Here is a 144,179-nt window from a genome sequence, read left to right as displayed (position 1 = left end):
TAGCACAGACTACAGAACGACGAAGGCAGGCCTACGTCGCTTGTGATTTCGTTCTGTCTATGTATGTGTACACTCGTCGGTACATGCTCAGGCTTCGTAGTGTGTGTGTGACGTGAAGTTGTACAACATCGCATTTCAATAGCTCGCTCGACCAAAATTTTTAATTTTCGACAAAACAGCGACAATGCGAATAAGAAATGCCCCTGTGGAAAGAATATCAAGAAATATTGCCATCTTCTTCGTATGTATCCCGGTGGCTGTAACGATAGAGTGCTCGTACTCTCATTGAGAGTACGAACGTTCGGGTTTTCCCGAAGTTCTCTGGGGTTCCATGACTAGGCTAGCGTTTGCAATCAAAAAATCATGAGTTTATCCTATCTATGTGTTCTATGGTTAGTGATTATACATTCATACATTTATACATAAATATGTTTATACATAAGCATACCGCTCCTCTGCCTGCATTGCCAGCAGCGCAGCTACGCGGTTTTAGCTATAGAGAAAAATTGTAATAGAATTAAGAATTATTCAATAAACCATACTCAAACCTGCTTGTGTCTTATTTTAATAAACCCAAAATACTACATCTCAAAGGATTCAACATCGAACCTATTACATGGCGACCGTGACAGTGGCACTAACTTATAAAAAGTGACCGGAAGGCAAAGCGGACCGAGAACATAAACGGCAACAACGACCGCTGGAGGTGCTGAGCAGAATATTATTTACGTGTGGTAGGCAATCCGCCCACTACACCAACGTTGGGCAGCATCATGAGAATGAATGAAAAAGAATACATATAACCAAAAGTAAGTAGAGTTATGGGAAAAAACTCCGGTGTGGTAATGAAGTTAAAAGCCAGAAAGGCTGAAATTTTGAGGCTATTAAACAGCCCAAATATAATAAGTTGGAATACCTCGGTGAGATTACACGAGGTAGAATTCATAAAAAGCCAATTGGGCGAAAAGAAAAGTAAAACCACAACCGAAACCCCATACTCTACGATACACAACGTGGCAAAGACGAAATCAAAAATAACGCCACAACCGGAGAAAGAATTACCAAAAGTGAAGATAGTCTGCCCAAACGACTGCGAGGGACCACTATATTTGCCATATTGGGAATATACCTGTAGCCACTGCTACGCGTCCCCAAAAGGAAAATCTGGTGCGAAGACCGGCACCGGTACCGCCTGAGCCCATAGGCCCCGGACATCAGCAGCTGAACTTGAGATTGAACGCGCCCTAAAAGTGAACCGATAGCGCTACAAAGAGCGCCCACCAAAACTTAATTATAAAACTATGCGCTGCGTCGCACAATTTTTTTAATGCACTGCGATGCATATTTTTTTTTTTATAAATTGTAAAACAAACTATGTAAAATTGTGCGGCATTAAAAGGATATATATGTAAAAAGATAAATTAAACAAAAACAATTAAAAAAAAAAACTATCTCTAAATAAGACAAGAACAAGACAAGCAACAACAAAAGAAAATTCAAAATTATTAAGCAAAGAAATAAATAAAAAAAAAAGAGAAACAATTTTTAAAATTTGAATGTTTGATAATAGAATAAGCAAGTTTGATGACATATTTAATGAACCCAATATGGGGTTAATAGATACCAAGACAGTGGACTCCACTGCTAACGTTATCAATAAAATAGAGTCATCGAATGTAGATTTAAAACCAACAAATGCACTTTTATTAGTAATTGTAATAATAATGAGCGCATATGTGTTGTATAAAGCATACAAACTACACAATAAATGTGTAACAAAACGAGCCTTAAGCCATGCTAATGATCTTGATAAGATCTAAATAACATATGCAACAATTGTCATAAAAGTGCATTTCAAAAAATTATTATCAAAAGAATAAAAAAAAAATATATCAATTTCCAAATAAAAGAAAAAAAAAACAAATTTTTAAGCTGAACGAAATATATATATGTTGATTAAAATGAGTACGTTAGACAATTATTTTAGGAAGATAGTGAATAGGAATCCCAACATTGCAGCAGATTTAGTTGGGGTATTTAGTAGGTATAATATTAAATCGGCACAAAGTTCGATAAACCTAGTACAGATAAGATTAGCATACTTTGATTTAACGGGAGAAGAATTCCCAGTTAAAGGAAGTGCAATGGTACAGATGAGTTTTATTGTCACTGTACCAAATATATGCTGCTTTTTCAACTCAACAGGCACATTTCCCTTCTACCTGATGGATGAAGCTCAACAATAATAAGTTGTTGCGAAAATGAAGCCAAAATCAAGAAAAATATCAGAGTAGAGCAGACGGCCTAAATATAGTATACAAATGGATCGAGTAGAACTTAAATATTTGAACAAATATGTTCCATTTATAGATTTCCTTTTTAACAGAGGTGAAATCAATCCAAAAATCCAAATCCAAATCAAGGATAGCCCACTTGATAGAAAGATCCATAGTAGAAGCATATAATCGCCTAACGCGAAAAAATAGAATTTTACCCACCTGGGTACATAAACTATTTGAAGAACCCATAGAGACAATCGATCTCTCAGGGAATTGAAAAAAAAGAGAGTGTACCTACATTTTTCTTTTAACAAAATATGATTACTTGGGATGATATAATAAGAGAAGCTAGAATACATGCACAAAAATTAAATAAATCTTGTAAATGCCTCTCGCAGAATAGGGAAACATCCCAAAGTACAATAGAAAAACACTCGAAAATAATAATAGAGAGTCTAAAAAATATCAGAGCAGTGTTAAGAGAACACTATAGTAAACTAAGTGCGGGACGAAAAACAGCCGCAAATGCATTCTATGATGAATGCAAACAAAAGGCAAAATCCGTATTGAAAAGATATAATATTGAATATAAACAAACAATTGATTTGTAAAGTTCAATATCACTGGAAGAAGTAACGAAACCAATGGCTGATGAAGAAATAGGTCAAGAGGAACCATCAGTAAGCTCTGATCAATCAATAATAAGTCATAACAAACCAGCCATTACAGAAGAAAGCACAATGACACAAACGAGGGTAGAATTCATAAATACAGCCACCACGCTGATACCATACTTCGATGGTGATATTAAAAGTCTACCGGGTTTCATTGAAGCGCTTCGCGTTCTTGACACCATAAAAGAACCGCACGAAGCGGTAGCCATCGAACTCATAAAATCAAAATTAAAAGGTCAAGCGGCTAATAGCCTAAGCTCAAAAAAAAACGATTGATGATGTAATACAAAGACTATCAACAATCTTCAAGGGTGATTCAGTAGATCTTTTAACAGCAAAAATTAAAAATCTGCAGAGAAACCCCAATAACTGTGTTTCATACACAAACAAAATTACTGAGTTGACTGACGCCCTTAAAGGCGCATATATGTCCGATGGTCTTCCAAGTGAGGAAGCAATAAAATATACTACCAAAGTGGCAGTAAATGCCATGGTAGGTCATACCAAAAGTCCAAGAGTCCAATTATTAATGGAATCAGGACACTTTCAATCAGCTAAAGAAGCAATCACTAGATTTACCACTCTTTCAGTAGAGTCGGGATCCACAGAAAGCTTCCAAAATAACACCATCTATTATGCCCAAAGAAACCGTGGTAATTATAATAACAAATATAATTATCGCGGTAGAGGCAATGGTCGTGGTTATTATAATAACTATAATAATAACAATAACGGCCAAAATTCCCAGCAAAACAGAAATAATAATAACAGAGGAAACAACAGAGGTTACAAAAAGAATAATAGAGGTAACCGGGGAAATAACCGACAAAACGGTTATACCAATAATAATGTTATGGTAGCACAGAATGCTTCGGGAAACTTCCAAGTACCTTTAGATACTCAGCAGTAAAGAGTAATAAGATTCACGCCATCAGTTTAAATCAAAATACGTTTTTTACCTTCACGAATGTGGCAACGGGAAAAAAGTTAGTATTCTTAACAGACACAGGAGCGGAAATATCTATTGTAAAAGGAAATTCCGATAATTTTCAAAGTATTCAAACCAATAAAATCATAAATATACAGGGAATCAGTCAAGAAGTAACTAAATCCATAGGGTTTATTTCTGTTAAAATCCAATTTTCAAAATATATAATCCCACACGACTTTCACGTCGTAAATAACCAATTCGCTATTCCATGTGATGGAATACTAGGAATCGATTTCATAAGGAAATACAACTGTCAATTAGATTTCAATCCGTCCGAAGACTAGTTAATAATTAGACCAAACAACCTAAAATATCCAATATATGTACCAATATCGTACAGTTCTGGTAACAATTCAATAGTATTGCCAGCAAGATCCCAAGTTGTCCGAAAAATCGAAATAAGTTCACAAGAAGACAGTGTATTGATCCCAAATCAGGAAATTCAGCATGGTATTTATTTAGCAAATACCATAACTAACCCCCAAAACGCAGTCATACGATTGCTAAACACTGCAAATATAGATCAAATAGTAAACATATCAAGTTTGAAATATGAACCACTTTCCGGCTACGAAATAATCGAAGCAAATAAAGAACAGCGTGAAAACGCAGTACTAACTACGTTATAAAAAAATTTTCCCCCACAGTTTCACAGCCAACTTACGAAGAATACAAATATCCAAAAGAAAACAATAAACAAGCACGAAAAATTCTTTTTGATTCTTTCAACGAAGCAAGAAATTTAGTGCATGTTAATAGAGAGAACATAGGTAAAACAAACTGGTCAAAGATTTCCAATCTATTGACCAAGATACGTGCAAACCTAATCTCTATAAAGACAAAATACAATCTCGATATATTTGTACCTACCGTACTTAATTCACCCCTGAGCATAGACACTTGTAAAAAAGAAACTGAGCAAGAAGGTGAAGAATCTGAAACAAGTGAGGAAGAAATAGAAGAAAAAGATCTAAACGATCTAGCAATTCCTGCGCTATTGACACTACATGATATAGAAGCATTGTCTAAACAAGACAACGATTCAGATTTAGAAATTAATACAAGTGTCATAAACGCAACCGACAGAATGGCAGAATTGAATGCCCGAAGGGCATATATGTATGAAGGATACTAACAACGCCATCCCAGAATTCAATGGACAGAAAATACACCTTCAAAAATTTATAACAGCTTTGAGGCTGGTAAATATGATGAAAGGCGACTACGAAGATATAGCACTTGAGGTAATAAAGTCAAAAATTATTGGCCCAACACTATATCAAGTCCAACAAGAAACTTTAATCGAAGCAATAATACAAAAATTGCATGGCATTATAGTTGGTGAAACATCCAAAGTTATATAAGCCAAATTAAAAGACTACAACTCAGAAATGTAAAACCGCTAACAAATTTAAATCGGAGATGGATAACTTACGCAAACTCCTTGAAGCTGCGTATATCGATGAAGGTACGCCAGCGGAACTTGCTCATAAGAATAGCACTGATGATGCTATAGAAGCAATGATTGAAAGTTGTGAGCAAAGTAGACTTAAAGTTATCCTTGTCTCCGGCAATTTCAAAACAAAAGAGTACTGAGATAACAGGAACCCCAAATACGGTTATGTATGCCCAAAGAAACCGTGGTAATTATAATAACAAATGTAATTATCGTGGTCGAGGCAATGGTCGTGGTTATTACAATAATTATAGTAATCACAATAATGGCCAAAATTCCCAACAAAACAGAAACAATAATTACAGAGGAAACAACAGAAGTTAAAACAGGAACAATAGAGGTAACCGAGTAAATAACCAACAAAACGGTTATAACAACAGTAATGTCCGAGTAGCACAGAACGCTTCGGGAAACTCCCAAGCACCTTTAGATACCCAGCAGTAAAGAGCAACAAGATTCACTCCATCAGTTTTAGTCAAAATACGTTTGTTACCTTCACGAATGTGGCAACAGGAAAAAAGTTAGTACTCTTAATAAATACAGGTGCAGAAATATCTATCGTAAAAGAAATTCCAACAATTTTCAAAGCATCCAAAGCAATAAAATCATAAATATACAAGGAATTAGTCAAGAAGTAACTAAATTCATAGGGTTTACTTCTGTGGAAATACAATCTTCAAAATATATAATCCCACACGACTTTCACATCGTGAATTCCCATTTCGCTATTCCATGTGATGGAATACTAGGAATCGATTTCATCACAAAATACAACTGTCAATTAGATTTCAATCCGTCTGAAGACTGGTTAATAATTAGACCAAACCAGTACAGTTCTGGTAACAATTCAATAGTTTTGCCAGCAAGATCCCAAGTTGTCCGAAAAATTGAGATAAGTTCAAAAGAAGACAGTGTATTGATTCCAAATCAAAAAGTTCAACATGGTATTTATTTAGCAAATACCATAACCAACTCCCAAAACGCAGTCATAAGATTGCTAAATACAACAAATATAGATCAAATAGTGAACATAACCAATTTAAAGTATGAATCGCTTTCCCGCTAAGAAGTAGTCGACACCAATCAAGAACGACGAGAAAAAGCAACACTATTGTAGCAAGTTCACATATAGAATGATCACTGTACTCAGTTTTATACATAAATAATATTATAAACATTTTGTAGCACTTTGTTGCAATATTTATGTATATACAAATTCAAGTACAACACATTCTCGGTAACATGAATGCATGTTACTGCACAGTGCTGAGTCGGCATGTCTAACACGCGCAACGACTCAGTCACCAAGTGAAGATGATACGCCCTCACTCTCCCGCAGCGACCCATACATAATTATGTAAACATATATTTAAGTATGTATATCCGCTCCTCTGCTAGCTTCACTGGCAGCGCAGTCACGCGGACTTTAGCTGTACTTAACAATTGTAATATATTTAAAAATCATTCAATAAACCAAACTCAAAAGAACGAGTCAGAAACTCTATTTTATTGTGTTCATGGTGGATTATGGAAATAGCCTCAAGGCAGTGAAATCCTTCTACTACACTATATAAAAATTTTCCGTTCAATTTCACAACCAACTAACTTAAGTTATGCAAAAAAATATAGTGATGTATTCGGACTAGAAACCGAATCGATAACAACAAATAACTTTTATAAACAAAAATTAAGACTGGTGGACGATAAACCAATATATATCAAAAATTATAGAAATCCTCATAGTCAGAAAGACGAAATACAAAGACAAGTCCAAAAGCTTGTAAAAAACGAAATAGTCAAGTCCTCTGTATCACCTTACAATAGCCCACTCTTATTAGTACCGAAAAAATCATTGCCAAATTCCGAAAATAAAAAATGGCGATTAGTAATTGACTATTGTCGAATTAATAAAAATTTGTTGTCCGATAAATTTCCGTTACCTAGAATTGATGACATTTTAGATCAACTAGGTAATGTCAGATTTTCATCAAATTGAACTCGAAGAAGAGTCACGAGACATAACATCCTTTTCCACATGTAATGGCTCATATCGCTTCACGCGATTACCATTCGGTTTAAAAATAGCTCCAAATTCGTTCCAGAGAATGATGACTATAGCATTCACTGGCCTTGAACCTTCGCAAGCATTCCTTTACATGGATGACTTAATAGTCATTGGTTGTTCCGAAAAACATATGCTCAATAATCTAACAAATGTTTTTGAGAAGTGTAAGCAACACAACCTAAAGTTACATCCTGAAAAATGTTCATTCTTTATGCATGAAGTCACCTTTTTGGATGTGCGTAAAGTTAGCCACACTGTTAATGCCGAGTTATCCACAACCCTATGTTAACCCACTGTTAAGTTTTTTGCATTTTTGATTTTTAATTTTTCAGCTATTTAGTAACTATTTTAAATGAAATAAAGTTTAATATGCTAAAAAATATATCAATCTATTGTTTTTATTCGCTCTTGGGGGATTTTGAGCATTCTATATATTTACAATTTGTCCATGAAAATGGACATTTTACGTATTCGTTCAGCACAGCTCCAAAGGCACAGCTCAATGACAATGAAATGCCAGAATTTTCCCGAATTATTCATTATAATCCCCAAGAAATTTCAATGAAAACGTGTGAACGGTTTTCGAGAAAATTGCATTTTTGTTGACCACCCATGTTTTTCCCCATACAAAATATGCCAGAAATATGCGCCGACTTTGGCGAGAATGCACACTTTTCCAAGAACACAGCTCAATGGACATTGAATGCCAGAATGATCAGTGGACTTTCAGGAATATGTGCATAGAATTTTATTCAGAATGTGTGAAAGGTTTTCGAGAAAAATGTAAAAATATATGGATCAAAATCGAGCGGCGAATTGGCTTTGCTGAAGAAATATATGCCCCTACATTTATGCATTTTTCTCGAAAACCTTCCCAACATTCGGATTTGAATTCTAGGCATATATTCCAGAAAGTTCAATGAACATTCTGGCATTCAACCTTCAATGAGCTGTGTTCTAGGAAAAGTGTGCATTGGCTCCAAAGTCGGGGCATTTTTTGTATGGGGATATAATATGGGGGAAGAAGAAGAGAGCTGAGCGGCGAATCTCAAATTGAGCCGCGAACATCAAAATCGAGCGGCGAATTGGCTTTGCTAAAGAAATATATGCCCCTACATTTATGCATTTTTCTCGAAAACCTTCCCAACATTCCGATTTCAGCTCTAGGCACATATTCTAGAAAGTTCAATGAACATTCTGGCATTCAACCTTCAATGAGCTGTGTTCTAGGAAAAGTGTGCATTGGCTCGAAAGTCGGGGCATTTTTTGTATGGGGGATATAATATGGGGGAAGAAGAAGAGAGCTGAGCGGCGAATCTCAAATTGAGCCGCGAACATCAAAATCGAGCGGCGAATTGGCTTTGCTGAAGAAATATATGCCCCTACATTTATGCATTTTTCTCGAAAACCTTCCCAACATTCGGATTTCAATTCTAGGCATATATTCTAGAAAGTTCAATGAACATTCTGGCATTCAACCTTCAATGAGCTGTGTTCTAGGAAAAGTGTGCATTGGCTCCAAAGTCGGGGCATTTTTTATATGGGGATATAATATGGGGGAAGAAGAAGAGAGCTGAGCGGCGAATCTCAAATTGAGGCGAATTGTCTTCGCTCAAAAAATATTTATTTTTCGAGGTACCCATATATTTTTAAATATTTCTCGAAAACCTTCCCAACATTCGGAATGAAACTGCGAACATATATTCTAGAAAGTCCATTGATCATTCTGGCATTCAATCTTCAATGAGCTGTGTTCTTGGAAATGTGTGCTAGCCAGTTAAAATTAAAGCATTTTTTTGCATATTTTGTATGGGGAAAATCGTGGGTGGCCAACAAAAATGCAATTTTCTCGAAAACTGTTCCAACGTTTTAATTGAAATTTTTTGGGGACTAAAATGAATAATTGGGGAAAATTCTGGCATTTCATTGTCAATGAGCTGTGTCTTTGCAGCTGTGCCACACGAATACGTAAAATGCCCATTTTCATGGACAAATTGTAAATATATAGAATGCTCGAAGTCCCCCAAAATTGAATTAAAACAAAAATTTCATCCATTCTTTATAATTTAACACTTTATTTCTTTCAAAAATGTTCATAAATAGCTGAAAAATTGAAAATTAAAAATACAAAATACTTAACAGTGGGTTAACAGAGGGTTGTGGATAACTCGGCATTAACAGTGTGGCTAACTTTACGCACATCCTTTTTGGGACATAAATGCACAGATAAAGGAATCTTGCCTGATGACACAAAGTATGATGTCATTCAACATTATACAGTCCCACATGATGCGGACAGCGCTAGAAGATTCATTGCAATTTGCAATTATTATCGAAGATTTATACAAAACTTCCCTGAATATTCTCGTCACATAACAAGATTATGTAAGAAAAATGTTAAATTCGAATGGACAAGTGATTGTCAAAATGCGTTCGAGCATTTAAAATCAGCATTAATGAACCCAACTCTGTTACAGTACCCAGATTTTAGCAAAGAATTTTGCATAATCACAGACGCAAGTAAATATGCATGTGGAGCAGTCCTCACGCAAAACAAAAATGGACTACAACTTCCAGTAGCATACGCGTCTAGATCTCTCACCAAGGGTGAGAGTAATAAGAGTACAAATGAACAAGAGTTAGCTGCAATTCACTGGGCAATCACGCACTTCAGACCATACATTTATGGTAGACATTTTACTGTCAAAACAGATCACAGAGCATTAACTTATTTGTTTTCAATGGCAAACCCAAGTTCCAAGATAACTAGAATGCGACTTAAACTCGAAAAATATAATTTTACGGTAGAGTATCTAAAGGGAAAAGATAATTTCGTAGCCGACGCGCTATCGAGAATAACAATACAGGACTTACAAAATATGCAAACCAGTAACAAAATTCTGAGAGTCACTACCAGAAATCAAAGTAAACAGTCAAATTCCTGCTCAGGAAAAGAAAAAGAAAATAATATAAAAGAGTTGCAAAAGCAATCTCTTAATGCTTCTAAGCCCAATGTGTATGACGTCATTGTAAACGACGAAGTACGAAAAGTAGTGACCTTGCGAATAACTGATTCTTTAACCACATTCAAACATGGCAAGAAAGTTATAGCAAGAATTGACATTTGCGATATGTATACCAATGGAATTCTCGACTTAGGTCAATTTTTTCAATCGCTCGAAAAAAAAGCCGGTCTACTCAACATCAGTCAAGTCAAAGTGGCACCGAGCGAAAAGATCTTTGAAACTATCTCAATAGAATCTTTCAAAAATATGGGCAATAAGATTTTACAACTTTTAAGAGAAGCGCTATTCAAGCCGGTGTTCTTATTATCAAATAACGATAAAGAAAAAGAAGCAATACTGTTTACGTTCCACGATGACCCTATACAAGGAGCTCATACTGGAATATTAAGAACTATGGCCAAAATAAAAAGGCATTATTATTGGAAAAATATGACACGAGATATATCTCAATATATAAAAAAATGTAATAAGTGTCAAAAAGCAAAGATAACAAAGCATACAAAAACCCCGTTAATCATAACTGAAACGCCACAACAGTTAGGGTAATAGTGGATACAATCGGTCCATTACCTGAATCAGAACACGGAAATGAATACGCAGTAACTTTAATCTGGGACCTAACAAAATACCTTGTAATAATACCAATTAAAGACAAAGATATATATTTGAAGATTTCATTCTGCGGTACGGTCCAATGAAGACGTTCATTACGGACAGGGGAACAGAATATAGAAATTCAATAATTGAAGATTTATGCAAAAATTCGCAAATTAAAAGCATAACTTCAACTGCACATCATCACCAGACTGTAGGCACTGTGGAGCGAAACACTTAACGAATTTTTACGATCATACATTTCAGTTGACAAAACTGACTGGGATGTATGGATACGGTACTTCGCATATTGTTTCAATACAACACCCTCTATGGCACATGATTATTGTCCATATGAGTTGGTATTTGGTAAAACTTCAAATTTACCCAAACTTTTTAATAGTGTTGATAATATAAATCCACTATATAACATAGAAGATTATGCTAAGGAATCAAAATTTATTTTAGAACAGGCCTATAAAAGAGCCAGAATTATGTTAGAACAGCACAAAGCTAAAAATAAAGACTTTCCTATCATATAGGGCTCTCAGTCGGCTCAGAGACTACTATTTACAATAAATACTAAGTTGCAACAACAAAGTGCGTAATTTTTACAAAAGCCATGTCCACCAATTCGGGCCCAAGCTGTCTCGATCCCCACCAACAACAGCTACAAGAACTAATTGTACAACAACAACGTGAGCGTCGACTCTCGGTCCAACGCAACAACGCGTACTTTTCGGTGGTGTCGCCGACCCTACTGAATGCTAACATAAGCAATAACACCGAAAGTGCCAGCCACTCAGCAATCAACAGCAACTTACCGTGGAGAGAGCAGTGTGCTTCTCCATCAATATCGATAACTGGGTCACCGATTGCACCGACCAGCACCGTCAGCTCGTTGACAGCAACTACTGCAACGTCTGCCGAAGTATTAACCTGCCTCAAGCCGACAACGACAAGTCGCCCAGAGTCAGCTACAATAGTAAACCCAACGACTTCTGTCCAAACTGGAATGGATAGATATATTAAAATAACTAAGCGGAAGCTAAGCCCGCAAAAGAAAAAAAGTGGCAATACGCCGAAAATAACCAAACCAAATGAACGAGTAGCACCCCTTATCGGGAATCGTTTTAAAATTCTTGCCGATCAGCAAGACGATCAAGCCGGCGCTGTAGATAAAGTTAAATCGGCTAGACCACCCCCTTTATACATCCGTGGAGCCAACTGCAGCGCCCTGATTTCGAAGCTAGTAGAAACAGTAGGGGCAAATAACTTTGTTGTAACCGCACTCAATAGGGGTAACATTAAAGAAATTAAATGTCAAACCCAAACTGAGGACAATTTCCGCATCATCGAAAAGTACCTCCGTAATGCTAACATCAACTTCTATACCTACCAACTAAAAAGCAGTAAAGGTCTCCAGGTTGTGTTAAAGGGGATTGAGCCATCGGTGCCTACTCAAGAAATAGCAGACGCGTTGGTCGAAAAAGGGTTTGCGGTCAAGTCCGTTGTCAACATCATCAACAGGAACAAAGTCGCACAGCCGCTCTTTAAAATCGAGCTCCAACAAGATGCAAAGCGGTCGAAGCCAAATGAAGTGCACCCAATCTACAACCTACAGCTCTTATTGCACAGAAGAATCACCGTAGAGGAGCCCCATAAGAGATACCAAACACCGCAGTGTAAAAACTGCCAGGAATACAACCACACCTCTAACAATTGCAATCTTAGGTCATAGACAACGTCGCACTAAGGCTATGCAGAAACTGTAGAGGGAACCACACGGCCAACTACAGAGGATGTCCTGTCTTCAAGGAAAGACAGGTCCCCCAGCTGGACCAAAAATCACCTTCAACGCCTCCAAAACTACACCGGAGGTATTCTTCGCCAAGGCTGTTAGATCATCCAACATGACTGCTACAACCAGTCCTATTGTATCCTTTGCTAGTGTGCTCCGAACTGGACATAACCGTCCAAACCAGCTGCAGCAACACTACATTGGTTGCCCTGTACTGCCCACCACGCTTCTCAATCTCTAAAAAGGAATTTACCGATTTCTTTAACATACTCGGAGATCGCTTCATTGCAGCAGGGGACTATAACGCCAAACATACGCACTGGGGATCTCGCCTGGTAAATCCTAAAGGCAAGCAGTTGTACAACACAATAATCAACCCACTCAATAAGATGGATTGCGTCTCACCGGTAGGCCTACTTACTGGGCCACAGACCCATAGAAAGCGCCTGACTTGATTGATTTCGCAGTAACCAAGAGGATCACTGCGGATACACTGCTAGATTTAACTTCCGATCACTCTCCAGTGCTATTCACACTGTTAACAAGTACTTGATCGCCCATATGAGCTTACAAACAACAAAACAAATTGGCTTAAATTTAAAATGTACATGAGCGCCCACATTGACTGTTCGCCGAAACTGGATGCTGCAGAGGACATTGATATGTGCGTTTCTGCACTTGAGTCGATGATGGGAGCTGCAGCAAGAGTATCTAAGCAAGAGTACACTAAACCTGTTGACAGGCCTACGAACCGGCGGATAGAACAATTAGTAACGGAAAAACGACGTCTAAGAAGAGAATGGCAAATTACTCGCTCACCAGCAGCAAAACTTCGCCTAAGGCGTGCTAATCGCAACCTCTCCAAGGCGTTAAGACAAGAGGAAAGCTGGGCTCAAAGGAAATACATAGAAAAGCTCAGTCCAACCAGCACTAAACATCCTCTGTGGAAAGCCCACCCAATTTTAAGCGATCCTACAGAGACAATTTCACTGATAAGGACTCCAACCGGTGGATGGGCCCGCAGTAACGAAGAGAGGGTATCCGTATTTGCACACATCTTAAAATGGTTTTCCAGCCAAATCCAACATCAAACTCATCTGTACTTCCCCCTTCGAGCACATTAACGGATAGTGAGTACTCGGAACTCCATTTGGACGAGATCGCTGCAGTTATTAAAAACCACATAAAACCGAAAAAAGCCCCTGGCTATGACCTAATCACACCGAAAATGATCCTAGAACTCCCTATCATCGCCATACAATATATCTGCAAACTGTTCAACGCTATAATAAAAATTGGCTACTTCCCAAGAACATGGAAAAAGTCCACTATCATCATGATTCCTAAAGTGGGAAAGGACAAAACCCAGCCATCATCCTATAGGCCATCCTATAGTTTGCTGCCATGTCTCTCAAAGCTTTTTGAAAAGGTCCTGCAGATCCGACTAAACTCATTTCTGGCATCGGAGAACACAATCCCTTCACACCAGTTCGGCTTCCGCGAAAAACATGGTACAATTGAACAAGTCAATCGCATAACATCCGAAATACGAACAGCATTCGAACTAAAAGAATACTGTGCGGCTGTCTTTCTCGACGTTGCCCAGGCTTTCGATAGAGTTTAGCTGGAGGGTCTGATGTTTAAAATCCGGCAAAAACTGCCACAGTACACACACAAACTCATGGAATCTTACCTTTACAATAGGAAATTCGCTGTAAGATGTAATGGCTCCGTCTCGGCTGATTTTGAAATCAAAGCTGGTGATCCGCAAGGCAGTGTACTCGGCCCATTGCTCTACCTGCTGTACACTGCTGTACACTGCAGACTTACCAACGAGTTTAGGACTTACAACGTCCACTTTTGCCGATGACACGGCAATCCTCAACTGATCCAAATGCCCAATACAAGCCTCTGCAAAATTAAAGGAACACCTCAAGGTGGTAGAGGAATGGCTAGCAACCTGGAGTATCCGGGTCAACGAGCAGAAATGCAAACATGTTACATTTACGCTTAACAGAAGAAACTGTCCAGCTCTAATGCTAAACAACGTACCAGTTCCTCAAGCCGTGGATGTCACTTACCCTGGCATCCACCTAGACAGAAGACTAACTTGGCGCAAGCACATCGAAGCAAAAAAGTCACAGCTTAAACTGAAAGCGAGTAGCCTACATTGGATCATCAATGCTCGGTCCCCTCTACGTATGGAGTATAAAGTCCTCCTATACAACTCCGTACGATATTATACAAAGAGCGCAGTCGAAGATTTTAAGATCAATCACGGGGGCCTCGTGGTATATACGGAACGACAACTTTCAAAATGATCTTAATATACCTAGCGTAAAATCTGAAATAGGTAGTCAACAACTAAAGTATTCTGCGAAACTGGATGCAGACCCAAATGTTCTTGCCAATTCCCTTACGCGAACTAATAATACAACTCGTCTTAAAAGAAATGACAGACCAACCCAATAAGAAGTGATTAGGGCCGCCTGCAATATCGCCAGGATTTATCTTAAGTACTAGACTAAGAAAAATATCTCAAACTTGTTGTTAGGCTCTAATTTAAGAGTAGATTCAACAAATATATATTAAACGTTAAAAAAAAAATATATATACACACCACTCAATTTCCCACTCCAATCACCCACATAACTTTAGTCTAGAAAGCAGCGGATGTTTACTGCAACCGAGACTAAACAAAAAACTTATAAACAAATGTCCCCAAAAAATCTTCCAAGCGTGAGAACGCTTAGTTAGCAAAAATCAATAAGCCAATCAAAATCCAGATCCCTTGTCACCAGATAAAAAGCTCCCAATACTAATGTCAAAAGCTTTTTAACCGAACTTTAATCATATCTGTATGAATAATAATAAGTTAGTTCTTAAGACGCTTTGTTTCAATAAAGATCGTTTTTGAGTCCCACCAATCCATATTTTTTTAAGTAATAAAAGAATTGGATTCATAACTGCCGCAGTCGGTAGGATAAAACGAGATAATTTCGTGGGTGCAAAACTTTGTGTATAAGCGACCGTTACGGATATCGAATCTAAGGTTGCGTAATAAGCAAAAACTTTTTTTGTATCATTAAATAAATAATTGTGCGAAACTTGTGTCAAGCCACCGCTACAGATATCAAATCTAAGGTTGGCCCGTGATGAAGACTTTTTGTGCTAAAAACAAGTAAAGGAGCTGTAAGCAACTAAAGCCCAAATCCCTCGAAAATTTTTTTTTTTTTCCGTTTTATCCGCAAAAGAACCCTTCGTGCAGTCAAAAGCGCGACATCGAATCTTGAAGTTCTAAATATATTCTAATCCAAGATGACACTAGAACTATCAGAAACGCATCTGAACCAGGCACTTACCATGCTTAGACAGTTGCCCAATTTCGATGGTAACGCTTTGACCCTGAGCACGTTCATACGGAGAGTTGACTACATTCTACAACTCTACCCGACGAGGGACATCCGTCAATATAGTTTGATGTATGGTACTATAGAGATGCAGCTCACTGGAGATTCACAACGGATATCACAACTAGCGCACGCCAACAATTGAAGCGAGTTGCGGGCCGCCCTCATCAGCGAATATAAGGTGCAAACGCCTTATGAAGAGTTACTACGACGGCTATACCATACTTCCTTTGGAGGAAACCTTCGTAAGTTTATTGAAGATTTAGAACATAAGTCTTTTATTATAATTAATAATAACAAACGCCTTATGAAGAGTTACTACGACGGCTATACCATACTTCCTTTGGAGGAAACCTTCGTAAGTTTATTGAAGATTTAGAACATAAGTCTTTTATTATAATTAATAAGTTAGAATTAGAAGGCGATGCCGCCAATACCATTTTATACACAAATGCCATGAACAACATAGTCAAAGAAGTCATTATTAAAAGATTACCAGACAAGCTTTATATGACATTAGCGAAGTTTGATATTTCAACAGTGTCTAATTTGAAACAAGTAGCCCAGAGAGAGAAACCCAAAACTAACAATCAAAGTAATTCAGGAAATTCTAATTACAAATCAAACCAAAACAATTCAGGGCAGAACTATTATAAGCAAAACCACCAATACAATAATTCAAATCATACCAATTCCCAAAATAACCAACAGCTTCGAGAAGAATTTCAAATCAACAATTTCAACAAAATCTTAATCTCTCTCAGGGCAGACAAGAAAATCCCCTTAATTATCAGATTCAGAATCAACCTCAGAATCAAAACCCTGTGGTAAATCAACCCACTAAAAGGCAAAGAGCGAGTACCAGTGGTCAGAGTAAAATGGAATGGTCCGAAAATTTTCATCAATCAGCCTCGGATCAGATAGCTCCGACAGAACATATGGATCAAATAGATCAACCGAATACCTCCAATCAAATCCCTATGTCCAACTAAAAATCAATAACATTCCTTTAAAGTGCGTTATAGTTACAGGCTCTTCAATAAATATTATCAACGAAAATTATTTCAACTTTCCAGAAACATCAGAAAATTTAAATGTTCAAACAATAAAATGAATAATTGAGCTTAACAAAAGCGTATCTTTTGCACCAAGCAAACTTTGCCCCAACCATCAAAAATTTTATTGCCATAAATTTTCATCAACATATGACATACTATTAGGTAGAAAATATCTCAAAGCATGTCAGGCCGTTATTAATTACGAAGAAAATAGTGTAACATTATCAAATCACAAATTCTATTTCAAATACACCAATAAAGAAGAAAAAGAAGAATCAATACCTTATCCTCCCCCAGAGTTCGAATATGAAGCATTCGCACATGAAATAAATAACGGTATCGAGGAAAGAAACGAATTTAGACTTGATCATTTAAATTCAGAAGAAAGAAATATTGCATGAATTTAGCGATATCCAGTATAGGAATGGTGAAAATTTGACCTTTACCAGTACAATAAAACACAACATCAGAACTAAACACGAAGACCCAATTTACAAACACCCATACCCACAAATCTTTGACGAAGAAGTCAATAAACAAATTAATGAAATGATAGAACAGGGAATCATTCGGAAATCGAAATTGCCCTATTGTTCACCAATCTGGATCGTACCTAAAAAAGAGGACGCATCCAAGGAACAAAAGTTCCGCCTAGTAATCGACTATCGTAGTCTAAATGAGATTACTGTCGATGACAAGTTCCCAATACCAGTAATGGATGAAATATTAGACAAACTTGGAAAATGTCAATATTTTACAACCATTGACCTCGCCAAGGGATTCCATCAAATCCAAATGGACCCTAAATCAATAAAAAAAAAACAGCATTTTCAACTAAACATGGTCATTACGAGTACACACGAATGCCATTCGGACTAAAAAATGCACCAGCAACATTCCAAAGATGTATGAACAATTTATTAGAAGATTTAATCTATAAAGATTGTTTAGTCTACTTAGACGATATTATTGTTTATTCCACCTCATTAGAAGAACATTTGGCATCACTAAAAAAGATCTTTGCTAAATTGCGCAATGCTAATCTAAAACTACAATTAGATAAATGCGAGTTCTTGAAAAAGGAAACAGAATTTTTAGGTCACGTCATAACTACTACGAAAACCCCGAAAGAAATAAAATCATTCTTAGGCTTATGCGGATTCTTCCGTAAATTCATTCCAAATTTTGCACACATTGCAAAGCCTTTAACCCTTGGATTAAAGAAAGGAGCTAAGATTAACATAAACGACCCACATTATATTTCATCCTTTGAAAAATTAAAATGCCTCCTTATGAACGATCCCATACTTGCATATCCCGATTTTAAAAAACCATTTTTTCTAACCGCTGATGCTAGCAATATAGCTTTAGGGGCTTTCCTCTCACAGGACCATAGACCTATTTCTTATCGTAGTAGAACACTAAACCAACATGAACTTAATTATTCAGCCATAGAAAAGGAACTACTATCTATCGTATGGGCAACCAAATATTTTAGGCCATACCTCTTCGGTAGACATTTTGAAATCCTAAGTGATCATAAACCCCTTGTCTGGTTGGACAATATCAAAGAACCTAACATGAAATTACAGAGATGGAAAATAAAATTGAACGAATTTGATTACAAAATAAAATACTTACCAGGAAAAGAGAATTATGTGGCAGACGCCCTTTCCAGAATAAAAATAGATGAAAATCTTTTAGGTGAAGAAATAAGTAGTTCTGGAGCTACAGTACATAGTGCTCAAGAAGATAACGAAAACCTAATAGCCATTTCAGAAAAACCCCTGAATTTTTACAATCGTCAAATAGAATTTTATAAATGCAACGAAAATAAAGTCAACGTTACTCACTATTTTCACAAAACGAAAATAGAAATATCATATGTAGAAATGACCAATCAGTTTGCTAAAGAAATTATTAAGGAATATTTATGCTCAAAAAATAACGCACTTTATATTCAAAACGACACAGATTTTCAAATACTTCAAGAAGCTTATCTTGAAATAATTAGTCCAGACAGCCAAACAAAAGCATTGAGAACCAGGTATCACTAAAACTCAAAACTGGTTTAAAGATAAATACTATTATCCAGACTATCAAAAATTAATTCAAAACTTCATTAATGAATGCCACCATATTTGCAATTTATCAAAATCAGAAAACCGAAATACCAAATTATCTTTTGAAACCACCCCAGAGATATTTAACGCTAGAGAAAAATACGTGATGGATTTCTATTTAATCGACAATCAACAATTTTTATCTTGTATAGATATTTATTCAAAGTACGCAACTTTAGTCGAAGTTTAAAGTCGAGATTGGCTTGAAACAAAAAGGGCAATCACAAAAATCTTTAACGATATGGGTAAACCGTTAGAAATCAAAGCAGATAAAGACTCAGCTTTCATTTGCATAGCACTTCAAAATTGGCTACAATCAGAAAACGTTAATATAAGTATAACATCGAGCAAAAATGGTGTTTCAGACGTGGAAAGATTCCACAGGACTGTAAACGAAAAGCTAAGAGTTATTAATGCAGAATCTAGTATAGAAGACAAACAAACTAAATTTGAAACTATCCTTTACACATATAACCATAAAACTAAACATCTAACGACAAACAGAACACCAGCAGATATCTTTATTTACGCAGGCACACCTCTTTATAATACACAAGCTAACAAAGCAAAACAAATTGATAAATTAAATGAAAATAGGAACGATTTTGAAATAAATACACAGTATAAACAAGCCCCCTTAGTTAGATCGAAAACGACAACACCCTTTAAGAAAACAGGTGAAATTACCCAAGTTGACGACAAACATTATATTAAAACAAACCGAGGTATTACAGACAAACAACACACAGACAAACAACACACTACAAATCGAAATTCAAAAAGAAAAAGAAAACTCATCAAAGTAAATATACTAATTAATTTCAGAGATACCAACATTACTATTTCTACTCTTATCAATGATACACTCGACGCATAATCAAAGCATTGAAATTAATCCCATAAAGGCACCTAATGGATATCTTGTATTCAAAACAGGAACCATGGATTTACCCTCAGATTTCGAATATCATTATTTAACTGTAAATTTAACCAACATACAAACCACTTATAACAACTTGGTTGAGCAGTCAGAACCATATAAGAACATAGTCCACATTCAGTATTTAGTCGAAAAATTAAATCGCGAAATGAACGGCATAAAAATAATAAAAAGAAATAAGCGAGGACTTATTAACATAATAGGCACAGCACATAAATATCTTTTCGGCACCTTAGACCAATACGATAAAGAAGAACTTGAACAAAAAATTGATAATCTATCAGCAAATAGCGCCCAAAATAATGAACTTAATCATATCATTGAAGCAGTCAACAAAAATATAGAACTCCTAAATAATCTTAATATTCAACAGGATGCAGACAAAAAATTAAATATACTAATGTTCAACTTAGAGCATTTTACAGAATACATAGAAGACATAGAGTTAGGAATGCAGTTGACAAGACTAGGAATATTTAATCCAAAACTTTTAAACCATCAAGAAATATTTAACATAAATACAGAAAAACTCTTAAACATAAAAACATCTACTTGGTCAAAATCAGACACAAATGAAATATTAATAATTTCGCATATACCTAGACAAATATCTAAAACATCGCTATTCAAAATTATACCCTATCCAGATGAAAATAATAACACTTTAACAGAAAACATTCAAGAAGCTTACTATATTCAAAATAATAAAATTTATGCAAAATCAAACAAAGAACAAGAAATAAATGAGTGTATAGTTGGCATTATTACACAAAAACCAGCAGAATGCAAATACACAAAGATGTTCAAAACCAATTCAATTAGTTATGTAGAACCCAATATTATCGTAACTTGGAACTTGCCCAAAACAAATTTAAAACAAAATTGTAACCAAAATAAAATATTCATAGAAGGAAATAATATAATAAAAATATACGACTGTGCTATGCAGTTGAATGAGATATCAATAATAAATACATTGCAGGATTATACCCAGAATATTTATGTAACCAACAATGTAACAAAACTAGAACCAATCTCTTATATCCAAGCTAAACAAATCATTTCCGAAAAAACTGCGTATAACAAAATATTTAATATCATAACTACTAATAAGTTTAACCCTATATCTTATCTATAAATTTAAGTCAATATCAAAAAAAATAATTATTACACAAATTAAGAATGAAACTTTTGTACAATCAAGTGACTCAGCTTTTGACAATCCCGTTTTACATGAATTGTCCCCATCCAAAGAAATTTCACTTGCAACACAGCGAGCACATCCAACTCTATACCCTGTATTTCCCGCCTGAGCACAGGCTATTTTCTACGTGTTGGGGGAGTAATATATCCGCCACTCCATCCACTCACACCACTCAATTTCCCACTCCAATCACCCACATAACTTGACCCCCCTTTAGTCTAGAAAACAGCGGATGTTTACTGCAACCGAGACTAAACAAAAAACCTATAAACAAATGTCCCCAAAAATCCAATCAAAATCCAGATCCCTTGTCACCAGATAAAAAGCTCCCAATACTAATGTCAAAAGCTTTTTAACCGAACTTTAATCATATCTGTATGAATAATTATAAATTGGTTCTTAAGACGCTTTGTTTCAATAAAGATCGTTTTTGAGTCTCACCAATCCATATTTTTTTAAGTAATAAAAGAATTGAATTCATAACTATATATATATATAGGAAAGTAAACAATATCGATTTAGAAATAGGAGATAAAGTTTTATTACGAAATGATACGGGTCATAAGTTAGAACCTAAGACCCATATACCATAGAAGAAATAAAAGATAGGGATAACATTCTAATTAAAGATACAAAGAATAAGAAACAACTAGTGCATAAAGATAGGTTAAAAATTTTAATCAGTTAACATATATATACATACATATATATATATATATATATACATATATATATATATAAAATACCAATACATTTTTTTTTCATTTAATGACACTATACATATATACAAAAAAAAAATAGTATTTACCATATATAAGTTAAGACCAGGCGTACTCTATCACTATATTCACACTCATTCCAATGGTGTCAAATTCGGTACATCAGACGTCAAGTCGCCTAAATATTTCCGCGATAAACAGATCCCACGCCAGCGTTGGATTATTGGACTCAGCAAGCGTCGCTGTCATCATCGACGCCCAATATCAGAGGCTTCATTCAAATATAATCGATCTACGCAATATAGTCCTTAACCCGAGTACAACCTGTCACTTTGTTAGAGCTCCGCGATCTTGGTTAAAAGTTTGAATTTGTAAACGTACAAGTTAATAAAGAATATTTTCAATAAAAACTTTATTTTTTATGCAACTAACCAAGGAAGTATTTAATTGGCGCCCGAGCAGGGACCCTGTGAATAAAAACTTGATCGAGTGAAGTGAATAGCAAAAAAAATACGCCTTTAACGGTAAACAAACTGTGCTCAAAACTTCGGTAAGGTCAGACAGGGCCAAAAAATTTTATCGCAGCAAAATTCCTCTAGTATCCGTTCGGAGGAAGATTGGTATAACAAGTGTCTGGATTCGGAGCGTTAGTACCTCAATGTAGGAAAAGCGAGTACCCCTACCAACCAGCCAATAAGAAGCACCGAAATGAAGATAATATTAATGTAAGTTAAGTTAAAAATAAGTGAAACAAAAGAAACAAACCAATAATCATTTAAGCAATATCAAAAGAAAAAACGAAATAATACTTAAGATCAATTAGAAAAAAATCACAAACGAAATAATACTTAAGATTAATTAGAAAACTCGAAAACGAAAAACTAACATCAGCTAACACCTAAGATATTTACTCCTAATAACAACTATTCTGTGAATCGAAAGCCATTTCCATTCAAAATTTTTTTCTCTCTAAAACGGTATTGCGCCGCGAATCTGCTTATTTTTTTCGCTCCTTTTAAAAAAAAAAAAGAAATCCCAAATAATTATTCGACGGGATTGCACTACGTACTTGTCTTTTTGAGTGAAATAATTCCCCTTTGAAATCGAAAATGCCTGATGATAGTTGGGTGAAGGCCGCGGTCCCTCAATCAGGAAATCGCCAAACAGCAGTTACAGAGTCGCAAAATGCGTCAACCTCAGGTTCTGCAAATAAAAGCATAGAAGCCATATCCATACAAGGTTTAGACGTAGCCATCGATGGGTTATTAGCAGCTAGAATAGAGACCTATATCGAGCGTTTACACTCGGCTCAACCAGCAAACCCAGTGTACAGAGACTTGACCCTAAGTTTACAAGACAAATGGGATGAACTAGATACGGTTCCAGATTTAGTGAAAGGTCTAAAGGGATTCCCAGGCAGCCCAGCAGAATTTACAGCCTGGTTCCATTCAGTTTCGAGTGTAATGGACGCTTTTGCTCCTTTACAGGGAACACCCAAATATTTCGCGATCTTATTGACAGTCAGGGACAAAATTACCGGCCATGCAAATACAGTGTTAAAAGTGAATGATACCGCGCTACATTGGGAGGCAATCTCGAAATGCCTTTTGGATGAGTATTCGGATAGACGAGATTTTGGTACATTGGAATACCAATTGTTTTCCATGAGCCAAAGGAATAGTACGATCCACGAGTTCTATCTCGCAGTTAACCACCATATGTCCTTAACCATTGGCCAAATTAAGAATATGGGATACGGTCCCGAAGTTAGGATGGTCATGTCAAAACAGATATGGGACAGAGCCCTAGATACTTTTATTAGGGGCCTTAATGGTAACCTATCAGACAGGATAAGTTTGGCGCGGCCTCTTAACCTGAAAGAGGCGTTACAAATGATAGAAGACTTGAATAATAAACATACCAAAAATTTGATCGGTTTCGGATACCAGCACCCTCGCCCGAATACAATTCATAAACCAGTACAATATACAAGAATCAACACCCCCCCACAATGGTCACACCCTCCGGTACATCTCCCTAAGCCACACAACAACACCAATTGGTACAACCAAAGACAGACGCAAAACGCATTGATACCCCAGAATAACTTCCCTCAGACCTCTTGCCCCAAAACCTCAACAAAAACCTATACCAATGGAGGTAGATGGTTCCATGATGACTAATAGAGTAAATTATATAAACAGGCCAAACATAAATTCACCATAACCAGTTCTACTGAAAAGAGTAAATCCATCTAATACAAACTTCTCAAATAAAATCCAAAGGCAGTTCCACATTGGAGCTGAAACACAAAATGAGCAATGCAGTGCTCCTCCACAAGAAGAGCTTCAAATCAATACAACTGAAGCCCAGTCCGAATACCAAGAACAAGAGGACTACTTTCAAAGAGTCCCAAACTCGCAATTGACAGAGTATCAGCAACAGCAAGAATATTTCACCGCTGAGGGTGACGTGTCCGAATTAATTCCGCAAAATAGGGAGGTATCACAAACCATAGTAAAAGATCCTCAACCACAAATCGAGGACACTGTCAATTGTTTAGGATGATGTGTTCCTCTTTGCCGTACTTTGTAGTCCGGGACAAAGACCGAACAGTATACAACTTTCTAATAGTTCAAATAAAAATTACATCCAACCAGAAATAGCCACAAATATCAAACCAAACGAACACAAGTTCCATGCGAGAACTGTAAGCGGACGCATCCTAATTACGGAACATGTCCACTTGGGTCTTTTCAATAAACCCATCGTTTTTAAACTTAAAACGTTTCATGGAATCTTAGGCAATGACACATTAAAAGAACTCAATGCCATTATAGATGTGGGAAAAAACTTATTACATGTCAACAACTCTCATGATGTTAAAGTGAGACAAATGCAAACTCAGCAAGTCCATACGATCAACTCAGATCAACTATCGGGTCATCAAAAATTAAAGCTAGAAGCACTTCAAGAAGAGTACAAGTCGCCATATGCGAGTCCTGATAAGAAGCTGACCTATACTACTAACGTCCAAGGAGAAATGCGAACGACGTCAGACACTCCAGTCTATACAAAACATTACCCGTACCTAGCTTCTCTGAAAGAAATAGTCGAAGAACAAATTCAAGAATTACTTGAAGACGGTATAATACGACCCTCACGGTCGCCCTATAACTCCCCGGTATGGATTGTCCCAAAGAAAAGTGACAGTCTGGGACTGTAATAGGATAAATATAGGATGGTCATCGATTACCGCAAATTGAATACAGTCACCATTTCGGATAAATATCCTATCCCAGAAATTGGAGAAATGATTGCTCAGTTGGCCAACAATAAACACTTCTCCGTTCTTGAATTAAAAAGCGGATTTAATCAGATTCCTTTAAAAAAATCTGATATAGAAAAAAAAGCATTCGCTGTAAACGGAGGGAAATACGAATTTACCAGACTCCCCTTCGGTCTGAAAAACTCCCCATCAATATTCCAAAGAACCCTTGACGATATTTTAAGAGATCATATAGGGAAAATATGATATGTCTATATTGGCGACATCATAATATTCAGCAAGTCTGAGGAGGAACACTTTTGCCATTTGGCCGAGGTATTCTTTACTTTATCAGAAGCGAAAACACCAACCCAGAAAAAGTGCAGGCTATTAAAAATTTCCCCACACCAAAGAACCTAAAACAACTGAGGTCCTTCTTGGGTTTAGCCAGCTACTATAGGAGGTTCATTAAAGATTTTGCGAAACTAGCAAGACCCCTTATAGCTTTACTGCGCGGCGAACACGGGAGAACAACGATGAATGTCTCTAATAAAATTGAAATTCGTTTCGGCAAAGAAGAGTTCGACTCTTTTGAAAAAGTGAAGAACGCCTTAGTTTCACAAGACCAATCACATTTATATCCAGAGCGTTATCTAAAACAGAAGAAAATTACGCTACAAATGAAAGGGAAATTCTAGCCATTGTATGGTCCTTGGAAAAATTGAGGATGTACCTTTATGGCAAGTCAAAAGTGACAATTTATACAGATCACCAACCGCTTACCTATGCACTCAGTCCGAAAAATAATAACACGAAATTAAAGAAGTGGAAAAGTTACAGCTACCATGCATTGCGACGAAAGCTCAGGTCACGAACTTATACCGACAATGGACATTCCCATTAACGTCTTTAAAAACCAACTAATAATTCTCACGGGCGAAAACGAAACCACGACATTTGAATTACCGTTCCCTACATATCACAGACATACGGTAGTAAGGACAAATTATTCAGAAAGCGATCTTGTAGCAATTTTAAAAGCGAAGATGGATCCTAGAATAGTAAATGGTATTTTCACTTTCGAAAGTATCATGGGTTTCCCCATGTCAATATTCCCGGAACATTTTAGGAACTACAAAGCAAGATTCACGCAGATCCGAACTACAGACGTCCACGACAATAGCCAGCAACAAGAAATCTTAACAAAGGAACATGTTAGAGCTCACAGAAATGCAATAGAAAATAAAAAACAGATTTTATTAAAAGTTTTTTTCCCAGGCAGTGGTAAAAACGTGTCAGACATGCAAACTTTCGAAATATCAAACGCATCCCCCAAATCAAGAATTTCAACCAACACCCATCCCGAGTTATCCAGAAGAAATTATACATATAGACCTTTACTCCACACAGAATAAAATCATTTTAACAGCAATAGATAAGTTTTCAAAATATGCACAAATAAAACTAGTGAATTCAAAAGCGCCAGAACATTTAATGGTACCGCTACGCGAGTTATTAATAGCCTTTGGCGTAACTTAAACAGTAGTGATGGATAATGAAAAATCCTTAAACTCCGCGTCGATAAAATTCCTTTTGAATAACCAACTAGGCATAAATGTCCATACAACCCCACCATATACTTCGTTTAGCAACGGTCAGGTAGAACGATTTCATTCCACATTCACAGAAATGATGAGATGTCTAAAGATTGAGCATTCAGAATTGGAATTCGAAGACTTAATATTCAGAACAGTAGACGAGTATAATAAAACGATTCATAATACCACTAACAGAAAACCAATAGAAGCCTTTTTTGCATTTCTTTTTTGCGCATTCTCCGCAAAAATTAGCATTAGAGAGGGAAAAAATTGCAAAAAAATTTTTAACAAGCAGAACATAGATTTACAATACCATAACAAAAAGAAAGAGCCTATAAGAACCTATGACCCAGGCGAAATAATTTACGTCAAGATCAATTAGAGGTTGGGCTCTAAAATAACACCAAGATACAAAAAAGATAAAGTAGCTGAAGATTTGAATACAACAGTTAAAACAATGTCAGGCAGAATAGTACACAAGAACCAGTTGAAATACTGATTAACGTCCATCTTTGACAGGCTAATATTGATAGCAGTCTGTTGGGGACACACGACTATCCTAGATTATTCAAAATCTAGGGTAGTAATGCTGGAAACCGGAATAGCAGCGAGACAGAACGTGCCGTTTAAAATAATCCTCGTTGTATAGATAGAGAAATATCAGCAGGCATTGTCGGTATTGAAGGAGGTTGTACAAAACTCAATGAAGGCAAATCCGTAGTACCCTTTCCTTATTTACGAAATAACTAGAATTGAAAACGAAATTAAACGATTAAAGCCAATGCGATTCAGAGCCAAACGCTCTCTCGATATACTTGGAACAGCGTTGAAGTGGCTCGCGGGTACCCCGGATCACCAAGACCATAAGATTGTTATTGATAAAACTAACGAACAGCTAAAAAATAACAACAAGCAAGTAATAATTAATAATTTGGTAGAGAATAAGATGAATGACTTAATTAAAATAACTAACACTTTATTACTTAAAAGTAAACCCAAAACAGATGAGAAATCAAAGAAATAGAAATGACAAAGTTCAAACTAAGCTTGTTAAGAGGAGAAATTACTAATGTTATTTACGCAATAGATTGGGATAAAGCCATCACAATAAATTCTTTTATTTTATCACCAGCCGAAATTAACATTATTGAACCGATTGCTGAAGAAAGTCTAATATTTGTAAATATTGAAGAGCTGATAGAATTTGCTGAAGTAAACATTGCTTCCGACGGCAGAGCTCTCCTTTATATCGTTAGCATACCCAGAGTAATCAAAGAACAATGTAAGGAAATAATGGCAATACCTATAAAATTTGAAAAAACGATTGAAAAATTAGTTAAATTCAATATTTCGGGTTAGCTAATAAGAACAAATGTAAACATCATCAAAAAAAAAAAGACATGGCAAAATTCGATAGTTTCACCCTATTTAGGGTCCTGCGAATCGAACTGCATCATTAGTTTTTTAAGTTATCACGATAGTTTCATACAAAATTTTTTCGGGAAGTTTTTCATCAAAGTTGCCGTTTTTTCGAAAAGGGTGTTTTTTTCATTTGCTTCTAACTTCTAAAATATTAATTTTTTTTATAAACTTTCTTAGAATTAAAAGAGCTACAAATGTTGGGAAGACATCTAGCCTCTAAGTCCGTCCGTTCCCGAGCTTTGGGACAAAATGTAAAAAAAATCGAATCTTGACCCAATTTTTTTTTATGTTTTCTTTCTCGCATTTTGCTAATATTGAAAATTTTCCATTCGAATCTGGATCCTAATGTGAGAATTTACTATGCTCAATGGCAGCAGAAGAAACACCAGACCTATCTAATTTACGGTTTATAATATAACCATTTAATCAAATTGAATTTTTATACCCTTGCAAAAATGGTATATTTATTTTGGTCAGAAGTGTACAACGCATAGAAGGAAGCATTTCCGACCATATAAAGTATATATATTCTTGATCAGCATGACGAGACGCGATCATAAAGCCGTGTCCGTCCGTCCGTCTGGATCAACGCAAACTCCTCCTAGACTGTTAGAGCTACAGAGTTGCATGTAGGCTTGTATATACTGCATGGATTGTATATTTCGGATTCAGCCGAAGTCGCCAAAGTCACGAACAGTGACTTTTCTCAATAACTTCATTATTTTCTGAGCTATTGTCATAACTTAATATTGGTGAGTTTATTACACCCATAAACAAATCTGCCAAATTTGATCAAGATCTTTCGAAAACAGTGACTTTTTCTTAACTTAACTTTTTCAATACATTTTGATTTGAAAACCTATAAAAAGTTGTATCAACTTCACCTTTAAGTCATTGATTTAAATGGACCCCTCCCTCCTCCGCCCGTGCTCAAACCAGGCTACGCCCTTGACAAATATTGTTGCGAAATAAATAATATCCATTTATTATACCGACTGTATAATCATTTTTCAAAAATTAAACAAATACTAGAATAGTAAATGGTATTTTCACTTTCGAAAGTATCATGGGTTTCCCCATGTCAATATTCCCGGAACATTTTAGGAACTACAAAGCAAGATTCACGCAGATCCGAACTACAGACGTCCACGACAATAGCCAGCAACAAGAAATCTTAACAAAGGAACATGTTAGAGCTCACAGAAATGCAATAGAAAATAAAAAACAGATTTTATTAAAAGTTTTTTTCCCAGGCAGTGGTAAAAACGTGTCAGACATGCAAACTTTCGAAATATCAAACGCATCCCCCAAATCAAGAATTTCAACCAACACCCATCCCGAGTTATCCAGAAGAAATTATACATATAGACCTTTACTCCACACAGAATAAAATCATTTTAACAGCAATAGATAAGTTTTCAAAATATGCACAAATAAAACTAGTGAATTCAAAAGCGCCAGAACATTTAATGGTACCGCTACGCGAGTTATTAATAGCCTTTGGCGTAACTTAAACAGTAGTGATGGATAATGAAAAATCCTTAAACTCCGCGTCGATAAAATTCCTTTTGAATAACCAACTAGGCATAAATGTCCATACAACCCCACCATATACTTCGTTTAGCAACGGTCAGGTAGAACGATTTCATTCCACATTCACAGAAATGATGAGATGTCTAAAGATTGAGCATTCAGAATTGGAATTCGAAGACTTAATATTCAGAACAGTAGACGAGTATAATAAAACGATTCATAATACCACTAACAGAAAACCAATAGAAGCCTTTTTTGCATTTCTTTTTTGCGCATTCTCCGCAAAAATTAGCATTAGAGAGGGAAAAAATTGCAAAAAAAATTTTTAACAAGCAGAACATAGATTTACAATACCATAACAAAAAGAAAGAGCCTATAAGAACCTATGACCCAGGCGAAATAATTTACGTCAAGATCAATTAGAGGTTGGGCTCTAAAATAACACCAAGATACAAAAAAGATAAAGTAGCTGAAGATTTGAATACAACAGTTAAAACAATGTCAGGCAGAATAGTACACAAGAACCAGTTGAAATACTGATTAACGTCCATCTTTGACAGGCTAATATTGATAGCAGTCTGTTGGGGACACACGACTATCCTAGATTATTCAAAATCTAGGGTAGTAATGCTGGAAACCGGAATAGCAGCGAGACAGAACGTGCCGTTTAAAATAATCCTCGTTGTATAGATAGAGAAATATCAGCAGGCATTGTCGGTATTGAAGGAGGTTGTACAAAACTCAATGAAGGCAAATCCGTAGTACCCTTTCCTTATTTACGAAATAACTAGAATTGAAAACGAAATTAAACGATTAAAGCCAATGCGATTCAGAGCCAAACGCTCTCTCGATATACTTGGAACAGCGTTGAAGTGGCTCGCGGGTACCCCGGATCACCAAGACCATAAGATTGTTATTGATAAAACTAACGAACAGCTAAAAAATAACAACAAGCAAGTAATAATTAATAATTTGGTAGAGAATAAGATGAATGACTTAATTAAAATAACTAACACTTTATTACTTAAAAGTAAACCCAAAACAGATGAGAAATCAAAAGAAATAGAAATGACAAAGTTCAAACTAAGCTTGTTAAGAGGAGAAATTACTAATGTTATTTACGCAATAGATTGGGATAAAGCCATCACAATAAATTCTTTTATTTTATCACCAGCCGAAATTAACATTATTGAACCGATTGCTGAAGAAAGTCTAATATTTGTAAATATTGAAGAGCTGATAGAATTTGCTGAAGTAAACATTGCTTCCGACGGCAGAGCTCTCCTTTATATCGTTAGCATACCCAGAGTAATCAAAGAACAATGTAAGGAAATAATGGCAATACCTATAAAATTTGAAAAAACGATTGAAAAATTAGTTAAATTCAATATTTCGGGTTAGCTAATAAGAACAAATGTAAACATCATCAAAAAAAAAAGACATGGCAAAATTCGATAGTTTCACCCTATTTAGGGTCCTGCGAATCGAACTGCATCATTAGTTTTTTAAGTTATCACGATAGTTTCATACAAAATTTTTTCGGGAAGTTTTTCATCAAAGTTGCCGTTTTTTCGAAAAGGGTGTTTTTTTCATTTGCTTCTAACTTCTAAAATATTAATTTTTTTTATAAACTTTCTTAGAATTAAAAGAGCTACAAATGTTGGGAAGACATCTAGCCTCTAAGTCCGTCCGTTCCCGAGCTTTGGGACAAAATGTAAAAAAATCGAATCTTGACCCAATTTTTTTTTATGTTTTCTTTCTCGCATTTTGCTAATATTGAAAATTTTCCATTCGAATCTGGATCCTAATGTGAGAATTTACTATGCTCAATGGCAGCAGAAGAAACACCAGACCTATCTAATTTACGGTTTATAATATAACCATTTAATCAAATTGAATTTTTATACCCTTGCAAAAATGGTATATTTATTTTGGTCAGAAGTGTACAACGCATAGAAGGAAGCATTTCCGACCATATAAAGTATATATATTCTTGATCAGCATGACGAGACGCGATCATAAAGCCGTGTCCGTCCGTCCGTCTGGATCAACGCAAACTCCTCCTAGACTGTTAGAGCTACAGAGTTGCATGTAGGCTTGTATATACTGCATGGATTGTATATTTCGGATTCAGCCGAAGTCGCCAAAGTCACGAACAGTGACTTTTCTCAATAACTTCATTATTTTCTGAGCTATTGTCATAACTTAATATTGGTGAGTTTATTACACCCATAAACAAATCTGCCAAATTTGATCAAGATCTTTCGAAAACAGTGACTTTTTCTTAACTTAACTTTTTCAATACATTTTGATTTGAAAACCTATAAAAAGTTGTATCAACTTCACCTTCAAGTCATTGATTTAAATGGACCCCTCCCTCCTCCGCCCGTGCTCAAACCAGGCTACGCCCTTGACAAATATTGTTGCGAAATAAATAATATCCATTTATTATACCGACTGTATAATCATTTTTCAAAAATTAAACAAATACAGTTAGTTTAATTTTGTTAACATATCTAAGAAAAATTCAATTTGATTATTGTTATTGACAAAAGTCACTGTTTTCGAAAGATCTTGATCAAATTTGGCAGATTTGTTTATGGGTGTAATAAACTCACCAATATTAAGTTATGACAATAGCTCAGAAAATAATGAAGTTATTGAGAAAAGTCACTGTTCGTGACTTTGGCGACTTCGGCTGAATCCGAAATATACAATCCATGCAGTATATACAAGCCTACATGCAACTCTGTAGCTCTAACAGTCTAGGAGGAGTTTGCGTTGATCCAGACGGCGGACGGACACGGCTTTATGATCGCGTCTCGTCATGCTGATCAAGAATATATATACTTTATATGGTCGGAAATGCTTCCTTCTATGCGTTGTACACTTCTGACCAAAATAAATATACCATTTTTGCAAGGGTATAAAAATTCAATTTGATTAAATGGTTATATTATAAACCGTAAATTAGATAGGTCTGGTGTTTCTTCTGCTGCCATTGAGCATAGTAAATTCTCACATTAGGATCCAGATTCGAATGGAAAATTTTCAATATTAGCAAAATGCGAGAAAGAAAACATAAAAAAAAATTGGGTCAAGATTCGATTTTTTTACATTTTGTCCCAAAGCTCGGGAACGGACGGACTTAGAGGCTAGATGTCTTCCCAACATTTGTAGCTCTTTTAATTCTAAGAAACGTTGCTGAAGAAAGTTTGTAAAAAAAAATGAATATTTTAGAAACTTCTAACTAGAAGCAAATGAAAAAAACACCCTTTTCGAAAAAACGGCAACTTTGATGAAAAACTTCCCGAAAAAATTTTGTATGAAACCATCGTGATAACTTAAAAAACTAATGATGCAGTTCGATTCGCAGGACCCGAAATAGGGTGAAACCATCGAATTTTGCCATGTCTTTTTTTTCGACTATCACAGTGTTACCTACTGGGTGATTAAAAAACATTGCAACCACAGACCAGAGGGGAACAATCCAAGAACAGTGATGCCGATTACACCAGTACAATACGTGGTAGCAACCGAGGACGTCCGCACTTAAGAAGGGAGGAGTTAAGACCAGGCGTACTCTATCACTATATTCACACTCATTCCAATGGTGTCAAATTCGGTACATCAGACGGCAAGTCGCCCAATTCCATGAATCAATTCAGCAATAACCATCAAGTTCGGTACATCAGACGTCAAGTCGCCTAAATCGATTCCGCGATAAACAGATCCCAAGCCAGCGTTGGATTATTGGACTCAGCAAGCGTCGCTGTCACCATCGACGCCCAATATCAGAGGCTTCATTTAAACATAATCGATCCACACAATTTAGTCTTTAATCCGAGTACAACTTGTCACTTTGTTAGAGCTCCGCGATCTTGGTTAGTTCAGTTGTCATAAAAGTCTTCCAGTAAAAAGTTAGAATTTGTAAACGTAGGTACAACTTAATAAAGAATATTTTCAATAAAATCTTTATTTTTTTATGCAACTAACCAAGGAAGTGTTTAATTTATATCATTAAACAAACAATCAAACATTCAAATAATCAAAAAAAAAAAAAAAACAATACATACATAAATTTCTATATAATAAAAATTAGAAAATAGCTCCACGTAATTACGTTATTTTTCTAAAGAGGGGGAATGTAGCATGTTCTGAAATATCATATTAATAATATTACAAACATATTGTAGCACTTTGTTACAATATTTATATGCGCAACATTCAAGTGTATTGTCTTTTAAGTAACATGACCACCCATGAGTGCATGGTGCTGGACATTGCTGAGTCGGCAAATTTAACACGCGAGTTATGTATAAGTCCACTCTATTCCCAGAACATAATATAAAACCAGACCGTCTACAATCCCCAATTAGCCAGAAAGTACAAGAGCTATTGAACTCGTTAAATGCCTAATAAGTGATTTCGCAACACGAGTTTAATAAACTCTTTTAAATACGAAAACATCCGGTTTAGCAACCGAAACACAAATGCAATACACCTAATTCCAATTAATTGTACCAACACAAATATATACTAAAACACATGTATGTCAAATAAGTCAGCATAATCATGGAATATGCATTGAATTCCAAATAATTATACCAACACAAATAGATATGGAGACACATGTACGTAGCATAAGTTAATCAGCATTTTTATGTAAAAGCTTTCATTTATACATTTTGAATAAAGAGTTTTTAGTTGATTCTGGCCACTGAAATATAAACGTCGTGTTCTTTATACTTCGCCAAAATAATTATTTTTTAACTAAACGCAATCTCCAATTCCATAATTAGCTCGAAATTCAGCAATTTCATGTTTTTTGTTGTAACTTTTAAATTAATTTATTTTTCTTTACCAAATTAATGTATTTTTATAAACAAATGTTCAATAAAGAAAGGTGAAGTTTTTTTGTTGATCAATGCAATAGAAAAAAAGTTGTGTTAATCTAAAGTCCAAAAAGTTAAATTTTAAGAAGTGTACCTATTATTTTCATCATGAGTGTATGTACTAAAAGTATGCCATTGGATTATATAGGGTCGTAAAAGCTTTCTCTGCCTGTTGCATATGTACATTTAGGCGACTTTATTATACCATTTCACCCTAAGCTCACTGGTCGAGATGTTGAAAATATTAGCTGTAACTTTTTATACCCTTGCAGTGGGTATTATAAAATTGGTCAGATGTTTGTAACGCACAGAAGGAGACGTTTCCGACCCCATAAAGTATATATATTCTTGATCAGCATGAGAAGCTGAGTTGATATAGCCATGTCCGTATGTCCGTCCGTCCGTCCGTCCGTCTGTGCGAATGCGTTTTACTCAGCCGTCTTAAGAGCTATCGGGCTGAAATTTTTTTTCGGGGTTTTTTATTACCCGGGAAAAATAAAGTGTGAAAACCATCAGGATCGGACCACTATATCATATAGCTCACGAAGAACTGGAAGAAACATTTTCATAAAAATCGGAGTATGCTATGAAATTTACATATGTGATTGTAAAATAATTGTAAAATAGAGAGTAGGGTAGGGTATACAAACTTCGGCATAGCCGATGTTAGCTTCTTTGATATTTTTTTTACTCATATTGTCAGAAGCATTTAGAAATCATAACGAAAAATGTTGTTATTTTAACCCTGGAAGGGTTAACGAGGCCCTTAAAGTCGGCTGTTTGTTTAAGTGAACTGTTCTCTGTGCCAAAAAAAAAAAAAATAAATAAAACAGACTTTAAGTCATTTGGGACTTTACTCAAATTTTTAAGTGAATGAAAATGATCTTGGAGGTATATTGTTTTAATTGTTGCAAGGCAATTATTGTTTCGCGTGATGTAGCTTTGTTTATGTGCACTTTTGTAAACTCATGTTTATTTTGCATATGCAATCGCAAATTTGTTGTGTTTCGTGGAGTAAAAGTATGGTGGATTGTTGTAAAAAATTGAAAAGTCATATTTGTCAATATACATATATATTGTGCGATTGTGTTGATATTTTTGTACTTTTTTGCACAATTTTGTGAAAATCCCCTTTATTCAGGGGACTAATAGATTTAAATCATGCTAAAATGCTAGAGTTTTGACTTGTATTTTTCCAATTTTGGCCGTTTTTTTAGTTAAAGTTAATTAATTGTAGATCGTCTTTTGTCCTTCGTAATAATAATGCAAAATTAGAATGACTTAGCGAACAATTTAATAAGCGCCTAAAAGTATGCAATTTGATCAAATTTTCCCCTTTTTTTACGAATTAGAAGAAATTAATAGTCCGATTTTAGTTTTATCAACCTGCCTGCGAATTCAATACCCTAGCATTAAAGATGTAGTTCATGCCAATATTTTCGACACCTGGACCAGTGTGCTATGGGTGCATAGTTTAAAAATCTAACCTAGAGCTTCTGGATCCATAAAGATAGCAAGAACACAAACCACCGGTTCTAAATAAGGCTAAGCAGCAAGAACACGAACCTGTGACAGCTTCAGGTTTTTGATCAAGATAAGCAAAACAACGAACCACCGATCGAGCAGCGAGCAGCGATCAAGATGAACAAATGAGAATAAAAACACTTGTGATTGGACTGCATAAATCTTGCTTGCAAGAGTGAGCGAGATAGCATATATGTACCTGTTTCAGGAATATATCAAAATACGAAGAGAGGCGACAAACATGCGAATAAGAGAGATGCTAGACCAACACATATTCCGGGAAAGTCATTCATCTTTTAATTTCGACTGGTATTATGGTCGACCATAATATGTTCAAAAGAAATGGTGAAAAGTTTTTACAGAATTCCAGTTGTGGAAAAAGACGATTTACCCGGTTATTGTGCTGCCGGTTGGGCTCAAATATATCTAAGCCCAGTACATGAAAGATGACTTTTAAATCTGACAAACAAATCATTGTCCCAAGTTTGGTGACTTTAGCAAAGCTGAAAAGAAAAGCCGTGCTCATAAAATTCATCAGGTAAGTGAGTTTATCAAAGGCAATATAAAGCAAATAGTGTAAAGGGGTTTGTTGCTAAACATTTCGCAGCGTATTGGTACCATTCTTTAGCAGTGTGAATTCTAGGATAGTATGTTTAACAAAGTTTCTTCGGAGTATTGCACATAGTCTCTTAAGATTGTGCTGGTAGAGGGAAAAAAAACAACTAAGCAATAAGTATATTACTGTTGCTAAGGGAATGCTTTCAAATGGTGGAAAAAGAGATGAGCAGGAGTGTCTTTAGGACTGTTCATTTTGTTCTCGGATAGCGGCGAGGTGGCCTAGCGCCAGTTTCCAGGCTTCCAAATCTTTTCAGAAATTAGTGGAAGTCATTATAAGTTTGTCATAAAAAAGAAAAAAGACAAAGTTACAACATAGAATCGAAATCAAAAATTAAACAAGTAAATAAAGAGACAATTTTTTATGTAAAACCTCACATAACGGTTTAAGTAATTGTTTAAAAAATCCTTTATTCGGCACCAACAATGTTTTTAGAGTCAGTAGCGCTATATGTATGTATACATGTTTGCAACAGTATAAAAGCAGAAAATAAAGTTTCGGTTCACATTCGGGCTTTATCTAGAAATCTGAATTTCGGTGAAAAAAAGACAGAAACGTAGACTGGAGCAAAGTAGTGTTGGGTCGCTGATTCCGAATATGAACTCGCGTTTTTTGGGTAGTTTTTAAGTTTTCCAATAAACTAGCATTTAAAAACAAAAATAGTTACTACAGGCAACAGATTATTGTTGTACAGACATTTTCTGAATCACAACTAACAATACGTGTGAAAAACATGAAATTTTTGTCTATTTTTTTAAATTCAATCCAGTGTTACCTGCAAAATTTGGAACGGTAAATTTTATTTCGTTATGTATAGTATCTGTTTTCTTGCCGACAAAAAAAAAAAAAAACAATAGATATCCATATATACATACATACATATGTACATATAAAAGGTACATGTGTAGTAGAACGCTTCACCAACATGTGTCTTGAATTCAGATTATCGTAAACACTTGTTTATTCATAAGGTGAAATTTAGTATAAAAATACGTTTGGAAAAAAATATATAAATATACAATAAATTTAAAAAATTTCCCATGCATGCGTGCAAAGAGAGAGATGGAAGATGTGTGGGAAATTTTGCTTACTTAGTTTTTTGAAAGTATGGGCGATGAAATCAATCTAATTTTTGTCGGATTTTTATGAAACATGTATCATTTGACGGGAAATTCAATTTACTTTCATACTTGGAATAAGAAAATATTACTTTAGTTTAAATTGTTATCGTAAAACGTCATCAAACAAAGAGACCTCAAGAATAACATACAAAATCCCGAAATTTCGATTGGCCCTAAATCAAATACTGGGGCTAAAATGGTATGCAGTTTATCTTACATTACCTAGATCTACAACTTTTTCAAAGAATACACAGGTCTAACTATAATATTAAAGATTTTGGAAAGACCGGGCTAAACTAATGGCCAGCATTTGGGGGCCGATTTTCGTTCAAACGCACCTGTAAAAAAAACGTCGAAAGCTAACATGACAATAATTACGTGTCATCATCTAAATACAATAACCAACAAATAACTGAAAAAATTTCTTCATTAAATTTCTTGGGAGCCGACAAAATCAAATTTAAAATAAAAAAAAAAAGGGGCTAACCCGCTGACCACATATACATACATATATGCACAAAAATACTCATAATGGACATACCCCCAGGAAAACACCATTGAAAATGAAATAGGACATAAATTAGATAAAAAATACACAGGAAAATATAAGACAAAAAGTCACCGTAACAAAAACGAGAGCTCATTATGTAACTAATCGGAAGAATAAAATATGTATGTATTTACTTACCCTTTTGGCGACTCTTGTGCGAATTTAATATTTAAATTTTGGCTCATGTACGTATTTGAAATATCTTTTCCATTTGGTGCAGGGTGCACATTGTACAAATTGTAAGCAATCCTTTCAGGTACTTTTTTCAAAAACAAACAATTTTTTAGCATTTTCTTCTAGTAAACAGAAACCAACCATTTTTTATATTGAGTGCACAATGAACTTTTTTTTGTAGAATTTTTAGTTTGATGTGATTTGAATCGAACTTCACAAAATCCATGCGCATCCACAACTCAAACAAGAGCAAATGTTTTTTATCGGCGGATAAACAGCCAATGTAAAGGTATTCGATTACTTTCCGATTTGAGGATATAAATATATGTAATAACTTTAACTTTGTTTTAATCTAACAAATAATCGGCACTCTTAAATACCACAACTTTTTTCAAATTGTTTCACTATTCTTGAAGTCACAGCTTCGACTGATTTTCGTTTCCAGTTTTATTTTCCTCATAGCGTAAAACTGAAGAGCCAGAGGTCTCTGAACGTTGTACATAGTCATGAGTATATAGTTTCGTTTATCAATGTACATACGTTCATATGTACATGTATATGTCTGTATGTTTGTGTATAAGGACTAAAACGATTCCTATGCTGCGGAATTGCTTATGCCGCGTTTTCGACAATCCACATTTCATATGTAGATACATATGAGCATATATGTACATACATACATATACATACATATGCATACATAGATATGTACATACATGAATGCCCAAGTGGTGGCATTAAATTTCAATAAACAAATTTGACATAAAGATTATTTGTTTTTTTGTGTTAGAAATACATTTAGGTGTCCATACAAGCATTGTTATTCTAATTGGAGCTGATGGTGATACACAAAAAAAAATAGAAAATTGAGTTCTACCCTGCTCTTTTTTAACTGTACCCGTTTTGGGCATGGCTAAGGCTCAGTATTTCTTTATGTAATTCGTAATGATTTTGGTTTATTTGATTGGTCAAGACATGCCCGTGTACTTAGTTTTAGTCCTCACGACAGATTTTCGAAAATAAGGTGTTGAAATTTTTAAAAGTAAACGATTTTCCAAAATATTAAAAAAAAAATTTTAGCCTAAAGTTATGACCGAATTCTAAATTTTATAATTTTGAACAAACTATGAATAAAAATATCAAAATTCTATTTTAGTCCTAGTTCTTGCAAATGATTTTATTCAGACCTCTATTACTTAAATTATAGTGTGGCCCCTTGTGCCCCAATCGGACAACATTTACAAAATTGTTCCGATTTGGCTAAAAACCTACGGGATTTTGAAGGTAGAATTAAAATAAATATAGCTGTATAGTCGAAATTGTTAGGGTATTCCCCAAATATCATTCTTTCACCGTATGCTGAGCTACAGGTTATTATTTTGATACCCTTGCAAAAAGGGTAACTTAATTTTGGTCAGAAGTGTGAAAAGTATAGAAGGAAGCATCTCCGACCATATAAAGTATATACAGGTATCCCTCGTATAACACGATAGTTACGTTTCAGAAGAATTGCGCGTTATCTAAAACTTTTCATAAAATTTTGGGGGTTATGTTCCAATAGGTTTTTTTTAAAATGAAATACATACAAAATAACAGATGCACATATATTTTAACTCAATACTAAAGTTCATACTTTCTTATACAATTAAATACACAAGATATGAATAATAATACATATGTACATACATATTTCATAATTATGTATTTTCCCCTTCGCGTTATATAAGCCTAAATTTCGCGTTGTACTGAAACCCCTAATTTTTCCAAATCGCGTTATATCGAAAACGCGTTGTATAAGACCGCGTTATACGAGGGATACCTGTACATATTTTCTTGATAAGCACGACGGGACGAGTTTATATAGCCATGTCCGTCCGTCCGTCTGGTTCAACGTAAACTCCTCCTATACCGTAAAATGTACAGAAAGTTTGCATGTAAGCTTATATGTACTGCACAGTTTGTATATCTCTGATTCAGCCGGATCGGACCGCTATCATATAACTCTCATAGGAACGACCGGTCGAAAACAGTGAATTTTATGAATTTATTACTGTGCCGAATTTGATCAATATAATAATAACTTAGTTACTTTAGAAGCAATTGCGCTAAATGAAATTTAATATTTTGCAGCTTAAATTAAAATTTATTTAAATTAAAATTATAATTTTATCAAGATCTGGTGACTATATCATATAGCTTCCAAAGGAACAATCGGTGGTAAACAGTGACTTTGAACAATAACTTCGTTATTTCCTATGCAAAGATTGTAGGCCGTTCTTTCGCAAGCATTGGACTTTTTAGATAAAACGTTTTTCCAATTTAAATTAAAAAAAAATTTCACAATTTGACAATAGAGAATTTCAAGTTATTGGGTGTGTCACAGAAATCGATAACAACCTAAAACCAACCCAAAAGCAAATGTGGGTTTCAAATAAGTGTCGTTTGTCAGTTTTAAAATCTCTTAGCTTTGCCTCTAACATTTGGATAATATTGCAGTTGTTAAGACATTGCGCATTGGGCCAGATTTCCCTTTTTTTGGCATAAAGTAGGAAAATTTTGTAATGCCAAATAAAAAATTTGACTTGATATTTGAAAAGGGCATACATTGGGTACATCAAAACAAAATTTTAAAAAAATTTATGTGCTACCCTGCATTTTTGGCAGCCCTTCAAATTCAGATGTTTGATCAGCTGTTTGTTTTGTCAAAATTGACGAAAATGATCACTTAATTTTGAGTTTTTGCTGCAGCCACACCTTCTATCCAAATTTTTGGCGACAAAATGGAAAATAAAGGTCAAGGTATGAAAATGTTTTTAAAATATCAATGTTGTAGTTGTGAGCTGTGTTTGTAATGTCTTATTTTAGAATAAATCTAGTGAAAGTCTTCGTCTATTTGGGAGTAAAAATATAATTTCTGCCAATTTGTGCCAAAAACTAATTATGCAAATGTTTACTCTAAGGTTGAACCTTGGACGTGTCTTTAACTGTTTTTGCCAATTTTTGCCCATTCTCTCGACATTTTGCATTTCAAGCCAATTTTAGGGTTAGCCATGCTGCACTTCTAGTACGGATTGAAAAAAAAGCGAAATGAAAAAGCAGTTATTGACTCGATTATTGGCCAATTACCACGAAATAATGTAACAAATGAAATGAAAATAAGGAGTTTTTACCTATATGTAAGGAAAAATTTACAAAAATGCCATCGTACAATTGGTACTTTTAAAAATAAGCATTCAAGTTGGCTTGTCAAATTTATGAGTGTCGACCAAGACTTGGTCTTGGACTTATCCAACCGAACGGGACGACCACGACTGCCGTTTAATGATGCAGGATAGCTCAAAATAAGAAATACCCACTACCAAAGAAAGTTATTGAACTTTTAGAAGCACCAAATGTTAATAACAATAATAAAGAAATTTCTCAAGCAGCGACGATAGCGACTTGGATACGGATCACGAAAACAATGACATTTCCCTGGATATGCAGGTGGAATACTAATGTTCATGTTTTTCATCTTACTTAATGGTATATTATACTATTTTGTGTGTTTATACTTAAATATAATAAGAAATTTTCCATTCTAAAATGCGCAGTTATTGGTTATAAAGGCACTTTCAGCTTTACGTCTGAAGATTTGAAGCGTTGCTTGAAAAAAATAAATTGTGTAGACATCCTTTAATTATTTTATACATGCTGTTTACTAAAAAAAAAAATTCAAATTTCTATTTAGCTCTCTAGCATTTGAAATGTAGTTTATGCCAAAAAAAAAAGTGAATCTGGCCCAATGTGCATTGCTGAAATAAACTTTGATAACACAGGCCGACATGATTTCTGGCGACGTTAACCTGAGAGGTGTTTTTAACTAATTCGGGTACGCTGATTCTGACTACATACTCAGTTTTTGTTCATCACGTCCAGATTTTGTGAAATTAGGGGATCTAGGGTTGAAAAATAGGCACCCAAAAATATACTATATAAAGTTAAAATTTTTTTTTTTTTTTTATTATAATTAGATAACAATATGAAATATTATGTCTAATATAGTTTTGAGCGTACTAGCTGCTATGGCCTTCGACGCCTATTTTTTTATAGTTTCTGTTTGCTAGCCTATTTTAAATTTGTTTTATAATTCTAGCTTGTTTTACAAATTTGTAAATGATATTAATGTTGCTTTCGTTGACTGTTTTTAGGAAGTTTGTTGGTTGTTGTTGATTAAATATCATTCTTCTGATTCTTGCCAAGTCTTGGCAGTGGTCTAAGATGTGTCTGGTGGTGAGTCTGTCACCGCAAGTGCATCGTTTGGGAGGTTCGTTGGAAAGCAGATGTTCGTGAGTCATTGCGGTGTGTCCGATTCGGAGGCGTATGAAGGACGACCATCTATGTTTGGCCGTGTTTGCTGGATATATAGCTGCTAATCCTGTCGCGTTGAAGTGTGTATATTGGTGGTCAAAGGTTGTCCAGTCTGCATCTTTTTTATTTTTTATAAGTTGCGATATGTACTGCTTGTAGTCTTTTTCAGCGGGGGGTGTGCATAAAAAGTGTGGGGATCGAGTTGCTGCATCTGCTGCTGCGTCAGCGTTTTCGTTTCCTATTATTCCTTGATGGCTGGGGACCCAAAAAAGGATAATCTTTTTCTTGGTGCAAATACTCCTAATTTCTTTTATAAGGTGGTTATGGCAGTTTAGATTTTTTACTGCAGAAATCGCGGATAGGCTGTCGGAGAAAATTACGAATTTCCCTTTATTGTTTAGGGCGAATATACAAGCATTTAGGATAGCTAGGGCCTCGGCGGTGAATATGGTATAGTATTCGGGCAGTAAACCTCCTGAGATTAGGGATTTTTTTTTGTCCACTACGGCAAAAGCAGTCCGAGCGAGTGATCGTCGTCGAACTTGTAGGCAGAGGGACGGACAAGTACCGAATTTTACGGGGAGTGGGAAAAAGGGTCGAGATCTCGAGCTCGCAACTTTTAGGCAGAGGGAGTGAGGGACAAGTAAAAAATAAGGGTTGTTTTGATGAGTGCTCGAGATCGCGTTCCTTTTTCCCCCTCCCCGCAAAATTCGGTACTTGTCCGTCCCTCTGCCTAAAAGTTGCGAGCTCGAGATCTCGACCCTTTTCCACCTCCCCGCAAAATTCGGTACTTGTCCGTCCCTCTGCCTAAAAGTTGCGAGCTCGAGATCTCGACCCTTTTCCCCCTCCCCGCAAAATTCGGTACTTGTCCGTCCCTCTGCCAAAAAGTTGCGAGCTCGAGATCTCGACCCTTTTCCCCCTCCCCGCAAAATTCGGTACTTGTCCGTCCCTCTGCCTAAAAGTTGCGAGCTCGAGATCTCGACCCTTTTTCCCACTCCCCGTAAAATTCGGTACTTGTCCGTCCCTCTGCCTACAAGTTCGACGACGATCGCTCGCTCGACCCAAAAAAGGTCGTTTATGACCCGTCATAAAACTCAAGACACACAAATTTTTGTGTGCGTCGAGACCAAAAAATTACCTTTTTCTCTGCCCAGCCTCTGCTGCTGATGCTCTGGCTCCCAAGTTAAATTTTCGTGCCCACCCTTGCTCCAGAGCATTAGTTGGTGTAGAATTATGTGTACCCCTACGCGATCAAATGCTTTTTCGAAATCAGTCGCTAGAATCGTGACGTGATTACGCGAGGAAAGAACATCTGATACGAAATGATGTATTTGCAACAAGGCGTCCATGGTCCCGTGTTTCCGCTTAAAAGCCGATTGGTTGTGTGAAATAAGATTGCTACTGGTTATGAACCACATCAGTCGGCGGGCTAAAATTTTTTCGAATAATTTGCTCATACATGGTAGAAGAGATATTGGTCTAAAGCTGTTTATGTCGTGGTTGGGCTTATGTGGTTTGGGGATGGGAACAATCACCGCTCTGGTCCACACATGTGGGTATTTTCCTTGAATTAAAATTTGGTTGTAGAGTCCAACTACCTTATGTTTTGTATCAGTTGTCAGGTTTTTCAGCATAGGGTAGGATATACGATCAAAACCTGGTGTTTTGCCTTTTGTCTGTGTTAGTGCTGCTTCAAATTCGAGAAAGGTTATATCGGCTTCAAGATGTTTTGCTGTTGGTGCAACATTGTCTGGGTGGTAGTTAATGGCAAGGAGTGCGGTTTTATTGGAAATATACTCCGACGAAAAGTTTTGATCTTTTGAGTAGTTGGACCATTTTTCTCCTAATGCCTCAGCGCTGTCCTTTGAGGCTGTTAGTAGAATTTGATTGACTTTTAAACATTTGAGTGGCGTTTTGGGTACTCCGGTTAAAGTTTTAATATCGATCCAAATTCTTTTTGGGGACACTGCTGGCGTTATACGAGATGTAAAATCAGAGAGTGATGCTCTTTTTGCTTGTTTAGCTTCTCTTTTAAATAGAGCTTTTGCTTTTTTGTAGGCAACAAGGTTGTGTAGACTCATGTTGCGTCTAAATATTATCCATTGGGATTGTTTATTCTCGCGGAGTTTGTTTAGTGTCGTACTCCACCAAGCTACGTTCTTTTTCTGTGGTATTCCTATGGTTTGTGGTATGGCTATATTTGCTGCTGCGTGAATCGCTTTGGTTAATTTGGAAACACCTTGGTGAATGTTGCAATATCTAAAGTTTTTTATATTAGTTGATAGCTCTTTTTGAAATTTCGTCCAGTTAGCAATGTCTGTTTTATATTTAGGAATATGTGTGACTTTCTCGGTTTTAAATTGTGTAATTATGGTAGTGGTAATCGGGAAGTGATCGCTTCCATGTAAATAATTGTCGATTTTCCAGTGGCATCGGTTGACGATTGACGATGAGACTGTTGTAAGATCAACGCAAGTGAAGGAGTTGTGTGTTGAGAAGTGCGTAGCTGAGCCGTCGTTAAGCAGAACAAGATCAGCTCTTTCGATGAGCTTTTCGATTCTTTTTCCTCGGGAGTTGGTTGTTGAGGATCCCCATAGTGTACTACGTGAATTAAAGTCCCCGCATAGCAATATAGGAGTATTAAAATTGGATATTGGTAGAAGTAGGTCATTTACTGTAAAGGCTTGGTTTGGCAGTATGTAGGTGTTAATTATCGTAATTTTTGTGTTTAAATTTAGTTGAAGTGCATCTCCTAAAACGTTAGATGCCAGTGGCATATGTTTATGTGGAATGTGACGTTTGATTAAGAAGCCAACTCCTTGTTTGTTTGTTGTTATAGAGTGAAGATTTTTAAAATAGCCATTGTATGTCTTAGGAACTATAACATTGCTTTTATTGTGTGGAATGTGAGACTCTTGAATACATATAATATCTGGGTCCGTGTCTTTGATAAGTAAAATGAGTTGTTGATAACTATTTACATAACCGTTCATATTCCATTGTAGTATTTTAAGGGTCATTGAAATAGGAAAGGGAAAAGAAGTTATATGTATGCGGAAAGAGAGACAAAAGGGAGAGACTTAACTAAGAGTCAAGATCTTCCATAGAGTCGTCTGATTCGCTGGAAGTTGTAATTGTTGGAGAAGGCAAGTTAAAAGCCGGAGATGTGATTATTGTATTGTTTTTGCTTGTGGTCGGTTGTGTTTCTTTTTTGGTGTATTCGTTTTGGTTTTTGTGAACGTCAGTTCGTTGTTGGAGTGTGGGGGAGGGGGAGTAATAGGTAGGGGGGGTAATAGGTATCGTGGGTGTTTTTGTTTTTGGTTGCTCGTTGTTCTTTGCTATGATAAAAGTTTTTGTACTTTCTTTTGTGGTTTGTGCTTTCGTTTCGATCGTCGGGTGGGTGGAAGTGGAGGCAGTAACCTGGGAGTAACTGAAAGAGTTGATGGTGTTTGTTTGTTGTTTGTGAAGAACTCTAGCTTCGCGTATGCTGCATTTCCTTATTGTCTTTATTTTTAGTATGTCTTTCTGTTCTTGATATTTTTTGCATGTGTGTGAAGATGCTGCGTGTTCCTCTCCGCAGTTTGCGCACTGTAATCGAGAGCAATCGCTTGGCGAATGTGGGGGGAGGTTGCAGTTTACGCAACTGGCGTGGTTATTACAGTTTTTGGCCGTATGACCCAATAGCTGACAGGTTTTGCAGCGCATCGGATTTGGAATATATTCGCGTACTTTTACAGTGTTCCAAGAAATTGCAAGTTTGTTGGGGAGTGTGTACAAGTCGAAGGTTAACAAGACAACACCTGAGGGTTTTGGTGTGCCGTCAGTCATTCGATTGAATTTGTATACCGAGGTTACGTGCTGAGATTTTAATTCTTGTACGATTTCATTTTCTCATACATTGTTGAGGAAGGGTGCATAAATGGTACCTTTGATGCTGTTTAGTGATTCGTGCAGTTTGCAGGTAATTTTGCATTTCCCGGGAAGTTCGTTTGCTTTCAAGAACTTTTCGGCCACCTATTTGTTTTTGACAAGCATGAGAAGGTTTCCGTCGCGTAAGGTAGATATGGAGATAATGTCTTTGCTGATTAGTTGAATTGCTCTATGTACTGCAAAGCAGGAGTATTCTGATATGGGTTTGAGTGCGTCTTTAGCTGCTAAGATGATGTATTTAGGTTTTGTGCTGTGACTTCTGGCAGATCTGGAAATTCGATTGGTGTTTTTTGAAATTGTCTTTTCTTTTTAGTCTTTGGGCTATCACTTAGTAAGGAAAACATGTTTTCCCTACCTATGGGTGGCCCTGGGGCCATGGTTTTGCTGTTTTTTCTTTTATTCGCAAATGGAAAAGATTCAGCTCACTACTTGATGGTCGAATAGAAACAGAACAAAAAAGAAAGTGGGATGTAAACGAGTGATAGTTTGATCGCGACGAGCTTATCACCGATGACGTCTGTTCTCACGGAGTTCTAGACGATGACTGTTTTTCGACATTTTTAACGAATTGTAGAATTTCCGCGAACTACTACTACCCCGAACCTATTGAACTTAGAACACTTTTTCATGACCTCGGAAATGTCGGCCTGTGTAATTTTTGGATAGATTTGCATTTAAGCGATCGCTAAAAATAGTTGTTTCCATATTTAATGTATTATTTTTCGAAAATCCCATTGAAAAAATTAAACGCCAAATTAATTATTACTTTTGGAGCTCTTTTTTATTGCTTTTCATCGGTTTTTTTTATTTTTAATAAAGTTTCAAAAAGCACATATGTATACAACACATGAAATGAAATCGCCGTGATTTCTTCGACAGCGACATTTTATTTGGTAGATTTAAAAAAATCTGCCTCAAAATCTCTAGAGAATTCTGTGACACATCTCTATATTGTTTTAGAAATAAATATGAACATTTTATATATTCTAGGTGATTTCAACATAAAATACAGCTTTGAATGATTTTTACCAACAATTCAGTCAAACAATTGTTTTTTTTTTTAATTTGGTAGTTACTTTTTGGCATATGTATGATTTTGTGAGCGCGTCAAAAATTCACCCTTTCCACTATGGTCTGGATGTCGATTTTTTTGGCATAAAGTCCAAATTTTCATGAAAAGATTCGGTGGTTTTGGTAATTGATTATGAAAGTAGATACCCTGAGCACAAAATATCCATAAAAAAAAAAATAATTAATGGCATCCCTGGGTTCGTACCAGGGTCTCAAAGTCAGACATGTGCTTTGTGCGTAATCGACATTTGGAAAGTGAAAAAAAAACCTAAAGTTTAAAGTGCCACAATTTGTGGAATTTTGCACATAAAAATAATTTAAAATATGGAAAATATACATCAAGGTATGTAGTTTTTAATGTATATATTTATCTTATGTGTAGTCTTAGGATTTAAGTGTTGTGTAATGTCCAATAAATGTGTATTTTTTTAGAAAATTGTTTTGCGTTCTCCGTGTTTCGTGGAATAGAACTAACAAGCTTACACCTGCTGACAAAAAGTAATGACACAAGTTGGTACCTATATATGTCGTCTTTGATCGCAAACTAATGCCTTCGCCCCGTTTTTCCCCCTTTTCCATTAATTTGATAATATTCAGGCAAGTTCGAATTTTGTCATAAAGAACTCATCGATATATATCGAATATATATATATACCAAATATATTTGGTGCAGCAACAATCGAGAAATAAAATCTGTATCAGAATGGATCTATAATAAAGTCAACAATAACCATCTGGAATACGAAAAAAATTTTAAACTATCTATTTTGTGCATGTATATAATTATTAATTGGTCAAAACAGTTCTGAATATTTAAAAATGCAGCCTGAAAGTATGTAATCGGGTCAAATTTTATAGTTTTCGACGAATCGCGGTAAAGCCATGGTGCAATTCCAAAAAAAAAAAAATTGAAATTTTCTTTTAGTATTTCCAGTATGCTTGCAAAATTTCAACTCTCTAGCATTCAAACTGTAGTTTATGCCAAAAAAAATCGACAGCCAGACCATAGTGCTTTCGATTAAAATTTTTTAAATTATGAAATAAATTGATGCACGTTCGAGGTAAATTTTTGGTTCTTTAGGAAAAAAAGAAACTCCAACTATATTTTTGGTGTTTTTCTCCAATTCCGATATATTTCGGTTGCACTCCGTCTTCAGGACAAATAAATTTACACGACTGCACCGTATGACGAGGAGCTTAATTTTTTAAATTATTGATCCAATGCCCCCAATGTATTCTCAATATATTATACAAGATTGTTTGACTTTATGCGAAAACAAAACAAAAAAAAAATATATTTATATATCTGGCCCAATGCACTGTGGTCCCGACGAAGGTGTCTTTTGTTCTAAAGCAAATTCATCATCCATAAAAGAAATTTCAATAAAAAAAATTCATAGCACCATCAAAGCTTTTGCGTAATGTTCAATTTATGCCTATTTTTTTTATAAGTTAAATTATACGTATGTATAACAAATAAACTGTTCCTGGCTGAAAGCAACTAATTGCTCCAGATTGTACTTGTGAGTGTTGTCTTGATCGAGAATCAAAAACTCATCCCCGTTGGTCCCCCTTTTAGCACATTTTGTTAATATATTAGTAACAGTGAATTTTGAAATTCAGCCTAAAAATATACACCATTTTATAGTTTTAAAGAATTCGGGATAAACCCGTGATGTGATTGGAAAAATAAAAAAAAATCCCAAATTACATTCAAGTCAGTCTGATTTTCTTGCTAAATTTCCGACCTCTAGAATTAAAATTGTCGTTTATGCCAAATAAAAACGAAATCTGGCACATTGCACAATGTACACTGGTCCAGATGTCGAAAATTTTGGCATAAAGTACAATTTTCTTGTAATTCGTAGAAAAGTGTAAAATTTGACGAAATTGTATACTTTTAACCGCTTTTAAATTGTTCGATAAGTCATTTTAATTTTGCATTATTATTACGATACATGAAATGAATGAAAGACGAACTTTAACTAAAAATTTTTGTCATAGTCTAAAAAGTTAAAAATTTCGGCAGAAATTGGAACAATGCAAGCCAAAACTATAGCATTTTAGCATGATTTAAATCGAACGTTGCTATATATTACCAAAATGTGCGAAAAGGGGGACGAACGGGGCTAAAGACAATACTCATAGCAGTCAGCAATTTATCATTATATTACAATTCTTATAATGTATGATTAAAATAAAAAAAAAACAACGATGTATAATATATATATATGTAGATCTATATATATATATACATATATATGTATATATATATATATTATATATTAATATATATTAACACCAAAAAATTGACCTTATGCCAAAATTTTAGACATTTGGACCAGTGTGCAATGTGCGATTAGGGGGACAATCGGGGATGAGTTTTTGTGAGCCGATTGAGGACAACACTTACAAGTACAATTTGGAGCAATTAGTTGCTTTCAGCAATGAACCACGTAGAAGGCATGTTAATTTCCTAAAAAATAAGCATAAATTAGACATTACACAAAACTAAAATTAAAACCAGAGGGCCGGGGCTAACTTCGACCGCGTCAAAGTTTGTATACCCTTGCAATTTTTTTGGTAACTCTTTCCATACCTTTAGCCATCAAAGTGGAAAAACGTTTGAGCTAAAAAGGCTAATGTTTCCGAAAGAACGGCCTACATAGGAAATAACGAAGATATTGATCAAAGTCACTGTTTTCCACCGATCGTTCCTATGGGAGCTATATGATATAGTTACCCGATCCTTATCAAATTTGGCACAGTCATTAACAGATATATTAAACTAACAAATGTTCAATTTGAAAGCAATCGCGTCAAAAGTGACGAAGTTATTGACAAAAGTCACTGTTTTCGAAAGATCGTTCCTATTGGAGCTATATGATATAGTCATCCGATCTTGATCAAATTTGGCATAGTCGTTTATATGCGTAATACTCACCAATATTAAATTTCATGATCATAGCTTAGAAAATAACGAAGTTATTAAGAAAAGTCACTGTTCGTGACTTTGCCATTTGTATGGGAGCTATATGATATAGTGATCCGATCCGGCTGAATCCGAGATATACAACGCCTGCAGTATATACAAGCCTACATGCAAAATTTCAGCTCTGTAGCTTTAACAGTCTAGGAGGAGTTTGCGTTGATCCAGACGGACGGACGGACGGACATGGCTATATGAACTCGTCTCGTCGTGCTGATCAAGAATATATATACTTTATATGGTCGGAGATGCTTCCTTCTATGCGTTGCACACTTCTGACCAAAATTAATATACCCTTTTTGCAAGGGTATAAAAAACCAGGATACATTAACATCGAAAACTTTATCTTTATGCCAAAGAAAACTTCGTCAGTGCATTGTGCAATGTGCAGAAAAGGTAGACAATCGGCAGTTTTCTTTATGTATTAACAAACCCCAGTGTTTATTGAGGAATCGATACAAGGTTGATGTACATATGTATGATATGTTATTATTATACTGAGCCCACTCCTACCTTGGTGCATATCAACGCTCTCGAGGAAGACGGACGTGTTTTTTTTTTTTAAGCTCCCTCGTTTTAACTGATTTTATAATTTTTTTTATTTTGTGTTATCGGCATCGCGATCGAAAATTATAATTATAATATTAAATCTAACTTGCACCATATCACTCGTTTGCGTTTTTGTGTGTTTGTGTTAATAATTTTTAACAACCTTAATTCTGTTAAAACCTTTGTTGGTTTTTTTCTTTTCTTTCTCTCTTTCCCACCTTTTTTTCTTTCTTGTAAATCACAAGCAACGCTCATTTGTTGCTTTTTTTTTCTCTCGTTTTCGTTTCACTTGTCGCCGTTATTTGCGCTCATACTGCAGTCTGTTGTGTGTCTGTAATCTAGACTCTTTAGTGCTCTCTTTATCTTTTAACCCTTGTGCACCCTCAATATCTCGCTTTCTTATTATTTCTGGACCTCAGAGTGAGTTATATATTTTAATACCAATACATATCTCATTTTTATTTGTTTGGTTACTAATTCATCTAATTAACTCATAATGCCTGTCTGTTCGGTTAAAAATTGTTTGCAGCCCGCCCCACCCCTGAATAGTTTTATTTACTGTTGGTTGTGTAAAACTACAGTACATGTTAAGTGCGCCGGCTTTACATGCAGGGTAAAGGATCTTTTAGATCAAAAAAAGGGTCTCAAATGGGGATGTGAGTCTTGCCATATTGTGGAAGATGAAATGGAACTTTTCATGCGGCAAACAAAGGATAACCTGATGAGTCTGTCCGCCAGTTTTCTTAAACTCTCGCAAGAGTTTAAAGCTGTCGAGTCTCAGTTTAGTAGTTTAACGCTACTGACTGAGTCTCGAAAGCGTAAGAAGGCAGGAGAACAGACTTCTGATTTGTCCTTGTGTTTGCCGGTCTCCACATATATATCGGTTCCGACCCCTTCTCAACCAATGCAAACTCCAATTCCGCAGACGATGTCAGTAGTGTCCGTTTTGTCTGGGCAAGAATCTACACCCATGGATTTTGCCGATAGGGATTCTAGTGATAGTAGTGCCGGAATGCCACTTGTTGCAACTGATGCTACAATTAATGCGGTAGCTGATGCAATACCTGCAATGCCGAAACCATTGGTGGGAGTGCCACCTAAAAAACACATTTTTGTTTCGAGACTTCTCCCTGATGCTACATCGGATGATGTCATGGCCCACATTCGGGCTAATCTGAATGTCTCCAATATATCAATAGAAAAGTTAAAATTTTCATATTCTAGAGAAATTTCATCTTTTAAAATCAGTGTTCCAATTGAGTTCTTTGACTGTATCTGCAGTTCTAGCTTCTGGCCGAAAAGCTTAATTGTGAAGGAGTTTACATCCAGAAAAAAGAAGACGCGGGGCCAAACAAGGATTCCTTCACCATCTATTCCTCTTTCTTCCTCATCTATTCCCACTCCTTACTTATCTATTCCTTCTTCTACTCTATCAAAAAACTAACAACTTCCTTCTCTGTCGGCTATCAGAATGTCAGAGGCCTTAATACTAAACTTACTAAACTCTTTGTAGATAGTCTGTCTTTTGATTTTGACCTAATTGTCTTTACTGAGACTTGGTTAAAACCTGACGTTTTTGACGCCACAGTTCTACCCTCTAATTTCAATATTTTTAGACGTGATCGTACTGATCGTAGGGGTGGTGGAGTTCTTATTGCTGTAGATTCCGCCCTATCATCGGGTCTGATAACAATACCTGTCTCAAGTACTATCGAATTTATATGCGTTAAGGTATCTTGAATAGGGATTCCCGGAGAGAAGGAAAATAACCCAATCTTCATTCGTTGAATTCAAAATATGAACTGATTTTATTTACAAAAGTATTGTGTGTACATGAACTCTTAAACACTAGGAGGCGACAATTGTTCTTAAAAATACTTATTCTAATGACCCACGTTTTTCGGGGGTTGAAAATTGTTTATACTTCATGCTCAGCGTTGGCCACTTGATAACGCGCCGCTGTTGTAATCTTAAGTGTTTTTCACAGAGTGTGGATGCATGTTTTGTTTGGTTTTCAAGCAATAATTGTCATATGAATCTTTATGACTTATTTTTGTGTTATGTTTTTATTTCGTTTTGTATATTTCTTGGTGCATCTGATTTGGTGAAGCCATTTCAGATGAACACGATGTTTAATCTTAAACAATCTTTTACTCGTTTTTCCATTTTTGTTACCTGTTCTTACATTCCGCCCCAATCGGAATGGCCAACCTATTTACTACACTTAGATTCTATTAAATTTATAGTTGAACTACTTTCTGACAGAGACTTATTAATTGTCCTAGGGGACTTTAACCTGCCCACTATGACTTGGTCAACAGTTAATGGTAGCAAAACGTTGCTGCCCTCTGGGTGTCATGATTTTATTGATGGTCTGCTTGAGCTTTCGTTGGCCCAGCTGAATTCGATTTCTAATACGTCTGGCCGATTTCTGGATCTGATTTTTACTTCTGATCCTAGCTTTTGTGAAGTATCTAGAACTAGTCCAATGGTGTTACCAGAGGATAGTTATCATCCAACTTTAGAGTTATCTATTGAGTTTCCCAGCCGCGAGCCCATCTCCGAGTGTGATCCTACGGTAAGCACCCGATGTTTTCGGAAGACTGACTTTGTCGCACTAAACAATGCCTTTCTTAATACCGATTGGACTAATTTATACACTTGTACGGATATAAATTCCGCCATTTCTTTATTTTATACCACTGTTGACTCGATCTTTAATGACTGTGTACCCCTAGTGTCTCCTGTGGTGACGCAAAAATCACCATGGTTTACGCGGGGGCTGTCAAAACTGAAGAATCTTAAGTCTAGGTATTACAAAAAATATAAAGTCACGGGTCTATCATCGGATCTGTCTCGTTACTTGGTTGCTAAATCGAATTTTATTGTTTCTAATGCTATAATAATTACTTACAACGTTGCAGGTTGCAATTCTCCGAAAATCCTAAAGAGTTTTATAGTTTCGTTAACTCAAAGCGAAATTCTATCTCCCTTCCATCGTTTGCAGTTTTTAATAATGATTCGGCCTCTTCTGATCAATCTATTTCTAATTTATTTGCTAACTTCTTCTCGACTACGTACATATCTACTAAGTACAACTCTAGTCAGATATATATATATATCCTATAACGAAATCCAACTGTATTCTTAATCCTATTATAACGCAAAGTTCGGTAGCTAAGGAACTAATGACGATTAAGCCGGTATACTCACCGGGCCCAGACGGTATTCCCGCTTGTGTCCTGAGGTTCTGTGCGGAGTCATTGTGCTCGCCTTTACTTAAGCTTTTTGAGTTGTCCGTTACACTGTCCGAGTTTCCAACTATATGGAAGGATTCGTTTATTTTACCTCTTCACAAATGTGGCAATAAATCCGACGTCACTAATTACAGAGGACTTTCTAAATTGTCAGCGATACCTAAACTGTTTGAGAAAATTATGACGTAAATACAGCATTTATGTAAATCTATTTTTTCGCCATACCAGCATGGGTTTGTCAAGAATAGGTCTACCACAACTAACCTTTTACAGTTCACATCTTTTGTAATCCAAGGTTTTAAGAAACAAAAGCAAACTGATGTTATATATACGGATTTCAGTAAGGCTTTCGATTCGGTAAACCATGCCTTACTATTACATAAGCTGAATTTAGTTGGCTTTCCGGATGCTCTGCTTGCTTGGATTTCACAATATCTAAGCAATAGGAGGCAGAGGGTTCTTTTTAGGTCCTCTCTTTCTAAGATCATTTGTGTTGAATCGGGAGTCCCACAGGGCAGTCACCTTGGCCCATTATTATTTACCATTTTTATTAATGATCTCCCCACCGTTCTTTTAAATTCCAGAGTTCTTATGTATGCCGATGATGTAAAAATCGCTAATCGCATCGTAGACTCTCTCTCATGTCATACCTTGCAAGCTGACCTGAATGCTTTTCAGGGGTGGTGTAGGACTAACTTGTTATCTCTAAACTGTTCTAAGTGCAAAGTTATGTCTTTTTATAGAGGTTCTCCCCAATTAACGAGTTACTTTTTAAATAATTTCCCGTTAGAAAAAATTAATAATACTTCCTTGGTTGTAAAAGATTTGGGGATCTTAATCGACCACAAACTTAGTTTTAATCAGCATATATCGACTACTGTTAGTAGGGCTAAGAGTGTTCTTGGCTTTATAAAGCGCTGGTCGAAGGAGTTCAAGGATCCATATATTAACAAAATACTTTTTACTTCTTTAGTCCGCCCCATATTAGAATATGGATCTTGTGTTTGGTCTTCTCAATATGAGTTTTATCAAAACAAATTAGAATCTGTACAAAAAGAGTTTTTACTCTTTGCCTTTCGTGATTTGCGCTGGGATCCAACTGTACAACTTCCATCTTATTCTAGTCGACTTCAGTTAATTAACCTTCCTTCTTTAACTAATCGTAGAACAATGCTTGGTGTAACTTTTCTTTACAAACTTTTGAATGGTGAGATTGACTCTTCCGAGCTGTTGAGCCAAATTAACATTTCTGTTCCATCTAGAAGGACCCGCAATTTCACACCGCTTATACTTCCCACTTGCACAACTAACTATTCTCTGCATGAACCTTTTCGTATACTATGTAGTGACTACAACAGACTTTGGCACGATATCGGTTCCGAAACATCGCTACCGGGTATAAAAACTGCGATCTTGTCATTCCTCGCTCGTAATTAGTTGTAATCATCTTTATTTAAACCTATCCTGTTTTCTTTTTATATGTAACCTATTATCTCATTAGATTTAATATTTTCTATTTCTTTAGTTTAATTTATGTTTATATATGTAATACGCCTATGCCCTTAGGTCGAAGTGGGTAGAGGTTGTAACATTAACTTTACTTAAGGTCATTCGTAACAGGCCCGGGCCTGGTGTCATATGGGCCACTTGTTCGTACTGAGCGTTGTACGACTACGTCTATATAAAAAAAAAATAGGCATACTACATACAAGTAATGATTTAGCTAGTTATGCCCCTAAGTAACCCGTGTACTCTCGGTGCTTGCTCTTAAATCAAGCAAGGAAATCTGTGGTTGTAAAATATGGACCCAAAAGAACGCTATAGAGAATTAGAAAAATCGTTCACTTTTTATAGCATACTTTTGGGTGCGAATTTCACAATTTAAAACCGCAAAATACAAATGCAAATGCAGTTACTGTAAATTTTTTTTTTACCTTACGTAACGTTACGTTTTTTACCTGACAAAAGCTAAGTTCTTGCCCGTGACAATTGCTTTAGGACATTTATTAAACTTAAAACACTTTTTCATGACCTCAAAAACGTCGGCCTCTATTATGTAAAGTATGGTGGGACAAATTATTTTGCGTGTACTTCAATCGGATTCCAAGAAAATCTACAAAAAAACATGTTGTCTTAGATAAATTCCTAGACCGCGCTAATTGTTTTTGAGATGACATTTTTCGAGAATGTTAAAAATAGTAATACATTTTCAACATTTTTGTTTTATTTTTGCTCTATTCTGATTAATTTTTATACCATACACCCATAGGGTGAAATGGTATATTAAAGTCGCCAAAATGTATGTAACAGGCAGAAGGAAGCATCTCCGACCCCACAAAATATATATATTCTTGATCAGGATCAAAAACCGAGTCGATCTAGCCATGTCCGTCTGTCCGTCCGTCCGTCCGTCCGTATGAACACCTAGATCTCGGAGACTATAAGAGCTAGAGCCACCAAATTTGGTATGCAGTCTCGTGTAGTATGTACGCTTATCGAGTTTGTTTCAAATTTTTGCCACGCCCCCTTCCGCCCCCGGAATTTACATAAAACTGTTTTTCTTAAAAAGTATGGCAGATAGAGACATCAAATTTGGGTTATATACTTGTTTAGTTAGCACGCAGAAAATAATTGTTCCAACTTTTTGCCACGCCCCCTTCCGCCCCCGGAATTTACATAACTCTGATTTTCTTAAAAACTATGACAGCTACCGACATTAAATTTGGTATGTAAGCTAGCCTAATAGACGCGCAGATATTGCCCCGAAAATTAAACAAAACAGATTTTCTCGAAAACTAACAAAGCTAAAGTCACCAAATTTATTTTAATATGTTGCCACGCCCACTTCCGCCTCCATAATTTAGAAAAAACCGATTGGCTCTTGCAATTTTTTGACCATCGCGATCAAATTTGGCGGACTAGTAAATCTTATCTATTTCTATCAAACTACCAAATTTGATTGAAATCGGACTAGAAACATGCAAAATATACGTATGAAGGTATTTTGCTACGCGATCCATAAGGGCAGAATTGGCCGTTGGCTAGTGGCGGCGCTAGAGTGCTCGTGTGTTTGTAGAGTGAGCGAGATAGCATATGGTATGAGGCATATTAAAACAATTTAGTAGACATACATTTGGTTTTCGAAATTTTAAATATTTGTTTCACCTGGTATATGGTATACCCAAGTCGGCGAGACGACTTACTTACTTCATTTTCGCATAACTTCATTAATATTTGAACTTTTAGATATGCATACATCAAAATGTTACTTAAATTCATTGAAAAGTGCATACCAGTCCATATTCTGATCGTTTTCTTAGAAAGTGGGAAAAAACGAAAAAAGTTATTTTTCTCTGAGTGTATAAAGGTTAAAGTCATAACCTTTGGTATGTTGACTGTTTAAAAATGTTGCACTTCCTTCCGCATCCATGGGATCAAAAACTCCTTATTGTATATCAAATTAGGTCTGAAATTTGAAATACGTATATTTAATTACAAACACATCAAATAACTTAGATGGGGCATAATATACGCATAATTTAGTTTGTTAAACACTTAAACACTTAAAAAATGATAAAGAAAAACTAAAACTTTCTAAAAATGCAGTAAAAAATGTATAGTTCAATTATTTTCAAATAATTAATAATTTCTTTAGTTTTAAAGCTTTTTTAGACATAATTTGTTGATATCTTTTGCCATAAATGATTCACGAAAAGATACAAAATAATACATTTTTTACCCTTACAAAAAATATTTGGTTTTCCATGCTTCCTGGTGAAATGTAATCTATCCGGGTGGTGGTTCTTGAAATTGCTATATAAACAACCAGCTCATATTTTTGTCCTGCCCGTAAAGTAACCTTCCTTTGGAAATTAATTTCAAAAAAAATTTGTCTAATCTATGTATGCAATGCGGTAAATGAAGAAACTTAAGTGATAACACCGATGGAAAAACAATTCTTAATTTCATTATGCAGGCAAAGTCAGCCACGAGCAAAGAAAACATAGTCAAACTTTCAATTAAGAATTCTTAAAAAGTAGGCCTAAACTGGTTATTGTGTGGGTCAGCTTCAAAGTAGGTCACATCTCCACTAGGAAGCCAGTTCGACTGACTGCTTAATTTGACATAAAAAACAAGCCGAAACGAAAAGTCATCAATCAAAGACTAGCAAGAAAATAAATACAATTTTTCTGTATATGGTTACAATTAGTAAATTTTATCTCTTAATCTTCTCAATTTACCTACTCAACTTTCTTATATGTATAGCAAATCTTTCACTTTTCTTGTGCAAATATTTGAATGAAGTTGAATCGCTTAAACACATAATGTGGACTTCTCATTTCCTTTTAGCTCAACTTGTTGCAGCTCAACCTTTTTGGCGGAGAGACTACTAACGATTAAACGACGACCCGCAGCACGATTCACCAAATGGGGCATATACATACATTCATATGTATACGTATATAAATTTCTTTCTTCTTTGAAGTCTGCCTCAAGCTACCGAACACCAAAGCAAGGCCAACAACATTGATGAAATCAACATTTAAAGTCTTGACTCCGACTTCCATTTCAATGTTCGCGATAATGTCGATGATTAGGCAGCAAAACGTGAAACCCGCACACGCCCATTGTTGTTGGGCTGAAGGCACAATAATAAACACAACAACAACAATACGATCTTGGCTAGACGGTGGCACATGTCAAATACCCAATTAATCATAGACCTCCAAAAAAATGTGAAGCTAAGCCCACACGATAGACTTTCTTCGATAGCGACAAACACATCAATCAAACTTCATCATAATGAGATAGAATTTGTGCATTACAATTAAATTACATTTTATTACACATAGATATATAAATAATATAATTATCAATCAGTTTTTGTAAGCCTAATTAACTAGCTGTCATCATTAAATTTAGGTAAAGCTGCGTCCTTGAAAAGTCGCTGACTAAATATTCGTTATCCGGTGGTCGACTTGGTGCCTAAAACCTAATGCATCAGCTTCCTTCAGCGTATTAGATTTCTCGCCGGATATTTTGTGGGCAGCAATGCCATGGGATCAGTGTTATTAGGTAGCTCGCCAATACCGTTGGCGTTAGATGGCGCACTGTCCAGATATTGACCACTAGTGGAAGGTGCATAAGCTCCATATGGATCAGAGCGACTAGCCCAACCACCGCCAACACCCTGCATTTCATAATTGTAACCACCAGCTAGCTGGGCCTGAGTTTGGGCATTGCCGTGTATATGCAAATGTATTTCCTTGCTCGGTGGATGGGGTGGTGATCCACTTAGACCGGTTGTGCCCCAATTCGACTCCTTGGCATGAGGATTCCAACCAGGATAATTGAACGATGGAGCCGTATGCTCATATTGGCCAAACAAGCTTGACTTTAAAGTTATAAACTTGCCTAAAATGGCAATGGCATTCATCAGAACCAGTACCTTGAGTAGGAATAGAGATTTCATTCCAATAGCCACTAGGAATGCTACCATAGCCGAAAGGACCCCAAATTTAAAGATAATTGGTATAAGAGCCATTTGTAAACGACGAATTTTCCCAAATGTACGACCTTCTGCAAAGAAATACGCAATGATAACGATTATTTTATGAATGAGTATTAATTAAAAGTTTCAAATAAAATTCTAAACATAGGGTAAGAAACCAACCCGTGTAACCACGGCCGCACCAATGTTTACGTACCCTTTTAAAATTTTTGTTTTATGCCTTGCGCACTTCTGGTCAAACTTAATTTCAACCAGTAATTAACATAAATCGTACGTATTTACCTCGATTGGTTCTGTGAATCAAACTTCTCTACAATAGGGCCACTAATTTTCTGTGTATTTTATAAGAATCTTATTGCTCCTTTTTCAAAACTAAATCAAATTACTTAAATTGAATGGGTCAAAGGGGACGTGGACTTTTAATAAACTCGCTATATTTACTTACTACATGAATTTACATTCCTAATTTTGTGACTAAATCGGGTTTATAAAGTCAAAAGGTTCTATATACCTATTAGACAAATTTTGGAGATTTTAATATGCTTTTTGAATGCATACCATAAATTGATATAAGCTTATCTAGCGAAGATAATTAGGCACAGAAAAGTTTTTAAAAGAATTTAAATAGAAAATTACAATGTTATTCAATCATACTTTGGGCAACATAAGATTATAATAGAGACTATTGCTACTAAGTTTATATAGTTCCTATAAAAGCAATTGTTTGAAATTGGAATTTCAGAACACAAACTTCGTTGTTTTTTAACGAATTACAAACAATTGTAAATTTTATCTAGCCCCAGTGGGATATATCTGTCGCTTTTTTTTAACGACTGCCTTAGAAAAACAAATTTTTTTATTTCATATGTTAATTAGCTTGACCTTTTTCAGTCTTACATCAAAACTTGTAAGTTAATTAATATTTAATTACACATATAGACATATTTCAAGTCCTACAATTTCTTTGGTGTGCGATTGAAATTCAAGTTTGTGTCTTAAGTTTTTTGTTTTACAAACATTTCGTGCAGTTTCCGAAAAAATTCTGTTTATTTTTTCCTTTTGACTTTTTTATTTATCATATCATTACTATAATTTGATCAATAAACAGACCTGAACGACGAGTATTGCGAAAGTCCGAAAAAGCAACAAACATCTTGGCAAAACGAAGCTAAGCAAATATTTTCTCATCTTTTAAAGATGCGTGTTAAGCTTTTTTTTGCCATTGCTGTTGTTGTGGTTGTCTTTTATTATACATCTTTTATAAAATAATTCGCTCAATCTAGAAAAAACTCGGAAAGAGAAATTACAGAGAGGAGAAGTAAATAACCACCGCCACCTTTTAGCGTCTGTTTACTAGAAGCAAATAACCGAAGACTTGATCAGGTTTCATTGAAAACGAAAGTAAGTCGAGAAACTGTGTGAAGAGCTGTCGACTAGCTTTGGGAATATTCAACGCTGATTAGGGAAGCCACTAATCAGTATCATTTAGGCATATAAAAGCTTGAAATCTTCGCGTATATTTTGTTTTAGTATTTACGAATTAATTTTATTTTCAGTTTTTGTGATTTTCACTCACCCACAGCTGCTACTGTTGCTGGTTTATTTTTATCGTCGTCGTCGTCGTCGTCATCGCCGCCAAAGAGGCTTTCACTTAAATCGCTTCGCAACCAACTCCAAAGCGATCGAACCATGCCCCAAACACTGAGATCTGTGGGATCAGACGTTTGCACTGCATTCGGATTTTTGTGGTCAGCTGTTGAAGCAGTCTCTTTGTCAGCCTCAACCTTAGCTACAGTTTCTTCCTCCTCCTCGTTATCATCATCGTCGTCGTCGTCATCGGCATCGCCATCGCCATCGTTGTGTTCATTGGATGCTGCTTCTGCTGCTGGTGCAGGTTCTTTTGCCCCTGCTCCGTCTTTATGTTCATTGTTATTCTGCTCGGCACTTACCACTTTTTTGATTATCTTGGCGCCTAATGCACTGCTTAGGCAACAAAGGGCTAACATCAAGACAAACATTGAGTGCCGAGCACTTGAACTCTTTATGAGAAACTGAAAGTATGTATAGATAGGGAGAGAGAGCAATGAGAAGAGTTTAAGTACACATGTACAAAACAAAAGGAGAGGTGAAATTGTTAAGAAATAACAAACAAAACAAAACCATTTCGTCATAGGAAATTGCGTAAACGAAAGACTTTAAAAATGAACCAGTTTACACCTAATGGGTAAGCCAATGTACGCTAAGGTAAGACAAGGCATTTTAGAATCTACTCAAAACTGGTGCCCAACCAACATGCACATTAAATATTTCTATGATCCGCATTTTTTACGGGCACGGCACAGCATATTTTATATTTTTGGCGTTTATTTTTTTAATACTTTGCCGTTTTTTTTCTAATTTCTTTGACATTTTTTATGTAAATCTTGGCCTTTTCGATGTTTGTTATTTTTTCCGATATTTACATATATGCAAAATCCAAAATGCTTACGTAATGACGTAAATATCTGCAATAATTTAGTACAAGCATTTCTTTTAAGATCTCTCAGACATTTCGGTAAATTTAATTTATATTCAGATAAAGCAGATAAAATGGATTAAAGTTGTATAAAATATACATTACAATGGCAAAGTGTAGAAACTTTGGTCGTGTGCCTATTTAAAATAATAAAATAAATTAAGTTGTCACGTCGAGTTCGGTATATCATGATTCATGTAGTTACCGATCGAAATTCTTTACAAATTAAAAAAAAAAAACTCTTTGTTTGGTCCATCTATGATTTGGCATTTAGTATTATTCTCCATTGTAATAAAAGAATAAATCAAAATAATTAAGAATATACGCCTTACCATGGAGTAAAGTAACCCATTAAGAAACTTAAGTGAAAACAACAGACACAGACCTTTTCAAATTACTCACGCTTAATTATAGTCAGACCTTTACGAAAACAATAAAAAACTGAAAGTCATAATTATAAGGCCAGTTATTTGCTTTCAAATCCAACGCAAAGAGATTTGTACTTGAATCGAGAAGAAATCTCGTGCAAAAAAGAATTCTCTTTAGTTATGTTGGGCTAACGGTTGGCCTATATGCTAAAATTAGTGAAAATATTTTAATTGACCAGGCCCTAAGAGACCACTGCCGCTTGACATAATTTGTTACCGTCTTGCATTATCTAATGAAGAAAATATAGACTGATTCCACCGTGGCGATTTGTGGCTTCTTAACCTTATTGTCTCCGCTCTTTGTGGCCAGTTTGCTTTTGTTTATGCGAGATTGGTTTTTGGCATGGCTGCTGTTCCAAATGTTTTGTGCTCAATTTGGAATATTTATTATTTGTAGTAACTGTAAAAGGAAATCGCACTGTCTCATGGCCTTGATGAAATAATAAATGTATTGACTTGCGGTTTGAGACCTTTCGTTTTAAAATATTTAATCAAATGCAACTGTAAGAAGCTGTCCAAAATAAAACAGAGAAAGAAAAAATGGGAAGAAAGAAAGTCTTTCAATTCGATAATAAAAGAGGCCTATAAATGCATTATCAAGTTTCTATTGCTTATACACAAATATTTACGATGTATACAATACAATAAATAATTATACACGCAAATGTATGTATGTATACCTATTTTGGGTAACGAAAAACGCCTCTGCCTAATGTTTGATATTTCCATATCAATTTTCATTTATTTACGACCGACTGGCACCACAGTTTTTCCAGTTTAGTTTCACTTTACAATAGGGCAGTTAGGGTACGATATAGTGTTTGTTTTTAGCCGGTGTTATAAGCCAATTTGCACCGTCTTCTTGCTTTGGTCCGGTCTTGTCGATTTCGTAATCAGACGTAATCAAATTATTACATACTAATTTTTTATCAACTGTGTGGACTGTTTCACTTTGAAGTGAAATTTTTTAGCTTGAATTACTCATCGAGTTTCGGCTGGAACATTTTCTCTCTGAGCGGTGCTAGATACGTGTACAGCTGCCAGATGAGTTTTGGACCACAAACTGGCATTTGCTTAAATTGTTTTCACCTCGATCAATGGTTTTAGTTCAGGATCGTATTGATCAAACTGAATGATTTGAATCATCGCAAATTATGTTTATGCTAAACTCCCATAATGTTTTCTGTCTGAGTTTTAATTGGACATATTAATTAATCGCAATGTCTAATAAACCTCATTATTTGTCTACATCACATAGTAAAATAATCACCATACACTATTGTACAAACAATAAATAATTGATATAATTTGTTATTCTAGCAAATTTTGAAAAATTAACTGCTAAACGTATTAAACAAATTACTATTATTTGACTATATTATGAGTTGATTCATGAATCAAAGCTAAATTTCAAATTGAACTAGAACTTAAACTGTTGTAAGTATTAACTAACTCCCTTTGAACTGAGGTTTTTAATATAACTAATGCAACTAACATAAGATTAAGTAAAGCTTCTTTAATTGTTTAATTCGACTAATAGTAAGGCTTTTGCAAAACACTCTTTGCAGTGTACTCTCTTCAGAATTGTAATCTGTCTCTTGAGTAATGAAACTAACTATTGACTTTTGTACAAACTATTAAACATGCAGCTAATACTACTGAACAACTTTAACAAAATTCGAAAATAATTAATTATATTGTGAAAACGTGTATATTTACAAGGTTTACGTGGGTTTTATGTTTAGCACGATGCTCGATGGGTTTTTATTATATAGTAAAACCATAAACCTAACTTTAAGTGTGTGTAATTATGACATTGTCTTTATGAACGAATGTTAGTCGATTTAGTATTTGTCATAAACAAATACAGCATGCATTATGTGTGTAATATGATGAAATTAAGGCACAAGTGGCCAGATCGCCATATAGGCATTATGTAATTGTCCATATGGAAGAGTATGTAGTTCATGACATGGACCACATTTAAAATTTTAAATGACCACTTAAAAAATAACAACCGAAAATACCACACACCAACTAAAAAGAAAAAACGTTTTCAATTTAAGATTAGACAAAATGCCAAAGAAAAAAATAGAAGACTAAAATAAGTAAACACGCCTTAAAAGAAAGTTTGTTATTTTGTTATTATTATTGTCGTTTTGTTGCCATTGTTGTTGTAAAAAGAAAATAAGCAAAACTATTGTATATATTGTGCCAAGAATTAATTGTTGGCTCTGTTTGAGCATTCTGTCCTTTTGCAAAATTGAGGTAACGCGGTCATTGAACGCATTTCATTTGTTGTTTCAATTCGCCATGCGCCATTTCGGGGGATCACCCCGCGATCGCATATTTACTCACCAGCATAATTATATAGTTATTATCGAAGAGCTTCCTGTATGCGTTTCCGCTGATTGTTTATCCTTAATTATGTGATTAAACTTTGAAACGAACTACTTTCACGCCAAGCCAAAACCAAAATTGCAATCGATCGGTCGCTCACACTCAAATTGGATCACAAGGAGTTGTGTGATTCAAAAAAAAAAAAAACAAAACAAACAAACAAACAAACTTGAAAATACAGATCCAACAGATAAAATACGATGGAGGTATTTATCTCTTTTCTTTTTCTGTTGCTTAGGCCCGACTGTGGTGCCCGAGATGTAGCCGTTGACTGCCACTTGGTGATGGCCTCGACCAACAAGTAAGGTCCGCTGCTACCGCCGAATGCTCTCAGCGGACCAGTCTTCTCCAAAATAACAGCAGAGCTTCTTCTTCAACATGTTTGCTTAGCCATTGCGGCGACTCTCTCACGTTCACACAGATGCCGAAGCGACGGAGACCACCTCTCGCTCCCAGTTACAATATCGTTTTCAACACTTTCTTCACAATTTCCCCTAAAAAAGACACAAAAACAAAAACAAAGCAGGCAGCAAAAGATCGGGTCTCAAAAGTGCAAAGTCAATGTAAAGTCGATGTTGCCGTCACAATTGTCGCCATCTCTTCGTTGGGCTGGCCTATTATTACCAGTTTACAACGAACAGTCGTGCAATGACATAGAGAGCATGTAAATGCTTTGGCAAACGTGAAAAAAACGCACCAACTGACATCAGAAAGCAGACATCCAATCAAACAGTCAGACAACCATGACTTAAAAGAACCAAACACAATGCGCTGGGTCTTCTTTATTGCTTTGCCAACAAAAAGTAACCCTCTTATAATTAGTTGACAGATCAATGATAACTAATAAATTAATATTTAGTTCCACATTATCGGATGATCGATTGACAAAAGTAAATTAAAAAAAGTTTGGATTAATCAAAAGTGTTACACTTAATAATTTCTAAGCAATTTGTTTTTTTTCGACAATAAGATTAAAATTCAAATTCCATCATCTTTTTTTTTGGTAGATTCCCTGATGCCAAGATTTAACAAAAAACGAACAAATAAGTCGGCCTTTTCGTGATTAAAGATAATCGTTAATGAGACAAGCGGAAAGAGTCATAATTTGAATGATTCTTTTACTTATGAATGTACCTGGATTACGGCGGATCAACTAAATGGAGTAACAAAAACGTCATAATCGGTTTTAAGAAGAATTCTAAAAAATATTTGTCTTAAATTAATTTCCATCATTTATTCTGAGTGTATAAAAGGTAAAGCCACAAAATTTGGCTTGGTGACTCGGTTAATATGTGAACAGGTTAAAAGTGTTTTAAATTTTTGCCCCACTTCCTTTGCCATTCTAGGAGTCTAAAACTCTCTCTCTCTCTCTCTCTCTCATTTAACAAAGCGAAATACAGTTCCGAAATTTGGTAAATATTTACTATAGCTACTCGGGCCCAAAACGCGCTTAAACTACATAAATTTGGTATCAAACGAAAGAGAAAAATTCCACGACCTCAGGTGCGCCTTGGCGATTTATTATGTAGTTTTTGTGCAATTAACAAACGAAAATTCATGTTTTTAGCGGGATAATAGCTAAAAGTAGCTTTTTCCGGCTAAAAGAAGCTGTCAAATTTTGAAATAGCGTTGCCAGATGCCAAATGTCGGATGCTCGAATACGCGCGCTTTTTGAAACTTTTGTTCGCACTATTCTCAACAATCGAAAATATTGTTGAGTTTACATTATTTCTTGATTTTAGAGAACAAATATAGTTCAGAATACAATATTCGGCAGCCAGAGCAGCGGAATATTCCTTGATTTTATAATTTAGAGTAAAATATTTAGCTGCCAGGGCGGTCAAACAACGCGCCAAATAAAAAATAGCATTTGCCAACACTGAAATCTAGCTTTAGCCGATTTTTTTCACTTTTCAACACTGAAATCTCGAGTAGCTTAAGTAAATATTTACCAAAAAAGAAAGATATAATTTTCTTCATATCTTTTGAGTCCATCGTTTATATCAATTTATTAGAAGAAAATGAAACTCAAGGAAAAATTTAAATTTTTATATTTATGTTTTTACTCGAAATAATTCATTTTTTTATCAACATGTAATATATTACCCGGAATTAACATTTATAAATATTTTATTAAAAAATAATTATACCGAAAATTTTGTATTCAAATAATAATTGTTTCTTACTTTTGTGTTCTATTAAGCCTTCTTTCACAGGTGACTTGTCCCATTGTGGATGGGATTAATTTTGTTGAAAATTTTAGTAAGATAGTCTGGGTTTGCATTAAAATTAACTTTCTTAATTAGTGTGAGTATATCTAAATATTTCAATTCTGTTGTATCTGGTTGATTTGCAGACTGCCTTTGGCAGATTTCTAAATTTGTTTTAACTTATTCTGACAACGACGTCGCGACGTCGAGTGACCCATTTTCATACCAATCCGCACCCTATGTATCTATTTTTCTCTTTCGACTTTTACAACCTCTTCCTCTCCATCTATCTCTTGCTCTGTGGGTCCATTCACCATTGGTTTAGTTGATGATTTGCATGATAAATAAATGTTGATCTGAAACCCATAAAGCTTATAAGGTTTTTAGTGGCGGTTTATGATAAGAAGATTTTATGTAGAACATACATTTCTGACTTTTTTTTTTGTTTTGATGGCTTAGCTTACAGTTAGGTTAGAAGTGTGTAAAAGCATGAATGTTTAAAGCCTTTCCCCTCGCAAGGGATACAATGCGATACATTACATAAAGCATTTAAGAGCTGTGTTTCGTCAGTTTGGAATTACATAAAAATGCAATTGTTCAAGTTCATTGCTCTGGGGAATCGCACTTTGGTGCAAGTATATAAAGATGGGTGGAGGGAGAAAGAGCATTTACTTAACAAATTTTCATATTACATAATGAAAGCCGGCAACTGGAACCAGCTAGACAAAGTGGCCTAAGTGGCCCAAGCGATTGTGTGTGAAAACCGTTTTGTTTGGGTTGGGTTCAGGTTCAGGTTTTCTGGGGATCGCATGGCTAGGTCGTCGTGTCAATGACGTCTGCTCTAAAATATGTCAAGAGTGTCATAAATGTGCTTTTAGCCAGACATTACTCTAACGGAATTGACGCCTCTTCTTAGCTCATTATCAATATGAGTTTTACATTGGGTCATATCATTTGCATATTGTGTTCTGGTTCCCGCTGTTCTTCTTCTTTTCTGTGTAGTATGGGAAATTATACTATCCAATGTATTAATGAACAAAAGCAATGTTAGGTATATATTATTTATTAACAATATAGAAAAAAAAACATATTTATTTTAATTTGCATGGATATTTACTTTCCCCAATTCGGCTGATAGACATTCGAGTAATAACTTTGCCAATTTGGTGTACCCAGCGAGGCGTAGGGATTATAATAATTGTTATTATAGTACGATGGATACAAGTATTGACCGATCACATAGGGCCAAATGCGTATTTTGCTATTTGTGTAGGGGCTAGGTGTCGTATAAGTTGAGTAGAAATAGGGATATGGCGTTGTATAATATGTATAACTGTTCAAACTGGCAAAAGTCGGACTCGGCGTATAATATGGATTATACGGTGTGTAGTATTGACCGGTGACAGCCTGGAAGAAAACAACAAATCAGTGGGATTCATTTATATCGATCAATATGAATGCTTACCACTAGAAGCCAGCTGGCAACTAGCAAGAGACTACAGGATTTCGCGCTAATCATGGTTCAACGATACGTTTGGTTGAAAATTCAATTGTTAACTAACTGCCAAAATCCAGGGGTTTTCCATATTTATGACATATGAAATATGGTTTTAGTCCAATTTCATGCTTTGACAATTTTCAAAACCAATTTTTCTCAATTAAGTGTTTTTTGTTTGTGCTTGCTTCCTCATCTTTGTCATTTCGTCATTGAACTTGACTCATCGTTACCTATGTTTTTTACCCAGTTGGAATGGTCGGTGACTCCCTCATCTCAATGCATCTCTATCTCATTTTGAAATTGAACAATTTGTTAATTATATTTGAGCATTTAAAGCATTTTGTTCACATTAACCAAAAATAATCATTAATATAGAAATATATTTCCATTTCGTTTTATTTTGTAAATTATACAATAATGTGTTTGCAATCTATATATAATATTTATAAAGGTATTATATTATATGTATATATTATGTACATTATTTACACAATACGACTCGGGCGATTCTCAAATCAAAAAAAAAAAAAACAGAAACAACCAAAAATTAAAAAAAAAAACATAAACAAAACGAAACTCAACAAAAACTTGTTAACAATTTCTTAACATTACGATTTTGTTTTCTGCTTCTTTCTTTTTCTTAGTTTCAAAGACATTTACAAAATTTGTTCTGACCTAAATTTTATAATATTTGTTTTCGTTTTTTCTTGAGACAATAAATAAAATTTAGTTAATTGTTGATGTTTTTAATTATTAATTTTTTATTTTTCCTTATTTTTTTAGTAGTCTTCATCATCTTCATCTGGCGGATCTGTGGCATAAGTTAGTTCATTTAGATAGAACCATTTCTGTAAGTCAAAAAGAGTTATACTTTAAGCTTTAGTTCGAGAAAAAAAAATGATCTTTGTCTCACCGGTGATTCTGTACAATTAAAATTGTAATCCCAATCACAGATTCTGTATTCTTGATTGAAACTCGTTTCGTTGGCACATAAATGTGGTATACGATTCCCCTCCTCATCGCACATATGAAATATCTAATTTAAAATAGAAGCATACTTTTGGGTAATTTCCAAGCACACATTTACTTTAGTTAAGCCTCCGAATCCACCGGGACAAAAGTATATTATATAAAATTCATGGTATTTCTTAGTTTGCTGGTTTTCCCTTCAAACAATATATAGCACACTTTTGGGCGGGTGGATTAAGGCGATTTGCGATTTTGTGACACCCCCTAAATGGCTGTCCTTTTCTCTTTCACTTACCTGGCAATTGTACTCCATATCGGCATAGAAACCCACTGAACGCCGCTTACAATCAAAGGAGAATGTTATATTATCTAAATTCGTCCATTCCTTTGTTTTATGATTTTGAAATACTGGACTGGCTGGTTCTTGGGCCTTAGCAATGGTTACTAGCAGCAAGATGGGTGCTTTTGGATTAATGGAAAATGAAAAAGAAACAGAAATTAAAAACAAATTATTCCATTTAAAGCGTGGCCAACAAACGACAAATAAATTGGATGCAAAATATATGTTTACAATTGTGTAGAAAAATGTTTGATGATTTATCAAAGATGTAGTAACTATTAATTAAAATAAAGTAAGTAAGACACCGTCTTCCGTATGGTTTACCACATGAACAGCTGTTTTTAAATTGTAAGACCAAATGAATGTATCTAAAACTCGTTTTCCATGCTGCAAAGCAAGTTAATGCTACTTATCTCGCTCATTCCTTTATCTATTTTTTAATTTTAATTTCAATAAACTTCGGTACATTAACATACAAAATCAATAAGTTCGCGTATTTTTTAAGTTTGAGAGAGAAAATTGTTTTCCTTTAATTCAAGGAATGGATGGCAAAAATTTTTTCGAAATTTTTTTTGCATCTGGGCTTTTATTTTCTATTTTTAGGAATTAGCCGGATTGGACCACTAATCTTCTTTTGGAGATCAAAATATTTTGGAAAAAACCAAAAGGAAATAAAACCTTGTGCCTCGAGTCGGCAGGCAAAATGTTTGATGTCAATCAAAAAGGTCACCAAAAAACCACCAACAGTTTTATATATACATCTATTAACTGCTATGCCAAATTTATGAAAATGTAACAACTATTTATACAGATGTCACATAAAAATACGATAAATGAAGTAAGTATGTATGTCGTCATCGGTATACCATGCACCAGGTGAAACTACTTTTTAGATTACCTGTATTTTGAGTCTAATTTAAATCCAATTCATTATTTTATATATTTTACAATATAAAATCATTAGTTTGATTGCGATTGGATATCGGGAGAGGTACACTCCTGTATCCTAAACACTATCTGTTAAAGCCTTCAACTAACTGAATCAAATAGTCCAACAATAGCGAACTAAAACTACACAATCGATTCCAAATTAAACAAACGACAATACCATTACGATATTAACAAACTCTTTTGTACTATGTACTAACTACTCCTGTGTGTTATCCACAAAACTGCAAAAACCTATGGGCATTTCCGTCGTGCAGCTACGGACGATCGTACACATTCAAAGTTACAAAAAAAAATTAGAGCACGACGCTTTTTTAAATACTTTTTATACCATACACCCATAGGGTGAAATTTCACCATTTCACCCTATGGGTGTATGGTATATTAAAGTCGCCAAAATGTATGTAACAGGCAGAAGGAAGCATCTCCGACCCCACAAAGTATATATATTCTTGATCAGGATCAACAACCAAGTCGATCTAGCCATGTCGGTCTGTCCGTCCATATGAACACCTAGATCTCGGAGACTATAAGAGCTAGAGCCACCAAATTTGGTATGCAGTCTCGTGTAGTATGTACAGTTATCGAGTTTGTTTCAAATTTTGGCCACGCCCCCTTCCGCCCCCGACATTAAATTTGGTATGTAAGCTAGCTAAATAGACGCGCAGATATTGACTATTTAAAAATTAAACAAAACTGATTTTCTCGAAAACTAACAAAGCTAAAGTCACCAAATTTAGTATGTATACTGGTTTAGTATGCGCGCAGAATATATATATTTTAATAAGTTGCCACGCCCACTTACGCCTTCATAATTTAGAAAAAACCGATTGGCTCTTGCAATTTTTTGACCATCGCGATCAAATTCGGCAGACTAATAAATCTTATCTATTTCTATCAAACTACCATTTCAAATTTGATTAAAATCGGACTAGAAACATGCAAAATATACGTATGAATGTATTTTGCTACGCGATCCATAAGGGCAGAATTGGCCGTTGGCTATTGGCGGCGCTAGAGTGCTCGTGTGTTTGTAGAGTGAGCGAGATAGCATATGGTATGAGGGCATGTTTAAGCAATTTAATAGAAATACATTTGGTTTTCGAAATTTTAAATATTTGTTTCACCTGGTGTATGGTATACCCAAGTCGGCGAGACGACTTACTTACTTCATTTATTTTATTTTTTTTTTCTATTTATAGTTGAAAACTATATTTACTCCCAACTTTTTAACGTCTCTTGATCTTTTTCCGTATCGAACGGAACTTAAAAATTGGGCAAAGAAAAACCGCTAATTTACAAATAATGCGGGTTCATAATCCCGACATTTTTTTGAATTGATTGTAATGTGAGAAACATTTTTTGGTAAACTTTTTAATTTTTAAAAGCTTACCCACAAAGGATACTTACATATGTAGCTAATAAAGAAAATAGTTATTAAAAGTGCTTATATAAAAAATGCTGATTTTATCACTTTGCATTCGATTTACTCATCACGGTAATGAAATACATGCACAAAATAAATAAAACTTAAACACTTTTAATAAGCATTTAAAAAAAACAGATTTTCAAGACGCTTTAATTTTTTGCTCTTGGTTGACATACGTGCCCATATGTATGTTCTTACATATGTATTAGCAGCAATAAAAAAGATATCAATCAATAACAAAGAGTGTATATCTGTCTCAAAATATCTGAAATAACAATAGCAAAGAACTATATATGGAACAAGCTAGTCGACAACAGTTCATTGCAACTTACACAAACACTTAACATCTTAAGATGATTTAATAACTAATTCAGTTGCATCGTCAATTAAGGCAAGTTGGGCAAGTTTGACTGACAATATGTTCTTATATAAACATAAACCCTGAACTATAGTACATCTGTACCTCATATGTAGGTATATGTAAATGAGACAAGGCAGAGATAAAGCAGCAAAAATTCAAAGAAAGAAACATTTCTTGTCTTGCGCTCAGTTTGCATGTTCTTCAGACCCACTCAATAAGACTTCTTGAAAAAGAAATCTTTGTTTGTGTTGTATTTTATGGTTGGTTTTGGAACGGTGCGTTATTTTAGGTGGCTCACACGTGCCTTAGCTGAACTGTCATTCCGGCGGCTTAATCGGCGCACTTAACATTTAATTTATGCCTCGTCTCGTTATTAAGGCCAAACTCCAGATACGCACACACAACATACAGAGTTTAGTGTGTGTACACACATGAATACTTACCTAGTAAAATGCCGGAAAGCCATAAAATTCTATAGCTATATACCATTTTTGTCGAGCTTAACATTTTGGGCAGTTTAGTTTGATTTCTTCTTTCTTCTTCTTGTTTTCCGCTCTCTTTTTGTTCTTTTGTTTCTTAATTGATTTCCTAAACTATTCTCTGGATCTTCGACCACTCTTCTCCCTCGCAGATATTGGCCTTGTGCTAAACATCCATTGAATTGGCTCTGCTTTTTCAATTAGGAATTGAAGATTTGTATTTATGGCTGCTTGCACATGGCTAAAACGAAAAATATGTGAAAGAAGCAATTTTAGAACAATCATTATTAAATTTTTTTGTTTATTTACTGGGTAACGTTTTAAATCGCTGTTGCAGAATAACTAATGAATAAATAAGTCTAAAAAAGTATGGAAACGATGCGAACTGATCCAAAAGTGAACACACCATTTTTACAAAACCAAATGTGTTTTTATCCAAATGTAACAAGTTTTACATGATTCCAAATGCATGTTATACTTAATGGTGTATTTCCCTTCCTCTATGAACTCTCTGACCCTTATCAGCACTTTACAGCTTTTAACCATTTAGTAAGACTGAGAGTGTTTTGGCTTTATACAGCGATGGTCGAAGGAGTTAAGAAATGGTAGAAATATAGCTGCCGTACTGTTTAATGCAGAGGAACCCGAATAATAAACCGCCAACAACTTCCATCGACGTTACCTCACTATGTCCTACATGAGCCTGTGAATGGTCATAGCCGCCTAAGCAAGGGTAACATTTAAGCTTCTAAGGTTATACGAACTTCGGTACGAATAATGTTAGCCCTCTGCTTTTTATTAATTTTCTATCCTTTTAATTTAAACACTTTCTCCATTAGTTTAATCATTGTTTATGTGTTACATGCCACTAGGTCGGAGTGAACATAGGTTGGAAACAGTATCTTTACCTAAGGTCCTTAGTAAAAGGCCAGGCCTGGTGGCATGTGGGCCACTTGTTCGAAATAAGCGTTGTTCTTTTTCGTCCAAAATAATACATATAATACAAAGAAATTGAAAACCAGATGGTCAGGTTACTCTTAACTTATAGAAGGACATTTCAACCTAAACTATAACTATTTTCATTAACACATTTTTATGGAAGATAGCAATGATAGGTATATAATTGTTATCGGCCGACCGTTAGTATAGAAGCTTAATACATAGTTGCCTGATACATCTGTGTTTGAGATGTCTGCATGGAAACTTTTTAGCACTGTAGATAACGTTCTAAAAGAAAGTGTTGTAAGAAAAAGTCAATGTGGTTGAACTTTAATTATGTTGTGACTGCAAACATATTCTTTTAGAATGATAACAAAGATTAGCCCTTTCTGGAATCAGTTTATTCAGCCAATTAGACTTTGGAAAGATTAACTTAATAGGATTGTGGTTTTGTAAGGTTTCGTCTAAAAATCCTTATGTAAATAGTTTTTGGTCGTGCTGATCATGACCCTTTGACCAAAATTTATATGCTCTATTTCCGTCCGTATAAAAATGTTTTTTAAGGCAGGAAAAATGATTAATTTTCTTACTGCCACTGTTTTCAAAAAATGAAAACGATTAATTCTAAGTAGCTAATTTCTACCAGCGCGCTGTGGACGGAAAGCCCGATTTTTTGGCATAAAGTCCAATTTTGAAGATAGAGAGTTGAAACTTGGTACAGGTGATACTAATATCATACATAGTAAACCTTTAAAATTTGAAACGGATCCGACCACGCCCACTTAGACCGCCCATATAAGTAATCTTCCTAATGAGCTATTTTTCAGTTTTAATTACGTGCTTCTCTTAGTATACTACAAAATTTATTTTAAAAAACATATTAATAAGAAAAAACATAAACAAAAAATAAAATATCCAATACATAACAATATTATTTAAATATATTCATTATTAGAATTCTTAAGCATTTAAATATATGGACTATAATTTGAGTCTGACTCCTCATCGCTAGCATCATATTTTGAACCGTCAATGGTTTCGCTATAATTAAATGAGGGTTTTTCTAAGAGGTTAATAACTGCTGGAGGTAATATTTTTGTTTTGTTGTGTCGCGATCTTTTGTTCAAAAATATGCTCGACAGCAGAGGATCCGATGTATCGATTGCTCTGTTAAAAACATCCATCAAATTGTTTTTTCGACTATTATGGCGAGCATGAGAGAGCCTATCGCGCTTATAATATTTATTTCGCGCTTCTGACGCATTTTCACCAAGGCATCCTACTGGCAGAATAGAGGCTTCCATTATTTGAAATCCATGTACTAAAATTTTATGTACTGTAGGAGACATTGGAAACCATGGATACTTATTAATATATAACGAAAACGTTTCTTCGCAAAAGTCCTTAAAATTTTGTAAATTAATTGGTAATTCACTGGAAATTGCTATCAGAATAGTGTGGAGTCTATCTATTATATCAAACTCAATATTCAAAACTAAGGCCAATAACATTGAATTTGAAAATGCTGTTCTCGCAGTATTACCGTCGGTCGCATTGCCATATCCATTATGTTTTGGCTAATCTACAAGTAGCCCCATCTCTGAACGAAGTCTCTTTTGAATATACTTTTTATACCCTTGCAAAAAGGGTATATTAATTTTGGTCAAAAGTGTGCAACGCATAGAAGGAAGCATCTCCGACCATATAAAGTATATATATTCTTGATCAGCTCGACGAGACGAGTTCAAATAGCCATGTCCGTCCGTCTGGATCAACGCAAACTCCTCCTAGACCGTAAGAGCTACAGAGCTGAATTTTGCATGTAGGCTTGTATATACTGCAGGCGTTGTATATCTCGGATTCAGCCGGATCGGATGACTATATCATACAGCTCCCATACAAATGGCAAAGTCACGAACAGTGACTTTTCTTAATAACTTCGTTATTTTCTGAGCTATTGTCGTGAATTTTAATATTGGTGAGTTAATTACACATATAAACGACTATGCCAAATTTGATCAAGATCGGGTGACTATATCATATAGCTCCCATAGGAACGATCTTTCGAAAACAGTGACTTTGGTGAAAAACTTCGTTACTTTTGACGCGATTGCTTTCAAATTAAACATTTGTTAGTTTAATATATCTGTTAATGACTGTGCCAAATTTGATAAGGATCGGGTAACTATATCATATAGCTCCCATAGGAACAATCGGTGGAAATCAGTGACTTTCATCAATAACTCCGTTATTTCCTATGTAGGCCGTTCTTTCGCAAACATTAGCCTTTTTAGCTTAAACGTTTTTCCACTTTTGATGGCTATAGGTAAGGAAAGAGTTACCAAAAATGTTGCAAGGGTATACAAACTTTGACGCGGTCGAAGTTAGCCCCGGCCCTCTGGTTTTTCTTTGACATTTCTAGTTTGTCCTTGTCTATGTCCTTGTATTTGCCACTTTTTAAAACCCATTCTATATAATAATTTTAACATAAACTCGAAGACCCTTATCCATGCATGGAGTGGACTTATTCCAAATTGCAGACTTCCAGGATTCGGCTTATACTTTAATGAGAATGGATTGGTAATACTCATAAAATCTTTCGGGCCAGCTCCACAAATTGGGCATAATTGACATGACTTTGTAGAAGTAAGTATATTTAAGATTTTCCCGTCTATTAGAGTCATGTACAATTCATAGCTCACACTAATTTCTATATTTGAAATTGTGTACACAAAATCGGACAACTTCTGGATTTGTGAGTCCAAATTTAATTTCTCTGTGAGAATGTGGTCTTTGGTTTCCTTAGTGAACTCCATTTGCAAAATCTGATTGACTGAGGTGAACGCTTTATCCATAAGATTTCACCGCAATTTCCTGTCAACTTAAGGGGTATGATGGTAGTCACGAATAGTGAATGGTCATTACAAATGGGTTCCTCTTCGAATCGTTGCTTGTATGCACTCTGACCTGTTGATTCGTCGAATCCATAACTACAAATTAACTTGGCGCTATTGATGCTTTTGTACCGCTCAATCACTTCTTCTTGCATATTTAGAATTCGGTTGACAGTGTGATCTAATAAATTTTGCAAAGTAACTTCAGCTTTGGTTTCCGTCACTGATATTTCTTTGGGCCTACATTGCAATTTTGCATTCTGCACGATATCGTAAGAAGGATATATATCACAAAAGTGGTTCTTTCCAATTTCTCTTATACTATTGCACTGCTTTTTAGTAAACGAATTTTCTAGTAAAAATGCTAGAGCCTCCTGTGGTGTAAGAGGAGTTGGATCTGACATGAGAATCTTCTTCTTTATAATGTTGGGGTTGCTGTCGTTCATACACTCTTTTAACACATATGAAGTGTCTTTTTCATTGGACTTCTTCGCTGAAAGTGCTGCGGCGTGCACTAAAAGGCTTGTAGAATTATATGCTGCCATGTTGCCAGCCAATTTTCTTTTCAGTCTTGGTCCAGCTTTCTCATAGTCCACATTTGGTCGGCCCCTTTTTATACCATACACCCATAGGGTGAAATGGTATATTAAAGTCGCCAAAATGTATGTAACAGGCAGAAGGAAGCATCTCCGACCCCACAAAGTATATATATTCTTGATCAGGATCAAAAACTGAGTCGATCTAGCCATGTCCGTCTGTCCGTCCGTCCGTCCGTCCGTGCGTCCGTCCGTCCGTCCGTCCGTCCGTCCGTCCGTCCGTCCGTCCGTATGAACACCTAGATCTCGGAGACTATAAGAGCTAGAGCCACCAAATTTGGTATGCAGTCTCGTGTAGTATGTACGCTTATCGAGTTTGTTTCAAATTTTTGCCACGCCCCCTTCCGCCCCCAGAATTTACATAAAACTGTTTTTCTTAAAAAGTATAGCAGATAGAAACATCAAATTTGGTTTATATACTCGTTTAGTTAGCGGGCAGAAAATAATTGTTCCAACTTTTTGCCACGCCCCCTTCCGCCCCCGGAATTTACATAACTCTGATTTTCTTAAAAACTATGACAGCTACCGACATTAAATTTGGTATGTAAGTTAGCTTAATAGACGCGCAGATATTGACTATTTAAAAATTATGCCACGCCCATTTCCGCCCCCGAAAATTAAACAAAACTGATTTTCTCGAAAACTAACAAAGCTAAAGTCACCAAATTTAGTATGTATATTGGCTTAGTATGCGCGCAGAACACATATATTTTAATATGTTGCCACGCCCACTTCCGCCTCCATAATTTAGAAAAAACCGATTAGCTTTTGCAATTTTTTGACCATCGCGATCAAATTTGGCAGACTAATAAATCTTATCTATTTCTATCAAACTACCAAATTTGATTGAAATCGGACTAGAAACATACAAAATATACGTATGAACGTATTTTGCTACGCGATCCATAAGGGCAGAATTGGCCGTTGGCTAGTGGCGGCGCTAGAGTGCTTGTGTGTTTGTAGAGTGAGCGAGATAGCAAATGGTATGAGGCATGTTAAAACAATTTAGTAGACATACATTTGGTTTTCGAAATTTTAAATATTTGTTTCACCTGGTGTATGGTATACCCAAGTCGGCGAGACGACTTACTTACTTCATTTATTTATCGAATCTTTTTGTTGATCGTCTATATTTTTGCTGCCGATATGATCAACAATCCAATCATAAATTGATTCTTTTTTGTTTGTGTTGTTGCGCCACACATCAAGAAACTGTGCACTGTTGAATTCAAAAGTGGCTGCAATATGTGTTATGTGCTAAGAGGGATGCAAGAAGACGCAAATAAGATTATTACCTCGAACAAGTATGTACTTTTATTTATGACTTCACATATTTACTTTTTGGCCGGGAGTGGCCGAATATTAGTTCTACTCCATAATTCACGTGGACTCGGGTCTAATTTTCTAGAAAAACATATACTACAACATAAGACACATGTACAACATTGAACACATACTACACAATTCTAAACTGAAATTTATATTAAGCATACCTGGCTCTGTATTTTCCATAGGTAATTATTTTATTAATGTTTACTTTCACTAAAATAAGTCACCTCAAACTTGAGCAAATTTATAAAGCTTGCAAATGTAAACAAAGATCTGAGCACATGCTTGTCTTTGGGACCCTGGTTCTCATACAGGGCTGCAACAACTAATCTATAGTTCATCGATATATTGTGCTTAGAGTGTCTAGTTTCTAAATAAATAACAAAAAGCACCATATCGTTCCATGATTTTTTAGACTTTATGCCAAAAAATCGGGCTTTCCGTCCACAGTGCAGCGGTTGCATTTGACGATACAGATATTGTCGCGAATCAATAAAAAACCAGAGGGCTGGGGCTAACTTCGACCGCGACAAAGTTTGTATACTCTTGCAACTGTTTTGGTAACTCCTTCCTTACTTATAGCCATCAAAGTGGAAAAACGTTTTATCTAAAAAGGCTAAAGTTTGCAAAAGAATGGCCTACAATCTTAGCAGAGGAAATAACGAAAACATTGATCAAAGTCACTGTTTTCCACCGATCGTTCCTATGGGAGCTATATGGTATAGTCACCCGATCTTGATCCAATTTCGCTTATAGACATAATAAAAACTCTCTAATATTAAATTTCACGACAACAGCTCAGAAAATAACGCAGTTATTGAGAAAAGTCACTGTTCGTGTCTGACGTGTTCGGACGGACAGACAGACAGACGGACGGACATGGATATATGAACTCGTCTCGTCATGCTGATCAAGAATATATATACTTTACATGGTCGGAAATGCTTCTTTCTAGGCGTTGCACACTTCTGATCAAAATTAATATACCCTTTTTGCAAGGGTATAAAAACCTAGAATTTAAACTATTATGGGATATTCTTATGATGAATTCGGAGTTTTGGATCTGCCACACCGTTATTGCCACTTAATTTATGGCAAGCGAAACGTATTTGCCCAAAGTACGCAAGCATTAATCATTAACTCTTTGGCTAAGCCTCTTTTATACATATGTATGTGTAGGAGCCAAACCCACAATGAATTTTTGAAACCTTGGTTCATTCATAAATTTTTAAATCTGCCGGATATGCATTACAGCATTTTTTTTATTTTTTTTTTATATTGATTGAATTGATTGGCACGTCCATAACGTCATCAAAGAGTTTTAAAACAATCAAAACGCATGATCATCACACATCTTTTTTCTTCAATCAATTTTATTTTTTTTAGCGTTGACTCACTGCCATAGCTAAATATTTCATAATAATTTCGCATTTTAACAAACAAAAAAATCGAATAAACAGAAAACGACTCTCAAATTAATAGGAATAAATCAAAGACAAATACCACTTGAAAACAATAACCCAATTGCAGATCAAGTCAGCATATAGAATTTACAGTTCACAAATTAAATTCAATGCATAATCCTTTCATGGCCAATGTTGCCTATACATAATACATTTTAAGTTTTATATTTTCTCGTGATTGTTTTCGCTGTGTTTATTATTTCTTCAGTTCTTTCCCTTTCTTATATGGGAAGTTTTGAAAAACGTTTTTAGAAAAGTGATTTTTGATTTGTTAATGTGCAAATACAGAAAATTGATTATTTTGAGAACAAATTACACAATCCGATAAGAAGAAGTTATGTTTAAAAGATTCCAGTTTTTAAAATCAGCAACCATAGACAAGAGCGGTTCATAAAGGTTAATATAAGATTTGATTTTATTATATTAGACATGCGTTCAATCGGAAATTATTCAAATTTGTAATCGAAATAAGGGTTGTTTTTGCTGACTGCTCGAGACGCGACCTCTTTTCCCAGTAGAAATGCGTTCGTCTATCTACAAACGATGGACGTGGATCGTTTGCTGAACCCAAATTGTCGCTTATGACCCGTCATAAAACTCGAGGCACACAAATTTTTGTGTGCATCGACTTGCAAAAGTGACCTTTTTCTCTGCCCAGCCTCTGCTGGTAAAGAGCCACGGGAGCCAAAACAGCCACTACGTGGCTATCCTTGGTTTATACATACACTAGGTCTTATACTTATACATACTGGAGTTATTTTATTCAATGCTAGTGAAATTTAATTTCATTAACATTTTTAAAACTTAGTTTTGTAGTTTTAAGGCACAACTCTAAATGACAGTTTCTTTTTTTCCGAATAATATTAACTAGCTAAGCTAGTTGCCATAAGCTGAACTATGGCATAATTCTTTTTATACCCTTGCAAAAAGGGTATATTAATTTTGGTCAAAAGTGTGCAACGCATAGAAGGAAGCATCTCCGACCATATAAAGTATATATATTCTTGATCAGCACGACGAGACGAGTTCAAATCGCCATGTCCGTCCGTCCGTCCGTCCGTCCGTCCGTCCGTCTGGATCAACGCAAACTCCTCCTACACCGTTGGAGCTACAGAGCTGAAATTTTGCATGTAGGCTTGTATATACTGCAGGCGTTGTATATCTCGGATTCAGCCGGATCGGATCACTATATCATATAGCTCCCATACAAATGGCAAAGTCACGAACAGTGACTTTTCTCAACAACTTCGTTATTTTCTTAGCTATTGTCGTGAAATTTAATATTGGTGAGTTAATTACAGATATAAACGACTATGCCAAGTTTGGTCAAGATCGGGTGACTATATCATATAGCTCCCATAGGAACGATCTTTCGAAAACAGTGACTTTTATTAATAACTTCGTTACTTTTAACGCGATTGCTTTCAAATTAATTATTTGTCAGTTTAATATATCTGTTAATGACTGTGCCAAATTTGATAAAGATCGGCTAACTATATCATATAGCTCCCATAGGAACGATCGGAGGAAAACAGTGACTTTGATCAATATCTTCGTTCTTTCCTATGCTAAGATTTTAGGCCGTTCTTTCGCAATATTAGCCTTTTTAGATAAAACGTTTTTCTACTTTAATGGCTATAGGTAAGGAAAGAGTTACCAAAAAAGTTGCAAGGGTATACAAACTTTGACGCGGTCGAAGTTAGCCCCGGCCCTCTGGTTCAAATTTTATTTGCCTTTTCCAGAAAAATTATAAAGTGTACACGCTCACTTCTGTTTGCTACTGCATGGTGGTATGCGATAACTTGAGTACATATATATTTGTAATTATGCTTGGCTTTAGCACAATTGATTTCTGCAATCTAACAGAGCGTTGATTTCTTAAGGCCGTGTATCTCGCCATTTAAAGCATTTACTGCAAAATTAGCGCCGCCATTGTACGACCTTGCTCATGATCATGATGATAATTTGTCAACCAGACTACGAGTTGAGTTCGAAGATGAACGTTGATTGTATTTGCTCCCTCTACAGCTCTGCCCCCTTCCTTTCTCTTATACATACCTCTCTTGATTTTTCCTTGTATAGCCCATTAAGATCCTTGACATTTTATTGAAATTTATGGCCCAACTTATGGGAGTACACGAGAATTAACAACGGAGCAAAAATGAAAAAGATGCCACAAAGAAATAAAATAAAAGTTAAAGCCAAAGCTCAGACAAATAATCGTAAATTGTTTTGAGCAACATTTCTCAGTTGTCGGTGTCGTAGATATAGCCGCCCCCGCACCCTGTCGGACCACAGTGCCGATGAGCGAGACTAATTTCTGCTGCAGGAGCCACAAGACACACAAGAGCGGTCTGCTACAAAATGAATGATATGCAAATTTATTTCTTGGCATCTTCTTCTTAAAGCGTCTTCGTCCTAAAGCGACATCAAAGGTCATCAGTGTGCTAGACAGAGCCAAGAGGTAAAACGAAAAAGCCACAGCCAAGCAGTTACAGTTAAAGCCAAAGCCCAAAGTCATCTTCACGACAAACAAAAAGGCGCCTGTGCGATGACACAGCAGCCATGGCAACATCGCTGTCCGCTTACCAGTCGACAAACCCGTTGTCTTTCACCTTTTTGGCTGACCATGGCGATGCAGAGACGGCGAAAATTGGCAAATCCCTTCATGCTCTAACCCCCGCTCATCTCCTTGAATTTCCCTCTCGCCTACTACCTACGAAGCGCTTTATTTCATTACTGAAGACGATGGTTGAATGGATGGATGGAAAGCCACATTGAAATTTTCGCAACAAAATATCTACTAATACTGTAGAGAAACCTGTAGGAGTTAGTTAGTTAGTTTAAGTTAGATTATCAATTTGGACTATATTTTGAAGTTTTAGTTCTGTGAGTTTTTATTTCGTATTTCGTTCAAATCAGATGACTATATCCTATAGAAACGACCGGCCCGAAAGATTATTTAGGACAAAAAAACTTGGACAAAAACTTTTGTCACGACTTTTGACAAATTCGTTTAAGATTGGATAACTTTATTATATAGATGTCATACAAACTACCCCAATTTAAGTTTAGATGCGACTTTAGACTTTTTTATACCCTTGCAAAAAGGGTATATTAATTTTGGTCAAAAGTGTGCAACGCATAGAAGGAACCATCTCCGACCATATAAAGTATATATATTCTTGATCAGCACGACGAGACGAGTTCAAATAGCCATGTCCGTCCGTCCGTCCGTCCGTCCGTCTGGATCAACGCAAACTCCTCCTAGACCGTTAAAGCTACAGAGCTGAAATTTTGCATGTAGGCTTGTATATACTGCAGGCGTTGTATATCTCGGATTCAGCCGGATCGGATCACTATATCCTACAGCTCCCATACAAAAATGGCAAAGTCACGAACAGTGACTTTTCTTAATAACTTCGTTATTTTCTGAGCTATTGTCGTGAAATTGGTGAGTTAATTTAACATATAAGCGCCTACGCCAAATTTGATCAAGATCGGGTGACTATATCATATAGCTTCCATAGGAACGATCTTTCGAAAACAGTGACTTTTGTCAATAACTTCGTTACTTTTGCCGCGATTGCTTTCAAATTAAACATTTGTTAGTTTAATATATCTGTTAATGACTGAGCCAAATTTGATAAGGATCGGGTAACTATATCATATAGCTCCCATAGGAACAATCGGTGGAAAACAGTGACTTTGATCAATATCTTCGTTATTTCCTATGTAGGCCGTTCTTTCGGAAACATTAGCCTTTTTAGCTTAAACGTTTTTCCACTTTGATGGATATAGGTAAGGAAAGAGTTACCAAAAAAATTGCAAGGGTATACAAACTTTGACGCGGTCGAAGTTAGCCCCGGCCCTCTGGTTTTTAATTACATTTCATAATTTGAATAAGTTTCATTACTGAAATGTTTCTGTATTTTTTAAGACTTGAAAACGATGATATTCGGTGGTTTTTAAACTTTTTTTGAATAGGGGCAAGAGTCTTTTGTAAATTATTTTTAAAAGTAAATTTGTTATTTCTAGCAACTATTTAAAACTATTTGAAATAAATACAATTTTCGAAAAATAAATTTTGTAACTTGAATCTACATTCGACATTGGGTTTTCTTCAATATCCCTAAAACAATGGTCTAAAGATAAAGCCCATTTGCTATTAATTGATAGAAATTCCAAAATTCTAAAAAGAAAGCATATAAGTTGTTCAGATTCGGTTTTGTATATCTACATGTATATTGAAAATGTGTGAAATTTACGTTACTTCAAATAGTAGCAGCAAAACAAAAATTCTTCGCTCCAGTTTTTTTAGTCTCCCCGATTGAGTTGTTCATTTAGACAGGTGGACGGAAAGACTAAATTGACTGGATTTGTGATGTTGATCTCATTCCCATTTATTTTTTAGAGCCAGGGCGAAGAATAAGGTTTATTTAAGTGCTGCTGATGTTGTCTTTTTCTAATAAGTACAATTGACTTAAAACAATTTTATTTTCCAAGTCAGTAATAAACAAATACTTATCTAATTATACCCTTGCAAAAAGGGTATATTAATTTTGGTCAAAAGTGTGCAACGCATAGAAGGAAGCATCTCCGACCATATAAAGTATATATATTCTTGATCAGCACGACGAGACGAGTTCAAATCGCCATGTCCGTCCGTCCGTCCGTCCGTCTGGATCAACGCAAACTCCTCCTACACCGTTGGAGCTACAGAGCTGAAATTTTGCATGTAGGCTTGTATATAATGCAGGCGTTGTATATCTCGGATTCAGCCGGATCGGATCACTATATCATATAGCTCCCATATAAATGGCAAAGTCACGAACAGTGACTTTTCTCAACAACTTCGTTATTTTCTTAGCTATTGTCGTGAAATTTAATATTGGTGAGTTAATTACACATATAAACGACTATGCCAAGTTTGATCAAGATCGGGTGACTATATCATATAGCTCCCATAATAGCTCGAAAACAGTGACTTTTATCAATAACTTCGTTACTTTTAACGCGATTGCTTTCAAATTAATTATTTGTCAGTTTTATATATCTGTTAATGACTGTGCCAAATTTGATAAAGATCGGGTAACTATATCATATAGCTCCCATAGGAACGATCGGAGGAAAACAGTGACTTTGATCAATATCTTCGTTCTTTCCTATGCTAAGATTTTAGGCCGTTCTTTCGCAATATTAGCCTTTTTAGATAAAACGTTTTTCTACTTTAATGGCTATAGGTAAGGAAAGAGTTACCAAAAAAGTTGCAAGGGTATACAAACTTTGACGCGGTCGAAGTTAGCCCCGGCCCTCTGGTTTTTGGTTAAAAATGCTTATATGTTAAACAATTTATTAACATTTTGTTTCTATAGAAACATCTCTAGGTTAACTTCGATATCACACAATTTACTCAACTATATTGAGCAATTGTTATGAATTTAGCATCAGTTTAATTTGCCAGACAGAGAATTCAAGCGTCGGTGCATGTATGTACATATTTATGCTCAATGCAACGAAGAAACAACCAAGAAATAGCCAAACCAAGCTAAGCCAAACCATGCCACTTTTGACATTTTCTGACAAGCGTGAGAAGCAACTGCGATTCGTCTGGATCATCATTATTGCCACCAGCTTCGTAATGATAACGATGGTGCTGATGGTTGGCCTGCAGAGGCTGCTGCTTTTTGCATTAAACCAGTCAATCATTTAGTGCAACATTTTTTTGCATTTCATTTAACTTTTTTCTATTTATACCATACACCCATAGGGTGAAATGGTATATTAAAGTCGCCAAAATGTATGTAACAGGCAGAAGGAAGCATCTCCGACCCCACAAAGTATATATATTCTTCATCAGGATCAACAACCGAGTCGATTTAGCCATGTCCGTCTGTCCGTCCGTCCGTCTGTCCGTCTGTCCGTATGAACACCTAGATCTCGGAGACTGTAAGAGCTAGAGCCATCAAATTTGGTATGTAGACTCGTGTAGTATGTAGAGTGATCAAGTTTATTTCAAATTTTTGCCACGCCCCTTTCCGCCCCCGCAATTTAAAAAAAGCGTTTATCTCAAAAACTATTCCAGCTAGAGACCCCATATTTGGTATGTATATTCGCTTAGTAAATGCACACATTTTGTATGTATAAAAATTTTGCCACGCCCTTTTCCGCCCCCGTAATTTGAAAAACTTGATTATCTCCCGTATTTTTTATACCATACACCCATAGGGTGAAATGGTATATTAAAGTCGCCAAAATGTATGTAACAGGCAGAAGGAAGCATCTCCGACCCCACAAAGTATATATATTCTTGATCAGGATCAAAAACCGAGTCGATCTAGCCATGTCCGTCTGTCCGTCCGTCCATCCGTCCGTCCGTCCGTCCGTCCGTCCGTCCGTATGAACACCTAGATCTCGGAGACTATAAGAGCTAGAGCCACCAAATTTTGTATGTAGACTCGTGTAGTATGTAGAGTGATCAAGTTTATTTCAAATTTTTGCCACGCCCCTTTCCGCCCCCGCAATTTAATAAAAGCGTTTATCTCAAAAACTATTCCAGCTAGAGACACCATATTTGGTATGTATATTCGCTTAGTAAATGCACACATTTTGTATGTATAAAAATTTTGCCACGCCCTTTTCCGCCCCCGTAATTTGAAAAACTTGATTATCTCCCGTATTTTTTTACCTTATGCAATCAAATTTAAATTAAATGCACTTAAATTTAATACTAATATCTAGCAAAATACCAAATTTGATCAAAATCGGACAAAAAACAGTCGAGTTATGCATATAAACGTTTTTCCATAAGGCCGGAGTTGGCCGTTGGCTGGTGGGGGCGCTAGGGTGCTCGTATGATTGAGTGAGCGAGATACTAAGATATGCTTGTAAAAAGCATGTGAAAATGCATTTGTTTAATAAAGTTGAAATATTTGCTTTACTGGTGTATGGTATACCTAAGTCGGCGAGACGACTTACTTACCTCATTTTGCTTACATATTCCGAAGTTTATCTACGTTGATATACGTTTTATATTCGTATCCGAAACCACGGGGGTATGAGAGAAGGTTATATTGAATCTGGCCTAAAACACACTATGAAATACTCAAGAAAATCGGTCAAAGTCAAAACGTTATGAGTAATTCTCTTCGTAATGAAGCAGACGACGGAAAGAAATGAATGGAAGAAAACAATATGGAACAAGGGCATAGCATTATCTGACAAACAAATTTGCTCTTTTGATAAAATTAGAAATTTAAAAACAAATCTATAGCGAAAGGAAGAATGTTTTTTAAGCTATTCAAGTGAAATAAAGGTGTGGGGAACCATTTCGCTTTTTAGCGGACGTTGGCGGTACTATGCGCAGTACGTTCAAGTGGCCCCTACGACATTAGGACAAAGCCTGTTACGCGCGAGCCCAAGCAGCTAACTGCCCACCTCCCACCCGACCGACCGAGGGGTGCGGCCGTATAACGCACGGCACGAATCGCGTGGACAAATACACAATAGAAAACACAGACAAACTAATAATACTATAGCTATCTATGAACTAAATAGGAAAGGATAAAAGTTTTAAGCATAGTAATAGAAGACTCTGAGCAGATTACAGGGAATAGAAGGTTGTAATCAGAGCAGAACAACGACTAAGGGTTAAAGGTAAAATAGGATGTCTACTCCGTCTACATGGTACCGACAGATAAACCTGAGCCAATAACTCAGGCGAGTCAATATCACCATTTAGAATCTTTGCATAAAAATAAAACCAAGAATTCTACGCTTATTTATGGAAAGAAGGTTAATCAAAAGAAGTATACTGCAGTACGAAGGCAATTGACATTGCAATCCCAGCTTAAGAACTGCTTTTGAACAGATTCAAGTCTAGTCTGGTGCGACTCATATTGAAGTGATCCAATGCAATGATCCATACTCTAAGATAGGACGGACAAGCGAAGTAAAGAGAACTTGAGTTGTATAGGGGTTGTAACATTTTTTTGACCATCTTTTAATGAAACTGAAAACATTTATGGCCTAAAATTTAACTTATGGTCTAAAGTACGTCCAAATCATTCAAATAAATGACTATTGTTTAGTTGAGGAGAGTTACGATGAAAAGTCATTAACTTACATTGGTAGTGTTAAGATTTAATAGATTAAACTGGCACCAGGACTGAAAGTTTATAAGATCAGCTTATGGCCGACTAAATAAATCTGTTTCTTTATAAGTAAGACAAAGCTTGACATTGTCAGCATACATAAGCACACGCGAATGAATAATGACTAATGGAAGATCGTTAATGAATAGTGTGAAAAGCAGAGGGCGAAGATGACTACCCTGAGGTACACCCGATGTCACAGGAATGAAAATGGAATAAGAAGACTTAAAAAGTACCTTCTGTTTTCTATTTGTTAAATATTCTCGAAGAGAATCCCAAGAGAGGAAAAGAGGTAGAAACCCAATGTCCTTCAGTTTAGCAAGTAATAGAGTATGATTAACAGATACAAAGGCTTTGCTGAAGTCAGTGTAAAATAATAGAGCTACAAAAATGTTGCAATTGAGAAGTTATAATTTTCTCAAAAGCTTTTGGAAAAGCGGATAATTTTGAAATACCCCTATAGTTAGAGGCTTCGGACTTTTTGCCATTGGTTTGGTTTACATAATGCGTTTACAAAGAACATGAGTACACATCCAGGTAGACCATCTGGCCCCGGAGAATAAACAGGTTTAACTAGCTCTATGAAACTTCCGAGCTCCAATTAGTTACCACGTAGATGAATGCAAATGTGTACAAGACTGTGCCCCAAAGCGCTTTTCCTCAGTTTTCGGATATTTATGGTAATATTCCATAGACGCACCAACATGACAACAGTCCCATCCATACCGTTCGGGTTGTACAACAGTAGATTAAGGACCCAAATGTCAGATTACTCGAGTGGTCACCGTACTCCCCTGACAATAACATTATCGAGAACATTTGAGGGCTTTGGCCAGGGAGTATATGAAGGGTAAAGACAATTTTATTATACTGGGTAAAGCAAAATGGCTTCGTCAACAGTCTAATTGATTGAGAGTGCTTGTTATAGAGATCTCTGCAGAGAAACAATGTTTCAAACCTAAAAAAAGGCAATGTATGTATGTATGTATCTATGTAAGTACATACATACAGCTGTGTTCAAAAATATAGTAGCGCATCACCTTGCAACATTTAAATTAATTTTTCGACATGTTAAACATTAAAAACTAAATTTTTTTTTAATATTTTTCAAAGAATGGGATATAATGATGAGAATAGTGATAAGATTCCGTTTGTTTTATATTGTTTTTTTTTTAATTTTTTAATGACTTTTGCCAAATACACCAAAAAGTGCCTGTTCATAATTAAAGTAGTGGTTACAAAGGACGCAAAAAAAAAAACAGTTTAATTTAATTCAAAAGTGATTTTTTGAGTTATTCTCACTTAATAATGTCTAATACTTTGTTGTATAGCCTTTTTTTTAAATACCGACATCGCATCGGCGGATCATCGAATCGATAAGGTCCTGACAAGGGTTCAAGGGGATTTGCGACCATGCTTTTGAACTATTTGCCAAAGCTCAGTTTTTTTTTTATGGATTTGATGTTGTCAACTGCCGCCGTGTACAGACGTGTTTTTTAATGCACTCCGCAAAAATTGAGTGTAAAAAAAAAAAAGACCGCGTTTGCAAAAATTTGTGTAGGGCTCTCAGTCGCCTCAGAGACGCCTATTTACAATCATATTGCTATTAGATTGCTATAATAGCAATAAATACTAAGTTGCAACAGTGCGTAATTTTTACAAAAGCCATGTCCACCAATTCGGGCCCAAGCTCTCTCGATCCCCACCAGCAACAACTACAAGAACTAATTGTACAACAACAACGTGAGCGTCGACTCTCGGTCCAACGCAACAACGCGTACTTTTCGGTGGTGTCGCCGACAACACCGAATGCTAACGTAAGCAATAACACCGAAAGTGCCAGCCGCTCAGCAATTAACAGCAACTTACCGTGGAGAGAGCAGTGTGCTTCTCCATCAATATCGATAACTGGATCACCGATTGCACCGACCAGCACCGTCAGCTCGTTGACAGCAACTACTGCAACGTCTGCTGAAGTATTGACCTGCCTCAAGCCGACAACGACAAGTCGCCCAGAGTCAGCTACAATAGTAAACCCAACGACTTCTGTCCAAACTGGAATGGATAGATATATTAAAATAACTAAGCGGAAGCTAAGCCCGCAAAAGAAAAAAAGTGGCAATACGCCGAAAATAATCAAACCAAATGAACGAGTAGCACCCCTTAGCGGGAATCGTTTTAAAATTCTTGCCGATCAGCAAGATGATCAAGCCGGCGCTGTAGATAAACTTAAATCGACTAGACCACCCCCTTTATACATCCGTGGAGCCAACTGCAGCGCCCTGATTTCGAAGCTAGTAGAAACAGTAGGGGCAAATAACTTTGTTGTAACCGCACTCAATAGGGGTAACATTAAAGAAATTAAATGTCAAACCCAAACTGAGGACAATTTCCGCATCATCGAAAAGTACCTCCGTAATGCTAACATCAACTTCTATACCTACCAACTAAAAAGCAGTAAAGGGCTCCAGGTTGTGTTAAAGGGGATTGAGCCATCGGTGCCTACTCAAAAAATAGCAGACGCGTTGGTCGAAAAAGGGTTTGCGGTCAAGTCCGTTGTCAACATCATCAACAGGAACAAAGTCGCACAGCCGCTCTTTAAAATCGAGCTCCAACCAGATGCAAAGCGGTCGAAGCCAAATGAAGTGCACCCGATCTACAACCTACAGCTTCTATTGCACAGAAGAATCACCGTAGAGGAGCCCCATAAGAGACGCCAACCACCGCAGTGTAAAAACTGCCAGGAATACAACCACACCTCTAACAATTGCAATCTTAGGTCAGTGTGTGTTGGCTGCGGCGAACATCATGAAGATGGAATTTGCACCAAGGACAGAAACAACGTCGCACTAAGACTATGCAGCAACTGTGGAGGGAACCACACGGCCAACTACAGAGGATGTCCTGTCTTCAAGGATCTTAAATCACACCTAAACGGGCGCAAGCCCCCAGCTGGACCAAAAATCATCTTCAACGCCTCCAAAACTACACCGGAGGTTTTCTTCGCCAAGGCTGTTAGATCATCCAACATGACTGCTACAACCAGTCCTAGTGTATCCTTCGCTAGTGTGCTCCGAACTGGACAGACGGAGCCCGCGAAAGAGACCCCGTCTCTCCACCATCTACAGAATCCGCAACCTAGCGCACCAGAGCTTGGCCAGCAAACTCCAAGTGGTTTAGAGGCCCTATTGATCCCACTCAATCAAAACATGACCACTTTTATGACGTTCATGCAAAACTGTATGCACGAACTGATGCGGAATCAAAACCTGCTTATCCAGAAGCTTATCGAGAATAAATAATGGCTTCCCTACGTCTATGTCTTTGGAATGCTAACGGCATCTCCAAGCACAAAAATGAACTGCAACTATTCCTAGACTCAAGTGAAATCGACGTTTTGCTGATTTCGGAAACACATTTAACATCAAAAAATAATTTTCAAATACCAAAATATACCTTCTACGCAACAAACCATCCAGACGGAAAAGCTCATGGCGGGACTGGTATCCTAATCAAAAACCGTATAAAACACTCGTTCCTCAACAGATTTGAAACACAGCACCTACAAGCAACTGCTATAACCGTCCAAACCAGCTGCGGCAACACTACATTGGTTGCCCTGTACTGCCCACCACGCTTCTCAATCTCTGAAAAGGAATTTACCGATTTCTTTAACACACTCGGAGATCGCTTCATTGCAGCAGGAGACTATAACGCCAAACATACGCACTGGGGATCTCGCCTGGTAAATCCTAAAGGCAAGCAGTTGTACAACACAATAGTCAACCCTCTCAATAAGATGGACTGCGTCTCACCGGGTAGGCCTACTTATTGGCCCACAGAAAGTGCCTGACTTGATTGATTTCGCAGTAACCAAGAGGATTCCACGTAATCGGATCACTGCGGATACACTGCTAGATTTAACATCCGATCACTCCCCAGTGCTATTCACGCTATTAACAAGACCTCAAGTACTTGATCGCCCTTATAGGCTTACAAACAACAAAACAAATTGGCTTAAATTTAAAATGTACATGAGTGCCCACATTGACTGTTCGCCGAAATTGGATGCTGCAGAGGACATTGATATGTGCGTCTCTGCACTTGAGTCGATGATGGGAGCTGCAGCAAGAGTATCTACTCCACATGCCTCTTCTTAGACCAAACCTGTTGACAGGCCTACGAACCGGCGGATAAAACAATTAGTAACGGAAAAACGACGTCTAAGAAGAGAATGGCAGATTACTCGCTCACCAGCAGCAAAACTTCGCCTAAGGCATGCTAATCGCAACCTCTCCAAGGCGTTAAGACAAGAGAAAATCTGGGCTCAAAGGAAATACATAGAAAAGCTCAGTCCAACCAGCACTAAACATCCTCTGTGGAAAGCCCACCCAACTTTAAGCGCTCCTACAGAGACAATTTCACTGATAAGGACTCCAACCGGTGGATGGGCCCGCAGTAACGAAGAGAGGGTATCCGTATTTGCACACATCTTAAAATGGTTTTCCAGCCAAATCCAACATCAAACTCATCTGTACTTCCCCCTTCGAGCACATTAACGGATAGTGAGTACTCGGAACTCCAATCGGACGAGATCACTGCAGTTATTAAAAACCACATAAAACCGAAAAAAGCCCCTGGCTATGACCTAATCACACCGAAAATGATCCTAGAACTCCCTATCATCGCCATACAATATATCTGCAAACTGTTCAACGCTATAATAAAAATTGGCTACTTCCCAAGAACATGGAAAAAGTCCACTATCATCATGATTCCTAAAGTGGGAAAGGACAAAACCCAGCCATCATCCTATAGGCCAATTAGTTTGCTGCCATGTCTCTCAAAGCTTTTTGAAAAGGTCCTGCAGATCCGACTAAACTCATTTCTGGCATCGGAGAACACAATCCCTTCACACCAGTTCGGCTTCCGCGAAAAACATGGTACAATTGAACAAGTCAATCGCATAACATCCGAAATACGAACAGCATTCGAACTAAAAGAATACTGTGCGGCTGTCTTTCTCGACGTTGCCCAGGCTTTCGATAGAGTTTGGCTGGAGGGTCTGATGTTCAAAATCCGGCAAAAACTGCCACAGTACACACACAAACTCATGGAATCTTACCTTTACAATAGGAAATTCGCTGTAAGATGTAATGGCTCCGTCTCGGCTGATTTTGAAATCAAAGCTGGTGATCCGCAAGGCAGTGTACTCGGCCCATTGCTCTACCTGCTGTACACTGCAGACTTACCAACGAGTTTAGGACTTACAACGTCCACTTTTGCCGATGACACGGCAATCCTCAGCTGATCCAAATGCCCAATACAAGCCTCTGCAAAATTAAAGAAACACCTCAAGGTGGTAGAGGAATGGCTAGCAACGAGCAGAAATGCAAACATGTTACATTTACGCTTAACAGAAGAAACTGTCCAGCTCTAATGCTAAACAACGTACCAGTTCCTCAAGCCGTGGATGTCACTTACCCTGGCATCCACCTAGACAGAAGACTAACTTGGCGCAAGCACATCGAAGCAAAAAAGTCACAGCTTAAACTGAAAGCGAGTAGCCTACATTGGATCATCAATGCTCGGTCCCCTCTACGTCTGGAGTATAAAGTCCTCCTATACAACTCCGTACTGAAACCCATCTGGACTTACGGAGCCGTACTATGGGGAAATGCAAGTACTAGCAATTTCGATATTATACAAAGAGCGCAGTCGAAGATTTTATGATCAATCACGGGGGCCTCGTGGTATATACGGAACGACAACTTTCAAAATGATCTTAATATACCTAGCGTAAAATCTGAAATAGGTAGTCAACAACTAAAGTATTCTGCGAAACTGGATGCAGACCCAAATGTTCTTGCCAATTCCCTTACGCGAACTAATAATACAACTCGTCTTAAAAGAAATGACAGACCAACCCAATAAGAAGTGATTAGGGCCACCTGCAATATCCCCAGGATTTATCTTAAGTACTAGACTAAGAAAAATATCTCAAACTTGTTGTTGGGCTCTAATTTAAGAGTAGATCCAACAAATATATATTAAACGTTAAAAAAAAAAATGTTGCCACAACCCGCCTAACATCTCCCCATAAGTCCTTGATCAGATTAAGATCTTGGGACTGAGGTGGCCTTAGCATAACATCGATATTTTGGATGCAAACCAATCCTTCTGGTATGTTTCGGACCGTTATCCTGTTGAAATGTCCATTTAATAGTCATTTCCCAACTGCCACATGGTTGCATTGTATTTCGTAATATATCTACATAAACATATCTATCCATATTTCCGTTTACCACATGGGTAGGGCCAGCGAAGTTGTAAGAAAAGCATGCAATTATCATTATGCATATGCCACGATGCCTAACTGTTGTTTTGGGTGTACCTAGGATTATTTTCGGATTGCAAGATAGTTCTATTTGACGAGAAAGGCTCTAGGAAGCATGTACGACGTTTACCAAACACCTAATTGCGCTACTATATTTTTGAACACAACTGTACATATGTACTTATTTCACTTTGTTGTTGTTTTATATGCGAATTGCAAATTATTATACCATACACCCATAGGGTGAAATGGTATATTAAAGTCGCCAAAATGTAGGTAACAGGCAGAACGAAGCATCTCCGACCCCACAAAGTATATATATTCTTGATCAGGATCGACAACCGAGTCGATCTAGCCATGTCCGTCTGTCCGTCCGTCTGTCCGTCCGTCCGTCTGTCCGTATGAACACCTAGATCTCGGAGACTATAAGAGCTAGAGCCACCAAATTTCAAATTTTTGCCACGCCCCCGCAATTTAATAAAAGCGTTTATCTCAAAAACTATTCCAGCTAGAGACACCATATTTGGTATGTATATTCGCTTAGTAAATGCACACATTTTGTATGTATAAAAATTTTGCCACGCCCTTTTCCGCCCCCGTAATTTGAAAAACTTGATTATCTCCCGTATTTTTTTACCTTATGGAATCAAATTTACACACTTAAATTTAATACTAATATCTAGCAAAATACCAAATTTGATCAAAATCGGACAGAAAACAGTCGAGTTATGCATATAAACGTTTTTCCATAAGGCCGGAGTTGGCCGTTGGCTGGTGGGGGCGCTAGGGTGCTCGTATGATTGAGTGAGCGAGATACTAAGATATGCTTGTTAGAAGCATGTGAAAATGCATTTGTTTAATAAAGTTGAAATATTTGCTTTACTGGTGTATGGTATACCTAAGTCGGCGAGACGACTTACTTACTTCATTTAATTTATTGACACGAAAAAAAGAAACTACAGTTTTATTTAAAACGGCAATGCTAGAGTAAGGTGAAAGAGAAGAAAATTCCAAGTGTGTGTGTGTGTGTGTGTGTGTGTGTGTATGTGTGTGTGTGTGTGTATGTGCGCGGCTGCAGCGGAAGCGTCGCTAATTGGCGGAACTGCTGCACCAACAACAACAGCAACACAAACCGTGGCAATAATGCATGGAAGAAAAATGTTGAAACGGCCACATGACGACACTCGAGACGACTTATTGCTGCCGCTAATGCCACCGCCCGTTATCGAATATCACCGAGCACTTACATAAGCTCAAACATGGCTTAATAATCTCAACCGACTCCCAGCAGGCTAGGCAATTGATTAGGCCAGCTTGGTGGTATGATAAAGTGGTAATCGACTCTGCCAGTGGCAATGGCGACAACGTTGACACTTGGTTTTTCGCGCATACAAACTTTTCAGCTGAATTCCACCTGAAATCTCAGTTGATTTAATTGAACAACAACCACAAAAAACAACAGACTTTAGGAAAACTTGTTAGGCCGCCCGTCCGTTTCCTGCCCCCTCCATAAACTATCGCGATTATTGGCCTTGAAAATCGCTGCGCAGAAATGCTCTTAATATGAAAAATCAATATCGCATATTTTAAATTGGCAGCAAAAAAAAAAAAAAACGGAAAGAAATGAATATAAAAATAAAGATAATAAAAAATGAAGTAAGTAAGTCGTCTCGCCGACTAAGGTATACCATACACCAGTAAAGCAAATATTTCAACTTTATTAAACAAATGCATTTTCACATGCTTTTTACAAGCATATCTTAGTATCTCGCTCACTCGATCATACGAGCACCCTAGCGCCCCCACCAGCCAACGGCCAACTCCGGCCTTATGCAAAAACTTTTATATGCATAACTCGACTGTTTTCTGTCCGATTTTGATCAAATTTGGTATTTTGCTAGATATTAGTATTAAATTTAAGTGTGCCAAGTGTGATTGCATAAGGTAAAAAAATACGGGAGATAATCAAGTTTTTCAAATTACGGGGGCGAAAAAGGGCGTGGCAAAATTTTTATACATACAAAATGTGTGCATTTACTAAGCGAATATACATACCAAATATGGGGTCTCTAGCTGGAATAGTTTTTGAGATAAACGCTTTTTTTAAATTGCGGGGGCGGAAAGGGGCGTGGCAAAAATTTGAAATAAACTTGATCACTCTACATACTCTACGAGTCTACATACCAAATTTGGTGGCTCTAGCTCTTACAGTCTCCGAGATCTAGGTGTTCATACGGACAGACGGACAGACGGACGGACGGACAGACGGACAGACGGACGGACGGACAGACGGACATGGCTAGATCGACTCGGTTGTTGATCCTGATCAAGAATATTGTGGGGTCGGAGATGCTTCCTTCTGCCTGTTACATACATTTTGGCGACTTTAATATACCATTTCACCCTATGGGTGTATGGTATAAAAAGCTGGTTGCTTACCAGCACAAAAAACAACACACAAAAGCAAACCGGCTTCAACTCGGGCTGAGGTACTAAACGACTATGATGAAAGACAAATTAAGAAGAAAACGTAGTACCGCGCTAACTTCGTTCGAAGATTGTATACCCTTGCTTCTATAAAAAACCCAATTCTAAAATGAATTTCGGCAACGGCAGAGTAACGTGACCCATTTTATCCCATATTTATCCGATCCAAACTGTTGACTTTAAATTTTTAATATCTTTTAAAGGTATTAAGCTGATAATCTGTTTACTTTCGCTGTCCACACTTAACTTGTTAGATAAAACAATAAACTTACGAGCTTCAACTTCTTCAAAGCTTCAATCAATCCAATCTGTCGAATTCAAGACACGGGCAAGAACGGTATTAGTTGGATATTACTCTTAAAAATAATGGTTCCTGCATGAATGCAATATATCTATTTATATTCATTTTTATTTTGTAACCATAATTATTTCCGCAATAGGCTATACAACCGAAAATATCGATTCTTGAGACCTTTAAAGGCCGCTCAAAAACTAATAATTAATTAAAATTCCATTAAACAAAAAAAAAAGAAGACGGTTTTGATTGATCCGACACAATCAAAAGGAAAAATAAAACCCCAACAAAAATGTTGTCAGCCTTTTGAATGATTTAAAAGCCATGAGAGCTCAGTCACAGTTAACAACAATATCGTTGACAGGCAACAACAAAAGCCAGACACAACGGCAGATTAGAGGGCTACCGGTCTGAGCAAGCAGCCGACTGACAGAAGCAACATTTGTTGCCCTGGTCCCTGATTCGGCCAACAATCATTAACATATCAAACTAACACAACAACAGCAACAACAACAAAATAAAAACTAAAATAAAATTCGTTACAAGGGCAACGATCATTAAATCAACCTGCATCTTTAAATTGTTCAATTTATTTATTTATTTTTCTATCTACATATCTATCCTATACTTACCACCATAAATACATACTGATGTATGTATGCATGTACCTAAAATATTCGTACACATTATGTTGAACATACACATTTCGATTTCCTAATGATAATTTTACTATGGTAACAATTATCATTGAAGGGGCCTTTGATTGATCGCTCTGTAATGAGGCGGCCTACATACACAAACAGTGCATAACATAAACTGGTGGTCAGGGGCTAACAAAATGATGCTCCTAAATACCTTTAAAGTTAATGGGATAAGGCAACTACGATAACAGATTAGAACCTCTCGTAATATTCGCCAAAAAAAAGAGCAAGACGGCGAAGATGTTTTCATACTTTTTAGAAACAATCGGTGGAAAACAGTGACTTTGATCAATAGTTTCGTTATTTTTTATGCTAAGATTGTAGGCCGTACTTTCGCAAAAATTTGACTTTTTAAATAATATATAATTTTCCACTTTGATAGCTATAGCTAGGTAAAGAGTAAAAAAAAAATTGCAAGGGCATACACACTTTGGCAGTCGATGTTAGCCCCGGTTCTCTGTGGTTCATTACGTTCTGAGTTACTGAGTTCCCCCCAAATAAATGAAACGGTTTATATTTTGTTATCTAAAATCTTTGAATTTTACAAATGTTAGAGAAATCCGATATAGCTTTTTAACGCTTTCTAACGACAATGTTTGCCAAAAAAGAGCATATTTGCTGAAACTAGCAAACGAGCATGCCAACATAAATTATCCACACATAGATACAAAGGTATTTAGATTATAGATTCAAAGGTTTAAAAATCTTTTACGCTATTGAACAAAATTCTGCTCAGTCCTAATTGTACTTTTTTTGGTTGTTGGTTGTAAACACCGCCCAAAACAAATATGTAAGTGTCATTAAAAGAAGATGTGTTTATAATAATCGGAAGTCAAAAAACATCACTCACTTTCACTCGCTCTAGACGGACGTGTTTTTTGTCCTTATCAATTCCCAATTATACTTTTAATTTTCGCCCGTCTTGATCAACACGAGCTCCGCCTATACCGCTGAACTCCTCCTACAGCGCTAAATAATATCTTATATCTCTGTTATTTAAGCTTTTATTATAAAAGTTATTATTTTTAAGTTTAATACACATTTTAATGACATGAAACTATCGCTATAATTTTGGACAGAAGAACTTTTTGGCTTCTTATGTCGTTATCAACAAACTTTGTAAAAACCTTACGCATACAATAATCTATAAATTTCAAAATTGTTGCCTAATCGGATAAATATAAGTATTATATAGTTATCACATACAAATTGCTTCTGCTTAAGTTTGTATTCAACCTTTGGAATATAATGTTTTCTCACTTTGATGCCTGTAGGTAACAAAAGGGCGACAAAAAAGTAAAAGTGACTTTTCTCAATAACTTCGTTATTTTCTGAGTTATTGTCATGAAATTGAAATTAAGATGACTATATCATATAGCATAGGATACCTTATTATATAGCTGTCATATACACATACGATTAAAAAAACTTACACAGCATAGCTACATACATACATGCGCCGCATTGCTCTAGCTTAAAATTGTACGCCGTTTTTTCGCGAACATTCGATTTTTTATACATAACGTTTTTCCAATTTTGACGTGCTGCTCCTGTCTTTGCCATTTCTTTTTAAATCGCTCTCTCGTCTGTTCCCAACTTAGGACTAATTTATATTAAAGGAAGGTATTAAAATTCACTAAAATGGTTGTCTAAAGGTAATTGCATAATCTCTTCTCACAAGGAACGGGTATGCGAATCACCGATTTGGATGAATTTTGGACAAAGTGGACTTCAAGCAGCTCGACGGTGTAAGAAGTAAAGGTCCTGCCTAAAATCGACGAAACTCTGGTTCAACCACCGCCCAAAACTAGTTAGTTTTGGGTTTTCATTTTTCTATTGCTTTTTTAATAATTATTTTTGTCTAATAGCAAAATAGGTCTATTGATGATTTGTAATTGGAAACATTTTTTATGTATATTGAAATATTTATACAAATTATTATTATTATTAACTATTATTAACCTGTACGCTTAAAGTAATACCAGCTATACGCACGCCTTTATGTACTGGATTTTTTTTTAGGCAAGTTAAAAATATGATAAAGCGGATGCAAAACTACTCAACGCTTGTAGAAGAAAATCCTGCATTTCCACTTGTCATCCCTGATATTGAAGGGAATGCTCAAGTATGCATGGCTGAGTTTAGAGTGATGCATTAGAAGCTTTACACTAAAGAGTGAATCTCTTAATCCGCCAGCAATTCTTTTTATTCTCGATCAGCCTCATGCACCATCCACACCCAATTTACAGCACTTGATATCCCTCAAGAGTCCAGTTGTAAGTCCGCTTATTACCGGATTCCTATTCCTGCGGCAATTGCCGAAAATATTCCTCTATATCAAGAGCCTCGGGAAAGAGTTGCCTGCCGCAGTAAGATATGGTCTTATCTGTTTGCTTCTTTTGTAATACAGGATAAGCTTAATAGACCTCCCTGGCATTCACAAGAGTTATCCAGCTTGATGAATTTTAAGACTTGAAGTTAAAAGAAGTTTTCTCGTCATTCATTAGATTTCGCTCTGTATTTAGTCACACGTTCAAAATACAGGTTAGGTCTGCGCCGATCTCTTTGTCTTATCTTTATCAGTTTGAAAAGTCCAAGTGTATTTTTATTCTAGTGAAAGATAGTAAGATGTAGATAGATGTAAGCCATTATCAACCTATTTGTCTGTCGAATCTATCTCTTTTCCATCTTTCTGAAAGGAATTGTATATCAGTTCTTTTCATTTGAATGGAAAAAGTCTGATGTCTTTAAGAAGGAAATTTTTTAAGGGGGTTTCTACATTATTGAGTCAAAAAATCCGATTTTTTTCTGATAGATACATGTTTCAAGAATGTATCTGCAAATTTTCAGGTCATAATATTAGAAAATTCGAAATTTATGGGACGTTGCAGTAAGCGGTGTGAAATGCGCTGAACTGCAGCGGCGCGGCGCGCATTTTTTTGCAAAACTTTAATTGCGTATTTCCCAAAACAACGTTAGTCGAACCGACAGAAATTTTGGTGGGCGTACAAATTTAGCAATCACCTTGAAATTTTTTACACATGTTCCCAGAAGGTGTCCCCATAAAGTAGACTAGAATCATTGAAAAGTATTGAAAACTGTTCGTTAATGAGTAGAATGAAGACTCGCCGACTTAGGTGTACCATACACCAGTAAAGCAAATATGTCAAATTTATTAAACAAATGCATTTTCACATGCTTTTTTTGTTTTTCTGAATATAAGTATCAAATTAAAGCGTGCCAAATTTGATTGCACAAGGTAGAAAATAACGGGAGATAATCGAGTTTTTATACCATACACCCATAGGGTGAAATGGTATATTAAAGTCGCCAAAATGTATGTAACAGGCAGAAAGAAGCATCTCCGACCCCACAAAGTATATATATTCTTGATCAGGATCAACAACCGAGTCGATCTAGCCATGTCCGTCTGTCCGTCCGTCTGCCCGTCTGTCCGTCCGTCCGTCTGTCCGTATGAACACCTAGATCTCGGAGACTGTAAGAGCTAGAGCCACCAAATTTGGTACGTAGACTCGTGTAGTATGTAGAGTGATCAAGTTTATTTCAAATTTTTGCCACGCCCCTTTCCGCCCCCGCAATTTAAAAAAAGCGTTTATCTCAAAAACTATTCCAGCTAGAGACCCCATATTTGGTATGTATATTCGCTTAGTAAATGCACACATTTTGTATGTATAAAAATTTTGCCACGCCCTTTTCCGCCCCTGTAATTTGAAAAACTTGATTATCTCCCGTATTTTTTTACCTTATGCAATCAAATTTACACACTTAAATTTAATACTAATATCTAGAAAAATACCAAATTTGATCAAAATCGGACAGAAAACAGTCGAGTTATGCATATAAACGTTTTTCCATAAGGCCGGAGTTGGCCGTTGGCTGGTGGGGGCGCTAGGGTGCTCGTATGATTGAGTGAGCGAGATGCTAAGATATGCTTGTAAAAAGCATGTGAAAATGCATTTGTTTAATAAAGTTGAAATATTTGCTTTACTGGTGTAAGGTATACCTAAGTCGGCGAGACGACTTACTTACTTCATTTCAAATTACGAGGGCGGAAAGGAGCGTGGCAAAATCTTTACAAATACAAAATGTGCACATTTACTAAGTAAATATACATACGTACCAAATTTGGTGTCTCTAGTTAATATAACTGTACATACTACACAAGACTATGCAAGTATATACCAAATTTGGTGGCTCTAACTCTTATAGTCTCCGAGATTTAGGTGTTTATACGGACGGACGGACATGGCTAGATCGGTTGTTGATCCTGATCAAGAATATATATACTTTATGAGGTCGGAAATGCTTCCTTCTGCCTGTTACATACATTTTTGCGACTTGAATATACCATTTCACCCTATGGGTGTATGGTATAAAAATATTAAAGAAGCTAATTCGTTTATGCCGAAGTTTATACACCCTTGCAGTACTTGCAGTGCTTGGCAATAATATTTTTACTTCTTGAAATTTCTTTCCTTGCAACTCAATTCATCAATACCCAAAAAAAAAAGTATCACTCTTTTTACTACAATTTTTTTTCTTCTTCCATCATTCCCTAAGGAAAGCACAGCACGCATCACATACAGTTCACGTAGCGTTGCGTTTGTGTGTGTATTAGGGTTGTTGATAATATATCAAATATCAAATATATCGATATTTTTACAAAAAAAAAAAATATTTATATCGAAATATTTTTTTCCCTGATATATCGCATATCGATATTATTTGGAAATATATTTTTTGATATTATGGCTGGTCACACTTCACTTAAAAATCTTAAAGAAAGATGAGCTCGGCAAAAAACTTTTATACAAAAATAAACGCACAAAATGCCACCTGCAGCCTTTGTTCAAAAGTTATCAAATCAAGTGGTAACACTAGTAATCTCCTGTCACACTTGAGGAACAAGCACCCGGAAGCGCATTCAACATGTGTTAAGGTAACAAATATGTAATGCCAGAAAAGTCTCAGGAATTTTGCCGCGCAATTTTTTGACAGTGTGTGTGTGCGCGCGTCACTAGGCCTCTATATTCTTATGTATGTGTGTATACGTGTATGTGTATGTTTCGCCAAATACAAACTTTTCGCTTAAAAATTAATTATATTCAAAAACCAACAACAAGCTTTGGAATAATATTTGTACATATAAATTTTCTAATTTTCTTATTCAGAAACCGAATAAACCAGATGAGCTGAACCACAATTCTGATGGACAAACATCTATTGAGAACGCGTTTAAGTGTTCGGCGTCTGCTAGCTTAAGATCTCTTTAATTGGAAAAAGTTTATTGTTTTATTTTTAATTAATAAACAAAAATTAGAATGCATTTAAAGTTAATGTTATTTTGGCGGGTTTACGATTTTTATAGAGAAATAGAAAAAAATCAGAAATATCCGATATATCGATATATTTTGGTGATAAATATCGCAAAAGACCTGATGATATTTTTAAACAATGATAATCATCGATACGATATTTTTTACACATTTTCACAACCCTAGTGTGTATGCATGTGCTCTGTTAATTTGATGATGACGTAGTAGGCAGCGCTTGAACCGATTTATATTGACTCCAACTTCTGTTCTATTTATCCGATCAGACTAAAACTGGGATCTGAGGTTTTATATCGAATACTATCATAGTAGTAAATTTCATCATGGGGATACTCCAATTTTTATGAAAATGTTTCTTCTAGAGCTATATGATATAGTGGTCCGATCTTGATGATTTTCATACTTTATCTTAGTAGTAGCTCAAATTCCAAGTTTCATCCCAATAGCTCTTAAGCTGGCTGAGTAAAACCCATACGCACCGACGGACGGACGGACAGACGGAGGGCAGCAGCTTAGCATGCTGATCAGAAATATATGTATATGCTTTATGGGATCGGAAACGTCTCCTTCTGTGCGTTAGAAACATCTTACCAATTTTATAATACCAAAGATATAAATAAGCAAAAAAAAATGAATTTCTTGACTCTACAAGGTAAAATAAACGAATTTCACCATCGTCTTCCTCGACTTCCGATTGTTGTAAACATGTCGTCATTTGGAAGGTTCATTTTAAGTGTAAACTACTGTTATTTGTTATTTAACTGTACATACGCGTAAAACAAAATCGGGGTAATTGTATGAATACACCTCATTCCAAAACATTTCGAATTTGTCTCACCGCTTACATTCACTGCAACAGTCACTTCCGAAAATATCCAATTTTAGGCACGTGCCTTGCTTTGAATCGGTAAATTGCCTTTATTTCGTACAAATAAACATTTTTTATAATTTTGTAGGTATGTACCAAGTACTATGTACTACGTTTGTTTAATTTTTTTTTAATATTCTGTGTTTCTATATATATGTATGTAGGCTTTTCGATTGATGGGGTCTATGCCAGCATCATTATATCTCTCTCCATTATTCCTCTTCACATTTTTTTAATCTTTTTGTATTATTTTCTCCATTTTTTTCTCTCCATTATTCCCCCTTTACATTTCTTTAATCTTTTCGTAGACTACAAAATATTAGAAAAAAAAATTAAAAGCATTTAGTGAACTTCTATAACGTTAGTTTACAGCAAAAGTGAACCTCCGATTTGAGACGTATCAACAATAACCTGATGTTACGGAACTCGATGGTGAAGTCCGTTTATTTCTCTTAAGCACTGTTTTTTAAGAAAATTGCGGAAAGCTATGTAGTTTTTAGGCACATTATTCCAATATTCCCTCATATCTCGTAAACCGTTTTGCCAGCCACATGTGTGCCACATGAATCCAAAAGTATTTAATTGGCATTTACAATGTTACATGTTGCAAACTTTATGTGCCGAAGACGATCAAAGTCGAAAGAAATGGGAACTTTTAGCCATTTTTTTAAAATTTCACATTTTTTTAAACTCTGTGTTTTTCGCTAAATTAGCCCCTAGATATGTATGTACATATATGTATATTCTACTTCATCTAGACCAAATACATGGCAGAAAATGATTATGGACAACCAAGTCTGCCAAAATGTTGTATTACCGTACGTTGAAACCAATAGGACATTAATTTTTACATTTACCAATACTACGTAACCTATTATCGGCACCTGGTGCATTTAAATCTGCAGCCAAAACCCATGTAATCGAATAATAATTTACTTTATGTAAAGAAAGATCCTAAAATAATATTGAAATCAAATTTAGCAGTCCTTTGCAAGTTATGTCAAGCACTTATAGGGTGGAATGGTATATGAATGTCGTCAAAATGTATGTAAGAGACAGAAGGAAGCTCTTCCGACCCCATAAAGCAAATAGATTCTTGATCACCATCAACAAAAATCCGTCCGTCTGTCCGTATGAACACCTTTATCTCAGAGCTCTGCCAAATTTGACACGCAAACTAAAAGTATAAATTGGTTGTTTTTTCAAAACGAGTTAAGAAACACCCAAAGAAATAACAGCATTTAAAATATTAACATGAATTTGGAAATTTTCTGTTTTCACTTTATCTGTTTGAGTGGTGATATTTTTCTTTTCGTAGGTACATATACATATGTACATATATCTATATTCACTTGCATTTTAATGCTGCTTAAGAATACTTCACTTTCTCTGTGCGTTAGAAACATCTGATCAATCTGAGCAAGTTTTGCAATTTACCCATAACCTACACCACTTCGGCAGTAAAATCGATCGATGCATCGAAAATGCTCCAAATTAATTTGCTATTCAACAACTTTCTAAAACGGCAACAGAAATTTTTTCGGAAAGACTTATTGAACCATTGCCAATGCAAATAGAATTTTAATTTGAGTGTTAAGCAAATTAGCTACTTCTCAGTTCTCTCAGTTTGAGTAAACTGGTTTATAACCCTGTTTTTATACCCTTGCAAAAAGGGTATATTAATTTTGGTCAGAAGTGTGCAACGCATAGAAGGAAGCATTTCCGACCATATAAAGTATATATATTCTTGATCAGCATGACGAGACGAGTTCATATAGCCATGTCCGTCCGTCCGTCCGTCCGTCCGTCCGTCCGTCTGTCCGTCTGTCCGTCCGTCTGGATCAACGCAAACTCCTCCTAGACCGTTGGAGCTACAGAGCTGAAATTTCGCATGTAGGCTTGTATATACTGCAGGCGTTGTATATCTCGGATTCAGCCGGATCGGATCACTATATCATATAGCTCCCATACAAAAGGCAAAGTCACGAACTGTGACTTTTCTTAATAACTTCGTTATTTTCTGAGCTATTGTCATGAAATTTAGTATTAGTGAGTTAATTACACATATAAACGACTGTGCCAAATTTGATCAAGATCGGGTTACTATATCATATAGCTCCCATAGGAACGATCTTTCGAAAACAGTGACTTTTGTCAATAACTTCGTCACTTTTGACGCGATTGCTTTCAAATTAAACATTTGTTAGTTTAATATATCTGTTAATGACTGTGCCGAATTTGATAAAGATCGGGTTACTATATCATATAGCTCCCATAGGAACGATCGGTGGAAAACAGTGACTTTGATCAATATCTTCGTTTTTTCCTATGCTAAAATTGTAGGCCGTTCTTTCGCAAACATTAGCCTTTTTAGCTTTTAACTTTGATGGCTATAGGTAAGGAAAGAGTTACCATAAAAGTTGCAAGGGTATACAAACTTTGACGCGGTCGAAGTTAGCCCCGGCCCTCTGGTTCTTTACTAACTTGCTATTGCCAAACGCTTCTCTCGAGTTCAAGGCTCGCCACGTGTCGTCGCATTGTGAACGTGAAATGCCGGGTCTAAAACAGAAATGCCGCAATGCTTTGTAAACGCTTTTCGCACAATTAAACAGCCGCAGCCAACAGCAACTACAACAACAACAACTTTATTAACTACGTTGTAATGTGGCAGCTATACATTTTATGTAAATCGCTTTTGCTTTCGACCAAAAGATGACGATGAAGAAAAGGCCGAGAAGCAAGCCATAGATAAAATAAAACTGTTTTTGTTCAACGAAAAAGTTAAGCAATGCAAATAAATTACATGAGCAAACCCACCAGGCATCGTTTAATAGGTGCAATTGAATACAGAGTTGTAACACATACGTACGTGCATATGTACATGCATTCATTAACGCCAGGTGTATTCCAAGCGATCTTTAACTTATTTAAAGACTCATAACTGGTAATGAATTATGTGTTAGGAAATTGAAACTAAAAATAAATCCCAAATTTAAAATCCTATTTTCAATCAGACGTCAAGATTTGCCTGAATAACCTTTAGAAAGGTGACAACAACTTTGTTGCCGCCGAAATTCGCTAACTGCCCAGCAGACCCGACGCAGCCACCATATCACTCATTCTCTTTCATTCTCATACTTATTCTTAAGCGCCAGCCTACGTGCTGGGAAATTAACCGTTACATTTTGCGCTTTAAGCTTACATGTTAGGTTCTATGCTTGTTACTAAGCGGCGGACAGAACAGTTTGGTTACAACCGCGAGTAAGGGCGATTAATTTATAGCGGCTCACACCCCATTAGCATAAGAAATACACGTGGAAGAAATAAATGAAGTATCACGTGAAAAGTGGAGTGTTTTCTTGTGGGCCCGATAAAACATCGAACCTTAGCGCCAAACTCAACAAACTTAGTTTAATTAAGTATTTAAAGAGTTCTCAACTATTTCCATATTTATCACTTTCTGTCTCCATTTGTATGAACTTGCCACCTTTTGACAACTTCGATCATATTAGTTAGTTGCTGGTTATAAGAAATGCTTAATGGACTTGTTATTGAGTAACTTACATACATACATTAAATGGAAATATTTTTCAAATGAAACCTGTAGCATAAAAGATAATTCAAAATTTGTCTTAGTATTCATGGCCATATTTGGTTATCTCTTTCCCGCTACCTCTTTCTCTTGATTTTCTCGTCTCTCTTTGTCTCTCTCTTTCTTTTCAGGTTGGTTTAAATTGTCTAGATTCTAGAATTTAGGAACAATGTTTAAAGGATGATTCTGAAAAGAGGTTTTTTCAATTCGGAAAAAAAAATTGGATTCTGGATTAGACAAAAACGAACAAGATGTTTTCGACAGGTTCTCCAATTATCCGGAATGACCACGTACGCATGTATGTATGTATGTATGTATATGTATATATCGTTCAAGCTATTCACAGTTTACTCGGTTGAAAAAAATCAATAAAAAACAATTTATGGCTCTAACATTAGTTATATATGTATGTATATACACAGTATGTACATATGTATTATGCGAACTTCAAGACGAATTTATTTGGATTTTTTTAACCAAGTTCTGGAGATTCGGCTGTCTCTGACATCCATAGATAAGTTATCCAATTTATTTCAACTCGCTTTTATGGTTCTTGTGATTCATGTGATATACTTGGTTTTTCTCTATATCGAGCTCGCTCTCTCTCTCTCTCCCCCCCTCTATCCACCTGTCTGTTTTTCCGCCATTGTTTCATAGACATTGTTGAATGGCAAAGTTTAAACAATTGCTTGACCAGCAGCAGCAGCAACAACATTAGCAAATGCTGCCACTAATGATAATAAAGATGATGATGATGATGATGATGATGATGATGTTGATGCTGCTGCTGCCAATTAGGCAAATTAAGGCCGATGAATGGGATTTCTGAAAAGACCAATACCAAACCCTTCAAATAGCTTTATACATACAAATATAAATACATACATAAATAAATTCATCTGTACATCTGTGGGTACATATGTATGTATGTATGTATGTATGTATGTATGTATTTAAGGCTGCTGTTCCAATTTGTAAGAGATTTTAATAGGCATCTACTCCGATTACCAGCCGATTGGGGAATCGAATATGTTTATGCTAATGGTTTTTAATGTGTGGCAAAATATTGCATAAGGGCCTCGAAAATAGATTTGGTTCACTTTCGATCTATTGTATAAGAGTTGCTAGAGTTGTCATTGCAGGCAACTCAAGCTGCAGCCCGCTCGTAGGAATGTTGTCGATAGGTTAGGTGTACAGGTATACAGGTGGGTAATGGGTGGTGGGTGGTGCGCACCTACCTTTTGCGTCTGCGTCGTTTAATACAGAATAGTAAACAATGCTATCCACAAATTTCCTGCCAAATCTTCAAATTTATTTTTAACTCTTTTGCGTGCATACATGTATACAATACTTATGTATTTGTATGTATGTATGTATGTACTTTCCGATTTAACACACTAAAAAAAACACACACAAACACAAAAAACATTAATAATAATAACAATAATAACAATTTTGTTTTTAATTCGGTTTTGTATGATTTCTTTTGCGCACTGGAAAAACTATTTCTCTCAAAATTTGCTGGTTCAACGGCAATCGTTTTTGCTATTTCAACACACTAAAAAATGTAAATATATATATCTATGTATATAACTATTTTATATATATATATATATATAAATATTGCTCTTTGCACACACTCGCCTAACGCGCGGATCCGTCAGATTCAGATGCAAAGACAAAGCAACAACCGTTCGCTGGCTCGCACGTCGCACGAATAAAACGAAAACCAAGACAAAAAACACACAAAAAAAGCGAAGAAAAAACTCCAAGCCAAACACTTGACGCCAACTTGAAAACACAGAGAAGTAAAGGAAACGGCAAAGTCAGACAAATTCAAACGCAAGAAGCAAACCCGAAATGAAAAGTATTTTGTGTTTTCATTGCCTTGTTTTCATGTACGTTTTTGCCAATGCATTTGAATTTTTGTTTTTCCTTTTTGGTTTTGTTTTATTTGGTTTTGGCCTCGTTAGCCAGGTATGGTGTTTGGTAGGTTATATATGTAAGTGTGTACGTGGGGCTTCAATTTACGTCTGCGCGACGATCGTGAAACTGTTTGCAAAGTCAATGCTCAACTGGTTCGCCACTCGCCACTCAAATGTGTTTTTATACGCGGGAAGCCCAAGCTTCGTCTAGAGTCAAACGGCTCGGTCTCTCTCAGTCTCCTTCTCCTTTGTCATTTTCTACCTCCATCACCATCTTCCAGCTTCGTTGCAGCAGTAGCTTGCTTGCTGATCCAAAAAGAGGCCAAAGAGCGTTATGTGCTGCAAATGTTTAGGCCATTGAGGTAGGTTGAGTGCCGTTTTAAGCCCAAGTACGCAGCCATACGAATGTAGGTTTGAGACCTGCCAACTTGCCTGAATTCGTTGATGAATCTTCGCACGAGCATTGACTTAGGCTAAGTTCGAATACATTTTTATATGACTGTATGAAATTATAAGAAGTGAGCGAACAAGTAAAAATATATAAAAACCAAAGGGCCGTGGTTAACTTCGACCGAGTCAAAGTTTGTATACCCTTGCAAATTTTTTGGTAAGTCTTTCCTTACCTATAGCCAATCAAAGTTCTTAAAGTGGAAAAACGTTTTAGATAGGCGAAAGAACGGCCTACAATCTTAGCATAGGAAATAACGGAGTTATTGACGAAAGTCACTGTTTTCGACTGATCGTTTCTATGGGAGTTATATAATAGCCACCCGATCTTGATCAAATTTGGCACAGTTGTTTATAGGTTTAATAAACCCACCAATATTAAATTTCACGACAATAGCTCAAAACGTCTACATGCAAACTTTCAACTCTTTAGCTCCAACGGTCTAGGATGAGTTTGCGTTGATCCAGATGGACGGACGGACAGACGGATGACTATATGAACTCGTCTCGTCATTCTGATCAATAATATATATACTTTATATGGTCGGAAATGCTTCCTTCTATGCGTTACACACTTCTGACCAAAATTAATACACCCTTTTTGCAAGGGTATAAAAAAAATATAGATACTCGGGGGGTATGACTCCTCGGCTCCCCACCCCTGGATTCATTCGATTTTAATCAAATTTGTCAGAATTATAAATTGTTATATGCGTAAGTTTAAAGCCAACTGACCGTTTCTATGCGAAATACATGATACAGTCAAATATTAAATCATGACAATCGCTTAAAACTGGTTATACCTTAAAAGTTATATATCACTTTTTTCGACACAGTTTGACATAGGTTGCTGATGAAATTTGGCACAGTAAGCAATAATATAATTGAGCTTACAAGTATTAGATTAGCCTAGAAAACAATGAAACTTTTGATAAAAAGTCACTTTTTTAACGTACCATTCCTATAAGAGCTTAATGACATAGTCACCCATTCTTTGAAATGGTCGTTAATAAGTATTTCGAACTCATGGACAACCTTTTTGCAAGGGTATATATAGCTTTATTTATTTTTCTCTATTACAACGAACCCAAATACGATACCAATAAAGTAAGCAGTGTTTAAATTCTAGACTACCTTCATTTCAAAGATTCCCTCGGTAAGTATGATAACAAAGTATGATAACGAAATGGACATCATTCTACTTAAAAACAGAAATATTTTGAAATAATATTCGTTAAAGAAAATGTTATTTCGATCTATTACTGATTTTTTCATATAGTATTCCGAGCCAGGCTCTATATTAGGGGAATAACACTTACTAGAATCATTTATCACTATCTAGATCTGCACTTATCACATTGGGTATTTCAATTCTAAGCCTTTTACTTCGTTTTTTCTATATTTCTACATTATGAGATACTGCATCAACAGTGGAGTCGATCTAGCCAAGCCCGTCTCTCCGTCCGTCCGTCTGAATAAGCAACCAGATCTCGGAGACTATAAGTGTTGGAGACACCAAGTTTGGTAAGTGGACTCGTGTAGTATGTACGGAGATTTAGTTCTTTTATACCCTTGCAAAAAAGTATATAACTCCTACAAAGTTAAAACTTTGCATATAGGCTTGTATATACTGCAGAGGTTGTGTATCTCGGATTCAGCCGGATTGGATCGCTATATCATATAGCTCCCATACAAACGGCAAAGTCACGAACAGTGACTTTTCTCAATATCTTTTTTATTTTCTTTCCTCGTGAAATTAACAATTTGTTAGTTAATTACACCTATAAACGACTATGCCAAATTTGATCAAGATCGGGTGACTATATCGTATAGCTCCCATAGGAACAATCGGTCGAAAACAGCGACTTTTGTCAATAACTTCGTTACTTTTGACGCAACTGCTTTCAAATTAAACATTTGTTAGTTTAATATATCTGTTAATGACAGTGCCGAATTTGATAAAGATCGGGAGACTATATCATAGCTATATGATAGGAGCTATCCCATAGGAACTATCGGAAAACAGTGACTTTGATCAATATCTTCGTTATTTCCTATGCTAAGATTGTGGGCTGTTCTTTCGCAAACATTAGCCTTTTTAGATAAAATGTTTTTCCACTTTGATGGCTATAGGTAAGGAAAGAGTTACCAAAAAAGTAGCAAGGGTATACAAACTTTGACGCGGTCGAAGTTAGCCCCGGCCCTGTGGTTTATATATTTTATCACGCACCGTTTTGCCTCGCAATTTAAATATGACATTAAATTTGGTAAGTATAATTTAATTTTGTTTCTCCCAATATTTAAAATATACTAATAATATTAAGCAGGGTAGTATTATTATCTATTAACCTACAAAATATTAGAAAAAGCCAGCTCGTGTACTTGTAAGAGTAAGCAAGCATGTATATATACATATGTGCTTGCTATGCACCATATAAAAAGAATTTTACTTATAAATTTTCTTTTTAAAATACTTCTGTGAAAAAATCCTAACAAAATACGACCTATTAACTTAGCAAAGGAGTATTTTTATAAATAACAGTACATATGTATATATTCTTTGTGAGACAGTATTAGGGTTGTCATATGTACAGCTAACTGGAATAAAACGAGAGAAACAAGTTTAAGAAGATTCAGACATTTAGGGAGACGAATATAGCTAGACTGCGAATAAAGAATCAGCTATGACAACTTATTCTCGTTTTCCATACTTTTGTATATATGCTTAACATAAATGCATACTTTTATCTGTTGTAAATTTTCAAAAAAACCATTTGTAGACTGCTTAGACAGATCGTTCTTCACAAAATGTAAAAGTACCGTGAGGGAGAAAAACACTTTCCAGATAAAAAATTTTAATCTGAAAACCAATAACCTGCAAACTTTTAACTTTTGCACAGAGTGCAAAAAAGTGTTTCTTCATTTTTATACCACGCACCTTAAATAAATTTGTCGTATGGTATATCTATGTAGGTATATTACAAAAACATACCCGTTGTAAACTAGCATGCTATATGGCCCGCATTACTCAGAGAATTTGCATTTTTTTGATAAAACCTTTTGTTTTCTGTAGAAGAAGCACACGAAAATTCGCAGGGTATATACCTATGTATGTATATGCATATGTGAACTAGAATTCAAAAGAGAAGGTACTAATAAAGAGTGGGTAAATATCTAGTGCTAGTTTCTTCCTCTCTCGTTCTCCATCATTCAATTAACATACAATTTTAAAAAAGACAAACGCCAAACAACAAATATAAGATAAAAATTAACATGAGAACAACTTTTAGTTTTATTTAACTTTTTCTAAAATATACAGCTATAGCCAGAATACCCATACATGCATACTTATGTACACTCATGGTCGAAAAAATAAGTACATAAGCAAGCATTAAACATAGAGTAAAATATTTCAAAGTTGTACTGAAATTAACACGCCAATCGTTTTGTTATTTTCATTATATGATATATACTTGTGGTCATTTTTGTCTCAACAAGGAGACTCCTAAAATACCAAATACCAGACCTAAAGAAAAAGTTCCAAAACGCAATGTTACGTCAAGCAAGTCCATCTTTTTGCAAACATATTTGCCATCAACAGTTTCATCTGATTTTCGTCACTAAATAGGATTTTATGGCCATTTTCTTATAATTTTTCCCTCGAATATGACATTTTACGGACTTTTCGCCCATTGAATTCATGATTTTAATGTATTTATATACTAACTGGCTTAGGATGGAATTGTTTCACATATGTTTGATGATAGGTGGGATCTGTTTATTTTGATTACTTTTATTCAGATAGAGTGATTAGATAAGTTTAATAAAAAACCTATTACAAAAAACAAATTATTTTCGAATTATTTCTAATTTTACAGAAATCAAAGAATGTATTTATTATTTTGGCCAGATAATATTTCGACCATGAGTGTACATACATACATATGTATAAATTTATTTGGTTTGTTTTTTTTCGTATTGGCATTCTGGTAACTGCCCGTCAAGTTCATCAAATCGCCCGCTTAACTGGTTGGAGGTGGGCCTGGTCCTGGTCATTTGAATGCCAAAGGCATTCGGATAGCTTTTTGCTCTTTGCCAACACACTACACACAGCACATATTTTCGGTTAATGATGAGCAGCGCAGCGACACTCACAGCAGTCGGAACGGCTGTGCCAGTGTCAGAAATGGAAAAAAAAATGTATGACCAAAGACTATGGATATGCGAAACTTAAATGTCAAACTAATTTAAACAAGACGGTCCATAAAAACTGGATTAATTAAGGCAAACAGCAGCCAGCAGTTTTTGGCAAGTTATTCGTTTGTATTTGGCTTTGGCTTTAGCTGGGTTAGGGCACCTATAGATATTTCATAGTCTCAAATGAAGCTAATGAAGGGTTTGAGCAGCCAGTGGGGCCCGTCTGACTGCCGCTTTAAGCATACATGTAATTACTTGTCGTCAATTGCACTTGTCTCCTTTTTGTTGTATAATTAATTTCAAATATTTTAATTAACAAGTGTAAGCCGGGCAACTGGGCGTATGCGAAATACTTGTGTATACATAATGTGGGGACTTAAAGTTTATAAAGTGTACTCATTCAATTCGATTATTTTCGTAGAGTCGATTTATTCATGCTTATTTTCAGCATTTTTTTTGATACCTGTTAATACAATCGGGTTGATCTTTAGCTAAACACACATGTATATAAAAAGTAGCTGTATGGAGATATATTTTGGAGTAGATTGTTTGTAGTCGAACATTCTTAGACTATCTTCTAATAACCCCCTTAACTTGGCGGCCGACTATAAAATCAAAATAAGGTAAGTAAGTCGCCTCGCCGAATTGGATATACCATGCACCAAGTGAGAGAACAACACCAAACAATCTGTCTCGTTTAGGGGATTTAAGTATTTCTAGGCCGATAAATCATTTTTTTTTTAGTTTGTGCTTAGACTAATTGCAATAGTTAAAGAATTGTTGGAGGCAATGGTCTTTTTTCTTTATTTTCAATAAAAAGGGGGAAGTGGATTAAACAAAAAAAAATTGATTAGCGTGCACGAGTCTACATACCAAATTTGGTGGCTCTTGCTGTTATAGTCTCTAAGATATAGATATTTATATCGACGGCCGGACGAAAATGGCTATGTCGATTCGGCTTTTGATATATTATACTTTGTGGTGATGAAAAGGCTTCCTTTAGCCTGCTACAGGCTAAATTTACATTTCGGCGACTTAAACTTTACCATAAGATCGTATACAAAACGTAGTTTTTGATAGCCCAAATACTTATAGTAGCGCAGAGTTAGGTGTTTGATAGATCTTTTAATTGTCTTCTAAATTGCTATTAGCAGCAAAAACTAACTAGAAAGCTATACTATTTTGTTAAAAATACATATGCCTTCCAGTCGATCTGATATCTTTTGGTTTTATCCGTTATTAGCACAGCTATCACCAACTTTTCTGTTAGTTTTGTACTTATGGTACGGGGTATTTAATAATCGGCTTTAAGTACAAAATGTTTCTTGTTGCTCTGTTACTACTGCCGCGCCAAAAGGAAAGGTGTTGACCTTCTACGCATACTTGCTGAACCCATGTCTGGGCGTCATTTACTGGTTTACCTTCCAAAAAAAAAAACAAAAAAAAAACTCTCTCATACACAAAATTGGAATGAAATAACATTTTCAATGCTAATGCATGTTGCCCTTTACAAGAATATTAATCCAACACGAAAAAAAGAGAAAGTTGCCGTTATCCCATTCCAAAAAATTGGCTTATTTTGGATTTTTTCCAGTTCTTTTTTTGTTGCTTCAAGTTCAAGGTTATTTGGTCAGTGGTAATTTTCTCATTTTGCGCTAATTTCTTGACATTTACCTTATTCAGTTTAGCTTTATCTTAATATCTGGTTGCTGTTGTTGTTGCGGCTGTTGTTGTTGCTGTTGTTATAACACTTGGAGTCCCACAAATTATAACCATAATTACATTGATGTTAATCGATTTTTAAGACGTTGTTATTGTTGCTTGGTTATACAACAAATTTTTAACACCTTACAAACAATGGTTATGTGAGAGAAACAAAGAGAGAGAGAGTGAGAGAGGCATGTATACATAATTATATATTTGTATATATATGTATATATAGTATATTATTATACATTATAGGCATTATACATTAACGTATAAATATTTGTACATATTATATATTTATTTAACAAATTTATTATGCGTGTAGATCATTCAACAAAAAAGTTATTACCTGTCCCTATCAAGTTTTTGTTTATTGTCTACCACTAAGCTTACAAAAATGTTTGGGGTAAAAAAAACAACAAAAACAAAATAAAGCTAACTGCATGTTGTTATCTAGAGCAAGGGTGGCCACGGAAATTTAACTTGGGAGCCGGCTCTTTACCGGCAGAGGCTGGGCAGAGAAAAAGGTCACTTTTGCGAGTCGACGCACACAAAAATTTGTGTGCCTCGAGTTTTATGACGGGTCATAAAACGACCTTTTTTGGGTCGAGCCAGCGATCGTCGTCGAACTTGTGGGCAGAGGGACGGACAAGTCCCGAATTTTACGGGGAGGGGGAAAAAGGAACGCGATCTCGAGCACTCATCGAAAACAACCCTTATTTTTACTTGTCCCTCACTCCCTCTGCCCACAAGTTGCGAGCTCGAGATCGCGACCTTTTTCCCCCTCCCCGTAAAATTCGGGACTTGTCCGTCCCTCTGCCCACAAGTTCGACGACGATCGCTCGCTCGACCCAAAAAAGGTCGTTTTATGACCCGTCATAAAACTCGAGGCACACAAATTTTTGTGTGCGTCGACTCGCAAAAGTGACCTTTTTCTCTGCCCAGCCTCTGCCGGTAAAGAGCCACGGGAGCCAAAAGAGCCACTACGTGGCCATCCTTGATCTAGAGCATGAAATTCAACTAAACCGCCTGACTGTGGAACTGGTACTGACCAAGTGGCCAGTGTTGGGTACATCAACTTGAGAGATTGTGAATTGCTTGGCGCAGCTGGCAATGAATATACAAATGAAATATATAGATACGGTATCTAAATTGCTCTAAACTGATTTAATTTGCGATTTCAAAATACATTAACATTTTCTGTTTATTCAAAATTCCTTTATAAGGAACTAAATAAATATTTTTATTAAGTGATGTTTGAATATGAAGTTATACAAGCGACGTCAAAAATCATGCACCCATGAGGTGAAATAACATATTTAATTCGTTAAAATACTTGTAGAGTATTTGTAGAAGAAAATATTTTTGACCTTTTTAAACCCTTGCAAAAAGGGTATATGCATTTTGGTCAGAAGCACACAATTCAAAGAAGAAAGGATCTCCGACTAAATAAAATATGTATATTCTTGATTGAGATGATTTCATATAAATAAAATTATATTTCCCAGTCTTGTATTCCAATCAATAACTTTGTAAATTTGATCGAAAATCGGGTGACTAAATTAAATAGCTGGCACAGAAACAATCCGTCGAAAACATTGACTTTTATCAATAACTTCGTTACTTTTGACATGATTGTCATACAAATTAATACATGGCAGTTTAATATATCTATTAATCTACGATGACATGTCATGCTCCATGCCCCTGGTTTCACCAGCCTAACATTGGAGGCCGAAAATTAAATGAAATTTGTCAAAAGTGTTATGAAGCATATATCCTTTTAAACAGAAACATATTGACAGAAAGCGAAAGGTTTCAATATATACAATATCTTTTATCCACTCCCAAGAATATTGACAATTAAGTAGTTACGAGAAGAACTAGTTGAGTGTTACCTTTAATGCTTCAATCGCTGCTGCATCCGCCGCTGTTGCTATTGCGGCTGCCACGTCTAGATTCCTTACTATAGCTTCACCTTAAAAGGCAAATCTTTGTTTCGAGGCTTCGTCCATATACTATGTACTTCTCAATATGTCATAGCCTAAATTCAAGACAAGGTTCAAGCAACATTTCCTTCTGTAAAATAAGAATGAAGTAAGTAAGTCGTCTCGCCGACTTAGGTGTACCATACACTATTAAAACAAATATTTTAAATTTATAATAACAAATTTACGTATTTTAAAAAAATTCTGTGCACATGCTTTTTACAAGCATATCTCACTATCTCGCTCACCCAAGCATGTGCATACTAGCGGCGCCAACGGCCAACTCCGGCCTTATGGAAAAACGTTTATATGCATAACTTCGCTATTTTTATACCCTTGCAATAAGGGTACATTAATTTTGGTCAGAAGTGTGCAACGCATAAAAGGAATCATTTCCGACCATATAAAGTATATATATTCTTGATCAGCATGACGAGACGAGTTCATATAGCCATGTGCGTCCGTCCGTCCGTCTGTCCGTCCGTCTGGATCAACGCAAACTCCTCCTAGACCGTTAGAGCTACAGAGTTTAAATTTTGCATGTAGGCTTGTATATACTGCAGGGGTTGTATATCTCGGATTCAGCCGGATCGGACCACTATATCACATAGCTCCCATACAATCGCCAAAGTCCCGAACAGTGACTTTTCTCAATAACATCTTTATTTTCTGGGCTATTGTCGCGAAACTTAATATTGGTAAGTTTATTACACATATAAACGACTGCCAAATTTGATTAAGATCGGGTGACTATATCATATAGATCCCATGGGATCCCATGGGAACGATCGGTCGAAAACAGTGACTTTTGTCAATAACTTCGTTACTTTTAACGCGATTGCTTTCAAATTAAACATTTGTTAGTTTAATATATCTGTTAATAACTATGCCAAATTTGATAAGGATCGGGTAACTATATCATATAGCTCCAATAGGAACGATCGGTGGAAAACAGTGACTTTGATCAATATCTTCGTTATTTTCTATGCTAAGATTGTGTGCTGTTCTTTCGTAAACATTAGCCTTTTTAGAAAAAACGTTTTTCTACTTTGATGGCTATAGGTAAGGAAAGAGTTACCAAAAAAGTAGCAAGGGTATACAAACTTTGACGCGGTCGAAGCCCCGGCCCTCTGGTTTTGTCCGGATTTGATCAAATTTGGTGTTTTTCTGAATATTACTCATTTATCAAATTTAAGTGTGCCAAGTTTCATTGCACAAGGTACAAAATTACGGGAGATAATCGGTTAGTGTTAGTTTTGTGTCTCTAGTTAGTATAGTGTTTAAGAAAACGGTTTTATTTAATTTGCGGGGACGGTGGGGACTTGGCAAAAATTTGAAACAAACTCGATAACTGTACATACTACACGAGACTACTTACCAAATTTGGTCGCTCTAGCTTTTACAGTCTCCGAGTGTTGTGAAGAAATGCCAATAGCGGTTAGAATTTAAATTCAAATTGAAATGTAATGTAATTTGATAGTGTTAGACTATACATAATTTAGCTATAAGAACATATGATTGTTAGTGTTGTAAGACACAGTGTTGAAAGACACTAGAAGGGCTAGTGCAAAAAAGCGGTCACTTGGTATCGAGCCGTGGAGAGAAAAGCGTGAGTAAAATTCGCTATTAGTTTTAAGTTGATTTAATTTGTAATATTTCTTAGGAAATAAAACTCTCTATCACTCTCTACTCATCAACCCCTCAACAATTTGGATGAAATTGGTACAAGGGGCGTTTGGAGGGGGTCAGGAGTTATTATAAGCCAAGGGGTCCACGGCGCGTGGGTCGAGTCAACACCGAGATCTAGGTGTTTATACGGACGGACGAACGGACGGACAGACGGACATGGCTAGATCGACTCGGTTGTTGCTCCTGATTAAGAATATATATACTTTATGGGGTCGGAAATGCTTCCTTCTGCCTGTTACATACATTTTGGCGACTTTAATATACCATTTCACCCTAAGGGTGTATGGTATAAAAGTAAAAGTCAACCTCCGTTTCAACTGCTTTTTGTCTCACACTCTGTTGGTTCTAACAACGTTACTTCCGGCTCATGAGCATCTGTTGGCTTGGCACAAAACTAATTTTGTCACTAACCCTGGCTTAAAAAAAAGTAAAGGGACTAAAGTCTAAGCTTTCTAGACCTTTTGTAAAAGCCTGCAGATGGCGTCTTTCATTTCCTTGATTTTACTATAACATGGTTGAAATCTGATATTGCCGATGCTTTAGTTTTTCCTACAAAATATACAAGATATAGGCATGATTGTGCTGATATTGTTCAGTTCCAAAAGTCAGGAATTTGAATTTACTAACTTGCTATATATATTCTGCCACAGTCCGATTTGTTGGTGTGTACTCACCATTTAGGCCTAATTTAACTCGTTTCTTCCAACAAAGTAAAATTTAAACTTATTTGAGATTCCCTGATCCCTGCCAAAAGATTCTTCCGTACTGTTGCCCTTCTTGTTGAATTCATTGTTAAATTGATGATAATAGTCGTGACAGATATGAACATACGATAAACCATGCTAAATGGGCCACACCGATCCATCTAGTTTATTGTTTATGGATTGCATTGGGGGGCCTCATTGAGCAGTGAGAGAACTGCTTTTTTGGAGTTGAGAACTCCAATAACAGAATAATCTTAACCAAAGCGAATCTATCTATTGTAGGCCATTACCCTGTGTGGCTCAGTGTTACGTCACAGGCAATGTAAATATGCTAAACTAATTTAGAATTTATGTATAAATGTGTGGGCCAATCCGGGCTTGGTCGCAGAAGTCACCTTAGCAGTGCTGCTGGGAGCGAAGGAGAAAGAGCCTAATTAAAATTTTTTTAAAACTTTTTACGAACATGACATCAGAAATATAAACAAAAAAAAATTTTGTTTTTTGCCCCTTTCGGTTAGAGCGTCTTCCGCTTCTTGAGCGTCCTTATAACCGAATACACTGTTTTTTTTCGTTTTCGTTATTTTTCAACATTTCGAACTCCAACCGACAATAAGCAAAATTGTTTTTCAAACTGAAGCTGTGGATAAACGGCCGATGCTGACGACACTACTTAAAACTCTTATAGTAAATTGACAATATGTATTTATATTCCCGTGATGTGTAATAAATTTTATTAGAGCATCATGACATGCGTTGTGTGAGGAATCACTTTTGATTAAGATGTTTGAAATTCCGCTGACTATGAAGTAAAGATTATCCAAGTAGCTAACTAGTCCTGAATGTAGGTTATTTAGTTAGTTTCTCAACTTGATAATATATTTGACCAAACGGGTTGCGACTAGACTAGGCTAGCTTAAGCCAACCAATCTGAAAGAGTAAACAATTGCTTTTTAAAGTTGAAGTTGAGATACATTTGAAGTGATTGGTTTGGCTGTTGCCGCTGCCGCCCTCTTAGCTATTGCACGCCAGCTATGTTACAAGCTGGGGGCAGTGTGAGAGAGAGAGAGGACTTTTTTGTTGTGCTCGCACACATACACTGACATTGGGAAACACACACTCACGTGCAGACAGGCCTTTAGATTCGCCTTGCATCGCGTTCGTTTCTTAAATCATTCGGTTTACCTGCTGACACTAAACTGTTGCATTAAAAGTGATGATGTTGTGTTGTATTTGTTGTTACTGTTGTTGTTTGGCGCTTGTTGTCGATTTTACAGTCCAGTTTGTTTTGGTTTTGTAGTACTAGTTGGGTCAGGTTGCAGATTTGAAAGTGGGTCAATTTGTTACTGCAATGGATTTTAAACGTTGCTGCCTCAGCCGGTTGGCTGCATAAGTTGTTTTAGCATTTGAGAGGTTTTTGCTTAAATTTAATTAACCAAAGGCTCAGATAATACTGATGCGGATGGTGGGCGTATTGATTAGGCCGTCAAATTTACCTGCCAGCGGACGGATCGGAAATTAATATTTATGTTACTTTTTACTTGCCTTGCTTTTGCTTTCGAGTAAATGATGAGACTAAGCAGAAATGAAATAAGTAAGTCGTCTCGCCGACTTGGGTATACCATACACCAGGTGAAACAAATATTTAAAATTTCGAAAACCAAATGTATGTCTACTAAATTGTTTTATCATGCCTCATACCATTTGCTATCTCGCTCACTCTACAATCGCGTAGCAAAATACGTTCATACGTAGATTTTGTATGTTTCTAGTCCGATTTCAATCAAATTAGTCAATTTAGTTTGATAGAAATAGATAAGATTTATTAGTCTGCCAAATTTGATCGCGATGGTCAAAAAATTGCAAGAGCCAATCGGTTTTTTCTAAATTATGGAGGCGGAAGTGGGCGTGGCAACATATTAAAATATATGTATTCTGCGCGCATACTAAGCCAATATACATACTAAATTTGGTGACTTTAGCTTTGTTAGTTTTTGAGAAAATCAGTTTTGTTTAATTTTCGGAGCGGAAATGGGTGTGGCAAAATTTTTAAATAGTCAATATCTGCGAGTCTATTAGGCTAGCTTACATACCAAATTTAATGTCGGTAGCTGTCATAGTTTTTAAGAAAATCTGTTTTTTGTAAATTCCGGGGGCGGAAGGGGGCGTGTGAAAAATTTGAAACAAACTCGATAACTGTACATACTACACGAGACTGCATACCAAATTTGGTGGCTCTGGCTCTTACAGTCTCCGAGATCTAGGTGTTCATACGGACGGACGGACGGACAGACGGACATGGCTAGATCGACTCGGCTGTTGCTCCTGATCAAGAATATATATACTTTGTGGGGTCGGAGATGCTTCCTTCTGCCTGTTACATACATTTTGGCGACTTTAATATACCATTTTACCCTATAGGTGTATGGTATAAAAATATAAAATATGTATTTTAATATATATTAATATTATTTTTCTAGCTTAAGGCTATAGCTAGTGAGAAGATTGTCTATAATTTACAATCACTGCCCATTCACATTAGAAATAAATAAATATTATTTAATATTTTTAATTGCTCTTCTGGCAGAGTTTGCCTCATTGCAATTTCCATAACCATTTGGCTTTGGCTGATCCACATGATGACTCATTTACTCAAGCACATTCTTCTAAATATATATCTTTCGAGTCCAGCATTGAGGTTTTTAAACTTACGTCGACATTTCACACTTTGAAATCAACTCTATATGCGATTCTTACGACGAATTAAAAAAAAAAAAAGAATATGTCCAGAGTTAGGAATCTAAAATATTGTATTTGCACTGACTGGAATTGGTTCCGATAAATATGATCAGATAAGCTTGCAGTTCACCACTTTAGGAAATGCGTCTAAAACCTCACCATGTATTTGAATTATTCGAGAAGTAAGACTTATTTTTTTAATATCTATAAAATATTTTGTAATGAGACCCATTTCTCATGCTTAATTTGAAATCTGATCAAATTTCTAATGCAACTTGGCCAATGCTTTTTAATATATGTAATTAATGAATGCTTTTACTTTTTGTGAAATGGAATCATTAACTCCTTCGTTTTGGAGATAATTAGTGTAATATAAACATGCTGTGCAATCGTCCTTTCTTCCTTCTCCTTGTTGTTGATTCAAACATCAATTAGCTTAGAATGGCTTAACACGATCTCAGCTACAATAATTCCAATTTTTGTTAAATAAAAAAAATTTGTGCAGGAAATGTTAAGGAGATTGAAATTCGCCTACCTGCCTACCAGCCTTGACAATTGCAAAAAAATAAATTTTAAAATTCAAAAAGGGCCACTAAAACATTGTGGATGGAATTCCCATTTTTTGGCATAAAGTTGCGAAGATCGAACGTCGCTTATTCTTACCAACCACATATAAAACAAGCATAATAAATGATTGAGTCTTTTTTTGAACTTTTAAAACTAAATTAATCGCTTAACGAAACTGTATTAATGCAAAACAAAATTTGTATACCCTTGCAAGTTTTTGAATTTTGGTCAGAAGTGTGCAACGCATAGAAGGTCGGATATGCGACCATATAAAGTATCTGTATTATTGATCAGCACGACGAGATGAATTTATTTAGCCATGCCCGTTTGTCCGTCAGAATCGACGCGATTTCCTCCTAAGAGCAACAGAGCATGTGGGCTTCTATATACTGCAGGATTTGTATATTTTGGATTCAGTCAGATTGGATATCAGTGACTTTTCTCAATAACTTTGCTATATCAGTGACTTTTCTCAATAACTTTGTTATTTTATAAGCTACAGTGGCATCACTCCAGACAATCGTTTTCCGTTTGTGCTCTCTGCTATGCAACGTAGCCCTTCGAAATCAGAGCAGTAGCAGGAGCAGAGCAATATTTTTATTGAAATTGCTGCTATGTAGCAGCAAATGCAAACACTGGTTTATATGCTACATAATATAGTTATACGATTTTGAACAATATTGCCAATACTGGTAATTTATGTAGGCACTGCTATTTCAGTAAGTACTAAATTCAAACGATCTTCCTAACTTTAAATTTTCGACTGCTTTCTATTATTTATATTTCTAATTTTGGGTTTTAAGCAACAATCCTTTACAGAGCAAAATTTCAGTTTTAAATAATAATTATTAAAAATTAGAATATTCAGAACTTAAGAATTTGCGGCTATTGGTTCTTTAAATGGATTTCCAACCGACACAAAAGAAGTTAATACAAGTGACTGAGGAGAGTACACCAGTGGTTCAAGGTTAGCAATTTGGGCAACTATGTAGTCCTTAGCTAATCATTGTAATTTGTTCCTAGTCACTCATATGGTAGGAAACGAAGTATTTGTGATAACCCAGCAGGATACTAAACGTGTGGAGTATATAAGAATGTTAAGCTGCAGCCGGTTGACAGCAGAGGGTAATCTCTTGCCTTCAATATTCCCAGATCAGCTTTTAGCATCTGCAGATGAAGTTTTTACTCAGGGAGCTCAAAGTGGACAAGAATACGCAGAGAGTTTTCAAGATGAAGTACCAGAGACAGAGACAGGGCCTTTTCTAAACGTGGCCAGTATTGCCACACAAATGGAATGGTCAAAAAAATTGCAAACTTCATCGCCGTTTCCACTACACTATTCTGTTGCGACATCGACATGTACTCTGGAAACTCACGTGAATGACAGTAATTCAAAACAAACAGTGTGAGCACACAAGTTGTCAGACAGATGTCATAACATCCAGCGCTGTCTGCAATACGGATGCGGCTCACCGGGGCAATTTGTGTATATAAATGAGTCCTGAATTTTGAAACTTTGTAATTTTTTTTATACCATGCACCCCTAGCGTGAAATTGTATATTAAAGTCTCCAAAATGATGTAACAGGCAGAAGGAAGCTTTTCCGACCCATTTTTAGATCAGCATCAACAGCTCAGTCTATCTAGCCATGTCCGTCTGTATGAACACTTAGATCTCTATAACTATACGAGCTAGAGCCACCTAGTCCGGTATGTAGACTAATGTAGTATGTAAATATGTACATATGTATGTATGTATATAGGGTATATTTCAATTTTGGCCCCGCCCCTTAGGCCCCCAGAATTTACATAAAACTAATTTTCTTAAAAACAAAACAGCTAGAAACATTCAATTTTTTATGTATGTATGTATATTGGTTTGGTACCCGCGCAGATTTTTTTCACTGCCCCGGCAGTAGAAGGCTTGTATATTCTGCACAGGTTTTATGTCTCGGATTCGGTCAGATCGGACCACTATAACATATGTATATCTCCCATACAAATGGAAAATGACGAATTACTTTTTTTTTCTTTTGACACGATTATCAAAAATTTTAAATATTTCAATTTAATATACATATTAATGACTGTCAAATTTGATTAAAATCGAATAACAAAATTATATGCAAAGCTGTCATAAACCAACGATAAAACACAATGCTACATGCGCCGGATTGCTTCAACCTAAGCTTCAAGGCTGTTCTTTCGCGAACATTGGACTTTTTAGATAAAACCTCTCCGAGGGCCGGGGCTAGCTTTGACCGCGTCAAAGGTTGTATACCCTTGCAAGTTTTTTGTTACTCTTTCCCTACCTATAGAGTCAAAGTGGAAAAACGTTTTAAAAGTCTAATGTTTGCGAACAGCCCATAATTTTTCACACCAGCAGGTACAATGACAGGCTGCAGACACGTGAAAACCGGCTGGCTAGACCCCTTGCGAGCCAAAGGACCATCCACAGGCTAAAGAGAAGGCAATATCTTACAATAATACGCTAAGTTGCTGACTGATTTGTATAACGATTTATGTAAATAAGAGTAAAAATTCACTAAGTTGAAAGCTTTGTTCAGATCATTTGTGAATCGATTCCTTGCTAAAATACAAAAGTACATCAAAAAAATTTAATTTCACGACAATAGCTCAGAAAATAACGAAGTTAATGAGAAAAGTCACTGTTCGAGACTTTGCCTTTCGCAAGGGTATAGAAAGTTAGCCGCCTGGCCCTCTGGTTTATTTTTCATTCGGCTCGGTAAATACATACAGTGGTGGTCAGCGGGTTAGCCCCTTTTTTTTTGTTTGATTTTAAATTTGATTTTCTCGGCTCCTAAGAAAGTTAATGAAGAAATTTTTTCAGTAATTTGTTGGTTATTGTATTTAAATTATGACACGTAATTATTGTCATGCCAGCTTTCGGCGTTTTTTTTTGCAGGTGCGTTTGAAAAAAAATAGGCCCCCAAATGCTGGCCATTAGTTTAGCCCGTTCTTTCCAAAATCTTTAATATTATAGTTAGACATGTGTATAAGTTAGTTAAATTATTATAGTTAGACATGTATAAGCAAAATTTCCAACACATCCTCCATCTCTTTTTTTGCACGCATGTATGGGAAATTTTTTAAATTTATTTTACCTGGTTATTTTTTAAAGTATGGGCGATGAAATCAATCTAATTTTTGTCGGATTTTTATGAAACATGTATCATTTGACGGGAAATTCAATTCAGTTTAATACTTAGAATAAGAAAATATTACTTTAGTTTAAATTGGTATCGTAAAACGTCATCAAACAAAGAGACCTCAAGAATTACATACAAAATCCCGAAATTTCGATGGGCCCCAAAACAAATACTGGGGCTAAAATGAAAATTTTTGGTATGCAGTTTATCTTAGATTACCTAGATCTACAACTTCTTCAAAGAATACACATGTCTAACTATAATATTAAAGATTTTGGAAAGACCGGGCTAAACTAATGGCCAGCATTTGGGGGCCTATTTTTTTTCAAACGCACCTGCAAAAAAAAACGCCGAAAGCTGGCATGACAATAATTACGTGTCATCATCTAAATACAATAACCAACAAATTACTGAAAAAATTTCTTCATTAACTTTCTTAGGAGCCGAGAAAATCAAATTTAAAATCAAACAAAAAAAAAGGGGCTAACCCGCTGACCACCACTGTACATACATAAATAACTGGATTATTAATATTAAGTTTAACAAAATTGTAAGCCAGTAAATTCAGTATCTGTCCCTCTAAATGTTGTTATAGCGTAATGAATTCCAGAGGAAGTATTCCTAATTCTACCTTCAGTTTTAATTACAGTTTAGGCGACATTCATCGTGGGCCCAGCGAACCAATAAAAAGCTCCGCAGCTTTCGAGCATCATCATTTGCGTGCCCTGTTGCTGGTCTGATGTTAGAGAGCGCCTAAGTACCGGCAACATAATTTTTGTGGGGTACCTCGTTTAAATTTAAGAAAGTTTTACACCATGCACCCATTGGGTGAAATGGCATATTTAAGCCGCCAAAATGTATGGAAAATGCAGATGGAAGCTTTTCCGATCCTATAACATATGTATTTTTCTGATCAGAATCAATAGCCGAGTGAATCATGGAAAAACTATCTATTCGAACAAATTTATGTGTTTATTTTAAGCAACGCACTATGGTCTGGATGTCGATTTTTTTGGCATAAACTACAGTTTGAATGCTAGAGAGTTGAAATTTTGCAAGCATGCTGGAAATACTAAAAGAAAATTTCAATCTTTTTTTTGGAATTGCACCATGGCTTTACCGCGATTTGTCGAAAACTATAAAATTTGACCCGATTGCATACTTTCAGGCTGCATTTTTAAATATTCGAAACTGTTTTGACCAATTAATAATTATATACATGCACAAAATAGATAGTTTAAAATTTTTTTCGTATTCCAGATGGTTATTGTTGCTGCACCAAATATATTTGGTATATATATATATTCGATATATATCGATGAGTTCTTTATGACAAAATTCGAACTTGCCTGAATATTATCAAATTAATGGAAAAGGGGGAAAAACGGGGCGAAGGCATTAGTTTGCGATCAAAGACGACATATATAGGTACCAACTTGTGTCATTACTTTTTGTCAGCAGGTGTCAGCTTGTTAGTTCTATTCCACAAAACACGGAGAACGCAAAACAATTTTCTAAAAAAATACACATTTATTGGACATTACACAACACTTAAATCCTAAGACTACATATAAAATAAATATATACATTAAAAACTACATACCTTGATGTATATTTTCCATATTTTAAATTATTTTTATGTGCAAAATTCCACAAATGGTGGCACTTTAAACTTTAGGTTTTTTTTCACTTTCCAAATGTCGATTACGCACAAAGCACATGTCTGACTTTGAGACCCTGGTACGAACCCAGGGATGCCATTAAAAAAATTTTTTTTATGGATATTTTGTGCTCAGGGTATCTACTTTCATAATTAATTACCAAAACCACCGAATCTTTTCATGAAAATTTGGACTTTATGCCAAAAAAATCGACATCCAGACCATAGTGCAACGTATGAAAGATTGTATATCAAACAAAAATATTCTTAAAATACCATTCAAGAATGATGCTTAATTTTTTGTACTTTTAAATTATCTTTAGTTACGCTGAAATCGTTCGTTATGCAAATAGCCCCGAAAAGACTGTTCCAGTATTTTTTTGTTTTTATACCCTTGCAAAAAGGGTATATAAATTTTGGTCAGAAGTGTGCAACGCATAGAAGGAAGCATTTCCGACCATATAAAGTATATATATTCTTGATCAGCATGACGAGACGAGTTCATATAGCCATGTCCGTCCGTCCGTCCGTCCGTCTGTCCGTCCGTCTGGATCAACGCAAACTCCTCCTAGACCGTAAGAGCTACAGAGCTGAAATTTTGCATGTAGGCTTGTATATACTGCAGGGGTTGTATATCTCGGATTCAGCCTGATCGGACAACTATATCATATAGCTCACATACAAACCGCAAAGTCACGAACAGTGACTTTTCTCAATAACTTCGTTATTTTCTGAGCTACTGTCGTGAGTGAGTTTATTATACATATAAACGACTATGCCAAATTTGATCAAGATCGGGTGACTATATCATATAGCTCCCATAGGAACGATCGGTCGAAAACAGTGACTTTCTTCAATAACTTGGTTACTTTTGAGGCGATTGCTTTCAAATTAAAAATTTGTTAGTTTAGTATATCTGTTAATGACTGTGCCGAATTTGACAAATATCGGGTTACTATATCATATAGCTCCCATAGGAACGATCGGTGGAAAACAGTGACTTTGATCGATATTTTCGTTCTTTCCACATTTATGGCTAGAGGTAAGGAAAGAGTTACCAAAAAAGTAGCAAGGGTATACAAACTTTGACGCGGTCGAAGTTAGCCCCGGCCCTCTGGTTTTTTATATATATTGTAGTATACTTTTAGGGATAACATTAGGCAAACATACTTTTAGGGATAGATTATAAGTAATTAGAACTTAAGCATAATGTTTAGCTTTCAGTACCGTTAAGGACACTAGCCATAAGACCACTAGCCAATTTATTGCGGCCCCAATAAATCACTTCAAGTCAAACTGTTGATATGGCAATTCTGTGCTGTGTCTGTCAGCTGTACATGTGGCAACCCTAGTTAAGCTTATGTTGAATAAAATAGAGCTCACTCTCATCTAAGCAACTAAACGTTGTAGTTCTACACTTTTCACAAACCAACAGGTTATGGGCCCAGTGTTAAGTGTATTCATTAAAAAATAGTGTGAAAGTATTGAGTGGTCAAGATTCGTATATTTTTCTCGGCATAACGGACATTGCAAGAAAAATGAGTTCGAATGTACAATATTGAAAAGTTGGACGACGCCAACTATGACACGTGGTGCGTACTTGTACGAAGCGTGTTGGTACATCAAGATTTGTGGTCAGTGGTTTCAGGAGAATTTGTGAAACCCAAAACTGATGAAGCGTTGGAAACATGGAAACGTCAAAACGAAAAGGCCATGGCGGTGCTGTTTTTTTCAATAAGTGCGCCGCAATTGAACTCCATAAAAAAGTACGAAAGAGCTAGCGAGATATGGAAAGAACTAGAAAAGTTCCATCGACCAACAGCAGTTATTAAACAAATGAATGGCTGAAGGTGACAGCGTGCAAAAACACATCGATGTGATCGATGTAAGTTTGCCAGAAGAGTTTACCGTAATTTTGTTGCTTGCGAGTTTGCCCATGTCTTATGAGAACTTTGTCGTGGCCTTGGAAGCTCGTGATGAGTTGCCGAGTTTCAGTACCATAAAATGCAAGCTAGCCGAAGAAAATGAACGACGAAAGACGAACAATCAAAACGATGTTGTACAGCAGGGCCCGGCACAAAGAGAGCGCTAAAAAAGTTTAGTTGTATGTGTGCACTTGCTTGTATGCGTGTGTTGCTTTACACTGCGCAAAATTAAACTTCATCAAATTCTGCCTCGAATCAAGAAAACGAGTGCAGCAAATAATCTTATGCAAGAAAAAGATAGAGAAAACAAAGCAGCGATCAATTTTTTCATGTGTGTTCTCTCAACAAAGCGACATAGATCTGCTTGTGTCGAAATGCTGAGGGCAACTAAATCCACCCTCATCCTCTGTGAGAGGACTACGGCAGCCGTTCGGTTACACGCATACGAGGTGCCGAACGTGTTTTTCCCCTGGGGGATATGAGTGCCGGGCTCTGTTGTACAGGCATTCGCAGCATGCTCTATCGTTGGTGAGAGGGGTAAGCGACGAGACAACAAGTCAGGGGCAGACAGGCGCCGATGCTTTAAATGTGGCCAACCAGGGCATTTCGCGGCAAATTGCGCGATGAAAGAAGAGAGTGAAAACAACGCCAATGTGAGAGGCGGGAAAAACAGCGGAAGATGCGAATATTGGAAGAATAAAGAGGGGCAAAGATCATTTGCCGGCGTTGCCACTAACAATCGGATGGATATCGATGATTGGGTTATCGATAGTGGCGCCACATCACACATGTGTGCGCACCGTGAGTTATTTAATCAACTTGAACAAAATAATGAAATTATTGAGTTGGCAGGAAATTATTCTATGACGTCACAAGGCAGAGGAACAGTGATTGTAAAGAGCAAACTTGGGTACACAATAACGCTCAGAGACGTTTTATTTGTAACAGGCTTGCAATGCAATTTTATATCGGTGGGAAAAGCGGTTTCAAATGGATGCACCGCACTGTTCAAGTCGGGAACTGCCAGAGTTAATGACGATGAGGGCATCAATATATTAATGGCCAAAAAGGTCTGTGGATTGTTTCTGTGTGAAACTAAAAATCAAGAGAGACTGTGTGTTTCTAAAGCCTCAGATGAGCTCGAAAAATGGCATATGCGATATGGTCATTTAAATGTGCAAAGTTTGCGTGAGCTGCAGAACAAAGGTTTGGTTCGAGGTTTGACATCAAGCATTACTGGAGAAAATCTAGACTGCATAGATTGCATGAAAAACAAGTGTCATGAAAAGCCGTTTGAAAAATCGCAAACTAGAGCTACGAAGTTGCTGAAATTAATTCATAGTGACGTATGTGGGCCTATGAACAAGGAATCCAATGGTGGGGCCAAATATGTATTTTATGACAATGATCGATGATTTGAGTCGATATATTCATGTCTATCCCATGAAGTATAAGTCAGAGGTGGCCAAAATAATTAAAGAGCACGTTACCATGGTGGAGCGTCAGACAGGCCGGAAAGTGAAATCCATAAGGAGTGATAATGGAACGGAGTATGTCAATAAAGAGTTAGATGAATATCTGAAGTCCAATGGCATAAAGAGACAGCTCACAGTCCCCTACACTCCACAGCAAAATGGGGTGGCAGAACGCTGCAACCGAACACTCGTGGAGATGGCAAGAGTAATGCTGAAAAGTGCAGGTTTAAAAGAAAGCTTCTGGGCAGAGGCAATAGTTTGTGCTGCATATCTAAGAAATAGATCGCCAACAAAATCAGTTGAAGGCAAAACGCCGTTTGAAGTGTTTACTGGACACAAGCCTGTGGTTAAGCACTTAAAAGTATTTGGATGCGTCGCAGTTGCACTAGAAAAGGGACCAAGGAAAAAGTTCCAGGAAAAGGGAAGAGAGTATATCATGGTCGGATATTCGGAATCTTCAAAAGCGTATCGTTTATACGATAAGAAAACTGGCGATGTCAAAATAAGCAGAGATGTATATTTCATTGAGAACTGTCAGACAAGGATTAGATAAAACTCTGAAGTTACAATGGTACTGGATGAAGTAATAGATGAACCCAACAATGTCGTGGAAGGTCATTCAACATAAGACATTAGTTCTGAGGATACAGGTAATGGTAATCTGACAAATTGTGTAGGCGATGAGGCTGCAGATAATGATGTAGAGGTCTATGAGGAACCAAAAAGGGGCCCAGGCAGACCAAGAATAGTCAGAACGGGTCTACGAGGACGACCAACCAAACAATATAATGTTCTGAATGTAATGTTGGCAACTAACGTAGAAGTACCAGAAACAGTGCAACAAGCACTAACGGGTCAACAAGCAGAGAAATGGAAGACAGCAATGCAAGATGAATATGAAGCCTTACTGCGAAACAATACATGGGAACAAGTTAAATTACCAGCTGGTGTGAAGCCCATTGGATGCAAATGGATATTTACTCTGAAAGAGAATGCAACTGGAGAAATCGAACGATACAAGGCAAGGCTCATGGCGAAAGGGTGCAGCCAGAAATATGGAATAGATTATAAAGAGACTTATTCACCGGTGGTGCGCTACGCTACAATACGGATGATCCTTGCAATGGCAGCGGAATATGAACTATACGTTCATCAAATTGATGTATCGACGGCATACTTGAATGGAGATCTTGGAGAAGAGGTCTATATGCAGCAACCGGAGTTTTACGATGACAAATCTGGCGGTGTGCTGAAGCTAAAAAAGTCGTTGTACGGTCTAAAACAAGCTGGCCGAGTGTGGAACACAACGTTGCATGCTGTTCTGAGAAAGTTGGGATATGAGGCATGTGAAAGTGAGCGATGAATTGAGGGGAAGTGTTGATATGGCAATTCTGTGCTGTGACTGTCAGCTGTACATGTGGCAACTCTAGTTAAGCTTATGTTGAATAAAATAGAGCTCACTCTCATCTAAGCAACCAAACGTTGTAGTTCTACACTTTTCACAAACCAACACAAACCTTGCCTTCGCCTATTATAATATATTTCAATCCATTGCAGGGTATCTGCTGAGGCTCTATGAGGTCGTCACGACCTGTTAATTTAGGTGTAGAATTTTTGCAAAAAAAAAAATTTAAGTCGGTCAAGTGGTTTTCCCGCTAGAGTGTTCACAGACTTGGAAAATGCGGTTCGTCAGAAAATCGACTTAAAGTGTTTTACACTCGAACATCTTCACTGAAGGCCCATCAGTTGAAGCGCTATATTATTTCGATTAAATTCACAAAACATTCTCTAAATGTTACAGATTTAAAAAAAAATGAAGTAAGACGTCTTACTTATTGTTAGACTTAGGTATACCATACACCAGTAAAACGAATATTTCAAATTTATTATGTCAAATGCATTTACGTACTTTTAAAACATTTTATTCAAATGCTTTTTACAAGCATATCTCAGTATCTCGCTGACCCAAGCATATGAGCACACAAGCCACCAGCCAACGGCCATCTTCGGCCTTATGGAAAACGTTTATCTTGGCTTTTTTTGTCCTATTTTGATGAAATTTGATTGCATAAAAAAGAAAATTACGGGAGATAATCGAGTTTTTTCAAATTGACGAAATTTTGACACATACAAAATCTGCGCCTTTACTAAGCAAGTATACCAAATTTTGCGTCTCTAGCTAGAATAGGCTTTGAGAAAATCACTTTTGTTTAAATTAATTAGCTAGAGACACAATATTTGGTATGTATATATGCTTAGTTAATGCGCACATTTTGTATGTATGAAGATTTTGCCACGCCCCTTTTCGCCTGGTAATTTGAAAAAACTCGATTATCTCCCGTATTTTTTTACCTTATGCAATCAAATTTGGCACACTTAAATTTAATACTAATATCTAGCAAAATACCAAATTTGACAAAAACCAGTTAAGTTATGCATATAAACGTTTTTCTATAAGGCCGTTACCCATTGGCTGGTGGGGGCGCTAGGGTGCTCGTATGATTGAGTGAGCAAGATAGTAAGCTATGCTTGTAAGAAGCATGTGAACAGAATATTTTAAAAATACTTAAATGCATTTGTTATTATAAATTTTAAATATTTGCTTTACTGGTGTATGGTATACCTAAGTTGGCGAGACGACTTACTCATTTTAAATACAAATGGAAAATTTATTTGTTAGATATTTGAAAACAAAATATAAATTAATAAATGGTTTTATTTTTATTTTTTATTATTATGACTGACTAGATCACGTTTTTTAAGTAGAGTATTTGTTTCACAAGTTTCCAAAACTAGAATCAGTACCTGTTTTTCGTCCTCGATGTTAGTTACAACTCTGTTCTATTCCTGAATAAGTTTACTTCTCTTTCGGCCATATTGTTTACGACAAAAACATCACGGCTGTAGGACGAATTTCCTCAAATTCAAATGAATGGTTAAAGTGTGATGGTTCCAATTCTAGAAATTTATTTGTTTTATGAGTTTCCTTAAGGGAATATTCTTAATTAGCACCCTGTGTTTTTGAAACCTTTTTTTATCATTTAAAAACAGAAAGAGTTATTGGAATCAAGTTTTTTTTTTTTAATTCGACTGCGTTAAAGTGTGTATTTTCCTGCAAGTTTTTTGGTTACGCTTCTAGCGTTTTTGATTTAAATTCTTTTTCTTTTAACATGCGATTTCATCATCTTTATATGCCATATAAGCTTTATAATATAGTTATCCGATTTTGATCATATACGGCACACATTAGGGGTAATTTTAAATTTTATGACAATAGTTTAGAAAATATAGATGAAAGTCACTGTTTACCGCTAATCGTTAATATGGGATCTATTTGATAAAGTCACCAGATCTTGATCAAATTAAAACTGACAAATATTGATTTTAAAAGCAATCGCGTCAAAAGTAATGAAGTTATTCATAAAAGTCAGAGTTCTCGACCGATCATTTCTGTGAAAGCTATATGTTATAGAGGTCCGATCCGGCTGAAATCGAGATATACAAACCTTCACGATATAAGCAAGTCTAGGAGGAATTCGCGTCGATCCAGACGGACGTACAGTCAGACTTGGCTATATGAACTCGTCTTGTCGCTCTTATCAAGAATATATATGTATATGTACCTTTATGGTCCGAGGTGCTTCCTTCTACACTTCTGACCAAAATTAATAAACCCTTTTTGCATGGGAATAAAAATACAAAAATTCCTCGGTAAGAGGACCAACGCCTACTGGTGGCAAGGTTAACTCCACGCCAGGATTGTCTCAAATTTAAATATAACCGGGCGATAGATTCAGATACCTTTGCTTACCTTTATAAATTTGGTAAGATGTAAGGTAAGTGTATCACACAAAAGAAGCCGTTTCTGACCCCATAAAGTATGCAAATTCTTTATTAGCTTCTCATGCTGAGTCGATAAAGCCATGTACGTCTGTTTATCTGTCCGTTTTTAAATATAGCCAGTTTTAAAGCTAATAGGATAACAGTTGGTATTTAAGTTTTTATAAATATTTAACCTGGGTGAGATCAAGATGAAAGATGCAATCATCCGGATCGTTCCTCTATATCCAAAAATGGGTGAATGAGTTGGAGTATCTTTATAAAATTTACCAATGTGATAGTTTTTACAGTTGAACATCATATCCCCAAATTTGAATAAAAATAGACATAATCTGTATATGTACATATGCCTGCTGTATGTGAATTTAAATTACAGTTTATGCCTAAGATTTGCCAAATATATTATTTGCTACATTAAGCCTTCGACAAAGGAATCATAATAGCCAATCGTTACTATTGGCGCTATGTAGATATGTACATATGTAACATAGTACCCGATCTAGAAAGAAAGTGAAAGAATGTATTGAAAATTGTATCGCTATTGTTTTAAGGGTGTAGAAGAAGTTGCGATGATCCAAAAAGACGGGGATTGGAAACGTCTTCTTCTTTAAGTTGTAAACATCTGACCAAAATTATAATATATAAGGTATCAAAAAATAGTACATGTATGTAAAAACATGCACTTTTGTTCAGTTGTTTCACTTACAATAGAGCATGGGATACCAAAGTCAGAGAACCGACTTCCATACTCCATATTTGTTATATTCGAAGTTAGAAACACCAAGTCTTCTGATTGCTTAGGCATAGTGTACAAAATTGAAAGGCGATCGGTCTAGTAAAGTGAGTTAGTTGTACTTGAATTTACCAAAATGTAAACTCTGACCCAATATTTTTCAAAAAATTGTTTTGCTTTGAGCATTTTTTTCTGATGTTGTCTATGTTTACATACAACCATATCGAATGATACATATGAATATCCATATTGGAAGAAAACCCTTGAGACTTCTGATATTTATTAATTACGTTTAATACCGAACAGCCCAAACATATACATATGTATGTACATACCTATGTACATATGAATATACTGGAGTTCTAATGAACATTGTCTTTTGTAGGCAAATCATCAGTAATTCCAGTGGTTGAAGATCGTAGTGGTGCCTTACCGAACAAGACCACGTTATTGTTAGCCTCCCTGGTATCTCTGCACTGATTGTAAACAAACAAAATAAGCCAACTCAACAAATAAAATTGTGTATGTACATGCATACATACATACATATGTACATGCGCATATGTATGAGAAACGAATGGGATTTTATTCAAGTAATATACAATAATAATATTAATATTTGATTAATAAAACAAATAAACAAAAAGCTGGTTCTTTTGTTCGTTCGTAACTAACTATATGTAGGTAGATAGAAATGGCAACTGTAATTGATTGTTGTATTTTCTCCTTGGTACACCTAACCTCTCATAGGCTATGTCTGAATCCAAATGCACAGACAAAGCCTAGTAGAGGCTAGATTTATAAGGATATATTAATATTACATAAAGGAAAAAAGGAATCACGCCCACACAAAAAACAAATAAGAACGTCAACGGACGGATTCATCATTTAAACAAAAAAAAAAAAAAAAACAAGGAACCCAAAAATAATTAACAGCTGCGCAAAAAATTTGTTGCTGCGCTTTCTTTGCAATGCTCTAACTTTTTTCTCTTTTTTTTTTTTTGCTCGATTTTATTTGCGCTTAGCGTTTCAATTTATTAACTTGTTGCTGCTGTCGTATGCCATTTCGTGTTTTGCGTACAACTCATGATTTATTTTTACGCCACGTCTTTTTATATATTTCTTTTTTCTTTCACTCACAGCTTTCACTTTTCGTATGGCATTTTCATCAAACAAAACTTAAATAAAAAAAATTATTTTTTAAAGCTAATTAATTGCAAACAAGTTAAAGAAAAAAAAAATATAAAGAAATTCAGCATACAAGACGAAAGATTAGGCGCGATTAGCAGCGAACGAGTGCGCCGATGTCTCTGCGAGCGTCTGTTTTATGTCTGTGTGAGTGCATTTTAAAGTTCAAGTTCAAGCAACGAGAATGCGATTAGAATTTTTGTTGCTTTGCTCTCCAAACACCGCACACACACAGCTAAAAAATATTAAAATAAAAAACAAAACTGGCAAGTGCACGTACACCGTCGCCGAAATAGCCGATCACAGCTTTCTATTTTGCAAGCTCTCCTTGGCTCTCTTATTTGTGATGGCGCTCTCATTACACACACACACGCGCGTACGCACACAGCAAAGAAAATAGACAAACCTAATGCTAGTTTCTCTTTTCTTCTTTCCGCTCCGCGATGAATAGCTGTTGCTGTTGTAGGTGGGAGCGAAAAGTAATCCATGTCAGTAGAACACTTTCGATTTTCTTTTTTTGCGCGAACCACGCGACGCGACGTGTTCGCCTATTTTGTTCCCCAGTCCCCCTATTCGCGATCGACCCAGCCCATTTTATTTCTATGTATGTATGTATGTATGTACATATGTACACCGTTAAGCTTGGACGATTCTTTAGCTTTTGATGATTGTTTAATTGTTTTTAATTTGTTTGCTTTCACTTTGTATTAAATGGCCTTTCTGTTTTTTTTTTTTTTTCTTAGAATTGCTTTTATTTTACTCTTATTCATTTTGTTGCAGTTGCGCTTGTTAAAATCAATAATTTAAATTTTGCCACAGCAGCAGCTCCAGCAGTGCCAATTCCAATCTACATCTCCCCGTTCCCGATCTTTACACTTGAACAGTTTTGGTATTAATAAACTCGAGTACGAAGTGATTTTTGGCTTTTATACTTTCCAGTCGGATCGCAGTTGACTGAGCAGCCGGCTTTCATACGCAATGGCGGCAGCATAAGCTGCATATGTATACATATACAATAAGCGTTCCTGTATGACTTTGTATGTGTATTTGTGGACGTTCATATTTATGTATATGTATATACATATATGCATGTATGTATGTACGTGCGATCGGTGCTTTTTTTTATTATTTTGTTTGAACGAAACGAAACGACAAGAGAATGAATATTTTGCGTCTTTCGATCGTCGTTTATGTATATTGGCCCGACTGGCCCTGGCATTGGCTTTGTCGCTGTTGTTGCCGCTACCATTAGCGTAGTCAGAATCCAATTGAAGAAGGGGATGCTCAAAGCAAAATATATATAAACACACAGTTTTCTACAGCATTCAAGAGATTCAATTCCAATGTGTAGCGTACATGTGATCCTTTAAAAGTACCTAAAAAAAACTTTTATCTTCAAATTTTGATTTTTAATTCTTTTGGATTTGCTTGCTTTCTTGATTAAGGAGGAGAGGCGAGAGTAGACAAACCAATCTATCTTTGGGTTGAGTTGGGGTGGGGTCATCACTATATCAACCTTAATATCGGTCAGACTACAATTCCATACGTGGAATTAGCGAATTCTATTACGATGACTTTTTCCAATGCTGATGAAACGAAACAATATATGTACGAACATATACGAATACATACATACTATGTATTTTAATTGCATCTATTTGATTTTAAAATACATACACTTTGTGTAGTGGAATTCAAGAGATCCATAAAACATATCAAGAGAAACACATAAATATTGCTTGTTTATCAATATAATCGGTTTAAATCGGTTTTAAATACGAAAATAAAACGGTGGTGTTTAATTTTAAGCTTCTAAGTACTGCAGGCGTTGTACATTTATCTTGGATTCATCCGGATCAATCCAATTTGCCAAAAGTCATTAATATTATTTTTGTCAACGAGATGAAGGAAGGATATATCATATACCTCTCATACGAAAGATCGAAGAAATAAGTATGGTCAAAAAAACCTATTTGCTCTTTAAGTGCGTTATTTACTGCTTTTACGAAAGGAAAGAGACGCAGAGGAACTTGCAGGGGTCTTGAGTAAGTTATCTTGTGTTTTAAGACATATGTATTTTGTGTAAAAGTATTGTTCTAATATGAATAAAAATACCTGTGGTAAGAAAAAGACAGGAATTGTAAATTAAATTCAAAATATTAGAGAAGAAAGTTAATATGTATTGACAAATGTATATCACAAAATATATATTCCAGCATTCCCTAAACATTTTAAGCCAACATGCAATAACCAGGCAAAGTTGTGAGGATTTCCCACAGTACGAGTTTGTCGACACTAATGTGTTAAGTGTTTTGTGTACAAATATTGTATATTGTAATGGGTACGCCTCTGGTCTAAAATGTTATCGAAAAAGACAATTTTATTACAATTTTATTTCTCATTTTCATCAAAATTCCACAGTCCTACAGGTGAGTTAGCGGCCCTAAACGCGGTATATTAACAGGTGATCAATCAAAGCAGTTGACTGATTGTTTTATCCCCCTCCCTACTGCCTTGACTTCCATATATGTACATATGTATGTATGTATGTATATACATATCTACGCATGTATGGATGTACATATGCATGTGTGTTCATACACACAGACACTTGAATATGAGTTACTTGTGCATCATTCAGTTTTGTATTTCGGTTCTTTTCGATTCGTCTGCTTCTTTTTTGCTGTTTTTTTTTTCTTTCTTATTACTTTATTTTCCCCTCCTTTATTTATTTATTTATTTTTTTTTTTTTGAGCGACACTCACACAGATTTAAAAGCTGCTCTTCCTGCAGCTTGTGCCGATGTTGCCTGCGATTGCCGCCCACTCCCCACAGTTCTCACTCTCTCTTCCTCTGATGTTCCAAACATTGCCCCCAGACGTGTCGCTTTTCTGCTTTGGCTCTTCGTTTTTGCCATTTCGATCCGTTTACCAAGCTGAGCGTTTGCATGGGTGTTGTCTGCATTCTTATTGTTGTTGTTGTTGTTGTTTTTACGTCTTTCCTTTATCTTTACCTCTTTGTTTTTATACCCTTGCAAAAAGAATATATTTATTTTGGTCAGAAGTGTGCAACGCATAGAAGGAAGCATTTCCGACCATATAAAGTATATACATATATTCTTGATCAGCATGACGAGACGAGTTCATAGAGCCATGTCCGTCCGTCCGTCTGTCCGTCTGTCCGACCGTCTGGATCAACGCAAACTCCTCCAAGACCGTAAGAGCTACAGAGCTGAAATTTTGCATGTAGGCTTGTATATACTGCAGGGGTTGTATATCTCGGATTCAGCCGGATCGGACAACTATATCATATAGCTCACATACAAACCGCAAAGTCACGAACAGTGACTTTTCTCAATAACTTCGTTATTTTCTGAGCTACTGTCGTGAAATTTAATATTGGTGAGTTTATTATACATACAAACGACTATGCCAAATTTGATCAAGATCGGGTGACTATATCATATAGCTCCCATAGGAATGATCGGTCGAAAACAGTGACTTTCTTCAATAACTTGGTTACTTTTGAGGCGATTGCTTTCAAATTAAAAATTTGTTAGTTTAGTATATCTGTTAATGACTGTGCCGAATTTGACAAATATCGGGTTACTATATCATATAGCTCCCATAGGAACGATCGGTGGAAAACAGTGACTTTGATCGATATTTTCGTTATTTCCACATTTATGGCTAGAGGTAAGGAAAGAGTTACCAAAAAAGTAGCAAGGGTATACAAACTTTGACGCGGTCGAAGTTAGCCCCGGCCCTCTGGTTTTTTTAATTTTTTTTTATTTTTAAGGCCACAAATTAAGTTTGAGTCATTAAACCGGTCAACCAAAATAAAATATCGTGGCATCTGAGCCTAAAGAAACTACAAAAACAAAGCAAAAGCAAAAATGAACTAAGAAGTCAGTTCATAAAGGAGTTAACAAAAATTGGTGTTGTTATTGTGGTCACTTCACTTAAGTGTTACGTTGCCACAGGTCGCCAAAAGTTATTGACCGACTTTGCTGTAACCTGAGTACAAATGACACTCAATGCTGTTTAGAAATCGAGCACCACGTACAAAAACAAAAAAATAGTAGAAAAAACAACAAACTGCACCAGGTTAGGTTAGTCGAAGAAAAACGGTGGCAGGATACTTACGGTAATCGTTCTGGTAAGTACATCCATATGTGCTGTTCGACTGGGAGACTTCCCATCCCAATACATACATATTTACGAATGTATGGATGTACATACATACATACATATTTATGTACATATGTCGATAGCCTTTAATACTTGAGATGTTTTGCTATCGAGAAGAAGGAGAACCGTATTAAAATACATTAATTTTTTATTTATGCCAACCGTACATGTTCTGTTTCCTAATCTGATCATCAACATATAAGTTTCTCAGATCAACATTGTTTGAAATTATTACCACGCCTACTTTTAACTCTAAAATTAAAAAAAACAACTACAGCAACAATTTTCTCTACCAATATCAGAAATTTCCCAATTAAATATCAATCGACATAGAGAGTTTGTTTAAAATCTGAATAGAAATACATGTCAATGATCAAAGTTGGCTTATAATGAACGTGTAGGAAGAAGTGTATATATTTATACCCTTGCAAAAAGGGTATATTAATTTTGGTCAAAAGTGTGCAACGCATAGAAGGAAGCATCTACGACCATATAAAGTATATATATTCTTGATCAGCACGACGAGATGAGTTCAAATAGCCATGTCCGTCCGTCCGTCCACCTGTATCAACGCAAACTCCTCCTACACCGTAAGAGCTACAGAGCTGAAATTTTGCATGTAGGCTTGTATATACTGCAGGCGTTGTATATCTCGGATTCAGCCGGATCGGATCACTATATCATATAGCTCCCATACAAATGGCAAAGTCCCGAACAGTGACTTTTCTCAATAACTTCGTTATTTTCTTAGCTAT

The 144,179-nt window shown here is 36.0% G+C and overlaps 4 protein-coding genes across 4 annotated transcripts; 1 reads left to right on the top strand and 3 right to left on the bottom strand.

Annotated features, from left to right (window-relative positions):
• Positions 1–60,198: 60,198 nt before the first annotated feature.
• On the bottom strand, positions 60,199–63,021 carry LOC6651989. Its single transcript, XM_047011805.1, has 3 exons — positions 62,992–63,021; positions 62,276–62,750; positions 60,199–60,767 (listed from the first exon to the last, which is right to left on the bottom strand). The coding sequence occupies exons 1-3, from the start codon at positions 63,019–63,021 to the stop codon at positions 60,199–60,201; spliced, it is 1,074 nt and encodes a 357-aa protein (XP_046867761.1).
• Positions 63,022–69,348: 6,327 nt separating this feature from the next.
• LOC26529051 lies at positions 69,349–69,783 on the bottom strand. The gene is made up of 2 exons (XM_015176598.3): positions 69,718–69,783; positions 69,349–69,659 (listed from the first exon to the last, which is right to left on the bottom strand). Exons 1-2 carry the CDS (start codon positions 69,769–69,771, stop codon positions 69,366–69,368), a joined length of 348 nt encoding a protein of 115 aa, XP_015032084.1. The 5' UTR covers positions 69,772–69,783; the 3' UTR covers positions 69,349–69,365.
• Positions 69,784–70,513: 730 nt separating this feature from the next.
• On the bottom strand, positions 70,514–110,664 carry LOC6651988. Its single transcript, XM_002074405.3, has 5 exons — positions 110,523–110,664; positions 74,241–74,517; positions 71,015–71,181; positions 70,664–70,786; positions 70,514–70,598 (listed from the first exon to the last, which is right to left on the bottom strand). Exons 2-5 carry the CDS (start codon positions 74,302–74,304, stop codon positions 70,530–70,532), a joined length of 423 nt encoding a protein of 140 aa, XP_002074441.1. The 5' UTR covers positions 74,305–74,517; positions 110,523–110,664; the 3' UTR covers positions 70,514–70,529.
• A 15,312-nt stretch (positions 110,665–125,976) lies between these two features.
• On the top strand, positions 125,977–126,834 carry LOC111519573. Its single transcript, XM_023180977.2, has 2 exons — positions 125,977–126,211; positions 126,268–126,834. Exons 1-2 carry the CDS (start codon positions 126,145–126,147, stop codon positions 126,651–126,653), a joined length of 453 nt encoding a protein of 150 aa, XP_023036745.1. The 5' UTR covers positions 125,977–126,144; the 3' UTR covers positions 126,654–126,834.
• The last annotated feature ends 17,345 nt before the right edge of the window (positions 126,835–144,179 follow it).

This window comes from Drosophila willistoni (assembly GCF_018902025.1).
Source record: "Drosophila willistoni isolate 14030-0811.24 chromosome XR unlocalized genomic scaffold, UCI_dwil_1.1 Seg106, whole genome shotgun sequence".
Lineage (NCBI taxonomy): Eukaryota > Metazoa > Arthropoda > Insecta > Diptera > Drosophilidae > Drosophila > Drosophila willistoni.
The sequence above is the reverse complement of the archived record's forward strand: the minus strand, read 5'-3'. Positions and strand labels throughout refer to the sequence as shown.

What these genes read in the sequence shown, in the direction of transcription:
- LOC6651989 (XM_047011805.1), bottom strand. Translation starts at nt 63,021, where the DNA reads ATGCGGATCATAGAAATATTTAATGTGCAT. An exon ending in TAGAAATATTTAATGTGCAT is followed by an intron (nt 62,751 to 62,991) that starts GTTGGTTGGGCA and finishes ACATACTTTCAG; the next exon opens with TTTCTCATAAAGAGTTCAAG. An exon ending in AGCAACAGTAGCAGCTGTGG is followed by an intron (nt 60,768 to 62,275) that starts GTGAGTGAAAAT and finishes ATTTCTTTGCAG; the next exon opens with AAGGTCGTACATTTGGGAAA.
- LOC26529051 (XM_015176598.3), bottom strand. Translation starts at nt 69,771, where the DNA reads ATGATTAGCGCGAAATCCTGTAGTCTCTTGCTAGTTGCCAGCTGGCTT. An exon ending in TTGCCAGCTGGCTTCTAGTG is followed by an intron (nt 69,660 to 69,717) that starts GTAAGCATTCAT and finishes GTTTTCTTCCAG; the next exon opens with GCTGTCACCGGTCAATACTA.
- LOC6651988 (XM_002074405.3), bottom strand. Translation starts at nt 74,304, where the DNA reads ATGTTAAGCTCGACAAAAATGGTATATAGCTATAGAATTTTATGGCTT. An exon ending in GCTTTCCGGCATTTTACTAG is followed by an intron (nt 71,182 to 74,240) that starts GTAAGTATTCAT and finishes TTAATCCAAAAG; the next exon opens with CACCCATCTTGCTGCTAGTA. An exon ending in ATATGGAGTACAATTGCCAG is followed by an intron (nt 70,787 to 71,014) that starts GTAAGTGAAAGA and finishes ATTTTAAATTAG; the next exon opens with ATATTTCATATGTGCGATGA.
- LOC111519573 (XM_023180977.2), top strand. Translation starts at nt 126,145, where the DNA reads ATGGATTTCCAACCGACACAAAAGAAGTTAATACAAGTGACTGAGGAG. An exon ending in GAGTACACCAGTGGTTCAAG is followed by an intron (nt 126,212 to 126,267) that starts GTTAGCAATTTG and finishes ATTTGTTCCTAG; the next exon opens with TCACTCATATGGTAGGAAAC.